Genomic DNA, 131,052 nt, shown 5'->3' with positions numbered 1-131,052 from the left:
TCTGTATTCTCCTGTATTCTCCCTCTCTCTGCCCCTCCCCTACTCGCGTTCTCTCTCAAAAATAAACATTAAAACAATTTTTTTTAAGTTTAATATTTCAGGATTAAAGGAAAACATTTTAGCATATTAAGAGTACAAGAAATATTTGGAATTCAGGAAGTCTTTTAAAAACTTGTCTCCTTTATATACTCTGGTTTCTCTTCAAATCGTGTAAATCTTTCACCTTTTTAAAAACTTGCCTCCTTTTTGGTGTCCCCATCCTATGAAGTCAAGGGCTTGAGAAAGAACAGGAGAGGGGTGCCTGGGTGGCTCAGTTGGTTAAGTATCTGACTTGATCTAGGCTTAGGTCATGATTTTAAGGTTCAGTTCATAAGCCCCACGTCAGGCTGTCAGCACAGAGCCTGCTTGGGATTCTTTCCTCTCTCTCTTCCCCTACTCCCCAACTCGTGTGCACACACATGCTCTCTCTCAAAATATTTTTGTAAAAACAAAAAAAAGAGGGGAGGGGAACTGTGCAGAGAAGGAGGAACTAATGTAGACCAAAAAGAGAGAAACTACAAGTCCAAAAACATCAGAGCTTGAACTTCCCATATAAAGTATACAAAGTATAATGAGAAAGGAGGTAGCAAAGTACCACAATTTCATAGCTGTCATCATAAACACAATGTTACTGATAACTAGAAAGAATTTTTCCTTTAAAAAAATTCTGGTAAAATAAACATAGTATTTACTATTTTAACCATTTTTAAAGGTACAGTTCAATAGCATCACCTATCTTCATGTGTTGTGCAACCATTACCACCATCCATCTCCAGAGCTTTTTCATCACCCTGTACTGCATCTCTGTAACTTTTAAACAGTGATTCTCCATTCTCCTCTCCAGTCCCTGGTAACCACTGTCCAACTTTTTTTTTTTTTTTTGGTCTGTATGTATCTGACTATTTACGTATACCATATAAGTGAAATCCTACAATTTGTCCTTTTGAGTCTAGCTTATTTCACTTAGTGTGTCTTCAAGTATCATCCCTGTGTAACACGCGCCAGAATTTCCTTCCTGTTTAAGGCTGAATATTACTTCATTATATGTATATACTACATTTTGTTAGTCCATTTATCCATTGATGGACAGTTGAGTTGTTTCTACCTTTTAGCTATTGTAAATATGTTGCTAGGAACAGGGTTACAAATATCTTGTTTCCCTACTTTCAGTTCATTGGGAGTATATAACCAGAAGTGGAATTGTATGGGAATTCTAGCTTTCATTTTCTGAGGAACTACCATACCATTTTCCACAGCGACTGCACCATTTTCACATTCCCACTATCGGTGCACAAGGGTTCCAATTTCTCCACATCCTCACCAACATTTGTTTTCTGGTTTGTTTGTAGGTTAGTTTCTGGTAATAGCCATCCTACTGGATGGGAAGTGGGGTCTCATTGTGGATTTGATTTGCATTTCCCTAATGACTAACCGTAAGCATCTTTTCATGTGCTTGTTGCCCATTGCTATATCTTCTTTGGAGAATTGTCTGTTCAAGTTCTTCTCCTGCGTTTTAATTGGGCTGTTTGTTTCGTGCTCATGTTGACTTGTAGGAATTCCTCACATATTCTGGATATTAACTCCTTATCAGATATGTAATTTCCAAATATTTTCCCCCACTCTATGGGATTTTTACTCTGTTAAATTGTCCTACAGTGCACAAAAGTATTCAATTTTAAGTCCAATTTGTTTATTTTTGTTGTTGTTTTCTGTACCTTTGATATCATATCTAAGAAACCAGTGCCAAATCCAATGTCACAAGGCTTTTCCTCTGTGCTTTCTTCTAAGAGTTTTATAGTTTTAGCTCTTACTTCTTTGATCCAATTTGAGTTAATTTTTGTATATCATATTAGGTAAGGGCACAACTTCATTCTTTTGGGTGTGGATATCCAGTTTCCCTAGCACCATTTGTTGAAAAGACTGTCCTGTCTCTGTTGAATAGTCTTTACCTTTGTTGAAAATAATTTGACCATATATACAAAATCTCAATTCCATTCCACTGGTCTGTTTATCTGTCTTTAATAGGCACTGTTTTGCCTATTATAACTTTCTGGCTATTTGAATCTGTTACTGAAGTTTCTATTCTGTCTTAATTACTGAATTTTTTTAATTTTTAAAAATGTTTTAAACAGCACACGAGAGCAGGGGAGAAGAGCAGAGGAGGAGAGAGAGGGAATCTCAAGTAGGCTCCACGCTTAGCGTGGAGCCCAATGCAGGGGCTTAATCCCATGACCCTGGGATCATGACCCGAGATGAAATCAAGAGTTGGACGTTCAACCAACTGAGCAACCCAGACATCCCCTGAATTGTTTTTAAGTTTATATATTTAAGTAATCTCTACACCCCATGTGGGGCTCAAACCCATGACCCTGAGATCACCAGTCATGTGCTCTTCTGACTGAGCCAACCAGGTGCCCCTAAATTTTCACAAGTTTGAAATCAAGTCTTGAAATCATGACATATCAAATTTTGTTTACTTTTTTCAAAAATGTTTAGGATAAAAAAAGTGTTTAGGATATTCTAGTCTTCATTTTCCAATAAAGATTTTAGAATCACTTTTTCAATGTCCAAAAATATTGTGCTTGGATTTTGACTAGGATCACGTTAAAACTATAGGTAAATTTGGGGAAGAATTGACAGCTTAATAATATTGAGTCTTCTAATCAATGAACAACCATGTTTATCCATTTATTTAGGTCTTTAAAATCTTTTTTTCATTGATGTATAGTGTTTAGCATGCATAATCCTCCACACATTTTGTTAGATTTATACCTAAGTATTTCATGTTTTAGGTGCCATTAATAAATCATTCTGGTTTTTATTTCAATTTCCAATTTCTTTTCTAGTACACAGAAATAAAATTGATTTCTGTGTATTCCCCTTATATCCTGCAACCTTGCTATACTCATTTATTGTGAGAGATTTTTAAAGATTTTTTTATTTTTCAGTAATCTCCACACTCAGCTACACCCAACATGGGGCTCAAACTCACAACCCTGAGATCAAGAGTCACATGCTACACTGACCAAGGCACCCACAGACCCCTATTCTAAGATTTTTGTAGATAGTTTTTGATTGTCTATGTAGTAATGTCATCTATGAGAAGAGCTTATTGTATGCCTCTCTTTCCAATTGTATGCTTTTTATTTATTTTCCTTTATTACACTACATTATACTAGGACTTCCTGTATGATGTTGAATAGGAATGGTGCAAATGGACATCTTTGCTTTGTTCTGATCTTAGAGAGGCATTCAGTATTTCTCCATTAGATAAAGTGTTAGCTATAATTTTTTGTAGATGTCCTTTATTAAATTGAGGAAATTCTGCTTCTAGTTTGCTAAGAGTTTTTATGAATGAATGTTGAATCTTGTCAAATGCTTTTTTGATAAAAAAAAATTTTTTTTTTTTTTAAAGGGGGGGTGGGGCACCTAGGTGGCTCAGTCGGTTAGGCGTCCAACTTCAGCTCAGGTCATGATCTCCCGATTCGTGAGTTCAAGCCCCATATCGGTTCCGTGCTGACAGCTCAGAGCCTGGAACCTGCCATGGATTCTGTGTCTCCCTCTATCTCTGATCTTCCCCCACTCACACTCTGTCTCTCTCAAAAATAAACAAACATTAAAAAAATTTTTAATGCTTTTTTGGTATCAATTGATATGATAATGTAATTTTAATATGGTAGGTTAATTAATTTTTAAGTGAACCAGCCTTGCATTCTTAAAATAAATCCCATTGTAGATGATATGTTATCTTTTTTGTGTATTGCTGAGTTCAGTGTGCAAATATTGAGTATTTTTATTCTGTATTTGTTCATGATGGATATTGGTCTGTAGTTTTCTTGCACTTTCCTTGTCTGGTGTCAGTGTTAGAATAATGCTGGCTGCATAAAATGAGTAGGAAAGTGTTTTCTCCTCTTTTATTTTCTGGAAGTGTTTGTGTAGAAATGGTATTGATATTTCTTCCTTAAAATATTTGTTAGAATTCACTCCTAAAACAATCTGACCCTGGAGTTTTTAATCTCTGTATTCAATTTATTTAATAGATACAAGAATATTCAGATTTATTTCATCTTGAGTGAGTTTTGGTACTGTGTGTCTTTCAAGGGATTAGTCCCTTTCATCTAAGTTGCAAATTTATAGGCACAGAGTTGTTCAAAGTATTCACTTATCCTCCTAATAACAGCAGTAGGTTAGTAGTGATACCATTGCTATTATTGATAACGCGTCTCTTCTTTTTTCTTGATCAGTCTGACTACAGGTTTATCAACCAATTTTTGTGATTTTCACAAAGAATACACTTTTTTGTTTCACTGATTGTCTCTATTGTTTATCTGTTTTCAATTACATTAATTTTGGCACTTTTTAAAATAAGTTTTGGGTTTATTTTGTTGTTTCCTAATTTATTTAAGTGGAAGCTTAGATTATCGATTTGAAACATGTCTACTTATCTTCATTTAATATCATAAATTTCTCTCTAAATACTGCCTTAGCTACAACCTACACATTTTAATATGTTGCATTTTCATTTTTATTTCAAAATAAAGGATCAAGGAAAACTATATTCACAAAAATTTGGCAACTTAGAGCAAATAAACCAATTCCTAAAAAACTACAAATAAACAAAATTCACCCAAGATGAATAAGCAACCTAAATAGTACCATAACTGTTAAAGAAATTGAATTTGCAGTTAAAACCCTCTGAAAACAAAACGAAATGAAAAACAAATAAACAAAAAAACCTTCTGAAAACAAATATTCCATGCTGAGATCATTTCAGTGGTGAATTCTCCCAAATATTTAAAAAAGAATAATGCCAACAGTAAATGATCTCTTAGAAAATAGGAGGGAACACTTCCCAACTCATTTTATGAAGACAACATTACTCTGATACTGAAACCAAGAAAACTACAAGAAAGAAATGATCATATCAATTGATGCAGAAAAGATATTTGACAAAGGTTAACAACCATTTATGATTAAGAAAAAACAATAAAATGATAGCTTTCATCATACCTATTAGTCAAAGAATGAATGCTTTTCCCCTAAAATTGGATATTAGGCAAGGATGTCCACTCTCAGCACTCATTTTCAACATCTTGCTGGAACTCCTAAACAGTGCAATAAGGCAAGAAAAAAATTAAAGTGCATATGAATTGGAAAATAAGAGATAAAAATTTTTCCTAACCACAGATGACATAATTATCTACATACAAAATTCCAAGAAATCTACAAAAATGTTTCCAAGAACTAATAAGCAGTTTCAGCAAGGTTACTGTATACAGTGTCAACAAACAAAAGTTAATCGTATCTCTATTTTTGGCAATGAACAATTGGAAACAAATTTAAAAATAAAATTCCACTTACAATGGCTCCCCTCAAAATGCAACCCTTAGTTACAAATCTTAACAAACTATGCTGAAAACTAGAAAATGCTTTAAAAAAAGAAAAAAAAAAAACCTAAGAAACATACCATGTTCATAGATTGGAAAGCTGGACATAAAATTAAGTCCATTTCAGTCAAAATTCCAGCAGGATCTTTTAAGGTAGACAAGCTGATTCTAAAATTTATATACAGGCCACCTGGATAGCTCAGTCGCTTTAAGCATCCAACTCTTGATTTGGGCTCAGGTCATGATCTCGCGGTTCATGAGGTCATGCCCTGTGTCAGGCTCTGCACTGACAGAGCAGAGCCTGCTTAGGAGTCTCTATACACCCCTCCCCCACCTATGGGTGCGTACTCTCTCTGTCTCTCTCAAAAGTAAATAAACATTAAAAAATAAAATGTCTATAGAAAGGCAAAGGAACTAGAATAACCAAAACAATTTTGACAGAATGTGAGCGGGGGAGGGGCAGAGAGAGAGGGAGACACAGAATCTGAAGCAGGCTCTGAGCTGTCAGCCCTGATGTGGGGCTTGAACTCACGAATAGTGAGATCATGACCTGAGCTGAAGTCGGACGCCCAACCGACGGAGCGACCCAGGTGCCCCAGTAACTTACTTTTCAAAAATAAATTGGGAGTAGATTCATAGTCAATACTATAACATTATGAAATTACATTTAGTAATTTATGTACATACAGTACTGAGAAAGATTAAAAGCCATAGTCTATCTTATTCATTTCTCTGTTACTACTTGAGAGAGTGTTTCACACATGAACATCCTCTATCATCAGTTGTAGCAAAAAAAATTGTTCGAATATCTCCCAACTATGGAAGTATCCTATACAAATTAGTAAATCATGTCAGGGGTAGAACAATGTTTTTGAAATGTTATTGGCTGTTTTGGAAGAAGTTCTTACTGAGTTCTGAAACTAGTAGCATATTTCTAGTCGCAAGGCTTAAGAAATGCCAAGTGCTTATATCTAGAAAAAACTAGAAATACAACCATAAATGCTGTATACTAAGTTGAAAGAGTAATGTTAGCCTCTTAGAAATATTTCCTCCTCTGCAGTTTTCTGGAACAGTTTGTGTAGAATTTGTATTGTGTCTTTTTTATTTACAAAGCTTTTTTTTTTTTTTTAATTTTTTTTTCAATGTTTATTTATTTTTGGGACAGAGAGAGACAGAGCGTGAACGGGGGAGGGGCAGAGAGAGAGGGAGACACAGAATCGGAAACAGGCTCCAGGCTCTGAGCCATCAGCCCAGAGCCTGACGCGAGGCTCCAACTCACGGACCGCGAGATCGTGACCTGGCTGAAGTCGGACGCTTAACCGACTGCGCCACCCAGGCGCCCCTACAAAGCTTTTTTTGCCTTTGTTTATTTTTGAGAGACAGAGCACAAGTGGAGGACGGGCAGAGAGAGAGGGAGACAGAGAATCCCAAGCAGGCCCCACGCTGCCAGCACAGAGCCCAACGTGGGGCTCGAACTCAGGAAACCATGAGATGAAACCGTGAGATCATGACCTGAGCAGAAACCAAGAGTCAGACGCTTAACCAAATGAGCACGCCAAGCACGCCAAGAAAAATTATTTCTTATCAAAATATTCCCTTTAAAGATCCATAGCACACAACTTTTAAAAATGATTTTTAAGGGGGGCCTGGGTGGCTCGGTCAGTTGAGCATCCGATTTCAGCTCAGGTCATGATATCATGATTCACGAATTCAAGCCGCACACCAGGCTCTGTGCTGACAGCTCGGAGCCTGGACCTTGCTTCAGATTCCGTGTCTCCCTCTATCTCTGCCCCTCCCCCGCTTGCACTTTTTGTCTCTCTCTCTCTCTCTCTCTCTCTCTCTCTCTCAAAAATAAATAAACATCAAAAAATTAAAAACAAAAAATGATTTTTAAAAACCATGATATCACTACTCACCTACTAGAATGGCCAAAATAAAAAGTATCGGCAGGACACCTGCCTGGCTGAGTTGACTCTTGATCACAGGGTCGTGAGTTCGAGCCCCACGTGTGGTGTCAAGTTCACAATAAATAAATGAATAAATAAATAATAGCAATTACTGGCAAGGATATAGCACAACTGGGACTTTCATAACATTGCTGGTGGGTATGCAAAATGGTATGCGCCACCATGGAAAACCTTTTGGCAATTTCTTATGAAAGTAAACATGCACCCACATCATGACCCAGCAATCCCTCTCCTGTGTATTTACCCTAGAGTAATTGAAACACATTTTCACAAAAAGCTGCATAGCAGTTCTATTCATAACTGCAAGAAACTGGAAACCACCCAAATGTCCCTCAAGTGTTGAATGAATAGCCAACACTGGTGTATTTGTTCAATGCAATACTGCTCAGTAATGAAAAGAACGAACCCTTGATACAGGCAACAACTTCCATGAATGTGAAAGGCATTACGCTAAGCAGAAAAAGACAGATACAGAAGGTTACCTATCGGATGTTGCCATTTACATAACATTCTGGAAAAAATAGTAAGATAGGGAGAATACATGAGTAGTTTCCCAAGGTTAGCGTTCAGAGGGAAGGCAGGACCGTGAAGCGGTAACACAAAGAGTTTTTTGAAGTGACAGACCATTCTGCATTCTGATTCTTGTGGCATTTACACAAATCTATGTCGTATTAGAATGAATAGAACCGTACTGAAAACGTTTAAAGTAAATTGTCCTGTATGTTAAACTTTTTTGGTGGGGAGTGGGGGGCTGTGGAGAGGGTGGGCAGTGCCTGGGTGGCTCAGTCCTTTAAGCGTCTGACTCTTGATTTCAACTCAGGTCACGATCTCACTGTGAGATGAAGCCCGAGTCAGGCTCTATGCTGACACCAGAGCCTGCTTGGGACTCTGTCTCTCCCTCTCTCTCTCTCTCTCTGCCCTCCCCCACTCTCTCTTTCTCTTTCTCAAAATAAATAAATAAACTTAAAAAAAAAAACACAGAACAAAACACAACTAAACTTTTTTAAAAAGATTTTATTTTTCAGTAATCTCTGCACCCAGCGTGGGGCTCAAGCCTACAATCCCAAAATCTAGATTCACACGCTCCACTGACTGAACCAGCCAGGTGCCTCAAACTTTTTTTTCCCAAACAAGGGTGAGGTAGATTTTTGTCTCTTAAACTAGTTACGCAATTTAAAATATCAAGTTTTCGGGGCACCTGAGGTTCAGTTAAGTGTCCAACTCTTGGTTTGGGTTCAGGTCATGTTCTCGTGGTTTAAATGCAAAGTTCTGTGATTCTATTACAACTAATTTAATGGTAAAACTTGTCAACTAGATTTGTAAGTTGTTTCTGGGAGAAAATATCTTCATAGATTCCCTTTGTTGGCTTAAAATTTTGTTTTATACTTGGGGATGCCAATATTGGGAATATCTAGAATGTATTTAAAAATCAGTGCATTGAGGCCAATTTAATGGAACCAGTCTGCCGCCTTGTGGAATTTTATTGCAACTTAAATTGTACAAATTGAGAGGATGACTAGAATTTATAGATGATGCTCTCTGTGTTCAACTATTAGGTTTTTCTCCTGTGTTAAATTTAAAGAACCAGTTTTATTTAATGTATCTGTGCAAGATCTATGGGAAGATAAAATGCTGCTAATGGACACAAATATTTGAATAAACGTAAAGGCATTTCCTGTTCTTGGCTAGGAGGAAGTCACAAATGACATGAATTGTGGGGTCACGGGCAAAGATTCAAATCGCTCTTCATTGTATAAGAAATGACGTATTGCAAAATTTCTCACTCATGAGAAAAAATACAACTCAAAAATTTCACTGTCTACAGTATGGATGAACCATGATGAGAACATTATGCGAAGTGAAATACACCAGACACAAAAGGACACATACCGTGTTTGTGCTTTTTTATTGTATGATGTTACTGGAGAAAAAAAAAAAAAAAAGCTCTCTGCTTCCACTTTATCATGGCTGAAGACACTTGGCAAATGGGAAGGGGTTATGATAGCCTTTATTAAAGTCTCTTGTAGGGTTATACATAATCCTCTCAATCTTTACGACAACCCTGCTGTGTAGACCTGATCAGTTACAAGTCGCAGATGAAGAAAATGAAGTTCGGTTAGATTCATTGGTTTGGCGAAAGTCTCAATGCCACCTGATGCCACAGAAGAGGCTTAAACTCCCATTAGCCTCAAAAGCTGAAAAATTTGGGAGTTCAGGTTGGGCACCCTTGTCTTAAAAGAGATTTCCCCATCTGATGTCCAATGTCTTTTTTTCTCCATTTCCTCTGAAACATGTGATTCCATTATTAGAGATGAGGAGCATACCCTGAGCTCTGTGGGGTTGGCTGGCTATGGATTTGTTTTTCTTCAGGTCAGTAGAAGTACACGGTGCCAGATAGGGAGGCATGAAGTCGCAAGGCGATTGTCCGCCAGACAGGCTGAGCTTGCCATAAAATGCGAGGCTATGAACAAAGGAGAACCACCTTAGTATTTTAAGACTTATCTAGAACATATTCTAATAGCTTCAGAGAAACATTGCCAAACAAGCGTGTTCATAAATGTCAGACCAACATAATGATGGATCTGAAAACCATTCATTCAACAAATGTTTATTGAGCTCCTACTATGACCAGATGCTGCTCTATGCAGAATTTTGTTATTTAGCAAAATAGATAAAAATTCCTGCCCTAGTATTTATTTTATTATTCTAGCAAGAATAGACAGACAAGAAGATAAATAAGCAACTTATGTAGCATATTAGAAAGTGATATTTGGGGGCATCTGGCTGGCTTAGTTGGTGGAGCATGTGACTTGATCTTGGGGTCATGAGTGTAAGCCCCATGTGGGGCACTGAGCTTACTTTTTTTAAAAAAGTGATATTTTACAAAGAAAGGGGGGGGGGATAATGGAATAAAATATTCTCCTGAAAAGAAAAGTCCCAAGGAAGATAGTGCTAAATCTAATAGTCAACTCTCATCCTTATCTTGGTCTATTAGCAACATTTGACACTTGATCATTCCCTTTCAAATGCGTTCTTCGGGTTTCTAGGATTCCACATTGCTAGTTTATCTCAATGGCAATTCCTTTGGATATGTTTAGCTTCTTTCTTTGCCTTTCCCCAACGTCTAAATACTGGAGTGCCCTGAGTTCAGTCCCTGACCTTCTCTGTTACCCTGCATTCCCAGCTGGCTGCCCTCATGCAGTCTCAGGACTTTAAATTCTGTCCATCACCAAACTCAGAGGTTATAACTCCAACCCAGATCTCTCTTCTGGATTCTGGGCTGTTCGGTTGCCTGCCCAACATCTCCACTGGTAATTGCAAATGTTGTGTGAATTCCTATTCTTTCCTCCTAAAAAACCTGCTATCCCACTATCCTTCCTCAGTCAATGGTAACTACCTGCCTTCCAGTTGTAACTCTTCTCTCTTTCACTCCTACCCCCTACCAGTAAATCTGGCCTGCTCTACTTTCCAAATAGATCTAGAATCTGTCAGCTTTTCATCTCCTGTGTTTCTAGCCTGGTCCAAAGCACCATCAACTCTCACTGGGTTATTACAAGTACCTGGTCTCCTCGCTTGCTGCTACCCCTCACCTGGTGACTCCTCAACTTAGCAGCTAGAGTGTTGTTGTTGTTGTTTTTCATTACAATGTAAATGGGGAGACTGGATGTCTCAGTTGGTTGAGAGTCCAACTTCAGTTCAGGTCATGATCTCAAAGCTAGTGGGTTTGAGCCCCGCATCAGGCTGTGTGCTGACAGCTCAGAGCCTGGAGCCTGCCCCAGATTCTGTCTCCCTCTCTCTCTGACCCTCCCCTGCTTGTGCTCTGTCTCTGTCTCTCTCTCTCAAAATAAATAAACATTTAAAAACATTAAAAAAATTTTTTTAATGTTTATTTATTTTTGAGACAGAGAGAGACAGAGCACGAACGGGGGAGGGTCAGAGAGAGAGGGAGACACAGAATCTGAAACAGGCTCCAGGCTCTGAGCTGTCAGCACAGAGCCCGATGCGGGGCTCGAACTCACGGACCACGAGATCATGACCTGGGCCGAAGTCTGATGCTCAACCGACTGAGCCAACCAGGTGCCCCTAAAAGCATTTAAAAAAATAAATAAATAAAATGTAAATAAGATCATGTTACATTTCTGTTCAACACTTTCCCACAATTTTCCATCTCAGAGTAAAAGCTGAAGTCCCTGAAGTGGTCTGCAGGTGCTGTATGCTCGTTCTTCCCCGCGCCCCCGGACTTCATCTTACTCTCTGCCTCCTCTTACTCTCTGATCACCCCCCTCCAACCCTAGGACTTCTCCTTGCTATTTCTTGAGCCACAACAGGCACACTCCTGTCCTAGGGCCTTTGCTGTTGCCATTCTCTCTGCCGGGAACACTCTGAAATAGTTGTTTGACCCTTGCTTCCTGTCCTTCAGATCTCAAAATACCATCTTAGTAAGGCTTTCCCTGGCTAAGCAATTTAAAAATTCTAACACAAGTTGTCGAGGATGCAGAGAAAGAGGATCTCTTTTGCACCCAAGATAGGTAGATAGATAGATAGATAAATAAATAAATGAAATTCTAACATAAGCTACCTCCCCCCCTATTTACTTTTGCTCATGGCCCTTACTCCACCATGCCTTGTATTACACTTACATACATGGCTCATTATTTACCTCCATGTAAGCTCTATGAGGGGCAGAGTTTTTTTGTCTGTTTTATTCACTGCTGTATCCGCAGCACCCGGCTCATGTTAGGTGTTTCATATCTCAATGTCCTCCTGCCAAAGACCATGAGGAATACAACGGGTAGTTGATCAAGTTGGGTTTTTAGCTGTTGTAATGAGGGGGAATGTACACTAGAGGGAACCAGGGAGCGGCTCACTTAGAGGGCTTAAAGCATTCAGACTTTTTGGTGGGTAATTTGGGGGAGGTTTCAAGGAAGAGAGGCTTTTTTCTTGTTCAAGTAGGTATATGTTTGAATGATTTAATGAATAAATATAAGGGTGGTCTTCACATACCTGAAGGGCTGCCGTATGAACCTGACTGAAATCAAGTTCATTTTATAAGAATTCAGAGGGTGGAGTTGAGACAATGGATAAAGTAACAGAGTGAGCAAGCTTCCACTCACCCTAAGCATTTTAACAAAATGAGCCCCTCTGCAGGAAGATGAATCCCAATGACTTGACTTCTTGAGAGACGCTGCAGGAATAGTGGACTAGGATATTGTAGAAGTAACTAAGCCTAGACCTAATAGCTTCAGATTTTTGTGAAGTTCCGTGAAGATCTACCAAAACTCACTTGGCCTCCCAGCTTTCTTCCTATGAAGATCCCAGTAAGAATCAGACACTGGTGACACTAAAATGAAGAAGGAGCTGTCTATGTCATTAAGGATTTCACAGTCTAGAAGTGAAGACAGACATGAAACAAACCTAGGCAGTGTAGTTTTTTTTTTACAAGTGCCCTCCTCAGTGCCCCTCACCCACTTCCCTCCTCTTCAGCCCCACCCTAATCAACCCTCAGTTTGTTCTTTGTATTTAAGAGTCTTTTGTGGTTTGCCTCCCTCTCTGTTTGAAACTGTTTTTCCCCTTCCCTTCCCCCATGGTCTTCTGTTAAGTTTCTCCAGTTCTACGCATGAGTGAAACGTATGATATCTGTCTTTCTCCAGTTCCATCCACATTGTTGCTAATGGAATAATTTCATTCTTTCTCAATGCCAAGTAGTATTCCATTGTATATATAAACCACATCTTCTTTATCCATTCATCAGTTGATGAACATTTGGACTCTTTCCATGATGTGGCTATTGTTGAAAGCGCTGCTATAAACATTGGGGTCCATGTGCCCCTATGAATCATCACTCCTATAGCCTTTGGATAAATTCCTAGTAGTGCAATTGCTGGCTCATAGGGTAGTTTTATTTTTAATTTTTAGAGGAACGTCCACACTCTTCCAGAGTGGCAGCACCAGCTTGCCTTCCCACCAATTCTGTCATTATCTGAAGTATTTCTTCCAACATTCTCTTATATACTGTATCCACCTTCTTTTTCGTTTCCTTTTTGTTTTATTCTGCTGTTGTCATCAACACGAGAGTTCCTGTTACATTTTGGTTTCAATGCTGGTGCACAGGGAGGGGTGGTTTTTAAGTAGGTGGGCCTTCTGCTCTGCATGAGGCACAGCTCCCTGGTGGCAAACTCAGATGTTAAAAGTGGAAATATTTGTGCCACAATCGGCAGTTAGCAAAATGTATCACTATTTTCAGCCATAATCTTTTTTTTATTATTATTATTATTTACATCCAAGTTAGTTAGCATATAGTGCAACAGTGATTTCAGGAGTAGATTCCAGTGATTCATCCCCTATGTATGACACCCAGTGTTCATCCCAACAAGTGTCTCCCCTAGTGCCTCTTGCCCATTTAGTCCGTCCCCCCTCTCACAACCCCCTCCAGTAACAATCTGTTTGTTCTCCATATTTAAGAGTCTCTTATGCTTTGTCCCCCTCCCTGTTTTTGTATTATTTCTGCTTCTCTTCCCTTATGTTTCATCTGTTTTGTATCTTAAAGTCCTCATATGAGTGAAGTCATATGATATCTGTCTTTCTCCGACTAATTTCACTTAGCATAATACCCTCTAGTTCCATCCACATAGCATAATACCCTCTAGTTCCATCCACTTGCAAGTGGCAAGATTTCATTCATTTTGATTGCCGAGTAATACTCCATTGTGTATATATATATATATATATATATATATATATATATATATATATACCACATCTTCTTTATCCATTCATCCATCAATGGACATTTGGGCTCTTTCCATACTTTGGCTATTGTTGATAGTGCTGCTATAATCATTGGGGTACATGTGCCCCTTCAAAACAGCATACCTGTATCCCTTGGATAAATACCTAGTAGTGCAATTTCCTGGGTCATAGGGTGGTTCTATTTTTAATTTTTTTTAAACAATTTTTTTTAACGTTTATTTATTATTGAGAGACAGAGAGACACAGAACGTGTGCAGGGGAGGGGCAGAGAGAGAGGAAGACATAGAATCTGAGGCAGGCTCCAGGCTCCGAGCTGTCAGCACAGAGCCTGACGCGAGGCTCGAACTCACAAACCGTGAGATCGTGACCTGAGCCGAAGTCGGATGCTTAACCGACTGAGCCACCCAGGTGCCCCTTTAATTTTTTGATAGTCAGTGTTGTTCTGAAGGGTAGTTCTGAAGTTGTTCTCACTGGGGGCAGTTTTGCCTCCCCATGGGACATTTGACAATTATCTGGAAACATTTTTGGTTGTCACAAAGGGGAGGGAGATGCTACTTGTATCTAGAAGTAGAAGCCATGGGGTGCCTACATGGCTCAGTTGGTGGAACACAGAATCTGAAGCAGGCTTCAGACTCCAAGCTGTCAGCACAAAGCCTGATGCGGGGCTTGAACTCATGAACCAAGAGATCATGACCTGAGCTGAAGTCAGATGCTTAACTGACTGAGCCACCCAGGTGCCCCAAGACATTATTTTAGAGGGAGCATCTAAAATATTTGTTGATGAAATGATATAATGTCTACGATTTGCTGCAAAATAATTCAGTGTATGTATGGTGAGGGGAGGATGTGAGAAAGGGTAGAAGTTTGGCCAGAGATTGATAATTGTTCTGAGTGTTGATGGGTAGCTCATTAAATTTTTCTCTTAATTTTTGTATATTCCTGAAATTTTGTATAATAAAAATTCAAATCAAGTTTTTTCTTTTCTTATTGTGGTAAAATATACATTACATAAAATTTATCATTTTAAGGGGTGCCTGGGTGGCTCAGTTGGTTAAGCATTCAACTCTGTATCTCAGCTTAGGTCTTGATCTCACCATTTTGAGTTCAAGCCTTGCATTGAGCCCTGTACCACGTTGGGCATGAAGCCTACTTAAAAAACATTTTTAGGGGCACTGGGGTGGCTCAATTGGTTAAGTGTCTGGCTCTTGATTTCAGCTAAGGTCACAAACTCACAGTTGGTGAGGCTGAGCCATTGGGCTCTGTGCTGACAGCATGGAGCCGGCTTGGGATTTTCTCTCTCCCTCTCTCTCTCTCTCTCTCTCTGCCTCTCCCCTGCTTATGTTCTCTCTCTCTCTCTCTTTCTCTCAAAATAAATAAATAAACATGAAAACAAATTTTTAATTTTTTTTAATTAAAAAATTTCCATTTTAAGGGCACCTGGGTGGCTCAGTTGGCTAAGTGTCCAACTTCAGTACGGGTCATGATCTTATGGTTTGTGGGTTCAAGCCCCACATTGGGCTAACTGCTGACAGGTCAGTGCCTGGAGTTTGCTTCTGATTCTGTGTCTTCATCTCTCTCTATACCCCTCCCCATCTCTCTCTATACCCCTCTCCTGCTCATTCTCTCTCTGTCTCTCTCTCTTTCTCTCTCTCTCTCAGAAATAAACATTAAAAAATTTTTTTTAATTCCATTTTAATCATTTTTTAGGGTATAATTCAGTGGCATTATGTATATTTACAATGTTGTACAACTATCACCACTATTTCCTGAAATTTTTAATCATCCCAAACATAAATTCTGTACCCATTATACAATAACTCCCCATTCCTTCCTCCCCCTAGCCCTTGGTCATTAATTTTTTTAAATTATTATTTATTTTATTTTTAAATTTTGATTTAATTTAATTTTTTATTTAATTTTTTAAAAAATTTACATCCCAATTAGTTAGCATATAATGCAAAAATGATTTCAGGAGTAGATTCCTTAGTGCCCCTTACCCATTTAGCCCATCCCCTCTCCCACACCCCTTCCAGTAACCCTCTGTTTGTTCTCCATATTTATGAGTCTCTTATACTTTGTCCCCCTCCCTGTTTTTATATTACTTTTGTTTCCCTTCCCTTATGTTCCTCTGTTTTGTCTCTTAAAGTCCTCATATGAGTGAAGTCATATGATATTTGTCTTTCTCTGACTGGCTAATTTCACTTAGCATAATCCCCTCCAGTTCCATTCATGTAGTTGCAAATGGCAAGATTTCACATTCTTTTTGATTTCCAAGTAATAATCCATTATATATATATATATATATATATATATATATATATATATATATACCACATCTTCTTTATCCATTCATCCATAGATGGACATTTGGGCTCTTTCCATACTTTGGCTATTGTTGATAGTGCTGCTAGAAACATTGGGGCGCATGTGTCCCTTCGAAACAACACACCTGTATCCCTTGGATAAATACCTAGTAGTGCAATTGCTGGGTCATAGGGTAGTTCTATTTTTAATTTTTTGAGGAACCTCCATACTATTTTCCAGAGTGGCTGCACCATCTTGCATTCCCATAAAATTATTATTTATTTGAGAGAGAGAGAGAGCACGAGTGGGGGAAAGGCAGGGGGGCGCGGGACAAAGGATCTAAAGCGGGCTCTGCACTGACAGCAGAGAGCCCGATGCAGGGCTCAAACTCACAAACCATGACCTGAGCTGAAGTCTGAAATTTAACCTACTGAGCCACCTAGTAACGGTCACTTTTTTTTTTTTTAATGTTTATTTCTTTTTGAGAGAGAGAGAGACAGAGCGTGAGCAGGAGAGGGGTAGAGAGAGAGGGAGACACAGAATCTGAAGCAGGCTCCAGGCTCCAAGCTGTCAGCACAGAGCCCAATGTAGGGCTTGAACTCGAGAACCATGAGATCATGACCTGAGTGGAAGTCAGACACTTAACCAACTGAGTCACCTAGGCGCCCCTGGTCACTTCTATTCTACTTTTTGTCTCTATGGATTTGCCTATTCTAGGTTCCTGGTGTAATCATACAGTGGAATCATACAATATTTGTCCTTTTGTGTCTGGCTTATTTCACTTAGCATAATGTTTTCAAAGTTCACCTATGTTGTAATGTGTCAAAATTTAATTTCTTTTTATTGTGGAACAATATCCCATTGTATGTATGTATTGCATTTTGTTTGTACATTCATTCTATTGATTCAAACCATTGTTTAAGTTTATTTATACTTTTTTTTTATTTTTTTAAATATTTATTTATTTTTAAGAGACAGAGAGACACAGAGTGCCAGTGGGGGAGGGCCAGAGAGAAAGGAAGACACAGACTCTGAAGCAGGCTCCAGGCTCTGAGCTGTCAACACAGAGCCTGATGTGGGGCTCCAACTCACAAACGGTGAGATCAGACCTGAGCCAAAGTCAGACGCCAAGCCAAATGAGCCACCCAGGCGCCCCTATTTATTTATTTATTTTGAGTGGGGAGTGGGACACGCATGGGGCAGGGTCAGAGAGAGAGAGAGAGAGAGAGAGAGAGAGAATCCCAAGCAGGCTCCGAGCTGTTGTCACAGAGCCCAATGTAAGGCTTGATCTTACAAACCGGGAGATCAAGACCTGAGCTGAAATAAAGCGTTGGATGCTTAACCGACTGAGCCACCCAGGCGCCCCAGATTCAGACCAATTTTCAAACCAATTTAAACTTCAAAAGGAAGTTCTTCATTGTGGGGGAGAACAGGCAGGTGCAGGAAGAATATTGTTTGCATGTTTAAATGGGTAGAAAGCAGTGGAAAATGGAATTGCATAGGATTTGGGAAATAATTGGGGAGTCTGACACAGCTAGAGGCTTGAGAACATAGGGGAGTTGTGACCAATGGGGCTGCCAAGACTAATAGAATTCAATTAATGTGAACCTTGTATGCCAGACTAAGGACGTGGTTTTTTTCTTATAGCAAAGGGAGCCAATGGAGGTCCCTCACCTGCCCCAATCAAAATATACTTATTATTTTCCTCAGTGCATGCTTGTGGTCAAAAACTCAAACCTTACTGAAATGTCTACATTGTAAAGAAGACATTACCTGTTTTCTTACCCAGAGAGCTAACCACTAGTTAACAGTTTGATGTATATCTTGTATTAAAGCTGTCTAGCTGAAAGACCACAAGAACCACATCAAGTTAAAGTTCGGTTGATTTAGCTTGCTGCAACTGAAGAACACACATCAGAGACACTGTGGGTGAGTCTTTAGGAAAGAATTGGGAAGGGCTTATAAGATTTGAGCTTGAGTTGGGTGATTCTATGGAGATTTTAGGGAAAGGAGGGATCTGTTCTGGATTGGATGCTGTCAGGAAGCAGGGAGAATTTGGTGAGTGGGTAGATCTTTGGTAATTTCTATCTACAATGCCAAAGGACTAAGGTGGGTGGGGTTAGAGATATCATTGGTAAAGGAGCTGTAATCATTTATGTTTGTTATAAGAGGAAGACGTTAGTGATTTTTGTGGTTTCAAGGTGGCCTTGACTCTGTTTTGTTCCACAACAGTCACAGAATGACCTTGTCCAGTTACTCTTTATATCCTATGAGGATAGTTGATGTTTTGTTAGGAACACTACAGCCCGGCTATCAGCTTCCAGGGTTATCTTTTTCCTTTCTCAGTTCCCCATGTTAGCAAGGGCAGATGAAGTCAGCCTGCAGGATATGTTATTCTGTGATGTTCAGACCCATTGTCAAGATTTCATTGATTGGAAGGTTGCTTAGAGAACATCATCTGTTATTGCACTGAAGTCAGTAATCATGTTTCTTCTGTTGGAACAGGAGCTGTTGAGTCATCTGATGTGACCATGGCTGTATTTACACATACGGGGAAAAACAGCCAAAGTACCCGATCTCCTAATTCCTTTGTTTCCTGGAACATTTTAGTAATATTAATGATTTCAGAGAAGTCTATAGGGGTATAAGTACAGTTGACCTTAAACAAAGCAAGGTTTAGGGGTGCCAACCTCCCTGCACAGTCAAAAATCCACACACAGCTTTTGACTATAACTAAAACTTAACTACTAATAGCTTACTGTTGATTGGAAGCTTTACCAATAACATAAACAAATGATTAACACATATTTTGTGTTTGATGTATTCTATACCATATTCTTATAATAAAGTAAACTAGAGAAAAGAAATTGTTACCAAGAAAATCATAAGGAAGGGGGCGCCTGGGTGGCTCAGTTGCTTGAGTGTCTGACTCTTCATTTCAGCTCAGGTCATGACCCCATGGTTGTGGGATCAAAACCCACATTGGGCTCTGTGCTGAGTGTGGAGTCTGCTTAAGATTCTCTCTTTCTCTCCCTGTGTCCCTCTCCTCCTGCTCGTGAGCTCTTTCTCTTTCTGTCTCTAAAATAAAAAAAAAATTTGGAAAATACGAAATACACTATTAATCTAATTATTTCTATTAGACTCCCCCCCCCCTTTTTTTTGGTACTGAAGTGAAATGCACATAACATAGAATTAATCATTTTTATTTTTTTAATTTTTTTTATTTTTTAAGTTTATTTATTTTCAGAGAGAGAGAGAGAGAGAGAGAGAGAGAGAGAGAACTCACACATGAGCACATGAGCAGGGGAGGGGCAGAGAGAGGAGGGAAAATCCCAAGCAGGCTCCGTGCTGTTAGTGCAGAGCCCCATGTGGGGCTCTATCTTATGAATTATGAGGTCATGACGTGAGCTGAAATCAAGAGTCTGACACTTAACCAACTGAGCCACCCAGGGGCCCCTATTATTTATTATTTTTTAGTAATCTCTATGCCCAACATGGGGGTTGAACTCACAACCCTGAGATTAGGGGGTCGCATGCTCTTCCAACTGAGCCAGCCGGGCATCCCAGAATTAACCATTTTAAAGTGTGAACTTTAGTGGCATTTAGTACATCTACAACGCACTGCAACCATTACTTCTATCTAGTTCTAAAACATTTTCATCACTGCAAAAAACAACTCCGTTAAACAGTCACTTCCTTGTTCCCCCTCCCCCCCCCCCCCCCCCCCCCAGCCCCTGGCAACCATTTTCTAGCTCTGGATTTACCTATTCTTGACATTCCATATAAATGAAATCATACAGTATGTGCCTTTTGTGTATGAGTTCTTTCATTTAACATAATGCTTTTAAAGTTCATCTATCTTCTAGCATTTATTGCTGCTTCATTCCTTTTTTTCACTTAATAATATGCCACGCTGTTTTGATTTCTATAGCTTTGTAGTAAGTTTTGAAACTCACTTTGCTTTGCTTTTTCAAGATTGTTTTGGTTATGCAGTCTCCTTTGCAATTCCACATGAATTTTAGAATCAGCTTTCCCATTTCTGCACTGGGTTTTTTTTTTTTTTTTTTTTTTTTAATTTTTTTTTTTCAACCTTTACTTATTTTTGGGACAGAGAGAGACAGAGCATGAACAGGGAGGGGCAGAGAGAGGGAGACACAGAATCAGAAACAGGCTCCAGGCTCTGAGCTATCAGCCCAGAGCCCGACGCGGGGCTCGAACTCCCGGACCGCGAGATCGTGACCTGGCTGAAGTCGGACGCTTAACCGACTGCGCCACCCAGGCGCCCCTCTGCACTGGGTTTTAACATAATTGCATTGGACTTGAAGATTGTTTTATGTAATATTGTTATATTAACAACATATGTCTTTTAATCCATGGACAAGTTATGTCTATCCACTTATTTAGGTCTTCTTTGATTTCTTTCAAAAATATTTTTGCAGTTTTCAGTGTATACCTGAAAATATCCTTGGTTAAATTTATTCCTGTGTTTTATTATTTTTTATGTTATTGTAAGTGGGATTATTTTACTAATTTCATTTTCAGATTGTTTATTGCTAGTATATAGAACATAGAACTACAACTGATTTTTGTGTATTCACCTTAGTCCTGTTTTTTTGCTGAATTAATTTAAAAATTATTTAAAATGTTTATTTCTTTTTGAGAGAGAAAGAGAGACAGAGTATGAACAGGGAAGGGGCACAGAGAGAGAGAGACACACAGAATCCAAGGCAGGCTCCTAGCTTCACGTTGTCAACACGGAGCCCGATGTAGGACTCAAACTCACCAACCATGAGATCTTCATCTGAGTGGAAGTTGGATGCTTAACCGACTGAGCCACCCAGACGCCCCCTGATGAATTAATTTATTAGCTCCAGTGCTTTTGTGGATTCCTTAGGTTTTTTGTTTGTTTTGTTTTGTTTTTTTTTTTAGGATTTTCTTATGTGTAAGATCATGTCCTCTGTAAATAGAAATAATTTTATCTCTTCTTTTACAATTTGGATACCTTGTATTTCTCTTTATTGCCTAATTGCTATGGCTAGAACTTCCAGTATAATGTTGAATAGAAGGTGGCAAAAATTTATATACTTGTCTTGTTCCTGATCTTAGGAAGAAAGCTTTCAGTCTTTCATCATCAAGTATAATGTTAGCTGTGGGTTTTCCCATACATTTTATTATGCTATATATATAACATTATATATGTATTATTATTATATAATATTATGTTCAGAAAGTTCCCTTTTATTCCTGCTTTGATGAGGTTTTTTTTTTTTAATCATGAAAGTATGCTGGATTTTTGTCAAAAATTTTTGTTTTTTCACCAATTAAAATGATCACGTGTTTTTTCTTCATTCTTTTAAGTTAAAAAAATTTTTTTAATGTTTATTTATTTTTGAGAGAGAGAGATGGGGAGGGGGGAGAGGGGCAGAGAGAGAGGGAGACACAGAATCTGAAGCAGGCTCCAGGCTCTGAGCTATTAGCACAGAGCCTGACAAGGGGCTCAAACCCACAAACTGCAAGATCATGACCTGAGCCAAAGTCAAATGCTTAACTGAGTAAGTCACCCAGGTTCCCTACCTTCGTTCTTTTAATATGATGTATAATACTGATTGGATTTTGTATTTGAACTACCCTTGCATTCTTGGAATAAATCCCACTTGGTCATGATGTATAATCCTTTTAATAGGATGATGGATTGGGTTTGCTAGTATTTTGTTAAGGATTTTTGCTTCCATATTCATAAGTGATATTGGTCTAGTCTCTTCTTGCAACAATCTTCTTTTTTTTTTTTTAAGTTGAAGGAGGGCATCTCTTTGTTACTTAGTGGCCATTCCAAGAAAGCCAAAGATAGTTTTGTCTTTAATTTTTTTTTAAAGTTCATTCATTTTTGAGAGAAAGAGAGAGACAGAGCACGAGTGGGAAGGGCAGAGAGAGGGAGACACAGAATCTGAAGCTGTCAGCACAGAGCCTGATGTGGGGCTTGAACTCACAAACTGGGAGATCATGACCTGAGCCAAAGTCGGATGCTTAATGGTTAGAGCCACACAGGCGCCCCAAGCCAAAGATAATTTATGGGGGGAAAATGCATCATTCTGATTTAAAATTTTTTTTTAATTTATTTTGAGAGAGAGAGAGAGAGAGAGAGAGAGAGAGAGGCTGCAAACGGGGGAGGGATCTGAAGCAGGCTCTGCGCTGAGAGCAGTGAGCCCGATGTGGGGCTCCAACTAACAAACCGTGAGATCATGACCTGACCTGAGCCCAAGTTGGATATTTAACCATTGAGCCGCCCAGGTGTCCCAACATTATTCTGAATTTGAGCCTGTATTTGGAAAGACAAATCAAGAAGTATAGTCAGAGGAGGGGTGCCTGGGTGGCTCAGTCAGTTAAGCATGACTTTGGCTCAGGTCATGATCTTTCTGCTTGTGAGTTTGAGCCCTACATAGGGCTCTATGCTGCCAGCACAGAGCCTGCTTCAGATCCTCTGACCACCTCCTCTCTGCCCCTCCCCTGCTTGTCTCTCTCTCTCTCAAAATACATAAATAAACTTAAAAAAAAGAAAGTGACACAATTTGAAGGTTTTTTTTTTTTAAAGAAGTATAGTCAGAGTATATTATGAAAACAAGTTATAATTATCTAAGGGCATATGCAGTTACAGCCAATATTTTTAAAACACAGCAATAAGTACCAATGTCAGTAAATATAGAACTAACAGCTTAGTGTGGAAAGCCATGTCACATGCATGTACAGAATACTGTAGAAGTTCAGAGCAGGAACAGCCAAATCAGACCAAGGACTAAGGCAGACGGAAGAGTTGGTGCTTTTACTGGGTCACTGAGAGCAAAATCTCGCTGGAGAGAGAACAGATAAACTATATAAGCATACATAACATAGATTAGTAGTGTAAGTGCTAAAGAAGGCATTCAAATCAGCAAAGGAACTTTTTACATGCATTGAACTGGCTGGGAAGGAAAAGAAGGTGGAATTTAAGATGGTCTTTAAATTTCAGGTAGAATTGAGGTAGAGAAGGAGGGAGTGGGAAGAATCAGAATTTTAAGTAAAGACATAATTTGGGAGATGATATGTAGGAATTCTGGTGGCTGAATGAGAATAGTGTAGAAGATACACTGAGGTCTCAGAGGACAGGTAAGTTAAACCTGAACAAAGTGAAGGCTAAAAACTAGACTAAGTAGATTGGAAAAACAAAAGGATGTACAATAGGGAAAGACAAGAGTGTAGAGACAGGAATAGACCTAGGAGCGAGAGGAAGAGAAAGAAGTCATCTCACCTTTTGAGGTATGGCAGAACCTCAAACTGTAGTAACATTAAAAATGGGGGGGAGGGGCACCTGGGTGGCTTAGTCGGTTGAGCATATGACTTCGGTTCAGGTCATGGTCTCACACTTCCTGGTTTGAGCCCCGCGTTGGGCTCTGTGCTCACAGCTCAGAGACTGGAGCCTGCCTCATATTCTGTGTCTCCCTCTTTCTCTCCCCCTCCCCCACTTGTGCTCTGTCTCTGTCTCTCAAAAATAAATGCTATTTTTTTTAATGGGAAAGATAAACTATACTTACGATCAAACAAACAAAAAACGTATTTGATGCCCAGTTGGTGCAAAATTCTTGAACACTGCTTCTCAAAAGATAAGAATTCCTGTGTTTTTTAATGTATCTTTCTAGAAGTTTGTATTAATATTTAGAATGTGACAGTACCTGTTTCTTTTGTGAACTATTGTAGTACTATGTCAAAACGTATGGATTTGTCACACATCATGTCATTTGTCATATGTCAAAATGCTAGATTAATTTCAGGCTAGATTAAACCTTCTGATTTCTTTGTTTTAAATTTTTTTACATTTATTTATTTTTGAGAGACAGAGAGACCGAGAACAAGTGGGGAGGGGCAGAGAGAGAAGGAGACAGAATCTGAAGCAGGCTCCAGGCTCTGAGCTGTCAGCACAGAACCCGACAAGGGGCTTGATCTCACAAGCTGTGAGATCATGACCTGAGCCGAAGTTGGACACTCAACCAACTGAGCCACCCAGGCACCCCGATTATGGGATTTCTGAAATTAGTTTTTAATTATACAAGGAATATGTGAAACCATTCTTGTAAAAAAATGAAAACAATAGAAACATAGCTTAAGGACTCCGGTTCTGATCCTCCCTTTGACACCACTATTTAAAAAAAAAAAAAAATTTTTTTTTAACGTTTATTTATTTTTGAGACAGAGAGAGAAAGAGCATGAACAGGGGAGGGACAGAGAGAGAGAGGGAGACACAGAATCTGAAACAGGCTCCAGGCTCTGAGCTGTCAGCACAGAGCCTGACGCGGGCTCGAACTCACGGACCGTGAGATCATGACCCCAGCCGAAGTCGGACGCTTAACCGACCAAGCCACCCAGGCGCCCGGACACCACTATTAATGTAGTGTATATTCTTCCAGACTTTTTGCCCTGCATTTACATACTTATGAATTCATATAAAATGTACACTTTTATATTAAAAAAACAAATGTTATACTGTATTTTCCCCAGGAACTTAAAAAAAACAACCCCTCCAATTCACCACTGGATTTCTTAATCTTTTGAACTGCTGCATGTACTCTGTAATATGCAGTATTAAAATTTTTAGCCATGTATCTGTTGTGAATGTCCCATCTCTTTAGGGTTAGTAAGCCTGACAAGAAACTAGCATACAGCTCCTTGGGCAAGCATGCGATTTCCCTAGCACTGAGGGCAATTAGCGAAAGTGCAGGGTCACGGGGAAATTGTAATTTTAAAATGTAATTATCACGCCAAATAGTCTTCCAAATTGGCTATGCCAATTCACACGCCTATGTAGATATTTTTAATCACTCCTTTCTTGGCAGACAGTTTTAACCTACGAGGGTTCCAGACTGGGCAAACCCCACTCCGCCTGGCCCAAGCGGCACGCCCCCACATGCCTCCGGTGCGCCAGTTTTGGCCCCGCCCTTCCGCTCAGAGGACCTGCCGCTTGGCCTCGCCTCTTCCGAGGGCGGGGCGTGGGTCGGCCGTGACGTCACTGCCGGCCGGACGCCATCTTGCTGGTTTGCGGCCGGTCTTGGATGTGGCGGCAGCAGTGGTGAGGGCGTGGGGAAGGGTGGGGTGAGGGGGCGAGGCCGCGGCGCGGGCGGCGAAACTCTCCTCCCCTCAGCCCCACCGCGTGGGACGGCGTGAACGCGGTGTCGGAGGGATGTCAGCCTTCTCTGAGGCGGCGCTGGAGAAGAAGCTGTCGGAGTTGAGCAACTCGCAGCAGAGCGTGCAGACCTTGTCCCTGTGGCTCATCCACCACCGCAAGCACTCCCGGCCCATCGTCACCGTGTGGGAGCGGGAGCTGCGTAAAGGTGAGTCGCCCCGCCACCCGGCCTGTTCCCTGGTGCCGCCGGGACCCCCCTCCCCGCGAGCTCCACTTCCCCAGCGACCCCAGCTCCCCGCTGCCCGGCACCGCCCTACCCAGCGTGCCCGGCTTCCTGGCGTCGGTGGTCCGCCGGCTAGGAGGAGCGGCGTGCACTGCGCTTCCCGCAGAACCTGCGGTTAGTAGGTATTGTTGCATAAGGAATGAAGGATCAAAACAAAACACAACTCCTTCTGATTTAACACAGAGGCCGTAGCCAGGAACTCAGGACTCTGCCTCTAATTAGGGCCAGAAATTCAGGCAGTCAGGTATCTTTTTCATTCTGTGGGTTATAATGGAGGGTAAGGGTGAAAAAAGGGAAGTGGAAAGGAAAAGATTGGCGTGCGGATGGGAGTTAATTCCATCATTTCTATAACACATCAACTCAGTCTTGAAAAATTAATAGAGGAATCGGAATTTTAGAATTGGGGAATGTGAAATTGCATCCATGCCTGATGCAGTGAAGGAACCCTGAATTTGTAGATTTTAGAGGACTAGCATTCGGTGAATTTATTATTAATTTCTGGATTGCGGTTGCCTCACCTGAAAATGAGGGAGTTACATTGAGTCATGTAAAGTCTTTTCTTGCTCCATGATTATGTACTTTCAGGGCAGCATGTTTGTTTTGCAAAAACATCAGTCCTGTAAATGAAGTTAACTTTTTTGAGCAGTAGTCTGCTCTCGCTAAAACGCTCAGAATCATTTCACTTCTGCAGAGCGACTTTATCTGTAAGAACTGATTGTCAGTGAGACTAAATCATTTGCTTAGAGTCTGGGTTTTAACCGTAATTCTTAATTCATTGCGTAGGAAGAATGTGCGCTTCTCGTTATTGCTTCAGACATTCTCATGTATCGATATGCTGGTTATTTATTAATTAGGGGTTTTAACAGCCATTATTAATCAAAATGGATGCTTGTTTACTGACCTATATGAAAGCTGTATGATGTGATGTATTAATATGAGAGCTAAAATGTGGCATTCGCTACAGGGAATGGAAACAAACTGTCCTTTTCTTGTCTATTTGCTTGTGGTTAATCTCTTAAGAGAAATGGACCTTGGAGTGAGGTTTTTCAGTTCATATGTGTGTCTCTGTATTGGTGCTCAGGGAAGAATTCATCTTCTGTGAGTGACCAGAAAGGTTTGAGAAACATAAGATATAAAGGTCTGGAAAATAGCTGAACTCTGAGAAGGAAGTAGTTGTCTTTACTCCTATACTTTACTAGATTTCGAAATAAGCAAAAGGCTTATACTTTTTTGGGGTTAGGGAAGAGTATCAGAAACACATAATCAATAAAGGATTGGTACCCAGACTATCTTAAGAACTACCACAAAGCAATAGAAAAATGGCAGTACTATTAAAGGTGCCCCATGAGCGGAAACCTGAAAGGCCAATGAATGATACTTAATCTTACTGATCAGGAAAGAATAAACCAATGAGGTACCACTTTATACCCTTCAGTTTGCAAGAATTGGTGAAGATGAAAAAAAAAAAAAGAATTGGTGAAGACCGGGAGAAACAGGAACTCTCCTACACTACTGGTTGAAGTGTAAAAAGGAGATAAACTCCATGACTTCCTAATGAAGTTGAGGGTATATATCCTTTGACCTAGCAGTTCTTCTAGGAATGTGTCTTAGAAACTAATACATGTCCTCAAGGAGTCATGTTTATTGTAGCTTCTTAGTAACAAAATTAGAAACAGCTGTGGGCGAATATATTGAAACATTCATGGAATATAATACCGACCAGCAGTTTTCCTGAACAGACTAGAGCTCCATGAAACAACATCACTGAATTAAAAAAACAACAAACAAGCAAAATGTTGAGCAAGAAAGCAAGGTGCAGACCAGTATGCCATCTGGTAAAGTTTGAAAACATGCAGGAACAATACTCTGCTTTGTTCACAGATACCTGTAGTTACAGTTAGAAAAACATGCATAGTGATGATTAACATCACGTTGCAAGATAGTGCTTACCATAAGGGAGAGAGGAAGTGAAAATGGATCTGTGGTATCTTACATTTCGTATTTTTTTTTAATCATTTGATACCTGGGGGAAAATGATAAGATGTGCTATTAACTGGGCTTGGGGTTATTTCCATATGTTTAAACGATTTATAATTAGAAAAAAAATTGAAGGCATATAAATAGATACTGTAGGAGGCGAGTGGTGTTGGGTGATGATGGTGATGATGGTAATGGTGGTGATGATCATGCTGCTGCTGCTGCAGTTTTGTTTGGTTTTGCATTATCTGCCAGAAGTTTCCTTTCCTTGACATGACTGTACCTTTGTAGGGTAGAGCCTTTGTGTTCCCCCACCTTTGCAGTGTTTTGCTCATCAACTTTATTTTTTTTAGTGTTTGTTTTTGAGAGAGAGAGAGAGAGAGAGTTTGTGTGTGCACGCATGCGCGCAAGTTGGGGAGGGGCAGAGAGAGAGAGAGAGAGAGAGAGAGAGAGAGAGAGAGAGAGAGAGCTGCTGCAGTTTTGTTTGGTTTTGCATTATCTGCCAGAAGTTTCCTTTCCTTGACATGACTGTACCTTTGTAGGGTAGAGCCTTTGTGTTCCCCCACCTTTGCAGTATTTTGCTCATCAACTTTATTTTTTTTAGTGTTTGTTTTTGAGAGAGAGAGAGAGAGAGAGAGAGTTTGTGTGTGCGCGCAAGTTGGGGAGGGGCAGAGAGATAGAGAGAGAGAGAGAGAGAGAGGGAGGGAGAGGGACACACAGATTTCAAAATAGTCTCCAGGCTCTGAGCTGTTAGCACAGAGCCTGACGTGGGACTCGAACTGATGAAGTGAGGAATCATGATCTGAGCCAAAGTTGGACTCTTAACTGACTGAGCCACCGCAGCGTCCCTCCTCATCAGCTTTAGGATCCTCCATGGCCTGTAGCATAATGGTAAGGGGAATAGTTAACTGAATATCAGCATTGTTTTAGCCATCTTACTGTGATATTGTGAATCCTCACATAATCTCTATAAAATAAATATTTATAAAAGGAATTGGTCAAATTTGAAATAAAGAAATCAATAAGTAAAATCAGTAGAACATTTTGTATTAAGGTTGGCATTCTTTAGTTTCTTGAAGTGATTAAAGAAGACAAATGTGACATGGGTAGGAAAAATTACTGTTCAAAATATAAGAATCAGGTAAAATGGTAATGTCACACATGGTAATTATCCAGTTATGAAGATTTCCTTTTTTGTTCCACCTTCCTTATTTTTGCCTCTTTTAAAGAATTTCTGGGGTGGGGACAAAAAAGAATTTCTGTTTGCAGGTATCTATCCCAAGGCCTTTATGAAGACTATAAAGTAGCCATATTTTCCCTGAGAAATGTGATAGAGTGTAACCAAAAAACGTAAGGATTTTGTTGTTTTCTAACTGCTTTATTGAGATATAATTAACGTATCATACAATCACTCATTTAAAGTGTATAGTTCAGTGGTTTTTAGTGTATCGTAAAGTTGTGAGACCACCACCATAGTCAATTTTAAAACATTTTCATCACCCAGAAAGAAAGTCTATGCCTTTTAGCCATTATCCCCCAAACCCCTCCACTTTCCCTAGCCTTAGGCATCCATTAGTTTGTGTTGTCTATAGATTTGCCTATTCTTAGCATTTCACATAGTGGAAGTATACAACATGTCATCCTTTGTGCTTGATTTCCTTTGATTAGTATAATGTTTTCCAGGCTCATCTGTGTTGTAGCATTTTTAATTCCTTTTCATGGCCAAATAATAATCCATTATATGGATTTATCCATTCATCAGTTGATAAGACATTTGGTTATTTCTGTTTTTTGCTATTATGAGTAATATTGCTATGATCATTTGCATACAGGTTTTTGTGTGAATGTTTTTTCATTTTTTTTGAATATATACCTATGGGTGGAATTGCTAGGTCATACAGAAACTCTATGTTTGACCTTCTGAGGAACTGCCAGACTTTTCCACAGTGCCTGCTTCATATACTCCTACCAGCAGTGTATGAGGATCCAATTTTTCTACACCTTTGTCAGCACTTGTATTACCTGTCTTTTTTGTAGCCATCCTATTGGGTTGTAAAGTATGATTGTGGTTTTCATATGTATTTTCCTGATGGCTAAGGATATTGAGCAATTTACATGTGCTTAAGGCTATTTGTATGTTGACTTTGGAGAAATGTTTGTTCAGATTCTTGCCCATTTTTACATTTTTTTAAAATGTTTTTTTTTATGTTTGAAAGAGGGGAAGGGAAGGGCAGAGAGAGACACACACACACACAGAATACGAAGCAGGCTCCAGGCTCTGAGATGTCAGCACAGAGCCCGACACAGGGCTCGAACTTATGAACTGTGAGATCATGACCTGAGCTGAAGTTGGACACCTAACCGACTGAGCCACCCAGACGCCCCAAATTGATTTCATGTTAATGTAAAATAACATTTAGTAAAAGATAATGATTTCCTAAAAATATTAAGGATTGGAGTGATTTACATTTTTTGCAAATCTTTGTATCTCTTTTTTTTTTTTTAATTTTTTTAATGTTTATTTATTTTTGAGACAATGTGAGAGTAAGTGCAAGCAGTGGAGGGGCAAACAGAGGGAGACACAGAATCTGAAGTGGGCTCCAGGCTTTGAGCTGTCAGCACAGAGCCCGACATGGGGCTAGAAGTCACAAACCATGAGATTGTGACCTGAGCTGAAGTTGGACACTTAACCGACTGAGCCACTCAAGCACCCCTAAGATACATATTTTTTAATGTTTATTTATTTTGAGAGAGAGAGAATCTCAAGCAGGCTCCATGCTCAGTATGGAGCTGGACTCGGGGCTTGATCTCACAAATTGTGAGATCATGACCTGAGCTGCAATCAAGAGTTGGACACTTAACGGACTGAGCCACCCATGTGCCCCTAAGATATTTGAAATTTTTATGTTTATAAAATGCGTTAGGAGGATTATAATGAATTATTTAGTTACCTTGCTGTCTTCTAGGTCATTTGGTCATTTTTGTTTCTGTAGCATAACTCTTGGCTGCTCTCAGGTACCTATAATCTTCTTTTTATAATTTTTCCTTAGTCCCTTCTTTAATAACTGAGAAATTAAGTAAAAATTTTACTGTGCTTACATTAGATGCTTGGACTTTCCAGGTGTATTAAAAAATACACAGATATATCTTAGTAATAACATGCACATAATGTAAAATTCAAAAGCGAAAAAAGGTTATAAAGAGGGGTAAGACTCCTTCCCATTATTCTTCTCTTCTTTACCCACAGATTTTCCCCACCTAGAATCAATTTAACAGTTTATATATTTTTCCAGAATTTTCTATGTATATACAGTCATATATATAATTTCTTTCTTGTTTAGACAAATGGTAGAGTATTACACAGACCAACATGTAGACTTTGCTTTGCTTTTCTTCCTTTTAATATATCTTTCAGATTGTTGCATATTGATAAAAATGGTGTTGCTTCATTAAAAAAAAATTACTGCATTGTATTCTGTTTTTTGGACGCACCAAAATTTATAATTGTTTCTTTATTGATGAACATATAGGATGGGTCTGTTTTTAATATTAATATTTATATATTAATTTTTGTTACTAAATATTCTAGTGTTTTTCTTAATGGTTTCAGCTGACTTAAGAGACCATAATAGAGGGGACCCCTGGTTGGCTCAGTCAGTTAAGCGTCCGACTTCGGCTCAGGTCATGATCTCATGGTCTGTGAGTTCGAGCCCCGCGGTCGGGCTCTGTGCTGTCAGTTCAGAGCCTGGAGCCTTCTTTGGATTCTGTCTCCCTCTCTCTCTGCCCCTACCCCCCCCCCCCCACTCATGCTCTGTCTCTCAAAATATGAATAAATGTTAAAAAAAATTTTTTTTTAAAAGAGTAATTTCATTAAAAAAAAAAGAGACCATGATAGAAATGGTTAGGCATTAGTGTATTGTACCATTTTTTTTAATGTTTATTTATTTTTGAGAGAGAGAGAGAGAGAGAGAGAGAGAGCGAGTGAGCATGAGTGGAGGAAGGGCAGAGAAAGAGAGAGAGAGAGAGAGACAGAATCTGAAGCAGGCTCCAGACTACAAGTCAGCACAGAGCCTGGTGCGGGGCTCGAACTCACAAACTGTGAGATCATGACCTTTTCAGTTTATATATTAGCTTAAAGAGAATTCACATCTTTTTAATGGTAAATCATCTTAGGCTGAGAATCATGCTGTCTTACTCTAAATGTATTTATTGTAATTCTTCAAATAAGTGGTTCTCAAGCTTGTTTATATATCAGTTCTTGATATCTATAAAGGTTTGTAAAGACTATTGTGCAGTGCACCCTTAACTTTAGAATAACTTTGTGCTAAATGTATCTTCTTTAATTCTAGTACAGACTAACAGAAGGATGTGTCAAAGGATTAAGCCACATTACACAGAAAGACTTAAAACTGAAAAAATATTTTTTGTAAATTGAGAAGATGGCTTGCCTTAGTTGATTTTTGTGATGGCATGCTTTGGTCTAGCTCAGGGAACATCATTCTGCTTCAAGAGCGTGACTTAAAATCCTCATCTACTCAACAGTGTTTGTTTCATTAGTATTTGTGCAAATTGTACTGTGTACTGTATTCTGTTTTATATATTACTTTTTAAAATAACAAATTTATTTGGGTAGTCAAGGACCATATTTTGCTTATCAGAAAATTCAGTTTTCTTAGCAGAGTATCATGAATTATTATCTTTAACAGCACTTAATGGTGGTTAATTTTATGTGGCATGCCGACTGGGCCACGAGGCAGCTAGATACTGGGTCATACAGTATGTTTGTGAAGTAATTTCTGGAAATTTAACATTTGAATGTATAGACTGAGTAAAGCAGATTGCCCTCCTTTAATGTGAGTTGACCTCTGTCAGTTGGAGGCCTGAATTAAAAAAGGCTGACCTTCCTGTAAGTAAGAGGGAACTCTTCCTGCCTGACTGTTCTTTCTTGCCTTTGGACTCACACTGAAACAGGGACTCTTCCTGGGTCTGGAGCTGCTTGCAGACGGGACCCACGGGACCTAGATGCAGATCTTGGGACTTGTCAGCGTCTATAATCTTATAAGCTACTTCCTTTTAATATTGTAATCTCTTTATATGTATATACACACACATTTTATTGGTTATGTTTCTCTGGAGAACCCTTATAACATAACAGCTTTATCTGGATTTACTACGATTTCGTTAGTAAATCAACTATATTAATTGTGGATTTAATCCAAATAAGTCCCTGTTTGAGAATTTTTAAAAAGCAGTTGATATGCTATAACTAACATATAGCACATAGAAAACTCTTCATGACTAAAAATAATTTCATTTTATGTGTTTATAATTTGGTGCTTTAGATGTTAAGTGATGGTAGAAACATCAATATGCTGATCACACTTAGTGATCCCTTTTTTTAGCCCCTGTTTCAATGTTACTGAATGGTATTTCTTGAGCACTACAAACTCACCTTGCACAAAACAACCCTTTATGTCATCTTTCCCCACTCTCATCCCACTGTTTTTTTGGTTTTGTTTTGTTTTGTTTTGGGGGGGGGGGGGCTTTCCTGTTCCAGTGAAAGACATTACTGTCCACCAGTTGCCTAAGCTCAGAACTTTAAGTTTGGCTTGGCCCCTTTCCATAAGTGCCTCACCTTGAGCTATTTTGTTGCTATTTTAGCACTATCTCTACTGCCCAAGTCCTCATCTTTCACTAACACCCTTGCAATAGCCTCCCATCTAATTTCCTTGTGTTTAGTCTCTTTAGCCATCTGCTTGTCCTCCTTACCAGTGTTAGCATAGAATTACCATATGACCCAGTAATTCCACTTTTAGGTATATGTTCAAAGAGTTGAAATATTCAAGGATTCAAACATATATTTTACAAGACTGCTTATAGCAGTGCTATTCAGAGTACCAAAAGGTGGAACAACCTGAATGTTCATCAATGGATGAATGAATTTATATGGTGCAGTGGAATTCATGCAGTAGGATAGTGTTCAGCCAGTAAATAAAAAGGAATGAAGGGCTAATTCTGCCACAGTGTGAATGAACCTCAAAAACATGTGAAGTGAAAGAAACCAGAGACAAAAGGTAACATTTTATGATTGTATTCATATGAAATATTCAGAAGAGATAAATCCACAGAGATAGAAAGTGGTTGTCAGGAGCTGGGAGGAGGGGAGGAATGGAAAACGGATGACTTTAATGGGTATGAGGTCATCTGGGGGCATGACAAAAATGTTTTGGAACTAAATACTGTATAGGTGATGGTTGTGGAACTTTATGAATGCACTAACTGCTGCTGAATTAGATACTTTAATGTGGTTAATTTTGTTATGTAATTTCCTAAAAGAAAAAGTCATATAAACACCTTGCACTTTTATGTGTCTCTGTGCTTTTATATACTCTGTTTCTATTTCTACTCTGTCTCCTAGCCTCTAAGCTCTGGTGTCTACCTACTCCTCTCTGCAGCTTCCCCTAGTCCCCAGGAAGAGTTAATTGTCCATTTATAGTCCCTAATCCTTTTTTGGGAATAAAAATTCCAGTTAACATCCTAAATTTATAATAATCTAGTTTTAATTGATACTAACTTTTCTTCAATAGCATACAAAAACTGTTCCTATAGAGCTGTCTCCCCCCCCCCCTTTGTTATTACTGTCACAAGTTACATCTCTGTAAGTTGTGTGCCCATTAAAAGACTTAAAATTGCTGTTTTATATATTTGTCTTTTAAGTCATATAGGAAACAAAAAGAGGGTTACAGATTAAAACATCAATTAATACTGGCTTTTATATTTAATTATATAGTTACCTTTACTGATGATCTTTATTTATATGTCTTCTAGTTACTATCTAACATCCTTTCATTTCAGGCTGCCGGAGCCTCTTTACCATTTCTTGTAGGACAGATCTGCTAGTGACAAAATCCCTCAGCTTTTGTTTAGGTTAATATGACTTATTTTCTCCTTTGTATTGAAAGATAGTTTTGCCAGATTTCTTTCAGTATTTTTTGGCATCTTTTGGCCTCCATAGTTTCTGATAAGTTGGCTGTCCTTGTTACTCAGTCTTATTGAGTCTCTTTTGTGCGTGAAAGTGAGTCATTTCTTGCTGTTTTCATAATTCTTTGTCCTAAAGTTTGATTCTGTGTCTCAGTGTGGGTCTTTTTGAGTTTATCCTACTTAGAGTTCATTGAGATCCTTGGATTTGTAGATTCATGTCTTTCCTAGATTTGGGGACATTTTTGGCCATTGTTTCTTCAGATATTCTTTATGCACCTTCCTCCCTTCTGGGATTCTTGTAATGTGTATGTTTGTTGTATTGATGGTGTGCCACAGAACCCTAAGGTTCTGTTCATTTTTCTTCATTCTTTTTCTTTCTGCTCTCCACACTCCCATTTCAGTGGTCTTCTCTTCAAATTTGTTGGGTCTCCCAACTCTGACATCAAGTACTTGCTACTGCTATTCTTATACTACTTATTGCACTGTATTTTAATGGTTCTGTGTTGAGTTTCCTATTGCTAGAGGACTGAGCCTATTTCTTTGTTGCCTCAGAATCTAGCATGAAGTAAAATACGTGATGAGTTACTGAATGAATGTTGGAAAGTGTGTAGAATCTGAGATTTTTAGAGCTTGGAAGGAGTATTAAAGAATGTTTTGCTTTTAAACAGTTTCTTTTAAAGATAGTGCCTGACTTAGGAACTTCCAACATTTTAAGACAAATAATGAATTCCAGTTGTGAATATTTCCCTTAATGAGAAAAACTTGGAAAACTTCCACCATTTTCAGTCTGTCATACTGTTCTGCTTTTCCCATATTTATCAGTTCTTAGGGTATGGTTCTTAAAGTGTGGTCAGTGAATCACCAAGACCTTTTTAGGGAATGTATGAGTCCACAAGGTAAAAATTATTTTTGTAATACTTCTAAGATATTTCCCCCTTTTGACTGTGTTGACGTCAGTGTAAAAAGCAGGTGTGGATGAAAACGGTTAGTGCCTAAATATTAATAAAGGTAGAGGGACCATTCTACTGAAATTCATTGTACCTTTCACATGACATTCACAGCTGAAAAATATATCACATTCCTGACTGCTTATCAAAGCAGCGCACACTATTAATTTTGTTGTATCTTGACCCTTGAGTGCATGACTCTGTGTGTGCACACACGTGCACATTTCTTTATTGTGGTAAAGTATATGTAACATAAAATTTAATGTTTTAATGTTTTTTCTTGGTCTTTTGTGCGGTAGGTTATATATTATATACACTTACCATTTTAACCATTTTTTAAATGTGCAGTTCAGTGGCACTGTGTATTTTCACATTGTTTTGCAACTGGCATCATCATCCGTCCTAGACCTTTTCTCAGCAGGGAAGGGGCAGAGAGAGGGAGACAGAGAATCTCAAGCAGGCTCCACGCTGTCACCACAGAGCCCCATGTGGGTCTCAAACCCACGAACCATGAGATCATGACCAGAACTGAAACCAAGTCAGATGCTTAACCAGCTGAGCCATCCAGGCGTCCCTGAATTTTGCTTTTGATAACAAGTTTAAGAGCTTTGCTTGGCCCTGTATTTTGAAGATTTCTTCTACGTGTTGTTCTAAAATGTTTATATAGTTTTACATTTAAGTCCATGATGCCTTTTCAGTCGATTTTTGTGGAAGGGGTGAAATTTAGGTCAAGGTTCAGTTTTTGTATGTGGATGTTCAGAATCTCCAGTACAGTTTGTTCAAAGGCTGTCTTTCTTTCATTGAATTACTTCTGCATCTTTGTTAAAATTGATTTGGGCTTATTTGTATGCGTCTTTTTCTGGGTTCTCTATTCTATTGATCCATGTGTCTTTCCCTGTAGCAATAAATACCACACATAGTCTTTATTATAACTATGTAATAAATCTTGAAATTGAGTAAACTTATTTCTTCTATATTTTTCAAAATTATTATAGCTATTCTAGTTCCTTTGTTCTTCTATATAGACTTTAAAATATTCTTGTCTATATCAATAAAAATTATTTTGATGGGATTTTGATAAGGGTTCTTTAATCTTGTATACGAGTGTAGGGAGAATTGACCTTTATTACTCTGAGTCTTCCAATCTATAAACATGGCATATCTTCCCCTTTCTTTACTATCTGTGCAGAGCCTGCTTGGGATTCTCTATTTCTCTGACCCTACCCCACTTGTGTGTGCACTCTTTCTCTTTTCCAAAAATAAATAAGCTTTAAAAAAAGTATTTATCTTGTTTTGTGTGACCTTGCTGAACATACTTATTAGTTGTAGGAGTTTTTTGGTAGGTTTCCTTGGGATTTTCTGTGTAGACAGTCATGTCATCTGCAAATGGGTATGGTTTTATTTTTTCATCTTTGACCTCTGTGGTTTTTTCTTTTTCTTACCTTATTGAACTTGCTGGCATGTCAGGCACAGTGTTGAATAAGAATGATGAGTGGACATCCTTGTCTTTTTCCTTAGTGGGTAAGCAGTGTTTTCACCATTACATATAGTGTTAGCTGTAGTTTTATTTTTAGATTCTGTATCAAGTTGAGGAACTTCCTCTCTGTTCCTGGTTTTTGAGAGATACTAAAATAAAATGTTGATGAAATTTGTCAAAAGCCTTTTTTGCATCAATTTGATCATGTGATTTTTTTTCTTTAGCCTGTTAATATGGTGTATTATGTTGATCAGTTTTCAAATCTTGAACCAGCTGTGCGTCCCTACAATAGATCCCACTTGTTTGTGGTTGTTAATTCTTTACATATATATATAGCTGAATTCTGTTTGCTTAATTTTGTTAAGGATATTTACATCTGTATTTAGGAGGACTGTTGGTCTATAGTGTGTGTGTGTGTGTGTGTGTGTGTGCGTGCGCGTGCGCGCGCATGCACATGTGTGTCTTGTTTTGAAATCAGAGTAGCACTGACTTCATAAAATGAATTGAGGTTTGTTCCCCTGTTTTCTGGAAGAGGTGTAGAATTTTTAAAATTCTTCTTTAAATGCTTGATAGAATTATTTGGCAGAAAGTATCTGGATCTGGAGAGTTCTTTTTTGGGAGTTTAAAAATTGCATATTCAATTTTATTAATTGTTACAGGGCTGTTTAGGTTTTCTGTATATTTTCTGTATATTCATATATTTGGTGAGTTTGCAGTGGTTTGTGTTTTTCTTGAGGAACTATAGTCCATTTTTTCTAAGTGTCAAATTTATGTGTCCGGGGTTTTTCATTGTTTGCCCTTATTATCCTAATTGTCCTTTCAATACCAGTGGTAATCCTTGTATTGAAAATTTGTGTTTTCCCTTTTTTCCTTGTCATTCTTGGTAGAAGTTTATCATTTGAATTCATATTTTCATATTTTCAAGGAAGCAGCTCTTTGATGTTCAACGTTACTAATCATTAGGAAAATGCAACTCAAAACACAATGAGATACCACCTTACACTTGTTAGAATGTCCATCATCGGGGCGCCTGGGTGGCGCAGTTGGTTGGGCGTCCGACTTCAGCCAGGTCACGATCTCGCGGTCTGTGAGTTCGAGCCCCGCGTCAGGCTCTGGGCTGATGGCTCGGAGCCTGGATCCTGTTTCCGATTCTGTGTTTCCCTCTCTCTCTGCCCCTCACCCGTTCATGCTCTGTCTCTCTCTGTCCCAAAAATAAAATAAACGTTGAAAAAAAAAAAAAAAAAGAATGTCCATCATCAAAAAGAGGGAAATGATGGAGAGGATGTGGAGGAAAGGGAACCCTTGTGCCCTGTTGGTGGGATTATAATCTGGTACAGTTACTATGGAATTAAAAATAAATTAAATAATTAAAATTGGAGGGGTGCCTGGGTGGCTCAGTTGGTTAAGCATCTGACTTCAGCTCAGGTCATTATCTCACCACTCATGAGTTCAAGTCCCTCATCGGGCTTTGTCCTGACAGCTCAGAGCCTGGAGTCTGCTTCAGATTCTGTGTCTCCCTCTCTCTCTGCCCCTTTCCTGCGCGCACTTTCTTTTTCTCAAAAATAAACGTTAAAAAATTTTTTTGAAAGAAAATTAAAATTGGAATTAAAATAGATTTAAAACTTAAAAAAATAAAACTGCCATATGACACAGCAGTTCCCCTTCTGGAATATATCCAAAGGAAATGAAATGCCAACTTGAAAAGCTGTCTGCACCCCCATGTTAATAATATCAGCATTATTTACAATCGCCAAGACAAGGAAACTACCTAAGTGTTTATCATCAGATGAATGGATAAAGAAATTGTTTTATATATACACAATGGAATATTATTCATCCATAAAAAATGAGGAAATGCTGCCACTTGTAACATGGATGGACCTGGAGGGCTTTATGCTAAGTGAGATAAGTCAGAGAAAGACAAATACTATATGATCTTATTTATACGTTAACAAACAAACCCAGATTCAGCAAAAAGAGATCAGTCGGGGCGTGGTTACCAGAGGTGGGAATGTGGGAAGGGGGATTGTAAGGAGATGATCAAAAGGTACAAACTTCCAGTTACAAGGTAAATAAGTACTAGGGATATAATGTACAACATGGTGACTGTAATTAACCTTGCTGTGTTATATAAATCAAAGTTATTAAGAGTAGTAAATCCTAAGAGTTCTCATCCTATGGAGAAAAAATATTTTTTTTGCAACTGTATGTGATGATGGATGTTAAAACTTAATTGTAGTAAGCATTTCACAGTACAAGTCCATCCATTGTGCTACACACCTTAAACTTGATGTACAATGATGTATGTCAATTAAATCTCAATAAAACTGGTGGAGAAAATAGCTCTTTGTTTCACTGATTTTTTTTTTTCCCTCTATTTTTCTTTTTGGTTTCATTAATTTCTGCTTTTACTTTTATTTCCCCATTCTGTTTCCTTGGGTTAATTTTGCTCTTATTATTCTGTGTTTTTGAGGTGAGAGTTTAGATTAGTGATTTGGGACTTGTTCATTTTTTCCATTATATGCATTTAGTGCTAAAAGTTTCTCAGCCCTGCTTCCGCTTTATCCCGCAAATTTTGGTACGATATCTTTTCAGTTTATTTGCATATGTTAATTGAAGTGTTCTTATGATGGATACCTTAAAATAATTCTCATACCTTTGTCATTGTGACGTTAGCATCTATTGATTGACCTTTTTCATTCAGTTTCACATCCCCCTGGTTCTTGGTATAATGAGTGATATTTGGTTGATTCATACTTTTCTTTTTGAGAGAGAGCGCGTGCCTGTGCAAATGGGAGGAGTGGAGGAAGGGGAGAGAGAGGGAGAGAGGGAGAATCTCCAACAGGCTCCATGCCCAACTTGGAGCCCAACTCAGGGCTGGATCTCACAAGTGTGAGATCATGACCTAGGCCAAAATCAAGAGTCAGACACTTAACCGACTGAGCCACTCAGGTGCCCCGATTCATAATTTTTTGTATGTATTATGTTTTGAAACTCTGGACTTTATTTAATCCTGTTTTATCTGGATTTCTATGATATTAACCCATCAGGGGAAGGTTAGGTACTCTTTGTTACTGCTGAGTGCAAGTGAGTTTGGCTGACACCACAGAGTAAGGGGTTAGGAATGTGTGGTGTTAGTATTGCTGGGCCATGGTGAAAATCCTGACTCTTCACTGGCACATCCCAGGGGGAGTGCCTTCTTACCGCTGGGTAAGGGTGGAAGTCCAGGCCTTTCTAACTTTGCCTTCTCTGACACCACTCTTGAGAGGTGTTAGTCTCTATATCACAGCTTGGTTTCCTACTTAGCCTTTGCTGATATGGATGTGAGTGGGGCACTGTTTTGTGTTTTTGGTTTTCCCCTGTCATGTTTGGCTGGAGTAGATTGGTTATTGTCTAAAAGTTTTCTGTCTTTCTAGGCTGTCCTTTTCTTGGTCCTTTGGCTGGAATGAGAAGGTTTGTGTTGGAACTCTTTATGTCTGCACCTGTTAGGATTTCTGGGTTGCTGACTTTTTCAACTCCCAATCCGAGATAAAGGCAAAAAGAAAACCCCGAGAGCTCGTTTTGTATTGTTCTTTGGGTTGCAAGGTCCCTAGCCTGTCTGCTGCCTTTTTTGTTCTTATATTTGTTTTATTTACAATGCCCAGGATTTATAGTTGTACTTTCCAAGAAAAGTAGGGAAAACTACATCTGCTCTTATCTTCCTGGAAGCAGATGTTCCCTACAAAACTGGTCTTTATATTGGAACTGGGGCACATCAGTTTTACTGGTGTTTTTACTAGTATTTTCTTGTCCGAGATATTATAAGATACTTTCTGGTTTGCATCTGGTATTAGTATTTTAATAAGCTTATTTTAATATAACTGCTAAACAGTTCTACTTTTTATTGTTTTAAAATACACACTTGTAAAATTTAAAAAAGCACAGTAGTATGTAAATTGCTAAGTAAAAATGTATTGCAAAGAGGCCAGTTATCCCCAAATTAATTTATAAGTTCAGGGCAGTTTATAAGAAATGTGTTCTTTTACAAGACATTTTACAAGGCAAGGTCTTTTATAAGACCTCTAAATCTAGGGGCACCTGGGTGGCTCAGTTGGTTGAGCATCTGACTTCGGCTCAGGTCATGAGCTTGCCATTCGTGAGTTCAAACCCTGTACCGGGCTCTGTGCTGACAGCTTGGAGCCTGGAGCCTGCTTCAGATTCTGTGTCCCCCTCTCTCCACCTCACCCCTGCTTGTGCTCTGTCTCCCTCTGTCTTTCAAAAATGAATAAACATAAAAAGGTTTAAAAAAAAAAAGACCTCTAAATCTAGAGGTCATTGGGAAAAGTAAATGTGGAGGAACAGCCAAGGCCATTTTTAATTTTTGTTTTGTGAATTTTGACAGTTTTGAAGGGAAAACAGTAATGGAGGTATTGTGCACAGACTGTGAAGGCACTGAAGGTAGAAGAGTGTGATGTTGATAACAGAAATAAAAATATATATGGAAGGAACAGACCAGAGATTTATGAGGAAACCCATTTTATGTAGTAATTTGGTAATCATTAATTTGGTAAAGTAAGCACTTTAAATTCATGCGGAAAAGGCTAGAATATTAAATGATTCTTAGGTTTCTACTTGATACCATACATAAAGTTAAAGATATAACACTGAAAAAAAAATCAACTGTGGAATCCTGTAAGGAAAACATGTTTATAGTTGTTTCTAGTCTTGCACTGTGCAAAGATTTTCTAAATAAGGTCCAAGAGGTCTTGTAGGAAATAGATTTGACTAATAAAATTATAAAATCATTGAATATAGAAAATACCAAATTTCAGTGCCTAGTTATAAGGAAATAGTCAATGCATATATTTTTTAATACAAATATAATTAACATACAGTGTTTCAGGTTTACAGTCTGATGATTCAGTAATTCTATATATTTCTCTGTGCTCATCGAAATAAGTGTACTCTTAATCCCTCTTATCTATTTCATCTACCCACCCACTCTCTTCCCCTTGGCAATCATCGGTTTGTTCTCTGTATTTATAAGTTTGGTTTTGTGTTTGTCTCTTTTTTTCTTTGTTTCTTAAATTCTATATATGAGTGAAATCATATGGTATTTTTCTTTCTCTGACTTATTTAATTTAGGATTATACTCTCTGGATCCATCTGTGTTGTGAATGGCAAGATTTTATCCTTTTTTTATGGCTGAATAATACTCCACAGTGTATCCATCATCTTTATCCACTCATCCACCAGTGAACACTTGGGGTTGCTCCCATATCTTGGCTATTGTAAATAATGCTGCAATAAACATAGGGGTGCATAGATCTTTTTGAATTAGTGCTTTTGTTTTCTTTGGGTAAATACCCCCGTATTGTTTTCCACAGTGGCTGTGAGAATTCCACAATATTATTTTTAAAACATTATTCTTAAAGGAGCAAAAAAAATTTTTTTAAAAATTTTTTTTTTTTAACGTTTATTTATTTTTGAGACAGAGAGAGACAGAGCATGAACAGGGGAGGGGCAGAGAGAGAGAGGGAGACACAGAATCAGAAGCAGGCCCCAGGGTCTGAGCCATCAGCCCAGAGCCCGACGCGGGGCTCGAACTCACGGATCGTGAGATTGTGACCTGAGCCGAAGTCGGACGCCCAACCGACTGAGCCACCCAGGCGCCCCAGAAGCAAAAAATTTTTAGTCTCCATCCTACTGTAGTGGCATAATGTGAACAAACCATATAGTGTGTATTCTAACAGAACTCTTCCATTTGACAGTGTCCTTTATAATGGTCTGATGGTTCAGGATGAAGTTTGTTCTTTTTAAGATTTAAAAAATTCATTTGTTGCATATATCAAAATAAAAAAATTTAAAGTTACTTCAGGAACTTGAATTGATTTTAACCTATTAGACTGGGAAAGATGTCCATTTGTTTGGGTGTAGGTGGAGGTGTGCCTGTTTGTTTGTTTGTTTTTACCAAACATTGAAATAGGAGAGACCATTGATAAATACACCTACAGGACAAAGTCATATTGGTGGAGGAGCACTGAGTCAGCACTACCCAAAAGGCGTTTTCAGCATGTAGGTTCAAGTTAATTGTTTAATATACCAACACATGAGTTGTTGGTAACTCTTTTTTTTTTTTAATTTTTTAATGTTTATTTATTTTTGAGACAGAGAGAAACAGACCATGAATGGGGGAGGGTCAGAGAGAGAGGGAGACACAGAATCTGAAGCAGGCTCCAGGCTCTGAGCTGTCAGCACAGAGCCCGATGCGGGGCTCGAACTCACAGACCGTGAGATCATGACCTGAGCCGAAGTCGGACACTTAACCGACTGAGCCACCCAGGCGCCCCGAGTTGTTGGGGCACTTGACACACACGCCTCCCCAAATTACTTCTTGGTCTTCCCTCAAAGTAGGTCTGTCTGTTGTGTGTTTGTGTTTGTGTGAATATGTATAACTTAACACTACGTCTGAGATGTCTGTTTGAGATAATTTTGCATATCAGTATGTAAATATCTCATTTTTGAACAGTTGTAGAATATTGGATTATATGGATATACCATGATTTATTTAGTTATCTTTTTCTTGTTGTTGTCATGAGTGTCCTTAATTATTTCTGTGTGCATTTATGAGAATATATCCATAGGGTAAATTCCTAGACATGAAATTTGCAGGGTCAGGGGATTGTGTGTTTACATTTTTCATCGATACTGCCAAATGATTTTTCTGAGAGGTTGCACTAATTTATTTATTAACCACCAATGTCTGAAGTTGTCTAAAGGTGATAATCTTACTCATGCTTTTGCCAACTTTAGTGTCAGACTTCCATCTTGGTCATTTTAATAGGTGGAAAATGATGTTGGTTTTAATTGCTTAGTATTTGTGTTTCTTTGACCTTTCCATTCATACTAGCCCGTTTTTCTATAGGTTATTGATTTGTGAGAACTCTAGAAGGTAGGGGGAGATAAAAATATTTGAATTCAATACATTGAAAATAAGCAAGATTAGCTAGATCTGTAAGAAAGTTTGTCTTTCATAATCTGAATTTGAAGTTGAGGTTTATGAGAGCAGTGTGATTTAATTATATCCTTGTTCCCATCTTCTGTTATGTTGGGCAAGGTAAAGACCAGGAGCCAACTTAGTAGAACAGATAATTAAAGGCACAGGTCTAGGCCAAAGTTAGTAAATAGCTGAACAAATTTTGAATCGACTGCTGGGCTTGATTCCATAGATTGGTAGATGAGAGTGACAGTTGTTGCATTCAATGGAACTTAGTTTTGTTGGGAAGCATTAGATTAAATAAAAATGATATTGTTGGGATTAAGTGTTCAAAGTAAAGTATGGGGTGCTCTGAGAGCATATCAGGGTTGCCTGACCTGTGTGTACTAGGTGGTCAAGGGAAACCAGAAGAACTTATTAACTGAGGTCTAAAGGATGGGTAGGAGTTGGGGAAGTTAGAGGAGGCATTGTATTGGGCATGAAGAGAGTAGTATAGACGGCAGAGACAGACATTTTTGGGCCTTTGGTTCATATTAAGGATTTAAAATATTATCTGGAGAATAATAGAAAATCTTTGAAGGATTTTAAAGCAAAGGGTGGGCTGCCAAAAATCTGAGGCACTGTGGCAATGGTACAGGAATACGCTGGCTTTATCTACCTCGTTTTTCACCCACCTCAGCTGTTAAGCAGCCAGCTGCAGCTGACTGAACTCCGTGGTCCTGTCTGGGACAGATAGAATCCATTCAGGAATCACCTGTGGATTATACAGTTTCTGTGACAAAGAAAATTAGTTTCTGCCATATAACCAACTATTTGTCTATATGAGCATGTCTTCTAGTCTGTAGTGATAATCAGTTTACCAGGGAAATAAATGAGGCTGTCCAACAGTCAGTAGTAAGTCTTTAATAGAATTTTATTTCAAGGTAATGGCTTTTCTTCTGATTTCTTTCTGTAAGACCTATAGTAATGCTCATTGGTGTGTGTGTGTGTGTGTGTGTGTGTGTGTGTGTGTGTGTGTGTATTCAGTTATTTTGTTTAGAGAGAGAATATGAGAGCAGGGGAGGGACAGACGGAGAGAGAATCTTAAGCAGGCTTCATGCTCAGTGTAATGTCCCACGTGATCCCACGACCCTGGGAATGACTTGAGGCGAAGCCAAGTCTGATGCTCCACCCACTGAGTCACCAGACACCCATTTATTCAGTTTTTTTGCTGCTTCTCCCATTTATAGGGCTTCCTCTGTAAAGAGTGTTCTTGTATTAATAGGTAACACAGTAAAATTTTAGCTATTTGTTGTATTTATTGGCATTATTATCTGTGATTTTAAATTTCAGTCCCTGTAAAAACATGGGTGATTAAATTATATTATAATATTCTGTATTATGTCAAAATGAATAGGTATATGGTTTGTACAGTGTAAGAAAATAAGTAATGTTGTTGGTTCCTGATTATGAATAAGTAAAACTGAATTCTGAACTGATCATGAATTAGTGAAACTAGGTGGAATTTATGTAGTACTTTGACTAAGTTTGTTTCATATTGTTTATCTAATAGCCCAGACTCTTCTTTTTGAAGCCTTGTAGTTGATCTTTTTTTTATTTGAATTATGTGAATTATGTAACTCTTACTTGTGTGACAAACTGAATTCCTGTTGCCCTTTAGGGGATATGCTTAACATTTTAGGTAATATTATGTCCTCACATATTAGCCAGATTTTATTATTTTTATTTGTTTGTTTTGATGTACCTGTTTACATACAAGGTCCGAGGAAAAGGGGCTATACTTAATACCCATAGTAGCTTAAAATTTATAGTTCAGACAGGTGAGATATAAGAAAATGGTTTCTCACAATATAAATATTGACCGGTCCTTAATTGCTTATACTTTATTGGTGCAAATATAGCAGTACAGACACATACAGATACAGTGGGACATAATATTGTATTTAAGATTGTTTCCAGTGTTTGTGTGATACATCGTCGGAGAGAAGGAATAAAGAAAGAGAACTTACATTTTTAGTGATGTGACCTATCACGTACCAGTTTATATAGAGCTTACAAGCTCTTGATTGAATAGGAAAGGTTATTTTTGATCTGTGCCCAGCATGGGACACTATTTAAATTGAATGGAAGATTTGGAAAATAAGGAACCCTGTGACAGTAGAAATAAAGGAAGTGACTAGACCAGACTCGGTTTTAAGCCTTATTGCCAACAGTTTTTCTTTAAGGAATTATGAAATGGTTTGTTGCTCTTTCTGTTAATTTTGTATGCCTTAATAAAAATTTATGGCCCTGTTATTTTCAAATTATCAAAATTCACTTGAAAGTCATTTTTGTAATTTTCTTCTGGAATTGCTTGTTTTGATTAGTTCCTTTAGTTTAATTTGCTCTACATAAAGGTACACCTAGCTTTAAATGAAAGTAAATTTTTTCACTGAAAACTTGGAAAAGAGTATACATTACAGCAGTTTCTAGGTATGTCTCATATTTTAGCCTGGATTCCACAAGGGAAACAAAATGAAAATAATGTCTTGATATTTGTACCCCATACCAAATCCACGCTCCTGGTATGGTTTGTTTTTGGAATACACTGGGAACTGCAGTTTGAAATCTTGTGAATTTTTGCTTTAATGTATATTGTAGTAACTTTTCTGCATTAATTTTAAGAGATGGTAGCCCATGGATTTAAAAAATACTGTAAAATACACATTTTTTAATTTGCATAGTAAAGTACACATAACAGAATTTACCATTTTAACCATTTCTAAGTGTTTGGTTTATTGGTATTAAGTACATTCACACTGTTACGAAACCATCATCACGATCCATTTCCAAAACTGGAACTTTTCATCTTCCAAAGCTGGAACTCTATACCTATTAAACAGTAACTCTCTATGCCTTTCTTCCCCCAGCCCCTGGCAATAGCCATTGTACTCTCTGTCTCTGAATTTAACTATTCTAGGTACTTCATATAGCGGGACCATATAGTATTTGTCTTTTTGTGACTGACTTGTTTCACTTAGCGTAATATCCTCTAGGTTCATTCATGTTGTAGCCTGTGTCAGGATGTCCTTTCTTTTCTTTTCTTTTCTCTTTTCTTTTCTTTTCTTTTCTTTTCTTTTCTTTTCTTTTCTTTTCTTTTCTTTTCTTTCTCTTTCTCTTTCTCTTTCTCTTTCTCTTTCTCTTTCTTTCTTTATTAAAATTTTTTTAAAATGTTTATTTGTTTTTGACACAGAGACACAGCTTGAGCAGGGGAGGGACAGAGAGAGAGAGGGAGACACAGAATCTGAAGCAGGCTCCAGGCTCTGAGCTATCAGCACAGGGCCCAACGCGGGGCTTGAACTCGTGAATCGCGAGATCATGACCTGAAGTCGGCTGCTTAACTGACTGAGCCATCCAGGCGCCCCAGGATCCTTTCTTTTTAAGGCTGAATAATAATTCCATTTATATCGATGTACCACATTTTGTTCATTTATCTGTCCGTGGATACTTGGATTGTTTCTACCTTTTGCTGTTGTGAATAATGCTGCTAACATTTTAAAATATTTTGATTGAGTTGCTCCTTGATCTTTTCCAAAGGTAACATTCTCTTTCATTTATAACATAGTCATAAGAGGCATAGTCCAGTTATTAAGAAGGAAGCTTGGGTGTTGGACTTTGGATTCAAATCCTGGCTGATCCCTTCCTGGATATTTCACTGTGAGCAATTAACCCTTTTGATGCCAATTTGTTAAACTGCCAAATGAAGGTAATAATGGTACCTCACATTCCTTGGATTAAATTAGGTATTAAATGTAAATTATACGTAAAGTGCCTAGCATAGTGTGTAACACATAGTAAAAGTTTGCTGAATGTTACTGTTATTTAGGAAAAGGAGCCCATTGGTTCAGGTACCCATTCAAAGTACTGCAGATGCTCTCCCAATTGGGTAATAACACAAATTTGAATTTTTAAAATCATTTTGATGCTGAGAAGGCAAATACTTGGATTAAGTAATATTAACCTTTCCTTTGGGTAAGATTTTCTTTGGGCAGGGTTAGGTAAAAAAAAAAAAATAGGGTTGAATATTGGGAAAGTTGACATTATTGTCATCTTCATGGGAAAAGGTCCTAGTATCTTCACCAGTTATACTGTATAGTTTATCTAACCAGACAAGCCAAAAAAAAAATCAGAAGTTGGTCTTTGTTATTGCCATCTCTTTCATATCTCTATTCTATTCCAAGACTTTGAAAAACATGAAAAGTGTGGGGCCACATCTTTAGATAGGCAAACAAGATTCTGCAGCGGATAGCATAGGTTTGTAAAGTCTGGTCATCTCTAACTCAGTATTTTAGTTTCTTGTAAGATCGTGTTACTAGTTTCCCCTAAAGAAAGATGTGAACTCAGAAATGGCTTTTAATGCATTGAACACTTAAACTGAATACTCAAATCTAGAGGACCAAATATAGCCTGCCTGTTTTTGTCTTAAAACCAGTAAGTGGCCAACATTAATGGTGCACTGGATTATCATTCCTGACCAGAAGTTTCCTCCATCATTGAATGTGGATGCCACAAAGTACAGTGTTTCTGAATGTGATGGTACAACTTTGAATAATTTAGATTTAATTCTGATAAAATTACGTTATGAAAATAGTCAGTACAAAAGATCATGTTCAACTAACTAAATTTTACCCATTTGTAAGACTTACTTGAGTCATACTTAATAATAAGCCACTTAACCTTGTAACCAGTAAAAATGTATTCTGGCCCATAATTGTTGAAATCTTTTCTGTTCTTTTTAGAAGGATGACTACTCCCACAGAATATAGTGAGTAGGGACATATTTTTGTCAAGATGAATTCGGTTATTTAAGGTCATGTAATTCAAAGCAGGGGAAAATCTAAACTACGCATTTGGTCTAACATTTAGTCCGTTAGCTTGGAAAATATTTATTTCATAAACAAAAAATCCATAATTATTGAAGTGATGTTTCTTTCAACCTATTTTATGTTTTGTACACTTGTTTCACAGTAGCTTAATGATCGACTGTAAAGTCAACGTGGGTATTAAAACAGTCAAATTCAAGATTTAGGGTACCATTTTAATGGTACCAGTTGCCATCTTACTTTATTTTATTTTTAAAAAAATGTTTATTTATTCTTGAGGGAGAGGGAGACAGAGCATGAGTGGGGGAGGGTCAGAGAGAGGGACACACAGAATCTGAAGCAGGCCCCAGGCTCCAAACTGTCAGCACAGAGCCTGATGGAGGGCTTGAACCCACACATCATGAGATCATGACCTCTGAGCCACCCAGGCGTCCCATCTTACTTTAAATAAGCTTTATTTCAGGTAGTGTTTAATAGTTTTAGCAAAATTTAGTACAGAAAGAGTTACAGAGATGCAGTTTTACAGAGATGAGGATTCAGTGTATAAAACGAATTGTGATAAGACTAGGAATCAAGGGTAAGTATTTTGGGCAGTTTGGTAAAAGTGCAAGGAAACAGATTAATTATTGATTTTCTCTGCCTCTTGAGTCCTCTTTTTTCCTCACATGATCCATCTCCAGAAATTATAGAAACCTAGTGAGGTAAAGAATTATGACTTTGGTAGTAGAATGAGAAGCTAGAGTTGAATATATTACATAAAGGTTAGTAGCCATGTTGTAGTTCTCAAACTGCTTCATTCAGATATTGAGAATGTTTGTCTAACTTAAATGAGGATATTTTAAGTAGATTTTTAATTTTTTTTATTTTTCAGCCAAACCAAACAGGAAGCTTACTTTTCTCTACCTAGCCAATGATGTCATTCAGAACAGCAAAAGGAAGGGGCCGGAGTTTACAAAAGATTTTGCGCCAGTTATAGTGGAGGCTTTTAAACATGTTTCAAGGTATGATAATTGTTTTGGGTACTAGGTAATGTTTTAAATGCATAGTATGGCCTTTTGTTAAAATTTACTGTAAGCCATTCAAACAAAAAACAGAGAATATATTTCTTTGAAATTTTCATTTGAAAAGACTTAACTATAAATGGCATTTGTAAATGTGTTAAATACTTTCTGTAAAGGAAAATTTTTGAACTGTCACAAAGTGGTAGGCTTTTGGAGTACTTGAATTAACAATTTTCCTTTAAGAGACCGAAAAAAGCAACTGCCATTTTGGAATGGACTTCATTAAGAATGAATGAGTATTGAATTGAAAACTTGTGTGCTTATAAAGCTGTCTGTTTTCCAGCTATTATTTCTGGATAAACGTTGTACCCTTTACTTGCATATAATTTGAAAGTTTTTTTAGTGTTTGGGTATATGTCATAATACTTTAAAGTGTTTTGGAAGTACAGGAATTTATTTAGAATAATTATAAGCCTGTTGAAAAATTTTGCTACAGAAAAGTTCTAAGGGTAAAAGTTGGTGCTTTGGCTTATGCTCTTTTTAAATGCTTATTTCCAAACATATGCAAATGTTTGGTAGATTTCTGGGTAAACATTATTGGGGTAGACTGTTAAATCAGTCTAAATTACAGAATTCAGTGGTAAGTGAAGATCTGTGTTGAATGATTTAAGGATGAAAATATGCTCACCACATGCCCAAAAACTTCAGTCATAGTGGATGCATTTTTTAAAAATTACAGTGTATGAAATACTACCATATGTTACTTTCTTAAATGAACATTATTTATCTTTCAATTTAGATACTGTCTTACCATCTTTTCAGATGTTGCCATTTTTTAAGAATTCAGTCCTAGTCCCTCTTCCTATGGTCATATTCTTCACTTGACCTTTGGGTGATTTCATACACTGCATATATTTAGTTATTACACACCCTAATAACTCAATTAACTGTGAGATCAAGACTGGAGCCGAAGTTGGACGCTTAACTGACTGAGCCATCCAGGGGCCACTGGATGTGTTTTGTTTTAGACCTGTGTGTCTAATTGCCTATGGAATTTCTAGTTGTATGCTTCCAGACATCTCAGATGGACTCTGTCTCATATTGAATTCACGTCACTGCGCCCTGTCAGACTTGCTCCTCCTTCAGGTTTCACTCTCCCAGTGAATGGCAACTCCGTCTATCTGGATGCCCATATGAGAAACTAGGTGTCATCTTAAACTTTCTTTGATAGTGTAATTTATAATGTATCACATTCTCCTTTCTCTTTCACTCCCCTTATCCATGTAGTATATATAGTTCCTACAGTTTAGATTTTTTCTATAATGTCATTTCTGTATAATTTGCAAGAACCTCTAGTGTTGTTTAATCCATTTAGGAAACTAGCCACAATTGGAGAGCTGATCATAACACTCCCTTGCCTTTGAGTTCTCAAAACTTGATCCCAGAGATTAAGTCTGAAGTCCTGAGCAGGACTTAAGGTGATGATGCTTCTTCATGGCCCTGTCTACATCTTCAGACACATGTCTCATGTTCCTTCCACACACCCATGCTTTATAGTCCACAGTTGAAGCTAACTGAACCTCTTTAAGTTCTTTCTCCCTTAAGGTTTTTATATATGTTGCCTCTCCCAAGGAATTCAATAAAATATTTCTTGACCGCCTATTGTGTGCTAGCCCTGACGATACAGTAGTGAATAAGATAAAGTTCTGTCCTAGTGGAACTTACATTTCAGTTTTTGACCAAAGTAATAACTAGGTGGGCAGATGAATATATATTATGCCAGTAGATAAGTAATGTGAAGAAGCAAAGTAAGGAAGAACTAGAGAGTGTGTCAGTGCTCATGAGAACTTTATCTCATGAGATAAAGTTTTGGAGAGGTGGCATTTGAAGGAAAGGATGAAATGAGTCACTTGAGCATCTAAAAGACAAGGATTCTAGGTGGAGGGAATACTTGGCAGAAACAATGAGACAGTTGTGTGCTGGGCATGTTTGAGCATCAGCAGGGAGAATGGTATGGCAGAAGGTATTAAGGGAATGTGGACTGAGAAGTAGCCAGAAAGCAGCACATATCTACCTTATGGTCTGGGATAAGGCTTTTTGGTTTTATTTTTGGTACGATTGATAGCTCTTAGCAGATTGAAGAGCATTATGATTTGATTTACAATAGTAGAGCATAGAGTGAAGAGTAAGAGCTGAGGACACCAATGAGAAGACCTTAAAAATCCAGACAAGAGGTAATAGCAGTTCAGTCTGCGGTGGTAGTGATGAAGGCAGTAGGACGTGGTTGGGAGTAGTCTGTTTGCCACTTCCTTGATGTTCCAGTCCTCAGATCTCAAATACTGCTTGCTCAGATACCTTTTCTTTTTTTTTTTTCTCAACGTTTTATTTATTTTTGGGACAGAGAGAGACAGAGCATGAACGGGGGAGGGGCAGAGAGAGAGGGAGACACAGAATCGGAAACAGGCTCCAGGCTCTGAGCCATCAGCCCAGAGCCTGACGCGGGGCTCGAACTCACGGACTGCGAGATCGTGACCTGGCTGAAGTCGGACGCTTAACCGACTGCGCCACCCAGGCGCCCCTCAGATACCTTTTCTGATCTGTCTTGAACTGGGCCAGATCTCTGCATGATGCTTCTCTTTAATACTTGGTTCTTTTTTGTGGCACTTGTAAATAACAGCTGCCATAAAGCTCCATTTGTGTCTCCAGTGTCAAAGATAGTGCCTTGATCAATAAATATTTGTTAAATAAATTTAAAAATCACCTATTTGAAATCTTCTTGGCCTCATAATCAGCCGCCATTAGGTTAAGGGCATCTTCTCTATAAACACCTGTAGCTTGTACAAGCACTTTTTTGGGTAATTTTTTGTTTATTAAGATGTCTGGGAGCACCTGGCTGGCTTAGTTGACAGAGCGTGTGACTGTTGATCTCAGGGTTGTAAGTTTGAGCCCTATGTTGGGTGTAGAGATTACCTAAAAATAAAATCTTAAACAAAACTGTCTGTAAGCTTTTAAAGGAAGCTGGGAGTATGTCTGTCTTGATCACTTCACTCTGAACTTCTGATCACATAGTTGTGCTCAGTAAAAATTTGGACTGCTTTTTCTCAGAGAATGAATGTCTGACTGTATTTTAAATCACCATTGCCTTTTCAGTAACACTGTTAATTGTTAATATTTTTATTTTTTCTTTAGTGAAACTGATGAAAGTTGTAAGAAGCACCTTGGAAGGGTATTATCTATTTGGGAAGAAAGGTCTGTTTATGAGAATGATGTGTTAGAACAACTTAAGCAAGCTCTGTGTAAGTGTGTAATCTTTTATCGTGATCTCTCCATTAAAATGTTTCCTTTCATTAAAACTTTTGATGTTCTTTCAATTCAGATGGCGATAAGAAGCCTAGGAAGCGAACTTATGAACAGATAAAGGTGGATGAAAATGAAAACTGTTCCTCTCTGGGATCTCCAAGTGAACCACCACAGGTAGAAGTTTTTCTCTGTTAAGGGAGTTGTGTTACTATTACTTCATGTGGTCACTAAGCTTTATTAATTTTGAGGTTTTACTAATATAAATTGACTTTTATTATAATTCTGAGTGCAAGAAAGAAGCTTTGTGAATATCTCTTCTGATTAACAGATTGCTTATGTTTATTATGGTATGTTGTATGTTTTATATTAGGCAGTTATATTTTACATAGAAAGGTTATCTGATTGCTAAGTATGATTAGGTCTGGTGAGATATCTGTCACTTTTAAATAGTTTCCTTTTAAATAAATAAAACATTGTATGATAAACCCTTTGTTGTATGATTTAACTACACTGAGAATGCCATTCTTAGAGATATACAACTGCCCTTTACTGTATTTTTGCTTTTAAACATGTAAAAATGAGTGTTATAGCAGCAAGCATGTACTCATACAGTTCTATGTAACTATATAGAACCATATAGTTCCATGGTAAAATAAGACAGATTAGAGTTATTATCTTAATACCCCATGTCCTCCCAGGTTGGTACAGTATAGCATTCCTTAGCCATCAAATGATTCCAGAAAAACATTTTTAACTTTTAATTATGTGGGCATTGAGTGTTAAAGCTTCCTCCTTCTATGTTTCAAACATATAGGAGGGACAGATAAAATTTAAAAGGAGAAAATGAAGACATAGCCATACTCATAAAACAAGGTAAATATCTTTGTGGACTAGAAATGGTACAGAAGCACAATTCAATATGTGGGCCAGAGCCTGGTTCTTGCTGAGCTTTGGTCAGGAAACAGACATGGCTTTCCAGAAATAAGTATCCTGTAGGGTAATAAGAACTCACAGTGCTCCATGGGAGTTGGAGGACTGGACCTGAATTCCCTGCATGCAGCCAGAGGCTGGTTGAAACTCTTTCCCCAGTGAAAGGAGCTAGAAAGAAAGATAGAACCAATCACTGCCTAGAACTTTGTGTGTATATTCGTAGTAGTACTGGGGAGGCAGAAAGAATCTGACCAAGGTGCTCAGCTGGGACCTGAACCAAACTGCCTGTTCACTCATTGATAGGAGGTACTGAAGCCCATATGATCACCAGGGACAAGAGCTTGAATAAAAAAGTAATAAGAACATAATGTTTTGAACAACCAAACCTTAAGGTGTATATTTTTTTCTATTTGGTAATAATTTAAGACAAAGCGCTTTGTGCAACAAGCCCTTTTATGATTCCATGAACAGTATTTTATCTGAGTTTTAGATACAGAGTCTGATCCTTTTTTATTTTCCCTGATGACAGACTAACTCCAGTTGTACTTCTTAGGAGTATCTAGTACTTAAATAAAACACTGTTGCTTTTCATTTTATGATGACTATTTTCAGATTAGTTGTACTGCTTAATTTTCAGTGGTTCAGCTTTGTAGGTACCATTTTGTGTCATTCTTTATAAGAATGGCTAAAATTTCTCTTCGTAGGATCCACTTGAACTCATTTCATTCTCCTCTATTAGAAAGTTGTAGGCTAGTGTTGTTTTCAGACAACTGTGCTTGTTTATCTGATCTTTGACCCAGCACTAGAAACTTAGAATTAACTCATGTGGGAATGTGAATGTGAGATGAAAGCATGCGTATCAGGACCATAAAGCCAGATGACTTTTCAGAACTTCAGAAAGCTTTAGAACTTTCTAGGACTCATTAAGAAATGACAATATAAAAGTTAATTGGGGCCCACGAGAAAAAAAGCTTCATGATAATCGTCATTGCTCTTAAGCTCACTTTCATTTGTAGGGGGGGATGTATCTTATAACAAAATTATTTTGTAAAATATTAGAATTTTAAAAACATAGTAACGAATTAAAAGCATACATGGGATAGTATATTTATTAGGTGTCATTCATTGTTATCATGCTGGATCATCTGTGTGCTAGACCCCAGTGATAGCATTTTTTTTTTTTTTTTTTTTTTTTTTTTTGTCAGGGAATAGCTTAAAGAAAAATCAGTAACTATCAGTGTCATCTCAATGTATTCACAGAATTGGTTATGTCCTATATTTTTCAAGTGTGTGTATAATTACCTACTGTTCCAGGAACTAGTCTTAGAGATATAAAAAAAAAAAAAAAAGGAGGTGGACGGCGATGGAAACCAGTAAAAATAAAATATTCATTTTTCTTTGGAGTAAATTTATAAATATTATGAATTGTGAAATTATCAGCAAAGACTTACCCTTTCTTCCTAATTATATCTTATACGAAAACAGTATAAGTAAAATATTCTAATGATAAAATAATTTTTACATTGGTTAAGTGTAATATAAGTATTAGCCGTCAGATATATGGAATTTTGTGATCTCTTAATGATCTTATTAGCAAACTGTAGGATAGTTGAAGATAACCATATTTGAACATATTCCAAAACTACATTGCTTTTGTGCTTCACGTACATCACTTAGAAATAGACTTTGTGAGACTCTTCTGTGTTGTAGCAGAACATGATTTGTATCCTCCTTCCCCCAATATCTAATTTAGTATTAAAAATTCTCATGTATAATAATATAATGAATATGTCATATGTAAAACGTGTAACGTCTAGGTTGAAGTTATAGCCTGCTTTCCCTTCTACCACTGTATGTATTTGGCATATAAATCAACCATGTCACTTTCAGAGCCCAGTAATTATTTTTACACTGTCTCCATTGCTTGAGTATGACTTCCTCAAAGCTGAGGGCCATGTCTTATTTTAGTTTCCAATTTATATATTTCCAGTGACTAACATAGTATAGTTTCTTTTTCCTAATATATAAAAGAAATGGACTATCTTTAAAAGCAGTTTATACTTGAAACTTTAAACAAGTATACAGCCCATAAGGATAAAGGAATATGAAATAAAATTGAGGTCTTTTGTATTTGTTTAAGCTTCATTTATTTTGGTTCTAAAGTTGTGTAACTTTTTAGACTCTAGATCTTGTTAGAGCATTACAAGATCTAGAGAATGCAGCTTCAGGTGATGCAGCAGTTCATCAGAGGATAGCGTCTTTGCCTGTTGAAGTCCAAGAAGTATCCCTACTAGATAAAATAACAGGTAAGAAAAGAAAATGTGATCTGGAACTTTTTGGAAGTCAGGGTGAGGGAACGGCATATGGCATTGTTTTTGTTGTGTAATAATTCTATTATTCTGTGCTTTTCTTAGATAAAGAATCTGGAGAAAGGCTTTCTAAAATGGTAGAGGATGCTTGTATGTTGCTGGCAGATTACAATGGCAGATTGGCGGCTGAAATAGATGATAGGAAGCAACTCACTCGAATGTTAGCAGATTTTCTTCGTTGTCAAAAGGAAGCCCTTGCAGAGAAAGAGCATAAATTGGAAGTGCGTAACCTTTTCCTTCTTTAGTGCTTATTTGTTTAATTTATTTTTTGGTAGGAATTTCAAAATATTTCTGTTCCTGTACATTTTGCATATTTTTAGACAGTGGCCCAGGTAAGCTTCTCCTTGCAGGAAAGGGCTTCTTTCTACTTGGACCAAGTCAACCTAAGTAAACTTAGAAATGTGGAATTACGGAAACGGGCTGCTTTTTAAAATTATTCATGTGAAATCCCAGTAATAGTAATTCATCATAAGAGTTTAAACTCTTCAAGAGCAAAACTAGTGGGAAAATAGCAGTTAGTATGAAGTCTGGTGTCATCTATAGTAAATTATGGTTGGATTTATTGAATTCCTGTTCAGAATACATGCAGGCTTTTAGGTATACAGTTAAGAAATAAAAAGAGTTTTTTTGGCATAGAATTTGTTGTGGGTATGCTAGTCCCCCTCTCCCAGTCCCTGAACAATTCATCAGTTTTGTTCACAAAGTCAGTCTTCAAGTTACTCTTTTGTTCCATCCCTGATTCTGATGTTTAACATATTTCCACCTCACTCCTGGCTCATACACACCCTTAGGTAGAAAGTCGCTCCTTTAAATTAAATGGTGATTGCTGCAGTTGATGAATCTGGAGGTGCAGGGTGAAAAAAGAAACATCCTCATATTTTCTTTGAGCAGAGTAGCTGTTGTTGGGTAGATGGGCCAGATTTGTTTTTGTTTTTGTTTTTTTTTTAAGAATCTTTTTTGACTAGTTCTTATTTAAATTGTTTATTGCTGTAGCAATTTCCTGTTGTAATTCGATGTAATAGAATTTCTGACTTGTCTGGATCCCTTTATTTAAACCGTTCTCTGTAAATTTGTAGGTCTGTTAGGATACTGCCTCTATTAAGTTGCTTTTTAGTGTTCTTGTTTTAGCAGTCTCTATGCCAAAGAGGATTGTCCCTTCTACTTGTGAGACCTGCTGTTTGATCAAGAGCTTTCCCACCCCAAATTCTCAGCTCTTCATTTAGCATTACCCCTTTTCATTGTGGAGCAAAGTTGTTGGCACCATGCTCCACCTTTAGAAAGGTTTCCCAATTGTACATAAAAAAGAAAAGGTAAACAATTTTAAAAAGATACATGTGATACGTAACTTGCCAGTTTTGATCTTGTGATGCAACTTGTCTTAAACCTACTGTACTTGTTTTACTGTTAGCAGAATTAAGGGTAAGTAATGTGCAATTCTTGTCTTTAGTCTTTTGGTATGGTTTCTTTAACTTCTATTGAGCTTCTGTTGCAGGTATTGGACATGGGCGTATCTTCTAACGATGTCATCATCATTAGCATATTCTTCCTGCTAAAAATAAATATCAAACTCCAAAGCCTGTATCGTCTCATGTTTTTGAAGATTCAAGACTGAAACTTTGTTTTTCTACTGTATGCTTTTTCACTTAAGTTGGTTATTTATTACTGGTTACAAAAATAGAATTTATGTTTGAAATGTAAGTGTAGGAATAGATCAGATGTCACCCTCCAGTTACCTCTTTTCCCAGTTCCTTTCAGCTAGATTGCGTAGTTGATAGTTCTGGTGATGAGGTTGATGATAATAATAACAGTAACATTTACCATGTGTCAGGTGCTATTGTAAGCATGTCACATCTGTCAGCTCATTTAATCCTACATAGGAAGAATTATCCCCACTTTACAGGTAAAGAAACTGAGGCACAGGGAAATTACATAACTTGCCCAAGGTCACAAAGAGATTGTAAATTGTTAAGAACCCGGGGACTCCGCCTCCAAAAGACACATTTGCTTCCGGGTTTTACTTAAAGAAATGTAAGATCAAAGCAAAAACTGAAACCCTATCCAGTTCTTTCTGCTTCCTCTCTCTTCAGAGGAATCTACTCTTCAGAGAAATCACTGTCTTAAAGTATTCTAGGAACGTTTTTGTTTTTCTGCGTGGATATTATCATAGTAAAAAGAGATGACCTAAATTATGCAACATTTTTTTACAAGTAAAAAAAAATTTACATCTCTAATAAATCAGGAAGTCATTCTACAGAACTCTGTAAATTATCATTTATAACTGATTTCTTTCTCAGAAGATTATGGCAATGATTTTAGATATTTAGACATTTTTTGTGTCAAGTAGGTGGCATCACTTTGAAGTTGAGGCAGAGAGGTCAAGATTTATACTTCCCATGTAAGCTGTGATGTCATCAGACAGTTTTCAGTTATCTGCATCTTTGAGCATCACCTGTCATTGACCATGTATTGATGACTCATTGGTTTTTCGTTTTTTGTTTTTTGGTTTTTTTTCTTTAAATGGAACAAAAATTTAAAGTATCAGTTCAGGGATTGTCTATTTCATGTTTTTTAAGGAGGTTGCTGTTAAAGCATTTGTAATGAATGAAAAGATGAGTGTTTTTAAAAATTTTGGGTATTATGAATCATTTTTGGAACTTTAGCTGGTTATTAAGCAGATAACTGTCTAAATGGACTATTAATCTAATTTGTATTTATAAAATCCATGTCATAGATTGTTGTAGAAATCATATTTCACCATTTAGAAGTTAAAATTATTGCATTAACTTTTGTTCACCTAGCTTATTTTGGAAGGCATTCATGGATAGGAAACGTAAAGTGACATTTTGATTTTGATACTGTTGGAGAGGGAAAAATACAGAGATCAGAAATTCTTTCACATTCAGTAAGGTAATGTCTTTGATGCTCAATTTTGGATTCTTTTTCATGATACAGTCAGTATAAGAAAACATGCTTTTATCAAATCCCTATCTATGTCATTGTACACTGACAGTGTGCTAGGATTCCATAGAAAATTGTCTAGTTGATGGAGTAGTTTTACGTAGAAAATTGGAAATCACAATTTGATTGATGGCTCTTAAATTATAGTTCTAAGGTTTGGAAGTCAGGATGGACTTCATAGAAGACTGTGTTTATCTTTTGCAGTCTTACATCAGTATGTTCTTATTTAGCTCATCTTTTTAAATGAGGCATAATATTAATTGTATGAATGTTGTTTATTTAAGTCTGTCCCTCTTCTCATGGCGTTAGATTGCAGCCACTGAGTTGCTTTTATTAGTTTTGTGCATTATATGTAGTGCTGCAGAGAACATCCCATCCTGGTGATCAGGCCTGTATAATTGTGCAGGTATATCTGTGGGATTGATTCTTAGAAGCAGAATAAAATAATCTGGGTCCAAGGGAATGTATGTTTAAGTGTTGACAGTATACTCAAGCCCACCAAAGCATTCTGCCGTTTCAATTTTTTAAATTTTTTTGTGCTGCATCTATTTATGTATGTATGTATGTGTGAATATAGTTGATGCAGTGTTATATTAGTTTCAGGTGTAAAGGCTCTGCGTTTTTTTTTGTTTTTTTTTTTTAATGTTTATTTCTGAGAGAAAGAGAGACAAGAGTGTGAGCGGGGAAGGGAGAGAGAGAGAGGGAGACACAGAATCCGGAGCAGGCTCCAGGCTCTGAGCTGAAGTCGGACACTTAATCAGCTGAGTTATCCAGGTGCCCCAGGTTCTGCCTTTTTAAACTCCGTATCATAGGAGTACATCTTTTCCTGTGTAACCTAGCACTTACTATCAGTGATCTTTTAAATTTTTGCATATCTGATACTTTATAAATTATTTTTTTGTTCACTCAGGTTGGTCATCTTTTAAAAATATTTATTGCCCGGCGCCTGGGTGGCTCAGTTGCTTGAGCATCTGACTCTTCATTTCAGGGTCGTGAGTTTGGGTCCTGCGATGGGCATGAAGCAGTGTCAGGCATGAAGCCTACTTAAAAAAAAAAACAAAAAATCTAGCCATTTTATTTCCGTTTCAAATTTCCTATGTCCTTTAACTACTTTTCTCTTTGGTTCTAAGTTTGTATGTTAATATTTGTCTTTGTTTTTGTAGATTTTGGGCTTTCTGGATATAGTTAAGGTGGTCTTCTCAATTCATTACTGTAAAAATACTTTGCTATTTTTCTTTGTTTTTTCCCCTAATATTTTTATCCATTAGGATTTTTTTTGTTTGTTTATGATGTGACATAGAGATCTAATTGAAAGTGATAGTGAATGTCCCTTGTCATGTATTAATGATTAATCAATGACTCAGTCTGTCATTATGTTATGAAGTACCATTTGTTATACTTAATTCGTGTGTGTGTGTGTGTGTACACATGGGAATGTAGTTAGTCCCTTTTCTATTCTATTGGCCAATTTGTCTTACCCACCTTTACTTATGCAGATTTTTGTTTGTATTATTTTTGGTATTGTTTGTATCTACAATTTAAATAATGATTATTGTATACATGAATTTTTACTTTCTTCCCACTTTATACATATTTAATAGCTTTCATACTTGATATTTCTCATGCCATGTTGCTAAGTAGATGTTTCTTAATTTACTTGGCCTTTTACCTGTTTCTGAATGTACTGTTTACTCTTGTTATCCTTCCCCTCTATCTGCTAGATGGTATTTTCCTGGATTTTCAAAAGTATTTAATTTCATAAAACTTTGTTTTCTCGGGCACCTGGGTGGCTCAGTTGATCAATTGTCCAACTCTTGATTTTAGCTCAGGTCGTGATCTCAAGGTTTGTGGGACTGAATCCCCCAATGCTTAACCTAATTTTTATTTTTTAAATGCTTAAGAAAAATTTTGTTTTACCTGAGGCATTTATTATTTGTTTGTTTTTAATTTATTTATTGTGAGAGACAGCAACAGCGCAAGTGGGTGGAAGGGCCGAGAGAGGGAGAATCCCAAGAGGGCTCTGCGTTGTCAGCACAGAGCCCAATGTGGGGCTCAGACTCATGTGAGATCGTGAGCTGAGCCAAAATCAAGAGTTGGACACTTAACCAATTGAGCCACCCAGGTGCCCTTTCCCTAAGATATTTAATGATTAGAAATTTCTAATATTAATTCTCTTACTATAGGAAATAATGTTTTAAATAGTACTGAAAATTTTAAATTAAAATTTTATTGCTGGAGGTGTTTACCTGCATGTAGCAGGTTGAGCTGCTGGTTGTAACAGTCTAAAGGATGGAGAGGAATGGTGGCAGTGGCAGTGTTTGACAGCCTGATTGAAGTTGCTGAGTGGATTACAGTGGGGACAAATTTCAATAGGGAAACAGAGCTTAATTAGAAAGTTTTATATTGCGGATAATGTAGGCCTGAACCTTACTTGGTGATAGCACTGAGAAAACAAAGGAATGGGCGGGATGGGAACAATTGAATCATAATTTAATTGGGTCTGAGCATAGAAAGTAGAAGGAATCAGTGATAAATGAAATTTTGGAAACCATGGGGCAAATGAATCTGGCATTGACTAAAAGGATACTAAAATAAGGGACTAGTTTTGCTGAGGAGGATGATTTGGTTTTAGGCAGGTCAAATTTTTTAACTTTTTCACTTTCATTTTTGTGCAGTGAGGTATATTATTATTTTTTTCCCAGCTTTATTGAGATAACTGGCATATGAGTGAATTAAAGGGTTTTTTTTTGCTTTCTTAAAAAATTGAAACATAGTTGACACCAGAGTTTTTCTAGTTGTAAAAGTAGTACATGTTCCTCGTAGTTTAGAAGCCATTCATAAGCACACACAGATGCCACCTAAAATCTCATTACCTCCTAAAGAACCATTGATAAGATTTGAGAGATGGAATCCCAGTGTATGCTATTTTATATAGTCTTTTTTACATATTTACAGTAAACATTTTCTCATGATTATATTCTCATCTAAAATGAAGTATTTCTTTAACCAGCTCTTTATTGTTTAGCGTTTGTTTTTTCCAGTTTCTTGTTATTAGAAAAACATAGTTTTGAATCACACTTTAGGTAAATCCTTGCTTATTTTTGATAATTTTTTCTTTTTTTTAATGTTTGTTTATTTTTGCATTTTTTTTCTTTTTTTTTTTTTAATTTTTTTTTCAACGTTTATTTATTTTTGGGACAGAGAGACAGAGCATGAACGGGGGAGGGACAGAGAGAGAGGGAGACACAGAATCGGAAACAGGCTCCAGGCTCTGAGCCATCAGCCCAGAGCCCGACGTGGGGCTCGAGCTCACGGACCGCAAGATCGTGACCTGGCTGAAGTCGGACGCTTAACCGACTGCGCCACCCAGGCGCCCCAAATGTTTGTTTATTTTTGAGAGACAGAGCACGGCTTGGGGAGGGGCAGAGAGAGAGGGAGATACAGAATCTAAGCAGGCTCCAGGCTCTGAGCTGTCAGCACAGAGCCCGATGTGGGACTTGAACCCATGAACCGTGAGATTATGACCTGAGCCGAAGTCGGACACTTAACCGACTGAGCTACCCAGACACTGTGATAATTTTTTCATAAATTCCTAGATGTAGGGGGAAAAAATGAAAGCAGTGAGGCAAAGGTAATTTTAATGCTCAGTCTTCTAGAATTTAAGAAAACAAAATTGATATTCTGTCTGGTGACAAAGGGAGGTGGAAGTGGAGACGTCTCAACTGCATATTAATTGATATAAATTCATAATGACAATCTGTGTGAAGACAGTTGATAATAAGTATCAGAAACCCTTATTTTTACATAATTATTTTTTCTGCTCTTTTCCTTTTACCAGGTCATTTAAATTGCATAATGCTCTCAGAGTAGCTAGTTGGTAGGGAGAATTCTGGGAGCCATTAAAGTGATGGTATATTTTTTGCTTTTGTATTTTAAAAAACCGTAGTTGGGGCACCGGGGTGGCTCAGTCGGTAAGCATCCAACTCTTTGGCTCGGGTCATGACATCATGGTTCCTGAATTTGAGCTCCACTCTAACAATGTCTCCCTGTGTCTCTGCCCCTCCTACACTTTCTCTCTCTCTCAAAATAAATTTAAAAACTTAAAAAACATGTGGTAAAATACACGTAAAATTGACCATCTTAACTATTTAAAAACACTTTTTTAAGTTTTATTTTTTGAAAGAAAGTGTGTAGAGGGAGGGAGAGAAAGGATCTTAAGCAGGCCACCATGCCCACCAGGGAGCCTGATGGTGGAGCTTGATCTCGTGATTGTGAGATCATGACCTGAGCTAAAATCAAGGGTCAAGGATGTTTAACCCACTGAGCCATCCAGGTGCCGTGACTATCTTAACCATTTTTAAGTGTATGCTTCAGTAGTGTTAAGTACATTCTCGTTGCTGTGCAGCGTATCTCCAGAATTCTTTCATCTTGCAAACTGAAACTCATACCCATTACGCAGCTCTTCATTCCCTACTGTCTCCAGCCCTGACAACCACCATTCTTTCTGTCTCTGAATTTGACTAGGTACCTAATACAAGTAGAATCATGCACTTTTTGTGATTGGCTTACTTCACTCAGCATAATGTACTCTAGGTTTATTGGTGGTGTAACGTGTGCCAGAACTTTCTTCCCTTAAGGCTGAAATACTCCATGGTATGTATATACCACATTTTGTTTTCCCATGTGTCTTTTGGATACTTGGGTTGGTTCCACTTTATTGCTGTTGTGAATAATGCTGCTATGAACATGGGGTCTTAGCATGTATTTATTTTGAGTCCGTCCTTTCAGGTCTTTTGGGTTTATACCCAGAAATGGTATTGCTGCATCATATGACAATTCTATTTTCAAATTTTTTGAGAAACTGATGTACCATATAGCATACCATTCATAACAGTTGCACCATTTTATGTTACTACCAAAAATGCACAGGGTTCTCATTTCCTCACATCCTTGACAGCACTTTTTATTTGGGTTTTTGTTGATAGTAGCCATCCTAATTGATTGGCTATTTGTTTATCATCTTGGAGAAATGTCTGTTCAAGTCCTTTGTCTATTTTTTAAATGGGCTGTTTGTTTCATTGTTATAAAGGGATGATAGATAGATAGATAGATAGATAGATAGATAGATAGATAGATATAGTCTAAAGTTGATACTTGTTATTAAAAAGAGTTTGGAGATAATTTAATGCACCAGTGCTGGAAATTATTCTGGAACATTTCCCAAAACACATTCTCTACTTGAATGTTTCTGATGTAAAGGGAACACACTGTTTTGAGAGCAGTCTTTTCCATTTTCTGGAAAACTGCTAGAACGTATATACTTTTTTATCTTAACATTTTGACAAATGTATTTGCTCAAATATATATATTTGTGTGTGTGTGTGTGTGTGTGTGTGTGTGTGTGTACATACATACACCTTTATGCATTGGGGAAAATGGAAAATACCAAAAATCCAGAATGGAAGATAAAAACCAAAGTCTGCTATTGATATTGAAAATGCATAATTTGAAATAATAGTCCCTTACTCTCTTCCCTTCCTTTTTATAGACCCAATTTTGTTTATAGGATCTTAGATCCTTTTATTGGTGTGTAAAGAATCCTATTTTTTGTGTGTTATTGCCATTATTCATGTATTATTTGTCATGAAAAAATTTACATGAATAGCTATTTCTGTCAACTATGTCAAAATAAAGGACAGGATATAGCAGTCATGAAAAGTAACAAAAAGTCCTTGCATGTCTGAGAACAGCTTTCTTTTTTGCTCACCCATCACTGACTGCTTCACTGAATGTAGAATTCTTGGATCATGTCTTTTCTTTTTTTCTTTTGGCCTAGTTAATGTGTTTTTGCTTTCTCTTGCACATTTAACACTTTGCCTACACATACATAGGATATTGGTCTTTTAATTTTGCCTGATGTTTGAGGGGTGCCTGGATGGCTCAGTTGGTTGGGTGTCCTGCTTTGGCTCAGGTCATGATCTCACAGTTCACGAGTTGGAGCCCCACATCAGGCTTTTGCTTAGGATTCTCTGTCTCCCTCTCTCTGCCTTCCCCCTTCAAAAATAAATAAACATTTAAAAAAGTAATTTTGTTTGATGTTGATGTTCCCTTTAATTGCAAAGATCTAAGTTGTCTTTTATTTTTGCTTCTGATTTTTTATGGTTTCTCCTTTTTTTTAAGTTAAAAAAATATTTTAATGTTTGTTTATTTTTGAGAGAGAGGGGATGGGGGATGGGCAGAGAGAGAGGGAGACACAGGATCCGAAGCAAGCTCCAGGCTCTGAGCTGTCAGCACAGAGCCTGATGTAGGGCTTGAACCCATGAACTGTGAGATCATGACCTGAGCCGAAGTCAGACGCCAAAAAGACCGAGCCACCCAGGCACCCCTCTCTTTAACTTATGTGTATATTGAGTATTCTGAATCTTGACTTCATGTTTATCTTTTTTCATTTTTCCTCATGTCTATAATCTTCCTTTAGTTTCCCTTGAGTGTTTAAAAAATATATGTTTTAGTGTTTATTTATTTTTGAGAGAGAGAGAGAGAGAGAGAGAGAGAGTTAAGAGTGGGGTAGGGTCAGAGAGAGAGGGATACACAGAATCTGAAGCAGGCTCTAGGCTCTGAGCTGTCAGCACACAGCCTGACACAGGCTCGAACTCAAACAGGGAGATCAGACCTGAGCCGAAGTTGGATGCAGGTGCCCCATCCCTTGTATTTTTTTTAAATGTTCATTTTTGAGAGCGAGAGCATGCGTGCAAACTGGGGAGGGGCAGAGAGAGAGGGACAAAGGATCTGAAGCTGCCTCTGCACAGACAGCCCAGAGCCTTGTGCGGGACTCGAGCTCACAAATAGACAAATAGTTAAAGTCTGACACTTAACCAACTGTGCCCCCCAGATGCTCCAAACTTTTTTTTTTTTTTTTTTTTTTTTGATTAGAGTATGCGGGAGAGGGGCACAGGAAGAGAGAGAGAGAATCCTAAGCAGGCTCCACACTCAGTGCAGAGCCTCACATGGGGCCTGATCCCATGACCCCAGAATCACAACCTGAGCCAGTGTAAAAACTGGGTACTCAACTGACTGAGCCACCCAGGTGCCCCTTCCCTTGAGTTTGTTGTTTTTGTTGTATTCTTCCTTACAGCCTGCTTGTCTGATGTTGGGAGTGGAGATTGTTTTCTCACCTTTTTATGGGACTCTGTTGAAACAAAGGGATTTATTATAGCTTTTACTTGGACAACTCACAGATCCTCCCATTCTGGGACAAGTCAGAAGGAAATCAGTCAGAGGAGATGGTAGTGCCAGAGTTTTGTGAGTTTGACAAGTCAGCCCAGATCTGGCTGGAACCTTACCTCTGTTTTGCCAGCATACCAACCGCAGCATTCAGTACTGATTTGGTTATTGCAGTCCCTGGATCATCATGGTATTGGGAGTCCCAGCAGGCACAGGTTCCCTGTTGAAGTGACCCATAGGAGAATCAAGTATAAATGTTCCTAACAAGTTAGTTACACCTCGAAAAGCTTGATACAATCTGCGGTAGTGTTTGGACCTATTTAATGTAAATGTAAAATACTGTTTAATTAGACACTAAGTTTTATAAACCTTAATGTGGTTTTTTTTGTTTATCTTTTTTTTTTTTTTTCTGCAATGAGTGCTTAAAGCTTTTGTTCTCCCTGGTTTTACATTACTTTTTCTAATCCATGGGTTTAGGAATTACGCGAGTAAATATGTGAAAGTGTATGTCTGATGAAAGCAATGGGCTCTGAGAAAGAATCTAAGCATCATTTCAGTAAACAACATGTAACTACAGTAAGACCTATAATGTGTCTTTATATTTTTTATTTTTAAAATAAAGAATATTTAAGTAAGGTCCAGTAAATACAGTTTTTTACTACAGCATGAATAATTTATGGTGTTTATTTCTGCTGTGTATAAGCTTTACTTCTAAGCTCTGAAGTATTTTTTTTTTTATGAAGTGTAATATTTTTGACAATGTAGCATCAGCATTTTTGATCATGTTAATTTTGGTACTACTTCATCGCTTTATTTTTTTAAGTTTGTTAATTTTGAAAGGGGGGAGGGGCAGTGAGAGAGAGAGAGAGAGAGAGAGAGAGAGAGAGAGAGAAAATCCTAAGCAGGCTCTGTGCTGTTGGTGCGGAGTCTAACACAGGGTTCTATCCCACAAACCGTGAGGTCATGACCCAAGCTGAAATCAAAAGTTTGGGGATGCTTAACCGACTGAGCCACCTAGGCACCCCTAAACCTCTTTATTTTTTTAACATCAGCCATTCTTGGAAGTTGTTCATCAGATTCTTATAAAATTAATTTTTAAAATAATATATCTTTCTTATCTTAGTGTTTCATCCTATGGGATTTCTTAAAAACTTGACTTGTCATTTCTTATTTTGGCTTGCTTTCTTTTTAGATTTCTTAAGAATATGTGTATTCTGAATTAAAGATTAAAATGTTTTTATGTGTTAAAGATATAAGGCCAGGACATAGGTCTGTGGTTAGAAGTTTTTCTTAGGTGACTTTGGCCTTAGAGCAGTGAACACTTCAGGAAGCACTTTAGCTTTGTGATGACGAGTGAAGACTCTCGAACTGGATTATAGGAGTTTAAATTCTGACTTCAGCGCTTATTAGCTCACTGACATTCAGCAAAGCATTTGACCTCTTTGTACATCAATTTCCTCGTCTGTAAAATAGGGATAATACTTACACCTGCTTTACATGTTTATTATGTGATTTACATGAATTGGGTGCTTAAAACTGCCCAGCTTATAGTAACTACCTCAGAAGTTCCGGCCCAAACAAGAAAACGTGGAGGTTTTCTAGCCAGCCTGTGTCTTGTCTTACTGTATCTATAGTTCCTCTCAAAAAAGGAGATGTTTATATTGCTAGTTATATTCTTAGCATCTCAGGGATTGTGCCTGGATTCCTAAACTCTTAATATGTATAATCATTTTTTGAGATTCTGATTTATCTGTATCAAGGCCAACTTGTCTGTTTATGGAATCTACCTCTTTAAAATTAGGTACCAAATAAATAAAATTAGGTACGGTATTTGCAATACTGTAATAATTTGCAATATTAGGTACAGTTCACCCTTTTGGTAATTTTTCATGATTTCTTGAAGGTAATTGTCTCAGAAATTAAGTTAGTCTAAAATGTTTTCTGTATTTCACCCCATTGTTCTGGAGTGTAGTTGATTATGTTAAGAGACTTGCAGTCAGAGTGTCACATGATTTCCTTGATGATTTAGATTTTCATTCTATTCCATAGAAAAAACAAAAGCAGGATAGTTGTTCAGACATTCTACCCATGACTTCTATTTTAAGATGTTAGAATAAAATATATAAAACTTAGTGTAACTAATAAAGATGTATATAAAGATACCTTATATGTTACGTATCTTATTTGCATAAACGCAAAATAAAAAGATCTAATGAAAAGAGGGTAAGTGAGGGGAGAGAAATAAAATGGAAAGACAAGATGAAGGAATTGAGGTGAAATATAGAGAGATAAGCTGCATGCACTATTCAGTAGGCCCCTTGCTGTTTGTGCTATTTAAATTAGTTAAAATTAGGGGCCTGGGTGGCTCAGTCAGCTAAGCATCTGACTCTTGATTTCGATTCAGGTCATGATTTCAGTTTGTCGGTTTGAGCCCCGCATCGGGCTCTGCTCTGATGCTCTGGAGCCTGCTTGGGATTCTCTCTCTGCTTGCTCTCTCAAAATAAATAAACTAAAAAAAAAATAATTAAAATTAAATAAAACAAAGTTTAAATCCTCAGCACTATGCAGATTTCAGATGCACAATAGCCTCATGTGGCTTTTGGCTACTTTGTTGTATAGTGTAGATACAAAACATTTTCATTGTCACAGAAAGTTCTGTTTGTAATGATTGATCAGCCTTGCTTAAAAGATAGGTATAGATAAAATGGAGAGATATATGAGAAATGAAGTTTTATTTACTATATATAAAATATGTAATAGCTCTGCTCCAATAGAAGAAATGCAGTAGGTGCCCCCTATGGCAGTATTCTTAGAAGGCAGATATTGAACAGGAATTGAAGAGAGGAACCACATCTTGGCATTTACTCTTCTTCAGGTGGGAGCGTTTACACAAATGCCCTTTGCCCCACATTGAACACCTGGAAGCAGGAGGTTGGAACTAAGAGTGCTCCAGTGGAAACAACCAGGAGGGTCAGCTCCTGTGCATCTCCTTTCTTGGACCAGATTGCAGTGGTGAGGAACCTGTCTGAATGGGATCTTGGAGCAGAGGAAAAGCAGTGTTCCTTCTGCCTGGTGAGGCCCAGGAGTGATGGTGATCATCTGTATCTGGAAAACCACTCACTGCTGTAATCCATGTTGGATCTTGCCCACTTTACTGACAACCCAGGCAGGTTGTACTTACAGTCTGTAGTTACATAAGGTAATATCACCAGAACCTCCAAGCATTTTCAGAAAGACAATATATAAGTAGAATCAGAGGGAAGAAATTTCCCCTAGGAAATAGTTCATAGAAACCTGTCTCCTTTTCTCTCTCTCCCTCTCCCTTTCAAAGTAAGTAAACTTGAGGGGAAAAAAGGATGCGCCTGGTGACTCGGTCAGTTAAATGTCCGACTCTTGATTTCAGCCCAGGTCTTGATCTCATGGTTCATGGGATCAGGCCCTGTGTCAGGCACCGTGCTGACCATGTGGCATGCTTGGGATTTTCTCTCCCTCTCCCCCTGCCACTCCCCTCAGCCACGGTCTCCCTCAAAATAAATAAACTTTAGAAAAAAGAAAACCCAGCATTGTGATGTGCTGAAAGTGCCTAAACACCTGGAGGTCCCAGCCCGCCCCTAATGAGTAGCCATCAGCAGATAGAGTGTCCTCATAGCCCTGTTAGGGAAAGCTCTCTACTTTTTTTATTCTTATCAACAAAGGAATGGTTGGGAATTCTAGGCAAGCAAGCAAGCAAACTATAAGCAACAGCATTAAAGTCATAATGGCTGTAAAATGGGAGTATAAGACAAACAGTGGGACAAGTGAGCTACTTTGTGAGATTCTGGAAAAGTAAAGCTGATGAAGTTTAAACTTAGTATAGTAAGTCAGTGCTCCATCCTTCCATGTAATGCATTCCTAAAAATGTGAATAAAAGTAAATTACATTTTAGAACAAAATTTTTGTAAGTATTGGTCCGGTTTTTATTTGTAGCTCTATGAGGTAGATAACTATAGTTACACATGTTTTACAAATGAGAACACTGAGGCTCAGAAATATTAACATATTCCAAGGAAATTTGAAAAATCCATTTAAATGAATACATTAAAACCACTTAGCTCCTGAGAACACTTTCATACATTTTCTTTTGTCTTATGAAAATCATAGATTTGAAACATTATTGTAAACTGTAATAAAAAATGGGGGCGGGGAGCGCCTGGGTGGCTCAGTCAGTTAAGCATCCCAACTCTTGCTCTTGGCTCAGTTCATGATCTCATGGTTTCATGAGATTGAGCCTCATGTCAGACTCTGTGCTGACAGTGTGGAGCTTGCTTGGGATTCTGTCTCCCTCTCTCTGCCCCTCTCCCCCCGCCCCCCTTCTGTCTCCCACTCAAAATAAGTAAACAAAAAAATTTTTATCTTGAAAAACAGTTAATAGCCATACTGTATGTACAAATTTACATTCTACTTGGATATCTTAGTCTTCAGTGAATAGAGTATGGATTTAGAATAATGAACCTAGAACTTAAGGGTTATGGGTTCTAGAATTTACTATATGAACTTGAAGAAATTGTATAGTATCAAACCTGTTCTTTTCTCAACCTTAGGATGTAGATGTATTATAAGGTCTATTAACGTTCTAAAGTTCAGTGCTCTTGACTTTTCCCCCTATCCCTTATGTTATACTTGGGAATTTCTAAGTACTTTATCTTAATTCAACTTATAAAAGCAATATGCCATTTTCTTCATACAGTAGTCTCCCAGCATAAAAACAATACATGTTTATTATAGAAAGTAGGGGCGCCTGGTTGGCTCAGTCGGTAGAGCATGTGACTCTTCATCTCAGGGTTGTGAGTTCAAGTCCCACATTGGGCGTGGAGCCTACTTAAAAGGAGAAGAAAAAATCCAGAAAATACTGAAAAAGAAATAAAAGATTCACTGGTTTACATGAACCAGTGAAAACATTTAATTAATATTTTGATGTACTTGTTCCACTCTTTTGTTTTTAAGTAGTTGTGTATATTCAGTTTCATTTATTTAAATTGTGTGATTTTCTAAACATTGACAGCTGCTGGCCAGCATTTATTTTATTTATTTATTTATTTTTTTTGTTTCCTTCATTTCAAATAGGAGTGGAGCTTTAAGGGGGAAAAAGACCATTTATCCATATTAAATTAAATAAGTTATACCTGTTGGACCTATTTAAAGAACTAGGTCTCTGTGACAAAATTGTGGAGGAATATGTACTATCAAGAATATTTAAATTGTAATAAAAGTCATTGCCTCTTTATGTCTAATTCCTTCAGCACACCATTGTAATTAGGGGAGTAGTGGTATTGTAACTATGCCATTTAATTTATCCACTTCTTGCTTTTGAAGTAAGATTTGTGTTAGAACTAGAGCTTAAGTCTTGATAATTTTAATACCATTGCACACATCAGACTTGTTCAAGTAAAATGTGAACCTCTCATGTAGTTCAGTAAATGAAAAGTTTAAGGAGAACTGTGCATCATTTATACTAACAGTCTCCTAGAGCTCTGTCAGACTTAACTTCCTAACATGAGAATTCTTTTTTAAGCATCTCCTGAATCTGGCCGTGTTCAGATCAGTTTTTGGAGAAAGTAACTGCTTCAGAGCAAAGCCTGTTCTTCTTGGAACCTTTCTAAGATCCAGTCATCTGACTCTAATATAAAGTAACATTCTTGGGAGGTTTTAGGATTAATAAGCAATGCATTTATTTAACAATACATTTTAAAACAATGCACATACAACAAAATGCATAGATATTAAGGCAGCTCATTATCAGTAAACTTGATCAATTTGATGACTTAGGTCTAGATGCTAGACCTAACATTATGCTGCAGTTAATATGTTTTGTATTCTAATTTTTTTTTTATTTTTTTTTATTTTTATTAAATTTTTTTTTCAACGTTTATTTATTTTTGGGACAGAGAGAGACAGAGCATGAACGGGGGAGGGGCAGAGAGAGAGGGAGACACAGAATCGGAAACAGGCTCCAGGCTCTGAGCCATCAGCCCAGAGCCTGACGCGGGGCTCCAACTCATGGACCGCGAGATCGTGACCTGGCTGAAGTTGGACGCTCAACCGACTGTGCCACCCAGGCGCCCCTGTATTCTAATTCTTCATAAAATTCTAGTTACCGTTTGACTTTTGGGAAAATGGTTGTGTTTCGGGTTTTTTTTTATTTAAAAAAAAAAGGAGTGTTCATGAAAATCAGGAAGATTATAGAATACGAGAAGAACATAGACGTTGTTAACCTTTTTTGAGTTGCCAGCATCTTTGAAAAATCCACATATGCACATAAATTTGCTTACAACTTCAGTTGAATTAGGGCCACCTCTGAGACGAACAGTGATTCACAGTTTAATGACCTTTGTTCTGTAACCAGTGCAAAATTAATGGGGATCTGTGGGAATCTTGCATTACTTTTTCTGCTTAAAAACTTCCAGTTATTTCCTCCTAAACTCACTGCATCAATACAGTTAGGACATGGCTTGGCATCACTTCATGAGAGAAAGCACTGGTCATGTAGCAGTTAGCATTGTGACGTAGCTGGTATAAACAGTGTTAAGCTACACCAAGTTTTCAGAATATGCCAAGTAAGTTCTGTTTCTTTGAAAGCTGGTTCAGTCACAGCTGGGTTTCTGTATTCAACTCTGGATTGCACATTGGCTAATGGAATTAACTACAGCGTATCCAGAGGTACGGGCCAGGAGGCAAAGAAATAGAGACACAATACCTTGGAGAACAGTTAAAGGAAATGGGGATATCAGAGATCAGACTTGTGCTACCTATCTTCACATGCTTTGAAAACTGTCAGAAGAGATGAGTTGGGTTTAGGCAAGAGCGCAAAACTAGGACCAGTGGGTATGTTACAGGTGACAAGACCATTCTGCTAGTTAGAAATGACATTAATATGAAAGAACTATTAAAGTAATGAGTTTCAGCCTCTGCCGTCTGTATGTACAGCAAACACAGCCCAACTCCTGGCCAGATTAAGATAAAACCTCACAATAAAGGCCTACTTACCCCAGTTCCTGATAATCAAGTTCAGCTTTTGAAAAAATTACAGGGCATGTCAGAAGTCACGAAACGGTCTGAAGAGGCAAAACAGATTCATGTAGGACACAACTTTTGGAGATGTCAGACCAGGCGTTTAAAGTAACTGATTAATATGTTAATAACTCTAATGGAAAAGTAGGTACCATGCTAGAAATGAGAAACAATGACAAATGAGTGCCTTTGGTGGTCACCTCGGTAGATTGGACATTGCTGGGGAAATGACCTATCAGCTATGTAATAGGTCAATAGAAATTTCCAAACTGAAATGCAAAAAGGAAAAAAAAAAAGCCCAACACAGAAGATTCAAGAATTATGGGATCATTTTGGAAAGATGTCATGCATATTCTTGGAACACCAGGAGAACAATTGAAGCAGAAGAAGTATTTGAAGAAGTAATGACCAAGAATTTTCAAAGTTAATGACTGACATCAAACCACTGATTAGGAAATTCCAAGAAAAATACGAGGCAGGATTACAAAAAACGAAACAAAAAAAAAAACAAACGCACGGTCTACACTTAGACATATCTTCTTCAAATTGTAGAAAACCAAGATAAAACCTTGAAAGAACTGGGGCAAGGGATACCTCTTACCTATAGGATGAGAATTAGAGCAGTTTCCTCAGCTGAACCACTCAAGGAAGAAGGGAAGAGGAATGAAAAGTGTTGAAAGAAAACATCACCAACCTAAAATTCTATATCCAATTAAACTATTCTTCAAGAATGAAGGTTAAATAAAGTAGTGCATTTGCTGTTGGAAGTTGTCAAGAAGAGGTTGAATGACCAGGACAGGAGAAATGTTGGGTCTCTTGTTTGTATTCTATATATAAACTATTAGCCCTGCGAGATGGTAGGATGTATTCATCAAAAATGTGTTTCAGTGATTTTGAGGAATTTTACAAAGCAGATTCTGCTCTTGGAGCTTTGCCCTGGACATGAGCATATTAAGGGTTGGAGCAGGGATGTAGCTAAGAAACTTATTTTTTGCTTCAAAACAGCCCAGAATCTCTGAGTTATGGTCTGCCTGTTAAAACCTTGTGCAGCAGTGTTCCATGAGACACCCAATTTGGGAAGCCCCAGATTAGCTGATCTTTATGACCCTGAGAGTCATTCTTTAGTAACTGGATAATACATACTAAGGGAGTGAGGCTAAAAACTTGACAGGAAGACGAGAATAAAGATAGCATGACTAAGTCTACTTCCTCATTTAAACTTTAGTACAAATAGAAAAAAATCACCTTGATTGTTACAGCTCATTTACTTAAGTTTCTTCTCCCCACTTGGTTTTTAAAATTTATTTATTTTGGGGCGCCTGGGTGGCGCAGTCGGTTAAGCGTCCGACTTCAGCCAGGTCACGATCTCGCGGTCCGTGAGTTCGAGCCCCGCGTCGGGCTTTGGGCTGATGGCTCAGAGCATGGAGCCTGTTTTCGATTCTGTGTCTCCCTCTCTCTCTGCCCCTCGCCTGTTCATGCTCTGTCTCTCTCTCTGTCCCAAAAAAAAAATAAACGTTGAAAAAAAAATTTTTTTAAATTTATTTATTTTGAGAGCGTGAGCAGGGAAGGGGCAGAGAGAGGTGAATCCCAAGCAGACTCCGCATTGTCAGTGCAGAGCTTGATGGCATGAACTGTGAGATCATAACCTGAGCCAAAATCAAGAGTTTGACACTTAACTGACTGCCACCCAGGCAACCCTCCTTACTTGATTTTTAAGTTGTTTAATAAATAGAATCAGCCTAAGTTATATGCTATTAGCTTCTGGACAGCTTCTTCCCCACCAAAGTCAAAACATTATCAGCAGGTTCTGCTTTCCTGGAATATTCGTCATCATTCCTAATTGGACTAGCCCCTTGTGTCTTTTCCCTTGTGTCTTTGTGTTGCTGTTTTTTATTGGTCTCTTGTGTTTAAAAACATTAATAGGCCCATGTGCTATAATTCATAAGAAAAGGACAACTCTCCACTATTGGGAATTCCAGAGATTTTTTTTTTAATTTCTGTTTTTGAGAGAGAGACAGTGTGTGAAAGAGGGAGGGGCAGAGAAAGAGAGAGAGGGAGGGAGATGCAGAATCTGAGCTGTTGACACAGAGCCCATGGCAGGGCTCGAACTCCTGAGCCAGCATATCGAAGTCTGAGCCAAAGTCAGATGCTTAACCGACTGAGCCACCAGGCGCCCCCTCCAGAGATGTTTTAATGGCAGAATTAGACTACCTAATACAAGTCACAATTCGTTTAGTTACAGGATTTTGTTTTATGGATATTAATTAGCCCTGTCACTGTGGTGGTCCTGTATTTGGTATTAAGTAGCTTTCAGTTGGATAACCTACTTCAGAATACCCATCCCGTTAATAATTCGAAGATATGAAAGGCAGGCAGGGTAGCTTAATGGTTAAGCATGAAGACTCTGAACCCAGACTGTCTAGGTTTGAATTCCTTTTTGCTCCTTAATCTGTTGACTTTGAGGAAGTTTCTTAATCAATGGTTGATTGTGCTCTAGTTTCATTATATGTAGTGCATGGTTAATAATTCTACTTATGAAGATTAAATGGATCACTTAGAACAATGATTGGCATTTAGTAAGTATATCAAAATTTTAGTTAGGGTCACAGTATACTAAATTACATCTAGAAATACATAAACTTAATTATAACAGTATCCTCATTACAAGTTAGCATTGATTTTCCAAAACTCAGTTGCTAGCCAGGTGGGCATTGGGTTCCTTGCAGAAAAATTAGTCCCTGAGTAAACTGTCTTTTCCACTTGTTTGCTAACAATTTAGAAGGCTAATGAACCTTTGCAGTAATAGAATTGAAACTTAACAGGTGGAAATTGCTCATTTCAAGGATATTTTTAAAGTAAAATCTGTCTTTAGAAAACTTTTTTAAGAGAATGATAGTAAGCCTTCAAAAGATGTCAGAGGGTGTGTAGAGGTTATTCATTTACCCTAAGTATTTCCCATTAAATGGTAAAGCTGCACACTGTCAGGGAAAAATAACTCCATCAGAGAGGACTGGGATGTGAGAAGAAATGAGAGAGGATTTGATACCTGTGTTTTATATTTTTAAAAAATTATCAAAAGCAGGATTGGATTCCAAGCTAAATTTGGGTATTTTTATTTATTAAAAAAATTTTTTAATGTTTATTTTGAGGAGAGAGGGAGTACGAGTGAAGGAGGGGCAGAAAGGGAAACACAGAATCCGAAGCAGGTTCCAGGCTGCATGCTGTCAGCACAGAGCGTGATGTGGGACTTGAACTCACAAACCGTGAGATCATGACCTGAGCTGAAGTTGGACACTGAACCAACTGAGCCACCCAGGTACCCCTGGGTATTTGTTTTTAGAAGATAAGTTAGAGCAAACCACTGAGATCTTCCCTCTTTCTCCTAGAGATGGCAACCGACTTGACTAATCAGTCTCCAGAAAGTCCCCAACATCATGGAATTTTTTTTGCCTTAAAAGAAAAAAACTGCCCTTTTTTGGGTTTTTATTAACTTTTTGTATCCTAGGAAAGAGATCCAATCTGAGAACCAAAATGAAATAAATTATAGTGGATCCTGAAAAATGAGAATCAAAGCTTATAGTTTAATTGAAGAGAGAGGCTTAAGAAAAATGTTTGTGTTAACTTTTTAAGAGAGGCAAAGGACATAAATACATGTCAAAGAACAAAACCATTTAGGGGTTTGCAAGAGAACAAAAGGAACCACGATTGTGAAAGTGGGTTCTGTAATATAAAGATTATGTCTCGATATTTATTTTGAGTGAAGATAACTAGCCTTATCTTCAACATTAGTTCTTTTGTGACCCAAGAATTCACTTAATTCTCAAATATTTAGTTATAATAAGGACTAATAATAATGATAAAATAGAGAAATTTTAAATAGAACTGAATCATATTTCAGTCTAATGATACATATATTGAGATCTACAGGGAGAAATTAAATTGCTTAGATATTTGCTTTCTGGAATATGTTGGAAATAAGGAGTTATGAGAATACTACAACCCTATCTCTATCTTCAAGAAATACTTTTGGGGTGGGGTGGTCTTTAACCATCATGCTCAGATGTTCCTGTTTTCTTTGCTGAAAAAATATCCTAGTATATCTTTTTTATTTTTATTGGGTGTTTTCCAGTCCCATCATACTGTTCTACTTGAAAGGGATCCTGAAGATTGATTTTACAGGGGTGTCTGGGTAGCTCAGTTGAGTAAGTGTCCGATTTCACCTTGTTTTGTGAGTTCGAGCCCTGCGTCAGGCACTGTGCTGACAGCTCATAGCCTGGAACCTGCTTCAGATTCTGTGTCCCCCTCTCTCTCTGCCTCTCCCCTGCTCTCACCCTGTCTCTCTCTCTCTCAAAAATAAATATTAAAAATTTTTTTTAAAGATTGATTTTACATATGAAAAGTGAGAGAATGACTTCTCAAAGCCCTGTTTTCAGAGCATTCTGAAACCTGGACTCTGCTCAAACTTGCATCCTACAAACACTGCACAATTTGCTCACTAGAATCGGGATTTGGTTTCCTTGCTTGATGCATTCTTCCTGCTACAGCGGCTCTCAGGAAGTGTATAGGGAGCAGGGGGCTGTGACCTGGTAGGCATGATGCTTGTAGTTGTTGACCATGGTTTTTAATGACCGCATGTGGAAGCAGTTGAAATTCTCCCAAGTCTTTTTTTTATTTTATTTTATTTTTAAATAATTTATTGACAAGTTAGCTAACATACAGTGTATACAGTGTAGTTTTTGGCTTCAGGAGTAGATTCCCGTGATTCATCACTTACATACATCCCAAGTCTTTTTTTTAAAAAGTCACAGTCAAGGCACAAGAGAGGAATTATTAGTAGCATATGCAAGAAAAAGGCAGCCATATAAATATTTAAATTCAAAAAATAGTTAAAACATTGAAAGCAATTGGAACTTTGAACAACTGTATGTGGGTCAGCCCTAAAATGGAATAAGAACAAATTTTGGGACATTTGTTTTCTTTGCACTTCATAATTTAAAAACTTGTGCATTAACTTATTTAATCCTCAACTCTATAAAATACGTACCCCTATTTTATAAAGAAAGCATTTGAGGCTTAGGTAATACTAGGGAGTCTTGCATAAAATCGTTTGGTAGTAAATTGAGGAAGCAGTACTTGCACCCAGTGCTCTGCTGGATGCAAAGTGTGTTTCCACTAGTAAACCCTATAGTAGTATTTAAGTTCAGAAATAACTCTGTTAGTAGCAGAACATAGGAAGTTAGTGTGAGACTAAAGTAGAAAAAGTTCCTGTGGCAGTGTCTGGCATTAAAGTAGGTCTTTTAAAATGGGGAAGATTGGACACTCAATATACACTCAGCTGTAAAGAAAGCGTTTTCTTAAGGTTCAGATTAACCCACTTTGAGTGTACACAAGGCAGATCAGACCTCCTGATTCATTAATGTTGAAGTACTTGGTGCTATAGTTTTCAGTCCTTGGGATGGAGACAGACAGGTGTGTGTCTGTAAATGAAAAAACAGAGATAGTTTCAGTAAATTAAAGACAGAAATATGGGCCTTGTTAAAATGAAGGAAGTAATGAAGGAGATGTAAATGACTTATGTAAAGTTGACAGGAGTGAGTTGTAAAGCATTCATTCCCAAGGTGATACTCATGCCATGCTCGTGCCTGAGAACATTTATTCTAGTAGTTGTGTTTATTTCAGTGTGTGAGTTAAATCCAAAGTAGCCCAACAGAGCTGATTAAAAGTTGGAAGAGGGTATGAGGAAGCCTGGGGTTCTGAAAAAAATCTATCTTTTGATGTAGAGTTTGGGATACATAACATATACACTAGCAAGAGTATAGTGTGTACTTAATACACTTATGGGGACACCCAACTAGCTCAGTCAGTGGAGTGTGTGACTCTTGATCCTGGGGTCATGAGTTCAAGCCCCACATTGGTCGTAGAGACTACTTTTAAAAACTAGTTCTGGGTTTAAGTTGTGTCTCATTTAAAATATTGTAGGGGGTATCTGGGTGGCTCAGTCAGTTAAGCATCTGACTTTTGTTCTCTTCAGGTCATAATCTCACCGTGAGTTTGAGTCCCACATTGGGCTCCATGTTGACAGTGCAGAGCCTACTTGTGATTCTCTGTCTCCTTCTCTCTCTCTGTCCCTCCCCTGCTCACTCTCCATCTCTCTCTTCTCTTCTCTTCTCTTCTCTTCTCTTCTCTTCTCTTCTCTCTCTCTCTCTCTCTCTCTCTCTCTCTCTCTTAAAATTAAATAAAATATTATAAATAGCTGTTGGCTAAACAAAGGTGGTTACGATGGAAAAGAGGGCAGAATTTGTAGAGGAAAAGGATGTAAAGTTTGCCTCTGGTTAAGTATGTTATTTGTTCCTAGTAGAAAAACACTCAGGTAAATTTTTTTTATTTATATCCTCTTCTCAAAACTTTTTTAGAGGATGTAACTCAACCATTATATGAAGAAAAGATCTGTATTTTCTTGCTTATGAATATTGCATTTCTTCAGAAACGTGATATATTTGTGTGAAAGGGCTTTAGCCATTCAGATGATACAAATTTTTTTCTATTATTTTTTGGTGTTCTTATTCATCAACGTTTTAAGTGTATCCTATATGTAGTATGGGAATAGTTAGCAGCATGTCAAAGCAGGATGTTGTTGAGTGGTCAACAAACAGTAGTGAAACTTCAGTGTGGGAGAAGTAATCAGGGAAGGTTCATTTGGACGGCTTGGGCTTTAAGCTGGCACTTGAAGGATGGATAAAAATGGGATGAGGATCCTGGACAGGTAAAAGAGGAATAATTTAGACAAAAGACTCTAAAGATGTACCATTTTTGACTTCACAAAAATTTTGTATACAGATCAGGCTTAATATTATACAGTTCCTCATATTTTTATTAATAAATTTAGTATATTACTCTGTTATTCAGAATCTGAAATTGCAATTGATTTTGCAATATTCTTAGCAAATCTGCATCAGAATGTGAATAATACAAATGGTATTCTACAAAACATCTTGAAAAATTTTTGATTATATCATCCTTTTGCATGCTGATTGTTGTAGCATTTGACCAAGAATAACTAAGATCTATTAGTTTATTATTCATTAATTTTGATGAATGTTATTAAACAAAATGTGTTGTATGGCTGGCTTCTGGCATTTATAACTCGAGCAATTTATGCTTAGTCTTCTAATTCTTAGTTTTTTCATCCATAAAACAAGGATAGTGATACCTCTTGCAGGATTTTTGTGAAGTTTAAGATAAGAATGTATGCAAAGTGGCTTTGGTAATCTGTGAAAATATTTAATTTGTCCATTAGACTTCTTTTTAAATAAACTATTTTAGGCAATTTTAAGTTCACAGAAAAGCTATGAAGATAGTACAGAGTTCTCATATAGCCTATATCCATTTTCCCTTATTTTTTAATGTTTATTTTTTGAGAGAGAGAGATACAGTGTGAACGGAGGAGGGGCAGAAAGAGAGGGAGACACAGAATCTGAAGCAGGCTCCAGGTTCTGAGCTGTCAGCACAGAGCCCATCGCAGGGCTTGAACTCATGATAACTGTGAGATAATGATCTGAGCCAAAGTCGGACACTCAACCAACTGAGCCACCAACTGCCCCTCCCTTATTGTTAATATTTTATATTAGTATGGTACATTTGCCACAGTTGGTGAACCAATATAGATATATTTTATTAACTAAATTCCATAATTTTTTCAAATTTTACCTAATGCCCTTTTTCTATTCCAGAATCCCATTTGGGTTATCACATTACATTTAATTGTCATGTCTCTTTAGTCTCTTGGCTGTGACACTTTTAGACCTTCCTTGTGTTTGATGACCTTTATAGTTTGGGGGAATATTGCTCAGGGATTTTTAGCATGTCCCTCTGTTGGGATTTGTCTGATGTTTTTCTTAAAATTAGACTGGAGTTCATGCATTTTGGAAAGGAAGAGCACAGACATAAATTGTCAATCGCATCACATTTTATCAGGGACACTTACTCTCAAATGACTAATCAGTGTTGGTGTGCCCTTGATCACCTGGCTGAGGCAGTATTTGTCAGGCTTCTTCATTGTAAACTTAGTTGATTTTTTCTCTTTTCATACTCTACTCTTGAGAAATAAGTCACCGTGTGCAGCCCACACTTGAGCAGTGGCAATCCATTAAACTTTTCAAGTTTGAAATGCTTTAAATGGATCTTTTTGAAATCTCAAATTACAACCAATTTGAATTGAATTCTCGTAAGAACTTGGAGAGCAGATATTTTGAGTTGGTTAAGTATGATTGCTGAGTTCTTCAGATGATGAACATAAATGGTATATTGTTCTTCTGAGGGTTGGATAGTCCTAGTCATAGTACACGAAGCATGTGTTGGGAAAATTAGTATTTCCCTGAGGAAAAAAAGTTCAAACCTTTCCATGTATATACTTTCCTGATTAACTTTGACTGCTTTTTTCATTTCTTTTTAATACTGGGAACATTTCTGCCTTCCGTCGTTAGCCTCCTTCTCTTTCTTCTTGTATGTCTGATTCCCAGCCAAGGATGGGAGGGGACAAGCCATATTCTTGGTGTACATTAGAATCATAGGATGTAGTGTGGTATGGTAGATAATTCAGGAAATCAGGTTTGTAGAGATTTGTTTGTTCTGAAACCACAAAAACCAGAGTTTGACAAAATCTTGGCTGATGGTGGATATGCAAAAGATAGAGTTGTGTTAGGGTGAGGCAAAATGACTTAAAATGACTCAGAAACATTTCTGTATACACCCATGTAGGCTTAATGGGCCATAGACTTTTATTTACTGCTGCCCAAGCCGAAATCTTACTTCCAGTTCAGAATGCTAGAAACCACATTTCCATTTCCAAGTACCTACGACCAGAAGTCCTCAAGGATAACTCACACTTCACATGATGAAAACTGTACTGTTTATCTTCCCCAAAGGAGTGTCTGCCTATTTTTGCTATTTTAGGTAACAACACCTCCCTCCATCTAGCCACTGATCAAGCCTGAAACTTCTTCATTCCTCACATCAGAACTACAACCAGTGCTGCTGAGTTTTCTTTTTTCTTTTTTTTTTTTAATGTTTATTTATTATCGACCGAGAGAGAGAGAAACAGAGCAGGAGCGGGGGAGGGGCAGAGAGAGAGGGAGACACAGAATCCAAAGCAGGCTTCAGGCTCTGAGCTGTCAGCACAGAGCCTGACACGGGGCTCAAACTCACAGACCGCGAGATCATGACCTGAGCCAAAGTTGGACGCTCAACCGACTGAGCCACCCAGGCGCCCCCTGAGTTTTCTTACTACACATTGTTTTTGTCTTTTTAATTAAGGTATTATGTGCATCCAGTGTAGTGTGTGAAGTGCATTGCTACCTGACGGTGTGATTTGTGCAGTGCTCTACCGCTACAGGCTTGGTCCAGGCCCTAGTCTTTCTTTCTTAGACATTTGCCGTCAACTCCTGATTGGGATTCTGCCTCAGGTTCATCCTCTTCTATACTATATCCAGACTAATTCTCTCATGACTTAAATGTGACTGTATTTGGTAATGGAACTAATTTCTTCACTTTGCACCATGCACTGTCTAATAGTGACTTGTCGTGCTCCTGTCATGCTTTTTATCCTCTCTAGCCTGTTATCTTGCTGTTCCCGTAATCCTGTTGTATTCTCTTCACCTATCCTTAATTCTGAAAACCCTCCCGGAACTGTGGTAAAGTCCTCCGTCCTCCAGTTCTCATATGTCATAACGGTTTTCACCTCTGATGGAACATCTTATACTTTATTGTAATTACTCATTTGTTTGCATGCTTATTAAATTGTATGTTCTTCTCGGTAAGGGTTATGATTCATCTTTGTGTTCCCAGGACAGTGACTGGCACCTTCTATAGTAGATACTCAAGAAATGTTAGTTGAACTGAAGTATGGAGTAGATCACTTGAGACCTTCGAATTCAGTATCAAACAGCAGAATGATGCATTTGTTTGAAAATTGCAAATAATATGTAGTAAGAGCTAGAATCTCAACTCAGAAAACTGTCACACTGACAGCTCAAATGTTGGTATATAAATCAGTAGGTGTTAGAAGTCACAGGTGATGTATAATACAAACAGTTATTATAAACAATATCTGTTTATTTTGTATGGAATTGCTTTTGTTTGACCCTTTGGACCATCACTCATGTTCATCACTGGGTTTTATGTGATATTTGCATTAACAGATTGGTCTTTCCAAGAAGTCAGGTTGGAATTTGGTGGAGAGTGTATTGTATGAGCTTGGCATTTACTGCACCTAGAATAACCAGCTCACCTTTAATTTATCCTTGAACGGCTTTTTAAATTATTTTAACATTCATTTTTTTTAAGTTTATGTTTTAGAGAGAGGGCATGAACAGATGAGGGGCAGAGAGAGAGAGGGCGACACAGAATCCAAAGCAGGCTCCAGGCTCTGTGCTGTTAGCACAGAGCTTGATGTGGGGCTTGAACTCCCCAGTGCTGAGATCATGACCTGGGCTGAAGTTGGACAGCCGACTGACTCAGCCACCCAGGCGCCTCTGAACATTTATTCATTTTTGAGAGACAGAGACAGGGCACGAGGAGGGGGTGGGGGCAGAGAAAAAGGGAAACACAGAATCTGAAGCAGGCTCCAGGGTCTGAGCTGTCAACAGAGCTTGACATAGGACTCAAACCTACGAACCGTGAGATCATGCTCTGAGCCCAAGTCTGATGCTTTACCAACTGAGCCACCCAGACGCCCCTATCCTTAATGCTTTTTTTTTAAGGGAATTTTTTTGTAAAGTAGCAAAACTTGGAATCCATTTGCCATTAAAAGCAATACTGTTTGTGGCACTGAGGTTCTCAGACTAATTCACAAAGACTTTTTTTTCCCCCTCTAACATTTTTATTGAGATGTAACTCACATACCATGTAACTTGGTGTTTTCAATGTACCGGGTGTTGTGGGTTTTTTTTTTTTTTTTTAAGATTTTATTTTTAAGTAATCTCTATATCCAATGTGGGGCTTTTTTTTTTTTCTTTTTTTGTATTACAACCCTGAGATGAAGAGTCGCATGCTCTGCAACTGCACCAGCCATGTGCTCCTACAGTGTACAGGTTTTAAATATATTTACAGGATTTCGTAGCCATCACTACAATGTATAATTTTAGATCATTTTTGTCTACCGTAAAGGAAACCTCTTATCCATTTTCACTTCATCCCACCCCAAACCTAAGCAAACTCAGGTTTGCTGTCTCTATAAATTGGGCTGTTCTGGAGATTTCATATAAATAGAGCCATACAGTATATGATCTGCTTAACTGGCTTCTTTAATTTAGCATGTTTTCAAGGGTCTTTCATGTTGTAACATATGTCAGTACTTTGTTTCTTTTTATGGCCAAATAATATTACATGGTAGGACTATACCATATTTTGTTTCTCTTACCAATTGAGGGATATTTGGATTTTTCCCCCTACTTTTTAGCTATTGTGAACTATGAACATTCCTGTTAAAATTTTTGTGTGGGCATACATTTTCATTTCTCTTCTTGTATATTCCTAGGAGTAGAATTGCCGGGTTATATGGTAACTCTGATTTTTTAGGAACTACCAGACCATTTTACATTTCCATCAGCACTGTGTGAGGGTTCCATTTCTTCCAGATGTTTATCAGCACTATTTATTGTCAAATCTTTTTTGATTATTGCCATAATTGTAGTTGTGAAGTGGTATCATTGTGGTTTTGATTTGCATCACAAGTTTTTCATACCCACAGAATAGCCAGAATACTATACATTTGCACTAAAAGCCGTATATATCAGCTCATTATTTATTGCTAAGGGAGAGAACTTAATTTCTTAACGGTTTTGCTCTGGAGAAATTTTTTATCTTAAATCTTAAAATTCGGGTTCCTCCCTTTGGTGCTGGAACACAATTAAGTTATTTTAGGAAAAAAAGTTTATACACAAAATAGATTTTTTTTAAATGTTTACTTTGAGAGAGAGAGAGAGAATGTGAGCAGGGGAGGGAGAGAGAGAGAGAAGGAGAGAGAGAGAGGGAGAGAGGGAGAGGGAGGGAATCCCAAGCAGGCTCCACACTGCCAGCACAAAGCCCTACTTGGGGCTCGAACTCACGAACTGTGAAATCATGACCTGAACCAAAAGGTCACCCAGGCACCCCAACACAAAATAAATTTTTTGAAAGCTGTTTTTGCAAAATGCAGGTTTAGTTAGAAAAGGATGAGAAGGTTCTGAAAATAACTGATAAACCAGTATTGGCCTTTACCTATTGGTTTACTTGTCAGGTTAGGCTTCCACACTCCTGTCTTTACCTGATACAGTACAGGTGTGCCGCTGGGCCCACAGGTATGTTTTCTCTTTCAATGCTTAGGGGTTTTTGTGGGTCTTTTTTAGTTTTTTTTTTCGGGGAGGGGGGTGTGGGTGGTTTACTAATGTAATAAGAACTTTCTTTTTTCCCAGCTTTATTGAGATAAAACAGATAAAATTTTATATATTTAAACTGTACAATGTGATGATTTGATGTATGTGTACTTTGTTGAACTGATTACCATAATTGGGGTAATTAATATCCATCATCTCACATAGTTTTGTGTATATGTGGTGAGAACACTTAAGATCTCTCAGCAAATTTCAAGTATACAGCCTATTATTAACTGTAGTCAACATTTCCCCCTGCCATCCCAGCTCTTGGTAACCACCATTCTACTCAGTTTCTATGAGTTCACCTTTGTGTTTTTTGTTTGTTTGTTTGTTTTTAAGATTCCACATATAAATGATACAATATGTATCTTTCTCTGGCTAGTTTTTTAAAAAAAAATTTTAATGTTTATTTTTGAGAGAGACAGAGTACAAGTGGGGGAAGGGCAGAGAGAGAGGGAGACACAGAATCCAAAACAGGCTCCAGGCTCTGAGTGGTCAGCACAGAGCCCAACACGGGGCTTGAATCCACGAACCACAAGATCATGACCTGAGCCAAAGTTGGATGCTTAACTGACTAAGCCACCCAGATGCCCCTCTGTCTGGCTAATTTCACTTAACATAATGTCTTCTAGGTTTGTCCATGTTGCAAATACCAGAATTATCTTTTTTCTTATGGCTGAATAGTATTCCATTGTGTGTGTGTGTGTGTGTGTGTGTGTGTATTCACCACATCATCTTTATCCCTTCATCTGTTGATAGAAACTTAGTTGTTTCCATATTTTGGCTGTTGTAAATAATGCTGCAGTGAACATGGGGGTTCAGTTACCTCTTCGAGATAACTGATTTTCTTTCTGAGGCCAGTGTTAGATATCTGACACCAGGACGGCACCTTCCAACTGTCTTACTGCGTTTCTGTCCTGCAAACTAGTTGGTCTTCAGTTTAGCCCCTGTTATGAATGAATCTCCTAATTGCCTTTCACCATAGCTTCCACTGTTCTTGGCGGTACCCTTAGGCTTGAACAACTTCTTGCTTTGTTGTAACTAAAATCAGTTCCTTTGTGAAGAGATTAGGTTCTGTTTTATTGCCTGTTTCTTCTGTCAGGCAAAAATCTTTTGTGTCAGGGGTCTGTAACTAGGGGTGGGGACCATAGTAAACTTTTCTTTAGGGTTACCCCTGCTGTAGGAGCTGAGCTCTTAGTGAAAATGAGAGGTGCGTGGCAGCCTGTGTTCATCTTAGCTTTTCCCTTTGGGTTAGAACATTACCTCCTGAGTTGGGGGCAAGGGTTGTGAGTGCCCCAGCATTCTCAGCTTGCCGCATCCAGGGTAGAGCCTTTTTATCACCAGTGGGGGCTGAGTAGAACCGAGCCCCATGCCTCCTAAACTATCCTGAGGCAGACAGTGTAAGCAACAGGTAGCTTGGGGAGGATTACATGCTAATGGCCTAGCCTTCTCAGGAGGAAAGTCTGTCTGCGGGGGAGTGATCCTTGGGTTCTCAGCAGCGGCAGTCTCAGGGGACTCTGCCTTACTGATCTGGGAGTAGGGAGGGACGGAATATCTTGGTTTACATACCGCAGACGCTTGCCTTTCTTAATGGATTTTCTGGAATAGATGTTTCTTCATAGGTCCTTTGCCTTTAGGATTATTTCCAAAGGCTTGAAATGGCCAGTAGGGTTTTTAAAAATAGTTCTCACCTGGGGCGCCTGGGTGGCTCAGTCAGTTAAGCGTCTGACTTTGGCTCAGGTCATGATCTTGCGGTTTGTGAGTTCGAGCCCCGCGTCAGACTCTGTGCTCACAGCTCGGATCCTGGAGCCTGCTTCCGATTCTGTGTCTCCTCCTCTCTTTGCCCCTCCCATGCTCATGCTCTGTCTCTCAATAATGAATAAATGTTAAAAATAAATTTAAAGATTAAAAAAAAATAGTTCTCACCAAGGAGTGGGGCCTTTGAGCTCCTGTATCATGCTGGAAGTCAGCCTCCTCTAGGTCAGTGGCTCTGAAAGCTAACACTTTCAATCTTTAATCCTCTCTTAACCCTCCCCAGTATTGCTCCATCATATTCTCCTTTTGCCCAACTTTATTTTCTTCATTGTATTTATACTTGAGATTATGTTTTATGTCTCCTTCCTCCTGATAGGTTAGTTTTGTGGAGGCAGGACACCTCATCTGTTTTGCTTAATGCTGTATCTCCAGTACTCAATAAATATACACTTGCCATATGGCAGGACTGCCGTGCCATGAAAGAGGGGAGTACATTCATGGTGCTGTGAAGATTCTAATCTGAGAGAAGTACTGACGTTACTGTACCTCACAATCAAAGTAATACACACATCCTGGTGAAAGCATTGTTGCCATATGAAACCAACCTGTGAAATCTTAGAGCCTCTTTCTAGACCACCTAGTCTAGCAATTTAAAACTTTTAGGACTATGGCCTGGTTCATGTAATCGAGTAGTTACAAGGTGAAATCCAGTTTCTTCTTCAGACTCACATCAGACAGCTTGCCACAGTTCCTTAAACCTTCTGGGTAGGAGATCCTGCCTGTGACAGTAGCAGAAAGCTTTGGGAAAGTATGGCTTCACATGCTGATGAAGGATAATAACTTTTCTCATGGGATTATTGAGAGGATTAAATGAGTTCATATTTTAATGCCTGGCATATAATGGACATTCAATAAATGGTAGCTTTTGTTTATATTTACCAATATTTTGTTTGCAGTGTATACCAAAAAAGCTGAAGGCTTTTAGTTTCCAGTATCATTTGAATGAAATCTTAGTTGAAGAACAACCTATCTGGATGCTAGAAACTAAAAGTTAGGCTGAGCAGTAATGACCACTAACAGCACATAGGACATTTCTCAAGTCTCTAGCAGAGAATGATTGCTTTTGAGCATGTTTGAACAACATCTAAATGTGTCATGCTGACCCCAGAGTGCTTTATGTATTATGTATTCAAGAGTGATTCAGCTAAGAACAGTGAGACAGATGGAGACAAGTGTTTGTCCCCATACCGGTGTGTTTTGAGGAAGAAACGTGCTAAATGTGGACGTGTGTTATGAGAGCCTACTGAGAAGTAGGCCTCTGGAATGTGAATCTTTCGTATGCCACTTTGAGCTGCTGTGCTAAAACTTACTTGGTGTTCCAGTGTGTATCACTGGTGAAGGGGATGGGGAAGAAGAAAATCATACCTTGAGATTACAGATTTCTATTAAACTCTCTTTTACTCCATCTTGATCTTCATGATAAATTAGAATTGCAGGGACAGGTAGACATGGCAAGAATTGACACCTCTCTTAGGTGCCCGAAGCTATGCTTGAACTTTTCCAGCCTTCAACTTTACCTGCTTTGCCTGCCACTGTGCCCAGTCCCCCATGCTTCCAAGGTCTCTTTTCCTCCTTCCTTTAGAACAGTGGAGTTTCAGTAAGTCTGACAAATCCCTTTCCCCACATGGGCTTTTTTTTTTTTTTATTTTTTTATGTTTATTTATTTTTGAGACAGAGAGAAACAGAGCATGACTGGGGGAGGGACAGAGAGAGAGGGAGACACAGAATCTGAAGCAGGCTCCAGGCTCCAGGCTCGGAGCTGTCAGCACAGAGCCTGATGTGGTGCGTGAATCCATGAACCATGAGATCATGACCTGAGCTGAAGTTAGACACTTAACCAGCTGAGCCACCCAGATGCCCCTCGTGTGGTTATTCTTTAAAGGAGGAGGTTCAGTCATTCAAAGAAACCCCACTAGTTGATTTCATTTTAGGCAGAAAAACTAAAAAAGTGGCTGATAACTCTGTGTATTAGCATCCTTTGGGGAACTTGTGTAAAATCCATGAACTCTGGACCCACTTCTAAAAATTATCCTCATTTAATTGATATGTAGGAGGACTGAGCTTCTCCTGAAAAATTTGTTTCTTCAAGAATTTCTTAGCTGATTCTGATGTATAGAGCTGAGGAACACTAAAGAAGAGCTCTTTGTGGATCAGCCTTCTTCCCAGAATGAAAGCTTATCACTCACCTGTTCTGTCTTGTTTGTGAGATCAGCCTTGGTTAGGAGGAGGATGTTCTAGTTTTTTCTGGAAGGAAGAATACCCATATTCTAGATTACCTCCTTCCTGTCCCACCTCTACTAGGTAATGGAGTATAGAAGGATCCTGTCTCTCCATGTGGAAGTCTGGAAACTTCCATTAAAAGGAAATATTGCCAGTAGAGACAGTGGACTGTTTCCCTCAAAACCAAACATGATCTTTTTTTTTTTTTAATTTTTTTTTCAACGTTTATTTATTTTTGGGACAGAGAGAGACAGAGCATGAACGGGGGAGGGGCAGAGAGAGAGGGAGACACAGAATTGGAAACAGGCTCCAGGCTCTGAGCCATCAGCCCAGAGCCTGACGCGGGGCTCCAACTCACGGACCGCGAGATCGTGACCTGGCTGAAGTCGGACGCTTAACCGACTGCGCCACCCAGGCGCCCCAAAAACCAAACATGATCTTGATTGGTTTCCAGTTTCTGAGTCTTTAGGCCACTGTTTGCAAGGTTTCCTAACCTTTTAGGGGGCCACTGGAACTTTTAGTGGTCTGGTGAAGCTTTGGGCCCTTCTCAAGTTTAATATTTAAAAAAAATTTGTTTTAACATTTATTCATTTTTGAGAGAGACAGAGCGCAAGTTGGGGAGGGGCAGAGAGAGAGGGAGACACAGAATCTGAAGCAGGCTCCAGGCTCTGAGCTGTCAGCAAAGAGCCCAATGCAGGGCTCAAACCCAGATCATGACCTCAGCCGAAGTCGAATGCTCAACTGATTGAGCAGGTGCACCTCAAGTTCAGTATTTTAATGCAGAAAATAAATTGTTTAGCATTACAAAGGAAATAAGTTATATTAAAGTACAGTTATTGACATAATATTTGTACAATAATATATGCTTCTTTATTGACACATTAAATAACATTTAATGTTTGGTCTGAGAATTACCATAATTTCAAAGTCATGATAAATGTCAGCAGCTCAAGATAGCTTTAAAAAACTGTAATGTAATATCATAGCAGCTTGTTTCCATTGAAGACAAATTCACAGTTACTGATAATACTGTGATTTGTTGCTAGCATTCACAATTGAAAACAGTGCTAAATTTCAGTTTAGGTTTGTGAAAACAGGTATGTGGTTTTTCTTATCCAAGCTCAAGGACACGTGAAGATCTTACATGTTGAGGTTAACTATATTGACATGGTAATCTTCTTTTCACAGGTGTGTGACAACTGTTTAAGATGATGGTTTTTCATACTAATAGAGTTTATCTAGTAGTATATTTCCAAAGCCCTTCCTTTGATCTTAATGCTAACTTGGTAATTATCTTTTTTTTTTTTTTTTTTTTTTTAGCATTAACTGAGTGTAATACCAGATTTTATGCAGACCATTAGCTAGATAGCTCTTCTCTCAACTCCCAGAATGCTAATGAAAGTGGTTTGATGTTATAGGAATACAAGCGCAAGTTAGCCAGAGTTTCCCTGGTGCGCAAAGAACTCAGGTCCCGGATCCAGAGCCTGCCAGACTTATCCCGATTACCCAACGTGACTGGAAGCCACATGCACCTGCCCTTTGCAGGGGACATCTACAGTGAAGACTGATGACCAGTCTCTTTCCAGGGCCCAGGACTTTGCAAGAGATGGAGACAGGTTAGGTGGACAGTCCTGTAGCGTTATTTTTGTATATGGTTGAGAGAATGACTAACAAAAGAAGTGACAAGTAATTTATAAAATTGTTTAAAATGTTGGTTTGTTTACTATTTTATTGGTAAGTTAACATGACTTAGTTTAAACAAAGTGATGATCTCTGTGTATTAATAAGCTCACAAATAGTGATTATTTTCAAAAGATCTTTTTGTAAATTTTTTTGATCCAGGGCCTTGTGAGAAATTCCATGTTTCTATTTCTTCATGTATTTTCAAGTGTTTTTCTTTTTTTTTCTTCAATATCTAATCACTGTATAGTATGTAATTCCTAAGGGTGAGAACTAATCAGGAGTTGGTAGAGACTTTATTATGGTATAGTTAGGACTTGATTGTAGAAGGGACTAAATGTTCCAACTTAAACTCCACCCTTCTCCCTGACCAAAATAGCAGTTCTGTGCCTCTTAATGCCTTGATTCCTTATTCCTCAGAGGTCAGGAATTGAACACTAAACTGAGGGTCAGATCAAAGCTTAGAGAACTTTTCCACAATAGTACTGTAGGGGTTCCATTCCAGCTGCCAGTGTAGAATAAAAGGAGTATTAAATAGGGACCCCCTTGATTAAACTCTTTAGAATTATTTGAGTAGGTTAATATGAAAATGCTTTGGAAATGTTGTAAAATTTGACCTTCTACCGAGACGACAACTTTGATTCTGGAACTGATTGCTATTTTCAAATCAGTCTCCTTTTAACATAATTGATCCCTTTAACATAAAGCCGTCTATGGGATTAAAAGAACCGTAAAATACTTTTATTATTCGCTTAGCCATTTAACTTTAAAAACAATAGTATTTTTAGCTCTAATATCTCAACACAATATTCCTTAAAGTTCAGTAAAATAGCCTGGAACATTTTTAATGTTTCCTTAAGGTTTTTGAATGACTGTATATTTGGAAATTAAGCAGTGCTACACTACAGGGTAGATCTGGCAAATATTATATTTGTATATTTAGAATTACCAAAACAAATGTACTTTTACCTTTTATTTCTAACCCTGTGTGTTAGAGCAGTTGCATGCTCTCCTGCTTTCTTTTTAAAATCACATTGTTAAGCTGTGGGTTTGTACTCAATAATGACTTAGGATAAACATTTTTTTTTATTCATTACATATTAGACATTTTGCTTTTCCTTGTAAGCAGATTCAAATTAGATAGTCAATAAAACATCTTTTAAATCCCACAAGCCAATTATGTCTCTCTAGTCTGAATGGCTTCACTCTTTTTTTCTCAATATTAGAAATTATAGTTAAAATGAATTTCTATGTGAAGAAGGCAAATATTTATTTTCAGTAGCCAAAAGTTCTGGAAACAGTGCTTTTAACAGTTTGGCCTCTCTCCAGAACATAGACACATATTAGTAGTCCCCATCCATATATGGCTTATATTCCAAAGTCTTTTAGTCAACTTTTGGGATTCTGGGCACATTTTCTCACAGAAAGAATAGTAGTAGTTAGGTTCCCTATAAACACTACCACACAAAGGTCACCAGGGAACCTAATCCACTTAACCATGAATGTACTTAACTTGTAATGTGGTTGACAATTACTAATAGATCCTGATCAGCATTTGTAACATCACTCTAACTAAGGAAATGGTGTGCAGCAGCCAGATTCACACATTGTGGTATCTGTCTGTTTTGTGTACCTCTGTCCCTAGGTGTAGATTATATAAAAAGAAGATTCAGCATGGGGGTGGTGGGGTAACAAATGCACAATTATAAAAACCTAGTTATACCTGTTCTAAAAGTATACCATGTAAGTTTTTCTTGTTAAAGTGAAAGCAAAAACTTGTATATTAATTTATTTTCAATGTCTTCACCTTATTTATGATCTGTTAAAGTGGTGGTTTATCCATTCAAAATATATTTTTTTCCATTTAAAACTAATTTATAAACTATGTACTCCTGGGAAGATTTGAATTATTCAAAGTTTGTTGGAATATTTTCACCATTTAAGACAGACTTCTGACTTAGATACTGATTTTAATGCCAGTATCTGTTCTAAATATTTATGATAAAAAGGCATTATTTTTTTAAAGAGCTCGATGCGATTTGTGATAAGTGATAGTACTCAACCTGAATCCTGCCCCCAGTCGCACCCTTTGACCAGTCCTCCACAAACCTTTAAGCTGTTGGTTAACTCACTAACTGTAAACACAAATGATACGGTCTGGTTTAGAAGTTGTCTTTTCAGCCTTATGTTAACATGGTAAGCCTTAGCAGTGAATGGTCTTCTTTTCTAAAAGGTAGACTTACATTTTCTCAACAAGTGGGGTTAGATGGGGGTACTATAATACCACATTCGAAATCATGAGTGTTTTCTCCACTGTGTATGAACATGAGGCAAATCATGCGTCTTTGAGTGCAGTTTGGCCCGGCCCCTCAAGAGAGAAGCATGTCCCCACACTTGCCGCAGGGGTACTGTGGTTTGAATGGATACCATCACTCTTTTCTCCACAAACAGTGCAGAGAGCTGTCTGGAGTGGCCATTTGAACAGATTCCCTGGAGTTCCCTCCTCTCCTTCCATCACTACAGTAAGTAAAAGAACCACATGGGGGAACCCGGGAGTCTGAGAAAAATCAGCTGTGCTCAAAGGCCACCCTCCCCCTCTAGGAAAACCAGTCCAGATGCAGCTATTTTGGTACCTCTTCTCACATGCACTCTGAATCAGGGTTTTTCTATAAGAATTCCTTCAGAATCAGCAAACGCTGGGATGACCTGGTTGTCTTGATTTGCAAAATTAAAAGAACAAAACGAGGTTGTCAGATGTCACGGTAGATGAGCAGCTCATCTATTAAAGTGTAGTCATTGAACTGGTTCTGAGAAATCTTTAGAAAGAAAAAACTTAAAAGTACAAATTAATTGGGAAAGTTAGAATGCCCTTTCTGAATTTTACATTCTACGAATTTGTATTATATGAAATAACATAAAGCTACAAAACTGCTTTGTATTCTATTAAGAAATAGCTCCTAAAGATGTAGTCTTGTTTCATAGTTGTTGCACTATATCGAAGCTTTTTAAAGTGTAAACCCAGTTCTTCTCTGTATAGAAAGGGAGCATTGTGTTACACACTGAATTTATTTATACAGAGCATTTGTTGCCATCTGTACTTCCAGCCATCCGCACGTGAGTCTGTCCTGAGGTGGCGGTAGCACATGGGAAGATGAAGTTTCCCTGTTTTACCCCTTTTTCTTTGGCTGTATCTGATGACAATATAAGATGTTCTTAATAAAGTTTTATGTTGTTTTTGAAATGTGTAGATAATTTCTGTGAATCTGATTGATTGAATGTGACGTGGGAGGGGAGAGATTAATGGACTGGGAAGGAAGCAAGGGATTGGAAGTATTCCGTGACTTTCTGGCCGAGAAACCGCTGAAGGAGATCCCTTTTGCATGGCCTGTGCTTCCCAAACTCGAGCGAACATCAGAACATCACCTGGAGGGCGGTTAAACTACAGATTGCTGGGCCCCACTCCCTGAGCTTCTGGGATAAGGCCTGCTGGTTTATATTTTTAACAATTTGATGCTGATGCCACTGAGTTTAGGGACCACACTTTTGACAACCAGTACTCGAGACCAACTTTGAAGTCCATGACTTACTTCACAATTTGTAATTCCAGGTAATGCGATAATAAAGTAAGGGTTTTACAGCTCATCCTATAGTAAGTTCCTTATGGGGAGAGAACAAGATCACCTCCTCTACTGCCCAGTAATGCTGAAGTGGTTTGGAGTGAACGGATTCATTTGGTACTTTGAACTTCCGGAGCACAGGCCTTCACCACATATTGCATTTAAAGCAGATTGGGATATGCTGAAAATCTGTGGGAATCTCTAGGGCAGCATTTGCCAAACTTCCGTGATAAGACTCACTTGGGACATTTTCATAAAGGGCACATATCTACTAAGTCAGATTTTTCTGTGATTCTTAGCGTCTAGAAAGTTTGGGAAATGTTGTCCTCTGACCACTGTCCCTGGTTCTCCATTCCTAGAAGGCCCTCTGGTCACTTTATCTGAATCCAGGTGCTTCCCATCCCCACTCCAGTTTTCCACCTTTGCAGTGGGACGTTTTAGACAGTGGAACCTATATCCAAAGATGCTGGTTCAGAAGTCTGCATTTTAAGCAAGGTACCCAGGTGATTTTGATTGATGCGTGTCATTCGTAGATTGCACTTTGAGAAACAACGCTCTTCGAAGCAAATGGTAGTCTATGATCTATTATAATGTTCGTTCACATGTATGGTACTTAATATGCATCCGGAACTACCGTAAGCACTTAATACGTCCTTTACTCTGATTATTCATTCCACTTCTACATATGAGGAAACTAAGACACTGTCAATTCTGTGTGCCCCTGAACAGGTCAAATGGTGAAGCTGGGACTCACATCCAGCTCCCAGATTGGCTCTGAGCCCTGTGTTTTATTTATTTATTATTATTTTTTTTAATGTTTATTTATTTTTGACAGAGGGGGGGCAGAGCATGAGTGGGGGAGGGGCAGAGAGAGAGGGAGACCCAGAATCCGAAGCAGGCTCCAGGCTCTGAGCTATCAGCGCAGAGCCTGATGCGGGGCTCAAACTCACGAGTTGTGAGATCATGACCTGAGCTGAAGTCTGTCGCTCAACCAACTGAGCCACCCCGGCGCCCCAGTGAGCCTGTGCTTCTTAACCGCTACATGATGATGCCTGAAACACTGATAGGTTGTGTAGCAGCTCCATGATCACCAAATCCATGTTTTGCATAACGTGTCAAGCTATAGTGAAATTATGACATTATGCAAGTTAAAAACCAACATCTTAGTTAAAAGCACTATTGGAGTGGGCTTGTAAAAAGATGTTAAATCCAGGGAATTTTTTTGTTTTGTTTTTTATGGAGGTAAAAAACACATAACAAAAAATTTACCAGTTTTAAGTGTACTTTGCATTAAGTACATTGACGATTAACACTGTTGTGCAGCCATCACCACCATTAATCTTTAGAACTTTTTTGTCTTCTCCAAGTGAAACTCTACCCATTAAACAATAACTCCCTATCCCTCCAGCCCCTGGCAACCACTGTTCTACTTTCTGTCTCTGTGAATTTGACTTCTCTGGGGACCTCATATATGTGGAATTAAAAATATTTGACCTTTTGTGACCGGCGTATTTCACTCAGCATTGTGTCCTCTAGGTTCATCCATGTAGCCCGTGTCAGAATTAAATTCCTTCCTTTGTAAGGCTGAATAGTATTCCATTATATGAATGTGCCACATTATGTATATCAATTTGTCTGTCAGCGGACACTTGGATTGCTTCCACATTTTGACTATTGTGAACAATACTGCTAATGAACATGGGTGTACAAATACCTGTGCAAGTTCCTGCTTTGATTTCCATTTGTTGTTTTTTTCTCCATTTGTTGTTTTCAGAGGAGTTACTTATATTCACATCAACAAAGTGGAGTTAGAATGAACTATTGATAAGGGTATTCTAGATAATATTTAATGAATACCTACTGGCATGGTGTCTAATCTTTTGAGATATAGAGAGATTATTCAACTACATGTCTGCTCTCAAAGTTTACAACCTAGTGGGAATGAAATACAGTGACAACTTAAGCCTGCTACAGATTCTGGGTCTCCTCTCTGACCCTCCCCCACTCTCTCTCAAAATAAATATTTTTTTTTTCATTTTTTTTTTCAACGTTTATTTATTTTTGGGACAGAGAGAGACAGAGCATGAACGGGGGAGGGGCAGAGAGAGAGGGAGACACAGAATCAGAAACAGGCTCCAGGCTCTGAGCCATCAGCCCAGAGCCCGACGTGGGGCTCGAACTCACAGACCGCGAGATCGTGACCTGGCTGAAATTGGACGCTTAACCGACTGCGCCACCCAGGCGCCCCTCAAAATAAATATTTTTAAAATCCAGTTCTGTACTTTATCATGATGCATGGAATTCAAATGTGAAAGGTAGGCTCCAGGCTCTGAGCTGTCAGCACAGAGCCTGATGCGACACTCAAACCCACAAACTGAGATCATGACCTGAGCTGAAGTCGGATACTTAACCAACTGAGCCGCCCAGGAGCTCCTAAAACTGAAATTTTGAAGTTAAGTGAAATTGTTAGTCATTAGCTTATTCTGATATCCTAGAAAAATTCAGTACAAGTGAAGTTTTTTGTCCTATTCAGGAAAGAAATTTTGATTTTACTTATGGAAACACAAGTTTAATGAGAGATTTTAAGAGGTTTAAATTGTGCATTAATACATTAGTATTTATTGTCTCCTTTTCCCAGCTCTTGCTTTTAAGTTATAAAATCTTGTAGTACTTTCAGGAGATCAAGTTAATAGCAGAGTGCTACTGATGCTGTTGGAACTCTTCTTAAGATCTCTTTGTATGATTCAGTTATAATTCCCCTCAGGTGGGAATTGGTTCCGCAGTTACAGACTGCAGCTGGAATGTGCCTAATGGAGGGAAATTAAACTGTTTCATGCTGCTTTTTGAGCCGATGTGGAGCAGTGCAAGAACTCAGGTGAGGTTCATGCCTACTTCCTTTTCCTCTCCAGCTCCTAGCTCCTACCTCCTAGGAGCTCAGGCTCCTAGCCTGAGGCAAATGTCATTATTTGTGCTTAACATTCTCCCTGTTTGAATTGCTAGTCTCTCCTCTTGGCAAGCTTGATGAAGAAATACCTACTTCCTTGATCTTTGGTTTGTTGCTTTTATATCCGTTGATGGACAGAACGGTTACAATTGTGAAATTTTGTGTCAACAGCACAAAGCTCTTTTTCCAGTTGGACCTAATTTTCCTCACCAGGAACCAATAAAAAGCTAACTGCCGAGGACTGAGTTTATTGACTGATTAAAGTGGAATTTTTTCTTAGTCAGCAGTTGCAACATGGCAGAGAGGAAGGTTTTTTTTAAAGGCTAAATATCTCTTTTAAAGCAGATGACTTGAAAATAATATTAAACAGAAAACCTATCTTCTTATGTTTGTTTTTTTTTTTTTTTTTTCAATTTTTTGGGGGAGAGAGAAAGGGAATCCCAAGCTGTCAGCGCAGAGACCAACGTGGGGCTGGAGCTAAGAACCGTGAGAATCTGACCTGAGCCGAAGTCAAGAGTTGGATGCTTAACCGACTGAGCCACCCAGAGCCCCCTTTTTTATACATAATTTTTTCGAGCGGAAAACCTATCTTTTTAAATATAAAGTGTTTTCAGTGTGAATTTTTTAAGAGCTCTATATTATTTAAATTAGTCTAAAAATCCTTGTAGTTCTATAATGAAACAACTAGTTAAAATAACCTAGGGCAGTAAGTATGGGATTTTATTTTCAGATGTTACTTAGTCATGGTAATATTTGAAATACAATATTCACTAGATATATTTCTGGCAGCTTAATAATTACCTTTGAATACTTTAATGAGATTAGATACAGTAAGGAGGTTTATTAAGTGCTTGTTTGCTGTCATTTTACAAATTCTAAATAGTTATTTTTATTATAAAAATTAGCACCAGTCTTAAGCGTCATGTGGTTAAAATATTCCTGTTCCATTTTTAGTTCTGAACTTTGATTTGGTTTCTATTTTTGTCACATTATTCAGTGCATCATATGGATGTGACAGCAGTCGGTAGGCACGTTAAAACCTCTTTCCTAGAAATCTCATTTGTTATTAAAATAGTGTTAAGGATGTACAGACTTGTTTCATTGTATGCCACTTAATGAAATGGTAATTTGTATTTTATGTTCTCTAAGAATGCTTCTGCACAATGTACTTTTGTTTTCTAAAGGAAAAAACTGAAACCTGATTTCAGCAATTGTTCTCAGAGGTCATCAGATTAAAAAAATAAGTAGTCTCACTTTCTAGAAAGACATACCATCTAAAGTACTCAGTAGAAGCCAACAAAATAGTTGTAAACTCAAAGTTGTATCATTTTCAGTTCTTCTGATCCTTGAAGAAAATTTATCAAAGAACTCCGCAAGTGTTCATTGTGCCCGAACCCATGCCACATTTTCTTTAGAGCAGGGGTGACAGTCTGTATGTCCTACATGCCCTTTTCCCCATAAGTTTCTTCCTCTTGCTTATGGCATATATTTCTAATTTATGAAGCCCCATCAAAATCAGAGCTTCATGTAGCCATCACCTGGTTTTTTTAGTTTGTTTAATTTTTTAAATTTACATCCAAGTTAGTTAGCATAGCATATAGTGCAACAATGATTTCAGGAGTAGATTCCTTAATGCCCCTTACCCATTTAGCCCATCCCACAACCCCTCCAGTAACCCTCTGTTTGTTCTTCATATTTAAGAGTCTCTTATGTTTTGTCCCCCTCCCTGTTTTCATTTTTATTTTTTGCTTCCCTTCCCTTATGTTCATCTGTTCTGTGTCTTAAAGTCCTCATATTAGTGAAGTCATATGATATCTGTCTTTTCTCTGACTAATTTCGCTTGCCATAATACCCTCTAGTTCTAGCCACGTAGTTACAAATGGCAAGATTTCATTCTTTTTGACTGCCGAGTAATACTCCATTGTATATGTATACTACCTCTTCTTTATTCATTCATCCATCTGGACATTTGGGCTCTTTCCATAGTTTGGCTATTGTTGATAGTGCTGCTATAAACATTGGGGTGCATGTGTCCCTTCGAAACAGTATACTTGTATCCCTTGGATAAATACCTAGTAGTGCAATTGCTGGGTCATAGGTTAGTTCTATTTTTAATTTTTTGAAGAACCTCTTCCAGAGTGGCTGCACCAATTTGCATTCCCACCAGCAGTGTAAAAATGTTGCCATTTCTTTGCATGCTCACCAACATCTGTTGTTGCCTGAGTTGTTAATGTTAGCCATTCTGACAGGTGTAAGGTGGTATCTCATTGTGGTTTTGATTTGTATTTCCCTGATTATGAATGGTGTTGAGCATCTTTTCATGTGTTGGTTGGCCATCTGAATGTCTTCTTTGGAGAAGTGTCTATTCATGTCTTTTGCCCATTTCTTCACTGGATTATTTGTTTTTTAGGTGTTGAGTTTGATAAGTTCTTTATAGATTTTGGATGCTAACCCTTTAACTGATACGTCGTTTGCAAATATCTTCTCCCATTCTGTGGGTTGCCTTTTAGTTTTGCTGATTGTTTCCTTTGCTCTGCAGAAGCTTTTTGTTTTGATGAGGTCCCAGTAGTTCATTTTTGCATTTGTTTCCCTTGCCTCTGGAGACGTGTTGGGTAAGAAGTTGCTGCAGCCAAGATCACAGAGGTTTTTGGCTGCTTTCTCCTCGAGGATTTTGATGGCTTCCTGTCTTACATTGAGGTCTTTCATCCATTTTGAGTTTATATTTGTGTATGGTGTAAGAAAGTGGTCCAGGCTCATTCTTCTGCATGTCACTGTCCGTTTTTCCCAGCACCACTTGCTGAAGAGACTGTCTTTATTCCACTGGATATTCTTTCCTGCTTTGTCAAAGGTTAGTTGGCCATACGTTTGTGGGTCCATTTCTGGGTTCTCTATTCTGTTCCATTGATCTGAGTGTCTGTTCTTGTGCCAGTACCATACTGTCTTGATGATTACAGCTTTGTAATACAGTTTGTAGTCTGGGATTGTGATGCCTCCTGCTTTGGTTTTCTTTTTCAAGATTGGTTTGGCTATTTGGGGTCTTTTCTGGTCCCATGCAAATGTTAGGATTATTTGTTATAGCTCTGTGAAGAATGCTGGTGTTATTTTGCTAGGTATTGCATTGAATATGTAGATTGCTTTGGGTAGTATCAACATTTTAACAATGTTTGTTCTTCCTATCCAGGAGCATGGAATTTTTTTCCATTTTTTTTTTGTGTCTTCTTCAGTTTCTTTCATATGCTTTCTATAGTTTTCAGTGTATAGGTTTTTCACCTCTTTGGTTAGATTTATTCCTAGGTATTTTATAAGTTTTGGTGCAATTGTAAATGGGATCAATTCCTTGATTTCTCTTTCTGTCGCTTCATTGTTGGTGAATAGGAATGCAGCCAATTTCTGTGCATTGATTTTATATCCTGCAACTTTGCTGAATTCATGAATCAGTTCTAGCAGTTTTTGGGTGGGATCTTTTGGGTTTTCCATATAGAGTATCATGTCATTTGCAAAGAGTGAAAGTTTGACCTCCTCCTGGCCGATTTGGATGCCTTTTATTTCTTTGTGTTGTCTGATTGCAGAGGCTAAGACTTCCAATACTATGTTGAATAACAGTGGTGAGAGTGGACATCCCTGTCTTGTTCCTGACCTTAGGGGGAAAGCTCTCAGTTTTCCCCAGGATGATATTAGCGTTGGGTCTTTCATATATGGCTTTTATGATCTCGAGGTATGATTGTTCTATCCCTACTTTCTTGAGGGTTTTTATCAAGAAAGGATGCTGTATTTTGTCAAATGCTTTCTTTGCATCTATTGAGAGGATCATATGGTTCTTGTCCTTTCTTTTATTGATGTGATGAATCACATTGATTGTTTTGCGGATATTGAACTAGCCCTGCATTCCAGGTATAAATCCCACTTCGTCGTGGTGAATGATTTTTTTAATGTGCTGTTTGATCCAGTTGGCTAATACCTTGTTGAGGATTTTTGCATCCATGTTCATGAGGGAAATTGGTCTATAGTTCTCCTTTTTAGTGGGGGTCTTTGTCTGGTTTTGGAATCAAGGTAATGCTGGCTTCATAGAAAGAGTTTGGAAGTTTTCCTTCCATTTCTATTTTTTGGAACAGCTTCAAGAGAATAGGTGTTAACTCTTCCTTAAATGTTGGGTAGAATTCCCCTGGAAAGCCAACTGATCCTGGACTCTTGTTTTTTGGGAGATTTTTGATTACTAATTCTACTTCTTTACTGGTTATGGGTCTGTTCAAATTTTCTATTTCTTCCTGTTTCAGTTTTGGTAGTGTGTATGTTTCTAGGAATTTGTCCATTTCTTCCAGATTGCCCATTTTATTGGCATATAATTGCTCATAATATTCTCTTATTATTGTATTTATTTCTGCTGTGTTGGTTGTGATCTCTCCTCTTTCATTCTTGATTTTATTTATTTGGGTCCTTTCCTTTTTCTTTGTGATAAAACTGGCTAGTGGTGTATCAATTTTGTTAATTCTTTCAAAGAACCAGCTTCTGGTTTCATTGATCTGTTCTGGTTTTTATTTTTGGTTTTGATAGCATTAATTTCTGCTCTAATCTTTATTATTTCCTGTCTTCTGCATTTTTTGGATTTTATTGACTGTTCTTTTTCCAACTCTTTAAGATGTAAGGTTAGGTTGTGTATCTGAGACTTTTCTTCCTTCTTTAGGAAGATCGGGATTGCTGCATACTTTTCTCTTATGACCGCCTTTGCTGCATTCCAGAGGTTTTGGGCTGTGGTTTTATCATTATCATTGACTTCCATGTACTTCCATGTACTATAGCCATCACCTGTTGACTGGAGCTGGAATGGGAATTGAAATGTATTTCTTTGGTGTCTAGGTGAAAATTTTGATGAGTTCTTCAGTTTCGAGAATGGTGCCAACTGAACCAGTGAGAGGTATATGTTCTCAGAGTTGTAGTTTCCCAAGAATACCTAGTCCATAACTTCCTCAGCTTTTCAAGATTTTATGGACCTAAGTTGCCAGAAGCCCAATTAATATATCTAAATAAATACTCCTTTTCCATTTAATAAAGCAAATATAGTTTCTGTGGTTTTTGAATGAATGTGTTATGTTGAGCCTTTAACTTGTGGCAAATACAATACCAGAAGCTGAGAGAGTCAAAACAGAGAAAGATACCGTGTTGCCTTTATAGAACTCAGAATCTAATGTGGGAGACACACACTGACTATATTAAAATATCGTAAGTTCTACACGATGGTGTGAAAAAATGTTACAGAAAAGGTGAATGGCATTTGAACTCATCTCTGAAAGTTGCTTAACTGACCATGGGTTGAAAACATAATTAAAAGATTTTTTATTTATTCTTATTTAAAACATTTTTAAAAATTTATTTGAGAGAGAGAGAGACAGCACAAATGGGGGAGTGGCAGAGAGAGGGAGAGAGAGAGAATCCCAAGCAGGCTCTCCACTGTCAGTGCAGAGCCCGATGAAGGGCTCGAACTTAACTAACCATGAGATCATGGCCCGAGCTAAAATCTAGAGTCAGATGCTTAACCAACTGAGCTACCCGGGCACCCCTATTTTTATTTTTTTGAGTGTGTTCTTTACCTGGTGTCTCAATAATACTCATGAATTAAGTGAAAAACTAAATGGGATAGTATATATAAACAAACATAAACATAGATTTTTGCTCGATGGAAATCTGAAGGCATTAACTTTTACTCATGTTGAATAAAATGGCTAAGTTTAGAGTAGGTCTACTGGATAGAAGACTAAGGTTTTAAAGAACAATGAATGTAGTTGCCTGATTTCAAGCATGTGTTGCTTCGGTCAAACAACACAAGCTGTCTTTAAAATTGTTCCCTGTGCCCCCAACCCCCACGCCCCAAGCCACAGCTGTGTATTTATTTTTCTCTTCTCTGTGGCTAAAAGGCAATACGGTTTTTTATTCTGTCCATGTAGTACGAAATGCTGTGATGGCTAGAACATGACTCCATTATCTGAAATCAATTGCAATAATTGGAATAGTATGGACCAGTAAAGACCCTCACAGGAAAAAATGAAATGATGGGGAATCCAACTTCTTTCACTATATTGTTGCCATGGCTGGGATTGATTGTATTTGACAAAGGGACAGTGGGACAGACTGTCTTAGACCAAGGACCGTGCCACTTTCTCTTGTTGCTAAAATTAGTAGATTTACTCTTGGGTGAATGCAACATCTAACTTTGTCTAACCATATCATTTGAGGAATGCCGTTTGTGACTGTGTAAAGCATCTGAAGCAACAGCCAGAACTATGTAGTAGCGAAGCAAAATACTTGAATTGTAGAGGGCCATCTTTCACCCAGCTTTGGCTGTGTCTCTCAGACCTGGACCTTTATTATAAAGACCTGAGTGACGGTTCTGTTTATGGTTTTAACTTAAGGACTGGCTAGTTTAACCTAAGGACTGAGAATGTATTCTCCTGCTTTTATTAAAGTTAATAACTCTTCTGTGAGCCTAAAGCACTCACATGTTAATTGAGGTTATCAAATTCCCCCAGGTAAAACTAAGACTACGAGTATTTTTCTCTCATGCACTTAAGTACTATAGTTTTTAGGGAAATGCTTAAGAGAGAATATTAGCATTTTTGATGCACATATATTAAGGCTGGTTAGAAAGTTCCTAAATTCTTTAGAATAGAATTGAAATGCCAGCAATATTTTAGACAAACCATTCTGTCTAATGAGGACTTTTATCCTAGACAAGATAGTACGTCTTAGAGGTATAGTTGAAGCTCGGGGAATAGTGAAAGTCCTTACTGAATTGATATGAGGAAACAACACAGCACTTAACAGAAATCTTAGCAGAGGAGTACGCTCCCTGCAAAATCCCTAAGTCCAAATGAGAGTTTTAAACAGTTTAACCAGGGGCGCCTGGGTGGCTCAGTTGGTTGAGCATCCGACTTCAGCTCAGGTCATGATCTCACGGTTCGTGAGTTCAAGCCCCGTCGGAGCCTAGAGCCTGCTTCGGATTCTGTGTCTCCCTCTCTCTCTGCCCCTCCCCCACTCATATTCTGTCTCTCTCTCTCTCTCTCAAAAATAAGTAATCATTAAAAAGTTTTAAAAAAATTAAACAGTTTAAGCAGTTTAAACAGAATCTTGAAGGCAGCCACCCAACTATTCCTTTATATTCCAGGTGTCTAAAAGGTATTTGATCAATGCAAAAGCAGAAGTTTGAGTATGTATTTAAAATTCAGAAACATTGCTTGTATTGACTTGGGAATTCAACATAAAACTACTTTTAAAAAGATAAAAACTGTCACTAGTAAGTAAATAAAATAGGTATGCTTTTGCTACAAAGTTAAAAAGTTACAAGAAAATTTTAGACCTAACTTAAAAAACTTCTATTTGTCTCTTTTTATTAGTCACATACAATCATATTTAAATACCAGGTGTCCTGCTTGGTGTTTCCTTGAGGGTCTATGAAAAAAAGTAGCTGGTAGTATAGCTAGCTAATGCTAACAGGCAGAATTATTATTTAGATCTATACGCTGTAAATGTAATTCCAAGATACTGAAACAAAATCCCAAAACATAGATACTTAACACCACTATCTAACCTTTACATGAGTTTTGTGTGATCTTTTTCCTCAGTTCAGAATGAAATGATGAAACAACCAATCTCAAATTAATATGATTTCCTGGTTTTTTTTGGGGGGGGGGTGGTTAAAAAATTATTTGAAGTTAAGAGGTGCATGAAAGAAAACTGAAAAACACAAGAAATAAAGAACAAAGTCATCCATAATCACAGTTTGACTTCTAGGTCCCATGTGTGTATCTACACAACTAAACATTTTCATGTAATTAAGATTGTACAGTTATGTGTCATGCTTTTTCACACACCATGAATATTTACCATTTCAAAGTCCCCAAACCATGAGTATATTGTAACCAAGAACACACTACAGCAACTCCATCTGAAAGAAAAAAAAATGTAATCCTGCTTTTCTTGGTGACAAAAAATAAAGGACAAAAATGGCAACAGTCCTCTAGATAAAGATACTGACAGAGTTATAATTAAAATACTGCATTCCTGGGGCACCTGGGTGGCTCAGTCGGTTGAACAGTCAACTTGGGCTCACGTCATGATCTCGTGGTTTGTGAGCTCGAGACCCGCGATGGGCTCTGTGCTGACAGCTCAGAGCCTGGAGCCTGCTTCAGATTCTGTGTGTCTCTCTCCCTCTCCCCCATTCACACTCTCTCTCTGTACCACATTCCCTTAATGTTCAATTAAAACTGACACATAAAGTAACAGTACATAAAGTATAATACTTCTAAAAGAATTCATTATCCAATCTATACTATTCAAGTATTAGCAAGGAGGTATGTTTCCACTGAATTGTTTGTTTTTTAGAGAGAGCATGAGTGGGGGAGGGGCAAAGAGAGAGGGAGAGGATCTTAAGCAGGCTTCCCTCCCAGCACAGAGCTGTACAAGGGGCTTGATCTCACAACCCTGAAATCGTGATTTCACCTGAGCCAAAATCAAGAGTTGGATGCTTACCCAACTGAGCCACTCAGGAATCCCTGAAGATTGTATATTTTTCAAAGTTAAGGATTTAAAGACATACTTTAAATATTGTAAATTATATGTATGTTTGATGCATATGTGTGTATGTAATTGCATATTAAAGTTAGTAAGGAAATGTTCTCTAAAAAGCTAATTGGTCAGGAAAGATAAATTTAAAATATTTCATATCAAAACAAGGGTAAAAGGGCTTAACGAATTGAATGTATTAAAAACTGTATACTTTAAATTTTGGTCTGTTAACTTCAATGACAATTGATCATGGTACCCAGGTTTAAAACTAACATTTTGGGATGCCCAGTTTCTAAAAGAATTTGTTAATTCCAAAAGTGTTGCTACAGTTTCTGTCCTTGAGAAAAGTAAAAGATGATTTGGAATTATTCCAGAGAAACTGGTGTATAAAAATCTTGTACTTCCAACTACGCATTGAGCCACTCCAGGAGGATGCAACTGCTGTGGCAAGGACCCTTAGACAGAACTTTGGAGACTGAACCACTGGATTTTCTGCATTTCTTGAGGTGAATTCACAGATCAGACTTCCCTCAATCTCCACTACTTACATGCCACCTCAAGGAACCAAGTGCCAAAGTAAGTTTCCACTTGTTAGAACACTGAACTGCTTTGAACTGAATGTGAATTTAAACAATTAGACGAAGAAATACTTGACAGGTGTTGATATTGTCCAAGAAAAAAATTATTCTAACACTTGTTAAAAGGGTAAGAAAGACTTTTCTTCAGGACTTTTGTATTATGTATCAAGATTATCCCCATGGAGACCTATGGGGCTCAACTCTGAAGATGTCAAAGACAGCTTGGGATTTATAGCAAAGGAACAGACCGAGGGGGTTAATGGGTAGAAAATCAGTAAAGGGAGACATCAAGGGTAATGGGATTCTCGTCAAAAGCAGGCCACGATGATCAGATAAAAAGGGTGGGGGAATTCTTGCTTAAACGGGGCTAGGCAGGTGGAAGAGCCCAAGGAAGATGCCTCGTCAAAACTGGGGCTCTGAGAAGCCTGTGTAATGTTTGGTCAAGAAGAGAGTGTTCATCAATATAATCGCAACGATTTTTTTACAAATACCTCAAAACGGTTTGCCTACATCAGTGAGATGCATTCCAAGGACAACCACCTTAGGATAATGCTAGACCTTATTATTCTTCTATTATGTTTTTAATTGATGTTGATGTTCATATCTTATAGATTTGGGGGAGTCCATTACGATAACAGCACAAATTGCTTGAACACTTTCCATATGCCACTCTTCTGGGTGTTTTTCATGTACCATCGCATTGGGTCTTCACAGCATCCTCATCAGGTAAAGTACTATTATTAGTGTCGCTTTACATATAAAGAAACAAACTCTCAGAAATTAAGAGTGCCAAAGATTGCACCGTTAATTAAATGGCACTGCCTACTGCAAAGACTACAGTCTTGACCAGCAGGCTGTACTGCCTCCCAAACAAGTAATTCTTGGTCAGAATTAAGAATTATAATTCAAGGAATAATTGTATGGTTTATAAGATACTATCATTTGGTTGAAGGGCTAAAACATGTAACTAAGCATTTGATGATGATGTCAGAGGTAAATTTTTTTTTTTAATTTTTTTTTTTCAACGTTTATTTATTTTGGGGACAGAGAGAGACAGAGCATGAACGGGCGAGGGGCAGAGAGAGAGGGAGACACAGAATCAGAAACAGGCTCCAGGCTCTGAGCCATCAGCCCAGAGCCCGACGCGGGGCTCGAACCCACGGACCGCGAGATCGTGACCTGGCTGAAGTCGGACGCTTAACCGACTGCGCCACCCAGGCGCCCCAGAGGTAAATTTTAAAGATGAGAACTCAGGGGCACCTGGGTGGCTCAGTTGGTTAAGCATCCGACGTTGGCTCAGGTCATGATCTCACCATTCATGAGTTCGAGCCCCATGTTGGGCTTTGTGCTAACAGCTCAGAGCCTGGAGCCTGCTTTGGATTCTGTGTTTCCCTCTCAGTCTGCCCCTCCTCTGCTCATGCTGTCTGTCTGTCTGTCTCTCTCTCTCTCTCTCTCTCTCTCTCTCTCTCAAAAATAAGTAAACTTTGAAACAATTTTTTAAAAATATGAGAACTCAGGATTTTTAAGAATTCATCTTTTCCAGCCCTTACTCTGGAGGGATCTGGTAGCAGTACCATTACTGTCCCTCAGTAGAATTATCTCCTGTTTCTGGCATCACTACTTTCTGCTCAAAATTAGCCTGGTTTCTGGGAAAGTGGAAGCCTCCATGCCATAGGCCTGAGAGAGTGAAGAGGGTCCTGGAAATTTCTTTGTAAGACAGCAAGGAGGGCACTTTCGAAGTTCTGTTGGGGTTGAAAGAATAAAGCTAGTTTAAAGGGGGCTCCCATTGGCCAAGATATAACAATTTAAACATCAAAATAGAAAATTAAAATTGTACTTAATTAAAGCAAGTAGTCTCTGGAAAAATTTGTCTCCATAATTTCTTTTAAAAGAAAATATGTGGGGTGCCTCAGTCAGTTAAGCATCCAACTTCAGCTCAGGTCATGATCTCACGGTCTGTGACTTCAAGCCCCACATTGGACTCTATGCTAACAGCACAGAGCCTGCTTTAGAGTCCCTGTCTCTCTCTCTCTCTCTCTCTGCCCCTCCTTCACTCGCACTCTCTCTCTCTCAAAAATAAATAAACATTTCAAAAAAAAATTAAAGGGCACCTGGGTGGCTCAGTTGGTTTAAGCATCCGACTTCAGCTCAAGTCATGACCTCAGGGTTCATGGGTTCGAGCCCCACATCGGGCTCTGTGCTGACAGCTTGGAGCCTGGAGCCTGCTACAGATCCTGTCTCCCTCTCTCTGCCCCTCCCCCACTCACACTCTGTCTCAAAAATAAATATTAAATATTTTTAAATTCTTTTTATGTTTGTTTATTTTTGAGAGAGAGAGACAGGGTGAGCGGGGGAGCAGCAGAGAGAGAGGGAGACATAGGATCTGAAGCAGGCTCTAGGCTCCAAGCTGTCATCACAGAGCCCGATCTGGGGCTCGAACCCACAACCGAGAGATCATGACCTGAGCTGAAGTCAGACGCTCAACTGACTGAGCCACCCAGGTGCCCCTAAAAAATTTTTTTTTAAATTAAAGAAAAATTTTCTTTTCAAATTGCTAGTATGATTATACAAATTTATTTTTATTCATAAAATTCCTGTTGTAAGTTTAGTCCCAGTTGGTGGGGAGGTGGTAGTGGGAATGAGGGTTTATTTTGTTTCTTAGTAGTGGCGTCTGTGGGGATGTACCGGGAAATACCTCAAGCTGTCCACAATCCCTGTCCTTCCCCATCTGGGACACTTGGAGGTGGGGGTGGAGGAGTGAGAGGGAAGAAGCAGGGTAGGATTGATAAGCGGACAAAAGGCACTGGTAAATTAGATCTTGGGTCTGTGGGAGGGAGGGCATGGGCCCTGGGTTCTTGGCATCCAGACCTGGCTGCTAGGACTTTCCCTTCCCTTTCTTGGCTTTGGCCTTGGGGGTGCAGGACTTGGTCACGGGAATGGTCTTCTGACACTGGGCATTGGTCTGTGCCTTCTTCAGAGTGCCTTGGCGGGCTTTGGTGCCTGTGCCCCATCACACGCCCCCCGCCCCCAGCTCTAACTTGTACTTGCAGTCGGCTCCACGCCGCTTCTTCCAGTTGCAGGCACCCTGCACCGGATGCGCAGCGTCTGGGCACCACAGGTACCCTTGCAGAAGCCCACGCTGAAGTCCTTGCTGCTGGGGGTGCCAGGCCCCCAGGTCCACTCCGTGCACTCACTCCTGGGGCCGCCCTTCTTCACTTGTCTTTTTTTTTTTTTTTTAAGTTTATTTACTTAGAGAACAAAAGAGAGAGAGAGAGAGAGAGAGAGAGAGAGAGAGAGAGAGAGAGAGAGAGAGAATCCCAAGCAGTCTCTGCACCGTCAGCGCAGAGCCCGACTGGGGCTCTGTCTGACCAACCGTGAGATCATGACCTCAGCAGAAAGCAAGAGTCTGACGCTTAAGCAGCTGAGCCACTCAGGCACCCCCACTTTGTCTTTCTTTTTGGCCACCGTGCTGGTGAGCACCAGCAGGGTGAGGAGGGCAAGGATCAAGCCTCAGCACTGCATCTTGTTCACTGCCTGCACTGCTACGCTCCCTCCCACGCCAGGCCCAATACTATCATGTTCATTTAAACCAAAGTATCCACACTGTAATCTGTTTAGGTAATGTTTATTTTCATTTTTTTAATGAAAGCTTTACTGAGATAAAATTCACCCTTTTAGTGTAGAATTTAGTGGGTTCGAGTATTCAGAGTTGTATGATCCTAATTCCAGAACCCTAATTTTCCTCACCCTAAAAACCCTAATTTTCCTCACCCTAAAAAAACTACATACTGGTTAAGTTATTCCCTGTTCCCCCAGGAACAGGTAGCCAGATTAGTAGCCTCAGGCAGCCACTAATTTATTTCTATGTATTTTCCTATTCTAAGCATTCCATATAGATGGACTCATACAATATGTGGCCTTTTGTGTCTGCATTCTTTCAAATGACATATTTTCAAGGTTCATCCATGTTCTAGCATGTATCAGTTAATTCACTTTTATAGCTGAATGGTATTCCACCATATGGATGGAATATGTTCATTCGACAGTTGATGGACATTTGGGTTGTTTCCACTTTTTGGCTATTACAAATGTTGCTACGAATACTCCCATGTAAGATTTTGTGTTTTCAGTCCTCTTGGGTATATAATGTGGGTCACATGGTAACTGTATGCTTAACTTCTTCAGGAACTGCCAAATTCTTACAGGGTGGTTGCACAGATTTTACAATCCCAGTGATGTGAGTTTGAATTTCACCACATTCTCATTAACACTTGTTACGGTCTTTGTTATTTTTGCCATCCTAGTGGGTATGAACTGGTAGGTATCTCTGTTTTGATTTGCATTTCCCTAATGAGTGTTAGATAGAAGATGTTCAGCATCTTTTCATGTGCTTGCTGGCCATTTTCTCTGGGGAATTGTCTGCTCAGAATCTTTGTCCGTGTTTTGTCTTTTTATTATTGAATTTTAAGAGTTTTTATAATTCTGGATATAGGTCTTTTAAGAGATCCATGATTTGCAAACATTTTTTTCCATTCAGTGGCTTTTCATTTTCTTGATGGTGTCCTCATTTGAAACACAGGTTTTGGGCGCCTAGGTGGCTCAGTCTGACTTCAGCTCAGGTCATGATCTTGCAGTTCATGGGGGTTTGAGCCCTGCATTGGGCTCTGTGCTGACAGCTCAGAGCCTGGAACCTGCTTCTGATTGTGTCTCCCGCTGTCTCTGCCCTTCCCCTGCTCGTGCTCTATCTCTCTCTCTCAAAAATAAATAAACATTAAAAGAAAAAAACGAAACACAAGTTTTTAACGTGATGAAGTCCAATTTATCTATTTTTTCTTTTGTTGCTTGTGTTTGATGTGATAACTAAGAAACCATTGCTTAATCCAAAGCTATGAAGATTTAGTTCTAGGTTTTCTTCTAAAGTTTTATGTCCACAGTGTAATTTTAATATTCTCTTTAGAGATGCCCAAAGACCATTCTACCAAACACAAAAGAATCCATGGTTTTTCATTTGCAACTGAGGTAATAACTCCCCACCTAGAAGTTCCTTTTACTACTTTTTATTTTTAATGTTAACATTTATTCATTTTTGAGAGACAAAGTGTGAGCAGGGGAGGGGCAGGGAGAGAGGGGGACACGGAATCTGAAGCAGGCTCCAGGCTCCGTGCTGTCAGCAGTAAGCCTGATGTGGGGCTCAAAATCATGAACCATGAGATCATGACCTGAGCTGAAACCAAGAGTCTGACACAACGACTGAGCCACCCTGGTGCCCCTACTTTTACTACTTCTTATCCATTTCCCAGTCATGTGCTTAAAAGGACCTTAGTTCTAAACCTGGTAAGGAATTCAAATGTAAATGTGGTGGCTTAGGAATATTTGGAAAACTTGTGCTATGTGCTAGGGGCAAATCAAATGAGATCATCCAGGCCTGCAAAGAGCTCACAGGCAGTTGAGGACACAATCAGAAACAGGAAACTACCGGGTCACCACTTTTATAAGAGTGGCCCCTCATAATGCAGTGGGGTTGGAGTGAAGGACAGTCTGCAAAAGCATGCCAAGGCCCAAAGCTGACGAGAAATGGTATGTTCTAAGAACTACAAAGAGCTCACTATGGGTGATCAGGAATGGTGGTAAGGAAGCAAGAGCAAGAAGAGAAACATGTTCCAGTGAGAAGTTAGCCAGAAAGGTAAAGCACCATGACCAAAGTATTGTGCTAGGTGCCCTGGACACAAAGGGAAGGTCCAGCCTCCCTATGGCTAAAGAAGTTCAAAATGATGACTCTTGCCATCCCTCTCTGACGCTGGCACTAGTTAGTATAATTTCACTTCATATAAGACCAACTCATTAATAACCTTGGCCTTTCAGTCTGCCAAGTGCTCATGGGAGAAACTTAAGTTTAAAATTTTTAAGCAGCAGAGAGGCTTGGAAACAGTTTAAAGTATCTAAATTATTTATTTAAAGAATTTTTAAAAGACATGTTGAATACAACCCCAGCCTTTCATTTTGGTATATCTATGTTCCAGAAAAGGTTTAAGATAGCTAAACTGTTACTATGTTATATTCTGCTGTAAATTTTAGGCACAGAAATAAGTCTTCACCAAAGCAAATGAAATGCCACATATTATAAAATATTACTAGGATATTACTAGGAACAACAAATTTGTAAAAATGAAATTTTGTGTATATGAATGATTTAGAATCAAGAATGTTCCATATATTTACTTTCGCATGCAAAACAAGAATCATGTTCAGCTCTTCTAATACAGTTATGCAGATGATTGTGGAAAACAAGGACACTTGATCCTTTTCCCGAATTAGCAATGATAGACACCTAGAAAGGAGTGAGTAGGCCCTTTCATAAAGGTCTCAATTTCCTTATGAAAGAAAACTGCTAATTAAGGGAAGAGAAAATAATAATCACTCAATGTCCATAATATCTTTGCTACTGACAAGGACCTTTCATATATTTTTGATCTCACAGCCACCCTGTGAAGTAGACAGGTTTCAGTTATTAATTTTAATGAAGCATTTTCTCCATCAACACTGAAAAGAGCCCAGAGAAGTTTGCTCTTGGACCTTAGTTTCCATGTACTTAAATAATCAAAGTTTTAGAAAAGATGTTTTTGTGACTAACTTTAGTTTCAGAGTTGCATTAAACATTTATTTTCACAGGGGCGCCTGGGTGGCTCAGTTGGTTAAGCGTCCGACTTCGGCTCAAGTCACGATCTCGCGGTTCGTGAGTTCGAGCCCCGCGTCGGGCTCTGTGCTGACATCTCAGAGCCTGGAGCCTGCTGCAGATTCTGTGTCTCCCTCTCTCTCTGGCCCTTCCCCTCTTGAGCTCTGTCTCTCTCTCTCTCAAAAGTAAATAAATGTTAAAAAAACAAAACATTTATTTCACAGACTATCCTTTACAAAGACAATAAGAAATTTCTGAAGTCCACCTTTGAATTCTTTTGGGATTCACTCCGACTAAGCAACAATTTTAATTTAGAGAAGTGTTTCTTAGTTTTGCTCACACTCTTTGAGCAGGTGGGTGTTGACTGTCCAGATGTCGGTGTCCTGAAAACAAACATAAAACCACACTTAGGTATACTGATAAGTAAGTTTTAAAAGTGTTTTTCCTGGAACTTAGCCTAGATAATTGCTACTAGAATCCTTTTCTACTCTTGTGTATTATGGCCACATATGAGCAGTGGCTGGACCCAGCATTCATTTCCCATTTTGTTAAAAACTCCCTGACTACAGAGGCTCTAGGCAATATTCAGGAGGTATGCTGGGTGGTTCTGGAAGTTTCCATCAAACCTCAAGAAGGCTAAAGGTAAAGTGTCATCGGGTCTGAGTTCCCTTTAAGTCTGACATTGGGATTCCTGACAATTCTAAGGACTTTAAAAACCTGTTTCTTCACAGCTCAAGATCACTTCCTTTCTCAAAACTGAAGAACTCAACCTCCACATGCAGGTGCCACTCCATCGTATCTCCCCGCCTGCGTAAGCTCCCCAGGGTAGACTGTGTACTACTAGTCGTGCATTCCCCCGCTACTTAGCAGTGCCAGGCACAGAAGGGGTCTTCTAAAAATACTCCCTGGATAAATGGTTCTCCAGCTGCTGTGTATGTATTTAGCTTCCTTCTATTTCGTGCCCTCCAGTTGTGTTCCACACCCACGAACCCTTATTGGGGTTTGTCAGTCTGATCCCTCTTCCACTCCCCATCTGTATGATAAATGTGAAACATCTTTCCCATTCCTGCATATATCTAAAAAGCAGTCTGGTCTAAATACAAGTTAATTATTTTAAATATGCCAAATCCTCTTTTATCTATATTTGTCCAATAAAGTAGAAACTTCTGTGATGAATTCCTACCAGCCAGGTATCAAAATAATTAAATCAAAATATGGAGAAAACTGGACTTGAAATTTTAATTCTTAACCCAATTTGATAAATGTCAACACCAATATAAAAAACTCAATTCAGTAAACAGAGATAATTCAGTCCTTGCTGACTTATGTTATTTATATTCAAGAAACTACCAGACTGTTTCTCTTTCGGCAAAAAACGTCCAAAAATTCCTTTCCCAGTTTCTACGAAACTAAATTTACTGGCTATCAAAGTGAATATAGTACTGTGAACTACAAAAATAAGACATGTGCTCAGTCATACAGTTAATTTAGTAGCACCTGACAAATCCCTATTCAGCGAGATTTCCATAGGAACTTCTGACAGAGGAAATCAGAGGAAATACCAAGAACAAAGGTTTAGAGCAAGAAAGTAAACTGAGTGGTTCAGTTTTGCTGATATGTAAGATGAATTAAGGTAAAGTACAACAGGCAGACAGATTGGTGCCAGGTAATAAGGGCTGGGAAGCCAGGCTGGAACATCTGACCCAAATGCTACGGAGGTGAAGTGTGAAAGGCTTCTAATCAGAGCTGTGCGTTAGGGAAATGATCGGGCTAGAAGGGTTTGAAACTAGAAGCAAGAAATTACTATAGTAATCCAGCAAAATAATCCATTTACTGGATAATACAGTAATCCATTACAGTAGTAAATCCCAGCAAAAGGTGGATACAGACCTGAACACAGCAGTAGGAAAAAAGGAGAACAGGTGCAAACACCATGGAGGTAGGACAGATGGAAACTGGCAACTAACTGGACAAGGACCAAGGGAGTAGGAGCTGTCATCTCTACTCACCATGTCAGGTCAGAATGTCAAGGGCATGTTCACTGACAGAATAAGGAACTTAGGAGGATGAAGAGGTCTGAGTAGTCAGCTGTGGGGACATGGTGGGGGGATAAAATGAATGTATTTAGCAGGCAGCTGGGAACGGGCCCAGGAGAGGTTGAAGTAGAGGAATATACCTGGAAGTTATAAACAGAGAGGAGAATGAAAAACACGGGAGCATAGGACATTAGAAAAGGATATGGAGGGAAAAAAGGGGCCAAGGCCTAACCTGCGTGGCAAATTTAGGGACTGTATATTAAACAAAGGAAATTAGAAGAAATAAGAGTTAACACCAGCAATCCAAATAGCTTAATGAATTCAGATACCTGAAAACAAAGGCTGGCCTCTTGCCTTTGGAACCACACGTGTGATTTAGGTTTGTGGAACTCGGAGTCTTTCTCTCTGGTGTCTTCGGGCTGAGTTTAGTCGTAGGAGTGGTAGGACTGCTCTTCAGTGTGGATAGAAAGCTTCTACTTTTACCATGATGTTTAACTGTTCTGTTGCATGTTTTACAAGTAATCAACTGTCATAAAAAAGAAGAAATACTGGGCCTGATTTCTTTTCCAATTTAATCCAATAAACTACATGTTCATTAAATTCTTGTACATAAAGGACTACACCAGGTAATACTGGTGAGTAACAGGGCTCCCCTGAGGGAGTTTATAATCTAGCGGCAGCAATCGGACAAGACACAAATTTAAAATGAGAAAATCTTCGATAAAAAGTTACTGGTTAAACATTTGTATTTAATTCAAAACACCTTTTTATTTTCATTTGATTTTTAAAGATTTTACTTTTAAATAATCTCTACACCCAATGTGGGGGCTTGAACTTACAACCCTGAGATCAATGAGCCAGCCAGGTTCCCCTAAAACACCTTTTAAAGATAACAAAGCCTCTACGTTCTCAATATAAAACCATGTTTGGGGAGAATGGAGGAGACTGTCATTGAAACCCTTTGACATCTGGAAGGATGTTCTTTACAACAGCAGTTGACATTTAACATTTGTTGCAGACAAACTCCAAGTGGTTTTCCAATAAAACATGGCAAATTATCACTCAAATTTTAAGTGACCCCTTCAAACTCTTAGTGATTCTGCAAATATAGGTCTAAGTTAATTTATAAAACCAATCAAATGAATTCTCACATTCTCCTACCTCTTCACTCCATTAGCTCCAGAGGCTGACTTAATAGTAGGAATTTCATAATGTAATTGTCAAATCACTATGTGTAAACTTGAAACTAGTATGTCAACTATATACTTCAATCACAAATTTTTTAAAAATAAACTTTACTCTTGATGAAACATCACTAGAAGAAAAACTTATGTATATATTTTGTCAATCTGAATGTATGATCACAAACTTCTGAGTTATATGTAGTCTGATCTTTAACCAACTTCAATTTAAGTAAAAGAAAATTCTAGTTTATTTATACATACTAGAATTGAAATCTTACCAATACACTTCTGGAGTCTTTGTATTTTTTCACAATTTTTGCTTCTTTAAAATTGAGTGTACAATTTCTTGCCTCTCGGTTAAGAAGTTTCTGTATTTTCGGTGTCAGTTTGGATTTGGGTTTGAGGCGCACTCGAGAGTTATCCGAGACCAGCAACTGGAAACAATATGGACATGTTCCTTCAAAAGTGTTGTTATCGTCTGAAATTATACAGATGAAACTCATGATTTAGTCCATCAGAATAGTTTGTTACCTCAAGCCAATATTATGTGAAAAAGTGTATTGTTTAATATGAGCAGATATATATTTTCCTTAAGCAAACTCAAAATAGAACTTACAAGAAGATAAACTGGCAATAATTCATTTTGCAAAACACTAATTCTATCCATTCATTCCTTTTAGCGACAGGTTAAGTCCCCACTCTTTGCGATGTTACTCATTACTTGTTACTAAGTAAAAAAGACGATCTTGCCAATTTTACATATTTATCATAAAACAATAAATTATACTGATTGTTTCTTTTTTAAACAATTAGCATAATTTTGTGATTTGTGGGCCAGGCTTTCTGCAGATAACTCTCAGTGCAAGGTAAAAGGACAACAGACTTGCCCCAGACTGTTTATGCAATCAAGACAGCCATCTACCACACTGGGCTAGGGAGACATAAATATGGAGTAAGAGAGTTGCTATCTTTAAAGAACTCACGTTCTAGGTGAGCCCTAAGCAAAAGAATACAATTCTGGTAAGCCAGAAACACTCCAAAAGAAGTGGCCTGAGAGAGGTCAAATACCTGTATTTAGAGAATGGCGTCTATTATTAGAAAAGGGCTTTCAGGCAGAAGTACAGTGAAAAAGAAAGCACGGCTATTAGGGAAAGGTGAGGTTGGGGAAGTGATGCAGCTGGAAAGGAAGGTGGGTACACCATCAATTTACTCAACAAATATTTACTGGCGAGCACTCTACATATACAACTAAAGACCATGCTTGTAACTCAGCTCTGCCAAATGTTAAATTCAATCATATTTATTAGTGACTGTAAAGTGACAGGAAGAGTTCTGGGTGCAAGAGATAAAACAGTGAATAAAGGACAATTCATGGAGAGAGAAAGTAAATACGGCAACACCAAATACTAAGTGCTGGGGAAAAAAAGGGGAATAGGGAGTGGCAATGGAGGTGCTGAAGTCCTTTTTTTTTTTTTGTTAGAGTTTATTTTTATGTATCTTGAGAGAGAGCGAAAGCAAGCAGGGGATGGGCAGAAAAAGGGGGAACTGTTCCCGTCAGTGCAGAGCCCGACTCGCAGCTCGAGCTCACGAACTGTGAGATCACGACCTGGGCCCAAATCAAGAGTCAGATGCTTAACTAACTGAGCCATCCAGGCGCCCACACAGCTGCTGTCGTCTTAAATAAGGTAGCCACAGAAAGCTTTGTGGAATGACATCTGTAGAGAGCAGAAGGAAGCGAGTGAGAATGGAATCCATGAAGATACACGAGGTTAAGAATTCCAGGTAGAGGGAAGGACAGCTGCAAAGGCTGCGTTAGAACAAGGAGGGCTAACAGTGGTTGGAGTTGAGTAAACAAAAGGGAAGAGCAGGTTGGAGAGGCAACCTTGACCTTTGATGTAGGTCCTTGTAGTCCATTTAAAAGATTTTCACTTTGAGATGGGAAGTTATTTGAGAGTTTGTAGCAAAGAATAACATGATCTAGCTTAGGTTTCTACTGGGCTCACTCTGGCCGCTCAATTGAGAATGGACTGTAGTATGCATGAGAGCTTGTTGACGTGGTCCAGGATAGTAACATGATAAGTGATGGTGATAAGTGGCTAGATTCTGGATATATTTTAAAGCCAACAGGATTTGCTGGCATCTTGGCTTGGGGAGGAGAGCTGTTAGGAAGTCAAAAATGGCCCCAGAGTTTGGGCGCTGGTAACTCTAAGGATGGAATTCCCACTAACTGAACTGGTAAGAACTAGAGGAAGGCTGGGTTGGGAGGTAAAGCTCGAGTTTTGGCCTAACAGACACTCAAAAGAAATTGTCAAGAAGGCTTCTGGATAGAAGTCTAGAATGCGGAGAAGTCCTGGTTGGGGGTACAAATTTGGAAGTCCTCAGCATACGGAATTTAAAAGCCATGAGACTGGATGAAAAACTGTCACAAAGAAGTGAGGTTAACGAAAAGAGATCCAAGGAAATTGGAACTTTTCATGAAACAGAAGCCTCTGGGGTAGTTGCGGGGGGAGGCGGTTAGGAGGGCAGTGGGTCGATGAGATTTCTTTTGGGTCATCCTGAGCGCTGTGCGGAATGGAGGGGAGCGGGGCGACGAGGGCCTGACCCGCAACCGTCGGACGTTCTCCCTACCGTGTGACGAACTGTAGGCCCAGCTGTAAAGGAGGAGGAGAACCGTGAGCGAAGAGGGAAGACCCACCACCGCCGCCCGCATCCCCTCCTGCCCCTTTCTTACAGGAGATACCGGGCCTGGCCCGGACAGCTCTCGTAGAGTTGCCGCGCCGCAGCCTCAAGGTAATGCTTCTGCCTCATCGTTCCCACCGCTCCCACGCAGCTAAGCCCCGGAGACTACAGCGGACTCCGGAAGCCGGCTTTCCAGCACACCGGACTTTGACCTCGGACTCCAAGCTCCCCCCGGAAACAAGCGCCCGGCGCAGAGGCGTTCCGGTTTCCCTCGAGTCCCGCCCGGCGCGCAGGCCGACCCCCTCCCCGCCCTTGGCCCTGCCCCCAGGCTCCGCCCCGTCCCCCCGGATCCGCTTCAGACCCACGCCTGCGCGGAGTGGCGGGAGCCGGCGGTGGTTTCGACGCTGGAAAAGAGTGACCGGCCGGTCTGTCTTTGGCTCCTGATGGCGTCCTATGTGATACCCCTGTTGTCGTTTCCTCAGCCCACGCCGCCTTCTAGATTCTCCATCGAGGATGTGGACTTGGGTCCGCAAGGAGGCCACCGGGGTAAGCGCGGCAGCGGGCCAGCCTACTCTCTCAGTGCACAAGCGAGCTTACCTTCACCCCCGTTAACTGAAGTGAAATACACATAGGAGAGTGTTGACAATTCAGTACATTCTCAGTGTTGCGCAAACACCACTGTTACCTACTTTGGAAACATTTCTATCACCCTAAAGAAAACCCCTAACCCATTTAGCAGTTGCTTCCCATTCTCCCCTCCCTGCCAGGCCCCGGCGACCACTAGTCCGCTTTCTGAATCTGTGGGTTTATTCTCGCCATTTCTTGTAAGTGGAATCATACCTGTCATCTTTTGTGTCCGGATTCTTCCACCTAGTATAATGTTTATGATGTTCATTCGCCTTGTAGCTTATATCAGAACTTCATTCCCTTTTATGACTTTACGTCGTATGGATACCAAGTAGTCTTTATTCGTTCATCAATGATAGACAGTTGGATTATTTCCTTTTGGCTGCTGTGGATAGTGCTACTGTGAACATGTATGTTTTCTATTTTTTTGGGGGGGGGGTGGTAAATGGGAGTGAAAATGCTGAATCCTAAAGTAATGCCATGTTTAACAAGGATTCCAATTTCTCCTACATCCTCACCAACCCTCATTTTCCACTTTGGTTTTTGTTTTGTTTTCTTGTATTTTTATTCTAACCATCCTAGTGAGTGTGAAGTGGCATCTCACTGTGGTTTTGATTTGCATTCCCTAGTGAATAATGATGCCAAGTATCCTTTCATGTGTTTGTTGACAACTTGTATATTTCCTTGGAGAAATGTCTATTCAAGTCCCTTGCTCATTTTAAAATTGGGTTGTTTGCCTTCTGTTGTTGAGTTGTTAGTTTTAAAAGATATATTCTGGAGACTAGACCCTTATTTATCCTTCATTTTCAATATTTGAAAGGACTCAAATTGAGATAGGGAAACTGAAAGGATTCCATTTTTAGAAAGGCTCCATCTCTGCTGTTTTTCTGCAAGGCCCCATTTACTCATGTTCTGTATTTCACCTTGTGTCTGACTAAACCAAATAACCTATGTTCCCACTCCAAGAAGGAGGCAAGAAAGTGAATCATTCTTTGAGTTTTGTTTTAGGCCTCCAAATGCCTGATAACATCTAAGAAGAACTGGATTTCAAACATGTTTCAGGACATTAGCTTCAAACAAATCTCACCCACCGCTGGCATTGATATCCCCTACCTGCGATGATTTTTTGAAATAACAACTATTACTCACCTGTCACTCACCCTCGAATCCAACCCTACCCTGGATTCCTGGAGGAACACATACCCTGGACCCTTTCAATATAAACTCTTAACCCCAAGTGGTGAAGAGACTCACTCTCATTTCCTTTCCGAGTCTCCCACTCTGTCTGCTATACTCTGTCACTTACACTGTTCAATAAACTCTGCTTTCACTTCCCACTTCCTGATTTCTCTCCTGCACAAAGCCAAGGACCCTCTTGGCTTGTCCTGTGGGACCTCCTCTGTGTTCCTGGACCTGGCTTGTCTACGTCAAAATGATACAGAAGTTTGTAAAAAGAAAGTATATATTTACATCTGTATAGACGTATTTTAATTTTTCAAAGGAAAAGTTATTACATCTGTTCTTCATCCTACTTCTCTGGTTGATGGACGTTTAGCAGATAGGTATCTTCTCCTCTACGTCCACACATAAGTAAATGGATGCGTGTATAAACATCCCCTCTAACCACTGTCCCCACTACCACGAACACATACACATGCACTAAAAAACCAAAACATACATTAAAAAAAGCTAAGTGAAAATTAGAAAGTTAGTCCCTTACTACATAACTTGCCTTTTTCCTTAACCAAAGACCGCAGACATCTTTCCAGGTCAGTGCATATATTTTTGCAACAACAAAAAAATCTTGTATGAACTGGTACTTTTTATTTCTTTTGTCTGAATGCCTAAAAGAGAAATTACTGAGTTGGAATGATGTGCGCATTTGTATTTGTCTGACCTCCAAAACAGGTTGTAGCAATTTGTACTCTAAGCATAATATCTGAGAAAGTTGGGTTCGACTGTATGGGTGAAAATGTGAAAGCCATTGGTTCTCCTAAATACAAGTGAGATAAAGTCTCTTTTCATATGTTCCTTGATGCTTGCATTTTCTCTTGTGAAGAGAAATCTTCTCCTCTTCTAGGAGATCTTTGTGTCTTGGGGAAAATTATCCTCTGCTTGTCATATAGAATGCAATACTTTCTTGCTTACCATTTTTCTTTGGCATGGTTTATAGCATTTTTGCCATATAGGATTTTGTATGTGGTCAAACGTTTTTCGTTACTGGATCTGGGTTTTCTGTGTAGCTTTAAAAAGCCTCGCTTAGTGCTTGCTTCTGCAGCACATATACTAAAACTGGAAGGATACAGAGATTAGCATGGCCCCTCCCTGCCCATGCAGGATGATATGCAAACTTGTGAAACATTAAAAATAAAATAAAATAAAATAAAATAAAATAAAATAAAATAAAATGGCCTCATTTATGCCAAGGCTAAACAACCAACTATCCATCCAAATGTTTTTCTCATACTTTTCTAGTTTGACTTCTTCCATGCACATCTTTAATCAATATGAAATGTATTTCTACTTAAGTATAGGGTAGAGCATCTAACTGACATTTTTTCCAGATGGTTAGCAAGTTACGTGAATAACTCTTACTAGGTAAATTACTCTTTTTCTATTGGAATTGAAATTTAAACCATGCAGTGAACACTGAATGTGTGCCAGGCATTTCTAAGCATCTTACTTGTAACTCATATAATCCTCATACCCCGTGGCATTAGGTGAAATGCCAGTTTATCACATAAGGTTTTTTTTTTTTTTTAACACAGTTGCATCTGTTTCTAGAGTCTTTATCTGCTTCACTAACCAATACAGCAGAAAAGAGGAGAAATGCACTGTGTGCGCACGTACACCTACTTCCCCTGCCCTCCACCACACTTTCCTTCAGTTCTTCTCTCGCCTCTGAGCACCACACTCCTACTTCCAGATGCCGCCTCAGCATCTCTGCTTTCGTTGCAACTTGTCTTCTCAGACACATCGTGGCCCAGATGGCACTCTTGATTTCCCCCACCAGCCTGCCCAGCCACCCAGTCTTCCTCCGTGTCAGCCCCACTAAGCACCATTGCTGCGTCCTCTTCCCACCCCTTGTAGCGAATCCACTCTGGGGTGCCAGCTCCCCACCAGGAGCAGATGGGGACTCTTCACTTCTCCGCACACCTTGGCTACCCTCTCCTTTTGCCTGCATCCCTAGCATGGCCCCCTACATTCTTTTCCTGCGTCCTCTCTCCCAGCCCATTCTTCACAGGGCATAGTGGCCTTCTTAAAATGTAAGTCATTTTTTTGGACATGGAATGTCCTTGCTCAGAGTCTCCAGACTCCTCATTGCACCTGGAACAAAATTGCCTAGCTGTGCTCTGCAGACCTCTGTTTCTCTTTCTGCCTCCTGCCATTTGGCCAAAGATGGGAGCAGTCACAGAGGCACATGACCATGGAGTAACTTTCCAGCTCCAGCTTTCTGGTCATAGAGCCAGAAAGGGGCATTGTAGAAAAGTACTGGAGAACCGAACTAACAGACCATCAACCAGGCTCCAGATGACCACTGAGTAGTAACTTGTTCAGGGTCTATCCAAATTGTACTGCAAAGGCTTTGGAAACAACTTAAATGTGAACCACAACTCACAAAAGGCAGGTTGAGCTTGTAGTATGACCCTAAGCAGGTCTCTTGCCTAAAACAAAAATATGTACATACTGCATAGGATTTAAACAAGACCCAGGGTCTCATTACAAAATATAATTTCCAGGAGACAGTCCAAAATTCTTGGCATATGAAAAACCAAGAAAATCTCATCTCACGTGGGAAAACAACAATCAACAGACATCAACAGTAAAATTGACACAGATGTTGGAATTATCTGGCAATGACTTGTCCACAGCTATTGTACGACTGCTCCACCAAACAGTCACACCCTTGAAAACCAGCTTTTCTCATGAAGGGCTTGGTAGTAAGTATTTGAGGCAAGACCTATGGTCTCTGCTGCCTCCCCTCCACTCCGTGAAAACAGCCACAGACAGCCGTCCACAATCCATAAACGAGTAAATGTGGCTGTTTTCCAGTAAATCTTTATTCATGGGATTTGCCCCATAGACCATAGTTCACCAATTCCTGATCTGTATTGTTTTTTAGATATTCTATTGATTTTTTTTGTGTATTTACTTGTTCTATATATTATCAAGAACAGGGTCTTAAAGTCTTTCACCGTGATTTTGGGCTTGCTTATTTCTCCCCTTAGTTCTGTTTGTTTTTCTTAAGGTATTTTGAAGCTCTGATATTAGGTGCATAAATACTTTCATTGTTATGTTTTCCTGATGCATCACCCATTTATCATTATGATATTTCCCTCGTTATCTGTAATAATGTTGTTCCTTAAAGCCTATTTTGTCAAATATTAATACAGTCACTTCAGATTCCTTTTTTAAAATTGAGGTAAAAAACACATAACATAGAATTCGCCATCTTAATCATTTAATCTTTTTTTTTTTTTTTTTTTTTTTTTTTTTTTGAGCAGGGGAGAGGGGCAGAGAGAGAGACAATCTTAAGCAGGCTCCACGCTCAGCACAGAGCCCGATGCGGGGCTCGATCCCACCACCCTGGGACTATGACCTCAGCTGAAATCAAGAGTCGGATGCTCAATCGACTGAACCACCCAGGCGCCCCTTAACCATTTTTAAGCGTACAGTTTGGTAGTGTTAAGTATACCCACACTGTTGTGGTATAGATCTTTAATACCGTTTCATATTGTTAAACTGAAACTCTATACCCTGAAATGCTAGTAAGCCCTCCTTCTCACCCTCTCCAGCCCTTGGAAACCACTTTTCTATCTTCTATTTCTATGATTTTGACTACTGTAGATACTTCATATTAGGGGAATCACACAGATTTTGCCCTTTTGTGACTGGCTGATTTCACTTAGCATGTCTTTGAGGTTCCTCCATGTTGTATAGCATGTGACAGGATTTCATCATTTTATTTATTTATTTTTGCTTCTTATTAAAATTTTTTTAAGTTTATTTATTTTGAGAGGGAAAGAGAGAGGCAGGGGAGGGCAGAGACAGAGAGAGAGAGAAAATCCCAAGCAGGCTTGGTGCTGTCATGCAGAGCCTGATGCGGGGCTCCAACCCATGAACTGTGAGATCATGACCTGAGCTGAAATCAAGAGTTGGACGCTTAACTGACTGAGCCACTCACACGTTCCAGGATTTTGTATTTGAAAAGCAGCATATTCCTTTGTGTGTATATACCAGATTTTCTTCATTCATTCATCTGTCAACAGACATTTGAGTTGCTTCCACTTCTTGGCCACTTTGGATAATGCAGCAATGGACGTGGGTATGCAGACATTTTTTTCAGATCCTGTTTTAAATTATTTTCTTTTTTAAAATTCCTTTTAGATAAATACCCAGAATCGGGATTGCTGGGTCACATGGTAGTTGTATTTTTAATTTTTGGAGGCACCTCCAGAAATTAAGTATCTTCCACAGCAGCTGCCCCACTTCATAGTCCTGCCGACAGTACACAAAGCACTTCAGTTTCTCCACATCCTCACCGTCACTTGTTATTGCCTGACTTGTGTGTGTGTTTGTTTAGTGGTGACCATCTAGTAGGTCTGAGAGGATATCTCCCTGTGGTTTTGATTTGCATCTCTCTTATGACTTGTGAGGTTGAGCATCTTTTCATATGTTTGCTAGTTACTTCAGATTTCTTCTTTCTTGCTGCCTGGTAGAACTCTTTCCGTCCTTTTACTTTCAATCTACTTGTGTCTTTGTACTCAGGGTCTTTTTTTTTTTTTTTTTGTATATAGTGTGCAATTGTTTTTTTTTTTTTTAAGTTTCTGTTTTGTTTTTAATCCATTCTGACGATCTCTGTCATTTAATTGGCATGCCTAGTGTATTTAAGGTACTTCCTGATACCAGGAGGTGATCTTTGAGGGCAGAGGGCAGACTCTGTTAGCATAATGGCCCACTGAAGATGTTTGTGACCTAATCACCAGGACCTGTGAATATGTTGTTTTACATGGCAAGAGGCATTTTGCACATGGGATTAAGGTTACTGACCTTAAAGTGGGGAAGTTATTCTGGATAATCTGGGTGGGCCCAGTCTAGTCACATGATTCTTCAAAGCAGAGAACCTTTCCTGGTTGGTCAGAGAGATGAGACAGAAGAAAAAGGAGGACAGATTTGAAGCATGAAAGAGACTCAACCCAAAGTGGTGGCCTTTGAAGATGGAGTAAGGAAGCCTCGAGTCGTGGAATGCAGCAGTGCCTTGTGGGAGCTGGGAATGAGCCTCGCCGACGGCTAGCAAGAAGGCAGGACACGCAGTCATACAACCTCAAGGAACTGAATTCTGTCACCAATCTGCGTGAGCAGAAAACAGATTCTGCCCTACAGCCTCTACAAAGCCTGTCAACAAGTTGACTTTGGCCTGGTGAGACCTGTTCAGGACTTCTGACCTCCGGAACTTTAAGATAATAAATCTATTGTTTTAAGCCACTAAGCTTGTAGTTTCTTATGGCAGCCATAGAAATCTAATACAGTGTATATTTAGGGGTTCATCCTCTCCACTGATTCCTCTCTGAATTCCTCCCCTCCCTTTCTAGTTCTCCTCATGGCCTCACACTGTTTTCTGTCCTCTTCAAGCCAGTCAGGCTATGGCTGTCTGCAGTTGGGAGCTGCTCATGGCTTGGAGGTTGCCCTCAGGTAAAAAGCCACAAACTCACAAATCTCAACAATTTCTGTTCATCTTTCAAAATTGCTCTCCTGCCCAATTTCTGTTGTCTTTTGGTCAGTCTCCAAGGCCTTCAAATGCTGCTTTTAAATGTTTTACTCAGCTTTTATAATCATTATCTGCAGGAAGATTAGTCCACCGGTACCAAAAGCTAGGACCTCATTATTCTTTTCTGCTGCCTTTTATGTTCACAATTTTCCTTGCAAATAAATTGTTAAAAAAATTAGTTTGTGCAATGTCTTAATTTTTCTCATTCTCACTAATCTGAAGGCTAAAACGGAGTTGCCTTCTCTTAATACGACACTTTAAAAAAATGAATAAAAGGAAGGTTTTCTAACTTTTGACGGGGGTGGGGGGGGGTGGAAGGACCCCAACCTTAGCAGCCGGGAGGCCAAGGATCCTCGGTGGCAGGTTTGTTCCAGCACATGCAGTTCCCCACAGTCACCAGCAGGGGGAAATTAGTTTTCTGTTTTCGATGGATCCCGCGCCTAGCCGCTAATTCCCTAGCCACAGGAAAAGGGAAGAGCGCCGGGGAGGTCTGTGTCAGTGTACGGAGGGAACTGGCCTCCAGGGGTCCCTGAGAACGCCAAGACCCCGCGAAATAGGGTGTCCGCGTTTCCAGCCGCCGTCTCTTAAGGGGCACACGGATAAGTTGGCCGGACCTCCCCGCTGACCCCGCGGGCAGGGCTGCGGCAGCGCAGAGCCGCCTCCGGAGCCGCCGCAGGCAGCGCGGGCAGGACGCGAACCCAGGTGCGGCCGCGCGGCTCCGCGGTGACCAGGTGAGCCCGCGGTGACCAGGTGAGCCCGCGCCCGGGTCTGAGAGTGATCCAGGTGAGTCCGCGAGTGAGCAGGTGAGCCCGCGCCCGGCTCCCCGGCGGGTCCAGGTGAGCCCGCGTCCGGCCACTCCAGCGCCTCGGTCAGAGTCGGGTCCAAGGACTCAAGCAGTCCGTGGGCAAAATGGGTTGAAGTGAAGAGCGCGACCGGCTGGTGATTCAGGGTCCGGGCCTGGGCACAGTTCTGCCTCCCAGGGCTGGGGTCAGGAGATCTGAAAGGACCTTCTTCCACCAAGCGGGTCCGTAGTATTTTAGCCTTGAAAACAACTCATGCAAATGAGATGATGTGTATGGGAGAGGCAGTTGGGTTGTTATTAGTGCTGAGCATTAATCATTCCCTTGAGGACCTTGGCTAAACTGTTTATTTTGTAACCAGTGGCACAGCCTGGGTCTGTGCCCCTGAGTTTTGAGTAACCGCGTGGGTAAATCATGAGCTGCAGACGGGCAGAAAGCCACCACTTCAGGGGTGCTTAAGATTGAAAGAGGATGCTGAAGCAGTGAGAGAGATTGGAAACGGAAAGCAAAGAACAGAAAGATAAGAAGCAAAGATATGGGAAGTGAAAACAAAACAAAAACCACCTGGAAACAGCCGAGTGGATCCCACAGCTCGGTGAGGCGCGCGGGAGAGCGCGGGAGAGCTGTGCCGGCTGAAATGTGTGGGGACAGGACCCTGAACCCATCCCTGGAGTCAGAGGAGGCCTCTAGTTAGGAATACGTTGGTTTATCACTGGGATTTTAAAAGTTATCACGACAGGTATAGAAACGGATGCAGCATGTAGGCGACAAGTTTTCTTTTGACAAATGATCAACGGTAAGATATAATCTTAAGATATGTAATTGGATTAGTAGATAAATTGCAAGGTGCTGTGTTTTTCTATACCTCGATGAACGTTCAAGGAGGAATCTCTAGAAAAGCATTTAGTGCAAATAATTAGGCTTCAGGATTAAAGTGGTAAAAACCAGCACAACAAATTATTCATTATTCTAGCTCTCAATATTGTCTATGGCAGCAGAACTCTAATTACATTTAAATGTATTTCAAGAATGTGTTCATTTGTTTTAGATAGCTAACTACTAGTTTAAAATAGATGAGAATATAAAATATTCCAATACTTTGAAATATATACGAAAGTCAAAGAGAACATTTGCCAAACCCTACATGAAAATGAGTGAAGTAATAACACAGGCAAGTTCAGCTACTTTTCAGAAGACAGGTATTATGCGCGGATGCTGCCATTTCCTCCGCTCTTGTATTTGAGGGCTGAGTGGATATTTGTCATTGCAGACTCCCGTCGGTGTGCCCATCAGGCTTGTAATACCTCAATGGCTTTGCCACTTTTTAGCTTACCAGTCTGAGGGTCTTCCTAGGTTGTTGTTGTTGTTCTTCTTCTTCTTCTTCTTAATCCTATTGTGTTATAAAACTTGCCTTTTTCGATGTTTTTAAAAATTTGAAAGGGGGAAGAAAAGGCAGGTTACTTATCCACGAATCAGATATGGCAATAAAGCCTCGGTTATTGAAGAGGGTTTATTGACTGGATGGAAGTGAGAAATGGGTGGGGAGGGAGGCTATGGTGATCTTATTTGAACTATTTGAACTTTGCATACTATTTCTTCCTCCACGGTGAGGTGTTCAGAATAGGTACTCTGCTTAGTTTTGGCCGAAAGACATTTAGAGTATTTTTCTGAGGCAGGGTTTATATGAGGAGCCTCTTAGCACTTTCTCATAAGCTTCCAGGGACTGCATCCTAGTACTTTGGAGGCATGGTACTTGTCACTAAACTATTCCTTAAATCTTGCTTTAGCTCATTTTATATGGCTCTAATGGAACTTAACAATTAAACAGAACATGTACTATTAGTTATTTTTTTTTTTTAAACAGGAAATGAGTGTGGGCTATGTGATTCCTTCTGTTAGTGGTTCACATTTGAGCCTATGTCCCCTGGAAGAACCAAATAACTATTGCCTAAGTAAGGTAGAGGTCTGTACTTTATTTATTTATTTACAGATTTACTAATTTTTTAAATGTGTAGATGCTCTGGAAGTAGGGGCAGCCCTTGGCTGGCATAGCAGCTCCTCTATCTCACCCGGCACCTAATCTCCTTGTCTCTTTCTGCTGTGCTCAGTGTGTAGCTTCCATCTTCCAAGATGGCTGCTGAAGTTCCAGCACCCACATTCTAGGCAGGAATGAGGAGGAAAGGGAGAAGGGCAGAAGGTCACCCGGTAGCTGAATAAGATGTAACAACTTCCACTCACATTTTGTGGTAGATTGTCTGCAAAGATAGCTGCCAGTAATTCTTGCTTATGTCACTTTTTCCATCAAGGAGTGAAATTTATTTCTTCTGGAGTGGGGGCCGGCCCTGTGACTTGCTCTGACCAATAGAATGCATTACTAGGCCTTGCTACTTCTGTTTTTGCCCTCTTGGGATCTAGCTGCCATGTAAAGAGGATTGCACTAGATTACCAAACAATGAACGATGGAGGAGAGATGTAGCCAGTCCCCAGCTATTCCAGCATCCTCAGCTGAGGTTTCAGTCATGTGCATGAAGCCATCT

The 131,052-nt window shown here is 38.8% G+C and overlaps 2 protein-coding genes, 1 long non-coding RNA gene and 2 other non-coding genes across 9 annotated transcripts; 4 read left to right on the top strand and 1 right to left on the bottom strand.

Moving 5' to 3' along the window:
• The first annotated feature begins 25,487 nt into the window (after positions 1-25,487).
• Positions 25,488-95,293, top strand: RPRD1A (regulation of nuclear pre-mRNA domain containing 1A). 4 transcript variants are annotated; one of them, XM_006938854.4, is made up of 8 exons: positions 25,490-25,803; positions 49,970-50,099; positions 53,289-53,395; positions 53,476-53,573; positions 56,509-56,635; positions 56,744-56,919; positions 91,791-91,988; positions 94,504-95,293. In XM_006938854.4, exons 1-7 carry the CDS (start codon positions 25,653-25,655, stop codon positions 91,938-91,940), a joined length of 939 nt encoding a protein of 312 aa, XP_006938916.1. In that variant the 5' UTR covers positions 25,490-25,652; the 3' UTR covers positions 91,941-91,988; positions 94,504-95,293. The 4 variants fall into 4 exon arrangements, with proteins under 4 accessions (XP_019670738.1, XP_006938917.1, XP_006938916.1 ...); XM_019815179.3 differs by lacking the exons at positions 91,791-91,988; positions 94,504-95,293 and adding an exon at positions 58,191-60,287 and having other exon boundaries at positions 25,488-25,803; XM_006938855.5 differs by lacking the exons at positions 91,791-91,988; positions 94,504-95,293 and adding an exon at positions 69,756-70,283 and having other exon boundaries at positions 25,489-25,803.
• On the top strand, positions 71,656-71,728 carry TRNAK-CUU. Its single transcript has one exon. It is a non-coding gene; the product is annotated as a tRNA-Lys (tRNA).
• A 2,624-nt stretch (positions 95,294-97,917) lies between the features above and the next one.
• LOC123381385 lies at positions 97,918-108,767 on the top strand. The gene is made up of 3 exons (XR_006588261.1): positions 97,918-98,544; positions 107,544-107,745; positions 108,359-108,767. It is a non-coding gene; the product is annotated as an uncharacterized LOC123381385 (long non-coding RNA).
• Positions 108,768-114,616: 5,849 nt separating this feature from the next.
• Positions 114,617-121,261, bottom strand: CD3H18orf21 (chromosome D3 C18orf21 homolog). 2 transcript variants are annotated; one of them, XM_045042087.1, is made up of 5 exons: positions 120,372-120,561; positions 120,269-120,291; positions 117,919-118,118; positions 116,786-116,982; positions 114,617-114,803 (listed from the first exon to the last, which is right to left on the bottom strand). In XM_045042087.1, the coding sequence occupies exons 1-5, from the start codon at positions 120,446-120,448 to the stop codon at positions 114,653-114,655; spliced, it is 648 nt and encodes a 215-aa protein (XP_044898022.1). In that variant the 5' UTR covers positions 120,449-120,561; the 3' UTR covers positions 114,617-114,652. The 2 variants fall into 2 exon arrangements, with proteins under 2 accessions (XP_044898022.1, XP_044898023.1); XM_045042088.1 differs by lacking the exons at positions 120,269-120,291; positions 120,372-120,561 and adding an exon at positions 121,160-121,261.
• Positions 121,262-123,208: 1,947 nt separating this feature from the next.
• On the top strand, positions 123,209-123,319 carry LOC111557381. The gene has a single exon (XR_002737433.2). It is a non-coding gene; the product is annotated as a U6 spliceosomal RNA (small nuclear RNA).
• Positions 123,320-131,052: the final 7,733 nt, after the last annotated feature.

This window comes from Felis catus, chromosome D3, assembly GCF_018350175.1.
Source record: "Felis catus isolate Fca126 chromosome D3, F.catus_Fca126_mat1.0, whole genome shotgun sequence".
Lineage (NCBI taxonomy): Eukaryota > Metazoa > Chordata > Mammalia > Carnivora > Felidae > Felis > Felis catus.
Note: the sequence above shows the minus strand (reverse complement) of the source record. Positions and strands in the feature narration are given on the sequence as shown.

What these genes read in the sequence shown, in the direction of transcription:
- RPRD1A (XM_006938854.4), top strand. Translation starts at nt 25,653, where the DNA reads ATGTCAGCCTTCTCTGAGGCGGCGCTGGAGAAGAAGCTGTCGGAGTTG. An exon ending in GGAGCGGGAGCTGCGTAAAG is followed by an intron (nt 25,804 to 49,969) that starts GTGAGTCGCCCC and finishes TTTATTTTTCAG; the next exon opens with CCAAACCAAACAGGAAGCTT. An exon ending in CTCCAAGTGAACCACCACAG is followed by an intron (nt 53,574 to 56,508) that starts GTAGAAGTTTTT and finishes GTAACTTTTTAG; the next exon opens with ACTCTAGATCTTGTTAGAGC.
- CD3H18orf21 (XM_045042087.1), bottom strand. Translation starts at nt 120,448, where the DNA reads ATGAGGCAGAAGCATTACCTTGAGGCTGCGGCGCGGCAACTCTACGAG. An exon ending in GGCCTACAGTTCGTCACACG is followed by an intron (nt 118,119 to 120,268) that starts GTAGGGAGAACG and finishes GTATAATTTCAG; the next exon opens with ACGATAACAACACTTTTGAA. An exon ending in AAGACTCCAGAAGTGTATTG is followed by an intron (nt 116,983 to 117,918) that starts GTAAGATTTCAA and finishes TTTTTATGACAG; the next exon opens with TTGATTACTTGTAAAACATG.